The 144179-nt window shown below is 39.5% G+C and overlaps 5 protein-coding genes, 1 long non-coding RNA gene and 3 gene segments (V, D, J or C); 5 read left to right on the forward strand and 4 right to left on the reverse strand.

Moving 5' to 3' along the window:
* Positions 1–6596: 6596 nt before the first annotated feature.
* On the forward strand, positions 6597–7195 carry LOC130087105 (stonustoxin subunit beta-like; the record flags this gene model as incomplete). Its single annotated transcript, XM_056253318.1, has 1 exon — positions 6597–7195. A coding segment is annotated over one exon (582 nt), but the record flags the coding sequence as incomplete, so codon positions are not given.
* Positions 7196–12601: 5406 nt separating this feature from the next.
* radil2a (Ras association and DIL domains 2a) lies at positions 12602–51967 on the reverse strand. The gene is made up of 16 exons (XM_056250602.1): positions 51708–51967; positions 50005–50310; positions 48038–48273; positions 46354–46682; positions 41224–41898; positions 39323–39360; positions 37772–37947; positions 37494–37606; positions 32853–33072; positions 32183–32355; positions 25293–25437; positions 24463–24641; positions 20217–20565; positions 15960–16087; positions 14101–14240; positions 12602–13360 (listed from the first exon to the last, which is right to left on the reverse strand). Exons 1-16 carry the CDS (start codon positions 51833–51835, stop codon positions 13273–13275), a joined length of 3423 nt encoding a protein of 1140 aa, XP_056106577.1. The 5' UTR covers positions 51836–51967; the 3' UTR covers positions 12602–13272.
* A 3059-nt stretch (positions 51968–55026) lies between these two features.
* On the reverse strand, positions 55027–70223 carry luc7l3 (LUC7-like 3 pre-mRNA splicing factor). Of its 2 annotated transcripts, none has more exons than XR_008807099.1 (11): positions 70013–70223; positions 68720–68786; positions 68597–68636; positions 67019–67163; positions 63737–63811; positions 63546–63650; positions 63296–63457; positions 61670–62004; positions 60097–60272; positions 58103–58511; positions 55027–55548 (listed from the first exon to the last, which is right to left on the reverse strand). XR_008807099.1 is itself a non-coding variant. In XM_056250614.1 (11 exons), the coding sequence occupies exons 1-10, from the start codon at positions 70109–70111 to the stop codon at positions 58348–58350; spliced, it is 1368 nt and encodes a 455-aa protein (XP_056106589.1). In that variant the 5' UTR covers positions 70112–70223; the 3' UTR covers positions 55027–55548; positions 58315–58347. The 2 variants fall into 2 exon arrangements, 1 of the variants encoding a protein (XP_056106589.1); XM_056250614.1 differs by having other exon boundaries at positions 58315–58511.
* Positions 70224–74996: 4773 nt separating this feature from the next.
* LOC130085076 (uncharacterized) lies at positions 74997–75580 on the forward strand. 2 transcript variants are annotated; one of them, XR_008807101.1, is made up of 3 exons: positions 74997–75016; positions 75240–75263; positions 75474–75580. It is a non-coding gene; the product is annotated as an uncharacterized LOC130085076 (long non-coding RNA). The 2 variants fall into 2 exon arrangements; XR_008807102.1 differs by having other exon boundaries at positions 75008–75039.
* On the reverse strand, positions 75372–111777 carry LOC130085066 (NACHT, LRR and PYD domains-containing protein 12-like). The gene is made up of 11 exons (XM_056250628.1): positions 111743–111777; positions 104418–105449; positions 99800–99883; positions 97522–99375; positions 93594–93767; positions 91580–91753; positions 89565–89738; positions 88103–88264; positions 76105–76151; positions 75474–76028; positions 75372–75428 (listed from the first exon to the last, which is right to left on the reverse strand). The coding sequence occupies exons 2-11, from the start codon at positions 105392–105394 to the stop codon at positions 75415–75417; spliced, it is 4215 nt and encodes a 1404-aa protein (XP_056106603.1). The 5' UTR covers positions 105395–105449; positions 111743–111777; the 3' UTR covers positions 75372–75414.
* Positions 111778–123866: 12089 nt separating this feature from the next.
* LOC130087111 (Ig kappa chain V region 3368) lies at positions 123867–124376 on the forward strand. The gene is made up of 2 exons (XM_056253332.1): positions 123867–123931; positions 124015–124376. Exons 1-2 carry the CDS (start codon positions 123883–123885, stop codon positions 124326–124328), a joined length of 363 nt encoding a protein of 120 aa, XP_056109307.1. The 5' UTR covers positions 123867–123882; the 3' UTR covers positions 124329–124376.
* A 1035-nt stretch (positions 124377–125411) lies between these two features.
* LOC130087265 (Ig lambda chain C region-like) lies at positions 125412–127026 on the reverse strand (the record flags this gene model as incomplete). The annotated part of the segment is given in 2 exon segments: positions 125412–125864; positions 126990–127026. Coding segments are annotated over 2 exon segments (357 nt in total), but the record flags the coding sequence as incomplete, so codon positions are not given.
* A 445-nt stretch (positions 127027–127471) lies between these two features.
* On the forward strand, positions 127472–128137 carry LOC130087118 (immunoglobulin kappa variable 4-1-like). The segment is given in 2 exon segments: positions 127472–127575; positions 127692–128137. Coding segments are annotated over 2 exon segments (360 nt in total).
* Positions 128138–139806: 11669 nt separating this feature from the next.
* LOC130087126 (immunoglobulin kappa variable 4-1-like) lies at positions 139807–140362 on the forward strand. The segment is given in 2 exon segments: positions 139807–139884; positions 140001–140362. Coding segments are annotated over 2 exon segments (360 nt in total).
* The last annotated feature ends 3817 nt before the right edge of the window (positions 140363–144179 follow it).

The following is a 144179-nucleotide window of genomic DNA, read 5'->3' on the forward strand; positions in this document are numbered from 1 at the left end:
AAGAAAGCGAAGACTCAACCAACCGCGAGTTCGTCTGCTGAGGATCAACATGGCGAAACTAGCCCTGTGGGAGCTATCGGCACGGCAACAATGGATCAGATTCTGACGGAAATCCAATCAGTAGCCTCGCGTGTCAACAACATGGATGAATCTGTTGAATCTCGTTTGGACACGATAGACAGTACTCTGGGTGACATAAAAACATCCATCGGATCGGTCGAACTCTCTATCTCAAATCTATCCAACCGGGCAACAGATCTGGAAACGCGAATGGATGAAGCCGAGACTCGGATCTCTACTGCGGAGGATGTTTGCGATAACCACGTCGGTCGATTAACAGCTATGCAAAAGATAATGGATACCCTACAGCTGAAGGTTGACGACCTAGAGAACCGCGGTCGTCGAAAGAATTTAAAAATTGTCAATCTCCCGGAGAAGGCGGAGGGTTCCACTTCACTCGTGGACTTTCTCCAAACGAATATTCCAGTTTTAGTCGGCCTACCTGCTGACTTTCCCTCTCTGGAGATTGAACGTGCTCATCGTGCTCTGGTCCCCAGTCCGGACGCAAGCAAGCCGCCAAGAAGTATCCTAGTACGATTTCTCCGATACTCTCAGAAAGAAGCGGTTCTCAGGGCAGCTCTGCAGAAGCATGACATCCTCTACAATGGATCCAGATTACGGTTTTACTCCGACCTGTCGGTGGAGGTCCTGCGCAAACGTCGCGAGTTTGATTCCGTTGGAAAGCTGATGGCCCGTCGTAACTTGTATCATCGTGGCTTCGCTTACCCGGCGCGGCTCCGCTGTCTTCACAACGGGCAGATTCGTCTTTTTGATACCCCCGAAGCGGCCGCCACCTTCTTGGAAACTCTAACTTGAGATATTTAATCTTCTTTTGTTCGGGAGGAACGCAAGAATAATGTCTTGATATAGTGAGTCCTTGTGCCATTACTTTTGACTTTCTCCTGATAATATTTAACAGAGCTAACCTCATTGATGAGGTAATAACCAGTACGGTTTGATTTTATTTCAAATATAGCTCCCTGTTTATATTATAGCTTTCATTTTATTCCCACGTGACTGTTGTTTCTCTTTGGGTTCATATAATGTTACTTTTACACTTCCCGTGGTTTGGCCGTTGTCTCTGGCGTCCGAACTGTTATGGTGGTCTTTGAATTAAGTTTGGTTTTGTATTTGATTACTATGTTGTTTGTTGACTTCATTTTGGGGGATTTTACTCTGTCGTTTGGGGACAGAGTGTGGGCGGGCGTGCGTTGCAAGTTGTTTTTCTATGTCTTATTTGTCTGTTGTAGTGGGCCAGCTCTCTGCCGTATTACGGTGCCTAACATTTTCGTTTTATCTACGCGATTAATTCACACGCTTTATGGCTGGTTCACTTAAACTTGTCACATGGAACGTTCAAGGGATTGGTCATGTAATTAAGAGGAAAAAAATCTTAACTCATTTGAAAAAACAAAAACCTGACATACCGTAATTCCTCAAATAAAGGCCGGGGCCTTTATTTACCTGAACTGCAGATGGTAGCCGGCTTTTATTTGAAGCAGGCTTTTATTAGAGGCAGGCCTTTATTTCTAATTCGCGATCCCCGCCCGCCCGCCAGCCAAGTTTCCATGGTGACGCGTCATGCTTGGCACGTGTTCACCACAGCCAAAATAGCGCTGTATGACAGATGTAGCGCTTTTATTTCTAAATATTAACAAACTTGCTCACCATGTCATCAACTATCTTCTATTCTGACTCTCAAATCCGTGTAAGTGAGTTTGTTTTGTCGTTTAAAACCCTTTATAAATGATCTTGATCTGTAACGTGAGATGGGCACCGCAGTTCGGAGATTCCTGTTGTAACTTATTTGTTAAGTTACAGCGCGTGAATTCTTCAGTTTCTCCCGAAATACATGAAAGTAAGTGGCCGGTGAACTGGGAGAAGAATAGAGTAAACTTTATAGTTACTTACACACTGTGTATCTGATATGAATAAAACACGTCGCCAAATATATTTGAATGGATTGTTATTGCTGCTTCCATAGACACCATTGTGTATTTTACAAACTATAAATTTATTGTTTTGCTATAAATCATATCTATTTAAATGTCTGAAACCTAAAATAAACATGTGGTTAAAAACACTGAATAGTTGTGATATATGACAAGCGCTGAGCGCGTCCGTCTTTGAGTGTACACTCATTTAAAGTGTACCTATTCACACTATTTTTTCCCCGGCCTTAATTTGAGACCGGCCTTTATTTGTCCGCGTTGACCACGCCCCCGGCCACTATCAGAGGCCCGGCGTTTATTTGAATACCGGTCTTTATTTGAGGAATTACGGTAGTACTGCTTCAGGAAACAAAATTATCCGACATTGAACACTCAAAGCTGAGGAGAGACTGGGTGGGCCAAGTTTATTCTTCCTCTTATTCACAGAACAAAAGAGGGGTAGCCATTCTTTTTAATAAAAATCTACCTTTTATTTTAGAACATAAAGAATCGGATCCTGAAGGGAGATTTATCTTGGTTACGGGCTCCATTCTCAATCACCATATAACTATCCTCAACGTTTATGCTCCAAATGTAGACTCCCCTAACTTTATATCTCAGATGATTTTATTGTTTATTTACCATTGCAAAGGCTTAGGTTTTCTAGCCGGAGACTTTAATTGTATAATGGATGCTTCTCTAGATAAATCCTCATCTGCAAATGTGTCAAACCCTAAATCATCTAAGGCGCTCAACAATTTATGTTCGGATTCTGGTTTAGTAGATATATGGCGTCAACTAAATCCTAAGGTGAAGGATTATACATTTTATTCTCACCCTCACAATTCATATTCCAGGCTTGACTATTTTTTTCTTCCTAAAAATTTTCTGCATGCAGTCCAGTCTTGTCATATTGACCCTATTGTCTTATCAGATCACGCTGCTGTACGTTTGCAAATTGACCCTGCATTCAGTATCCCTAGAACCTCCAATTGGAGGTTTAATACATCCCTTTTAAATAGCGATCCCTTCTCTGCTTTCGTCTCAGACAGTTTGTCTCAATACTGGCTGGACAATAGAAATTCTCCAGTGTCTTCTGCCATGATCTGGGATGCAGCCAAAGCCACTCTACGCGGTCACCTAATTTCCTACACTTCCCACCTTAAGAGAGTCAAAGACAGTAACAGGAAAAATCTTGAAAATGAGGTAACTAGATTGGAACAAATACATAAGCATTTTCCTACTGTCTCGAACTTAAAAGCCTTGGTGAATGCAAGAACTAAGCTAAATATGGATCATACCTCTCATATTCAGAAGCTTCTGCTCTTCACTAAACAAAAGTATTACGAATTTGGCAATAAATCTAGTCGGTTATTGGCATACCAATTAAAAAATCTGAATAATGACCGGTCAATTAATATGATACGAAATATAAGTGGTATCTCTTCGAGTGACCCTTTAACCATAAACAGTACTTTCAAGGAATTTTATAAATCTCTTTACAGTTCTGAATCAAAAGCGACAGATTTTAACATCGCTGCCTTTTTAAGTAATATCACACTACCGGCATGCTCCGAAGACGATCGTATTAATTTAAGTGCCCCGTTCTCAGTAGAGGAGGTTTGGTCAGCAATTCAGTCCATGCCGAACGGGAAATGTCCCGGTCCAGATGGTTTTCCATTGGAATTTTTCAAAAAATTCTGGCCTAATATTCATCCGATTCTTATGCCTGCGATTAATGGTATCTGGAAGGGTGAAGTCCCCCCTTCGTGGAGACAAGCTTCAATTAGTTTACTTCTAAAAAAAGATAAAAATCCTCTGGACTGCTCATCTTATAGGCCCATTAGTCTGCTTAATGTGGACTATAAGATATTAGCAAAAGTTTTAGCCCGTAGATTGGAACCTATTCTTCCAAAGGTGATAGACCCTGATCAAGCAGGATTTGTGAAATCCAGATACGGTTCAGATAATGTTCGCCGTGCTCTTAATGCTATACACTACTTTCGTACTCAAAATAAGTCCTCAATGATACTATCTTTGGATGCCGAAAAGGCTTTTGACCGCGTGGAGTGGCCTTTCTTGTTTATGGTCTTGGAAAAATTCGGACTAAGTTCTAATTTCATTAATGTTATAAAGCTTCTTTACTCAGACTCTATTTCCTCTGTCAACACAAACAGCTTGATGTCTGAGGCCTTTCCAGTACGAAGAGGTTGCAGACAGGGATGCCCCTTATCACCCTTATTGTTTACGTTATTTATTGAGCCCTTGGCAGAATCTATCAGGACCAATCCCGATATATCCGTAATTACTATCAGAGGGAAAAAACACGTAATCTCTCTGTATGCGGATGACGTCCTTTTATATTTACAGAATTTGCGGACCTCCATTTCTGCAGTTCTGGATTCCCTGGCTTCGTTCAGCTCTGTGTCAGGCTATAAAGTCAATATCGTAAAGTCTGTCTCTATGTCGTTTAATTACTCCCAAGAATATCTGACTCAATTTCCTTTCGAGGTTTCTAAAAAAGGCTTTAAATATTTGGGCATTTTCCTCACTCCCGATTTAAATAATCTGTTTGAAACTAATTTTTCTCCCTTAACTCAAAAAATTAAAAAAGATTTAGAAAAGTGGGCACCTTTACCAATTTCCCTTCTCGGGAGAGCTAATGTTATCAGGATGAACATACTTCCCCGATTAAATTATCTTTTTCAGAATCTCCCATGTTACCTAGCATCCTCGTTCTTTCAATCTTTGAACTCTGACATATCTCGTTTTATTTGGAACGGTAAGCAACAGAGAGTTGGTTTCACTAAACTTTGTAAACCAAGGGAACTCGGGGGTCTCTCCTTACCTAATTTCCAGCTTTACTACTGGGCTGCCCAGATCAAAATGATAATAAGCTGGGTTAGGAAAAGGCAGGACGCTTTATGGATTGACTTTGAATCTTCTTTTTGCCATCCGAGAAGTTTAGAGTCCCTGTGCTTTATTAATAGCATAACTCAGTTAAACTCTCTCACTGACAATATGATTGTCCATAATACTTTGCTAGTCTGGAGGGATGTGAAAAAACATTTGAATATTCCTCCAAATGTTTCTATTCACTCCCCCCTGGCTTTGAACCCGGACTTTCCCTCTCAGATTAGAAGCATTGGGCTGCTGGATTGGGGTTTTAGAGGTCTGTCCGATTTTTCAGGAATGTTTATCTCTGAAACTCTGAGATCATTTTCACAAATTAGAACAGAGTTTGGTATTCCCCCCGAAGATTTTTTTAAATATCTACAAATTCGGCACTTTATAGAGTCTCTTATAAAGCAAAACAAATTTCGATTCAATTTAACGGAATTGGAAGAAACCATAATGTCAGTTAATTCATTCAAGGGGCTTATTTCCAGACTTTATATCTTACTAGCTTACTCTGACTCCTCAGTTTACGATTCTCTGAAGCCGGTGTGGGAACGAGACTTGGGAGTTCAGTTTGACCCCGAAAATTGGACCAGGATCTGTGATGGTATTTTTCCAAAATGCACCTCGATTTCCATACATGAGCAAAATTTTAAATTCTTTCATAGAATTTATTTTACACCTGTCCGTTTGCATAAAATGTTTCCTGGTTGTTCCGACCTCTGTTTCAAATGCAGGACTTGTAAGGGCACTTTTTTTCATGTTTTTTGGTCTTGTGTTCTTATTCAACCATTCTGGAAGGGGGTTCATTCTGCTATACAGGAGATAACAGGAAAACATTTAATTTTATCTCCTTCACTCTTTCTGCTGAATGACATTCCTATTGACCTGCTTGACTCGGACTTTAAACCTTTGATTACAACTCTCATATTCCTGGGTAAGAAATGTATTCTATTGAAATGGTCTACACCCCAGGTCCCTACTATTTCTATGTGGATTTCCCAGCTGTCAGCCTTTCTTCCTTTGGAGAAATTAACTTATGACCTCAACCACAAACAGGACAAATTCAGGAGACTTTGGGAACCTCTCCAATCCTTCCTACAGAAAATTTGAATAATTTTATTTTGAGAAGGTTTTGGCTTCTCTCGTTTTGTTTTGTTTTGTTTTGTTTTGACTAACGTTTTCTGTAATACAGAAACATTTGTATATTGTACATTTTATTTAACTTGCAGCGCCGGGGGTTTGTTTGTTTGTTTGTTTGTTTGTTTGTTTGTTTGTTTGTTGATTGTTTGTCCATTTTTGTTTTTTGATGTTTGTATTTGAAAATCCTTAATAAAAAAAAAATTAATAAAAAAAATAAATGTCTTTACTGTCACTTTCGATCAAATTAATTATTCCTTGATAAATAAAAGTATTGATTTCTTTCCTCCAAAAAATAAAAATAAAATTCTCACTGACCCCAAACTTTTGAACGGTAGTGTACCTAGCAACTGTCCAGCAACCACCCAGAACACCCTAGCAACCACCCAGAACACCCTAGCAACCACCCAGAACACCCTAGTAACTGTCTAGAAACATCATATCTGTCTGTCTGTGATCAAGACTGTATTTCCTTCAAAACCTTCAGACTTTCTGGTCAGGCTTTCTCAAGCCAACATCAAAGTTTGTCTTGAAAGTTTTGATCTAGTTGTAAATGTTCTGTTGTAATGTGTGTTCTTGTGTTCAGACGCCGTTGATCTCACACTGGATCCAAACACAGCACACACTCGTCTCGCTCTGTCTGAGGAGAACAGAAAGGTGACGTGTGTGTCAGAGAGTCAGTCGTATCCTGATCATCCAGAGAGATTTGACTATCATCCTCAGGTTCTGTGTGGAGAGAGTCTGACTGGACGCTGTTACTGGGAGGCTGAATGCAGTGGAGATTATACTGATATATCAGTGTCATATAAAGGAATCAGGAGGAAAGGAGTGAGGAGTGACTGTGTGTTTGGATTGAATGAGAAGTCCTGGAGTCTGATCCGCTCTGATCACAGTCTCTCTGTCCGGCACAATAATAACTCCACTGCTGTTTCTGCTGGTTCAGGATCCTGTAAGAGAGTAGGAGTGTGTGTGGACGAGTCGGCCGGCACTCTGTCCTTCTACAGCGTCTCTGACACACACACACTCACACGCTTACACACATTCACACACACATTCACTGAACCACTTTATGCTGGATTTACACTTTATAATGTTAACTCTTCAGTGTCTCTGTGTCACAATAAACACACACACACACACACTAACTGACTGACACATACACACACACTGACTGACACGCACACATACAACTAACACACACAATTACTGAACACACACACACACACACACACACACACACACACACACACACACACACACACACACACACACACACACACAGATCTAGTGTGGAGATTGAGCCGCCAGAGGATGAAGGAGAGGAATTCACTCACTCAAGCCTCAGTGACGGCGGGTTAGTGGAGCTCATGCTCTCTTCCTCTAGTATGAGCTTCTGTGTGAATAATGTGTGTGTGTCTCCCTCTGCTGGATCAGTGAGCAAACCTTCAGCCCGATCACACACTTCAGATCGAGGACTGGAAAACACCAGGAGGGACATTACAGTTTATCATCATGGCAAATGCTTTCTTACCGATGATGAACAAAAGACAAACACAAGACTGTTAAAGCAACGATCATTTCTGGAGAAACAGAGACTGAAACTGCAGAATAATAGGAGAAGATGCTCATCATTTACAGTTCAACTACAATAAATACACTTTTAGAAGATACTAACAACATTTACACGCTTAAAGGAGACAATATCATTTACAATATACACTCACCGGCCACTTTATTAGGTACACCTGTCCAACTGCTCGTTAACACTTAATTTCTAAGCAGCCAATCACATGGCGGCAACTCAGTGCATTTAGGCATGTAGACATGGTCAAGACAATCTCCTGCAGTTCAAACCGAGCATCAGTATGGGGAAGAAAGGTGATTTGAGTGACTTTGAACGTGGCATGATTGTTGGTGCCAGAAGGGCTGGTCTGAGTATTTCAGAAACTGCTAATCTACTGGGATTTTCACGCACAACCATCTCTAGGGTTTACAGAGAATGGTCCGAAAAAGAAAAAACATCCAGTGAGCGGCAGTTCTGTGGGCGGAAATGCCTTGTTGATGCCAGAGGTCAGAGGAGAATGGCCAGACTGGTTCGAGCTGATAGAAGGGCAACAGTGGCTGAAATAACCACTCGTTACAACCGAGGTATGCAGCAAAGTATTTGTGAAGCCACAACACGCACAACCTTGAGGCGGATGGGCTACAACAGCAGAAGACCCCACCGGGTACCACTCATCTCCACTACAAATAGGAAAAAGAGGCTACAATTTGCAAGAGCTCACCAGAATTGGACAGTTGAAGACTGGAAAAATGTTGCCTGGTCTGATGAGTCTCGATTTCTGTTGAGACATTCAGATGGTAGAGTCAGAATTTGGCGTAAACAGAATGAGAACATGGAACCATCATGCCTTGTTACCACTGTGCAGGCTGGTGGTGGTGGTGTAATGGTGTGGGGGGTGTTTTCCTGGCACACTTTAGGCCCCTTAGTGCCAATTGGGCATCGTTTAAATGCCACGGCCTACCTGAGCATTGTTTCTGACCATGTCCATCCCTTTATGGCCACCATGTACCCATCCTCTGATGGCTACTTCCACCATGTCACAAAGCTCTAATCATTTCAAATTGGTTTCTTGAACATGACAATGAGTTCACTGTACTAAAATGGCCTCCACAGTCACCAGATCTCAACCCAATAGAGCATCTTTGGGATGTGGTGGAACGGGAGATTCGCATCATGGATGTGCAGCCGACAAATCTGCGGCAACTGTGTGATGCCATCATGTCAATATGGACCAAACTCCCTGAGGAATGCTTCCAGCACCTTGTTGAATCTATGCCACGAAGAATTGAGGCAGTTCTGAAGGCAAAAGGGGGTCCAACCCGTTACTAGCATGGGGTACCTAATAAAGTGGCCGGTGAGTGTATAACTATTGGATTATGAAATTTATTTCTGCCATGAAAAGCTTAAAATAGGATGAACATTTAGATTCACGCTAAATACACCTAAAAAATCTAGAAAACGAATTAATAATTACATAAAGCGCAGTGATGACAGCAGCACTGAACATTTATTTGGCATTTATTGTATATTACACATTTTCACAACGAAGTTTAAACATGTTTAAGGATTAGAGAAACCGAAAATAAAGAGATTCATGCAGTGAGTGTTTCCAGCTGAACGTCCACACTGTAAAAACATCCTTATTTCACAGAAAATAACTGATTTTTTTTATGTTCATTTTATTTAATTTTAAATTGTACTCAAATTAAAAATAATATCGGTAAATAAAAAATTCAGCTGTTATTTTAGGTATTGTGATATTAATGACAAATTGCAGTAATTCACATTTTTATAGTTTTTTTTCTGTTTTCTTAAATTACATAAAATGTATGATTAGAAATATAATCTGTAATTAAACAGTAACAAAACAGTTAAATGATAAAACGATTGAATGACTGGCAGCCCAATGAAGACCTGTAACATTAAAGTAAAACATCATACATTAAATAAACTGAAGAACACAGGAAATACCTGTAAAATAACAATCAAAAATCATAAAAAGGGTTAAATGACAGGCAGCTGCCAAACCATAAAATTAAAGTAAAATGTTCATTTAAAATATGAAATAGCTGTGTTTCGGTTAAAAAGTTTAATGAAGATTTCTGTTAAAATATTTTGCACTTTATTTAAATTAGGATATTTTACATTAATTTTTACGTTTTTTTTTATGCCAGCCATTTTTGAATATATATATATTTCTTTTTTACAGTGAAGGTGTTTGATCGTAATAAATCAGGAAATAGCTGTAAAATAACAGTATTTTTCTGTAAAACATTTAAGGACAATTTCTGTAAAGTTTCTTTTTTTTTGCACTTTATTTAAATTAGGATATTTTACTTAATTTTTTTACGTTTTTTTGTTTTGTAGCTGACAGTCAGACCGTTTTTTAAGATTTTATTTTGTACAGGTCAATCACACACGCTGACCTGCACACACACACACACACACACACACACACACACACACACACACACTGACTGACCTGCACACACACACACACACTCACACTCACACACTGACTGACCTGCACACACACACACACACACACTCACTCACTCACACACTGACTGACCTGCACACACACACGCACACACACACACTGACTGACCTGCACACACACACACACACACTCACTCACTCACACTGACTGACCTGCACACACACACACACACTCACACACACTGACTGACCTGCACACACACACACACACACTGACTGACCTGCACACACACACACACACACACACACACACACACACACACACACTGACTGACCTGCACACACACACACACACTGACTGACCTGCACACACACACACACACACCCGAGACTGATCCAGAGTCACACACACTCCACCATAGAGCGGTTCGTTTGAGAAAAAGCCTTCCTGCTACTGTAGATAACAATCACACATTTACAGATAATAACCTCAACAATAACTTACACACAACTATTAGACATGTTGTTTGTTTTTATGTGATCCAGTGAAAAAGAAAGAAGCGTTGTCGTGTGTTTCCTCAGTGTCGACACCGGAGAGATGAAGTGTGTTATGAATGATGTTTAAAGAAATGTAATTTCTCATTCAGAGCATTTTTATGTCAGAGAAAAGAGAAACACTGAATATAAAACACACTCGAGCCGCTGATTAATATACACTTTATTATAAAGTTGCAAACAGAAAATACATGATAACTGCTATATAGATTTGAACCTAGTTTTAATAATTTTACAGAATGTTTGAATAATATATGAATGTGCAGCGAGAGTCAAAACTGATTTAAACAGTCTAGAGTTCAGTCATACACACAGTCTAGAGTTCAGTCATACACACGTGTTTCTCTCGCAGTGCTTTTGAATGCGCTTCATTCTGTGAACTCTAATACAGTAAAATCACATGATCTCTGAAAATACATCCTGAGAAATATTACACAATATTAATGTCAACAATACAGTGAAGCCTGAGCATCAAGTGTGTCTATTTGTGTCTCTTTCTTAGACTAGTGTGTGTGTGTGTGTGTGTTAATACATGTTGGAACAGTTTCCATTGAAACTCTCTCTCTTTCTGTCATTCTCTCTCTTTCACAGACTAACACAATAACTTGACAACAAAAGTGACCAAACAAATGAAAGTGGAAACAGAAACTCAGCGGCTCGTCTCGCTCTTCTGGAACAATAGATGCTCAAATATATTTAAAGAAACCACAAAAACCCAGAAAACATCCGGATATTCTTCATATGATCAACAAGATCTTCACACCAGGATCAACAAACGTTCAGACACAATAACACACACACACACACACAACAGGACAGTGAGTTTATACACTGATCACAGAAAACAAAACACACACGAGAGAAGAAACAACAAGAACAGCAACACTGTGTTTTTAATGTGTGTTAGTCTGTGTGTGTGTGTGTGTGTGTGTGTGTGTCTAACAACACGATTCACTCACACACCGCTTGCAAACACTGATACATGTATGAAGGGAAAAGAGGAGCAAAACTCCAGAGCACGCAGATGTGAATTTGACAACTTGTACAATATTCGCACTTGTGCGCTGAAATTTACACTCGCAGCTCCAGTGTGAAAACCTGTGAGTTTCTGTGAGTGGCATTTCACACACTTGTGACTTTTCTGCAGCTTCAGATTCAGAATACAGGTTTGTGACTATTGTCTGCGAGCGCAAATCTCAACATTCAACTTCAGATTTTCATTTGACAGATTTTCACATTGGAGTTGTGTAAATTTTCACTTACAAATATGAATATTTATTGTACAAGTTCTCAAATTCACATCTACATGTTCTGGAGTTTTGCTCCTCTTTTCCCTTCATATAAACGCCTCCATCCATCGCCTGTAATGCTGGGAATGAAAGATATAGAAGTGTGTAAATCTCTTTTAAGAGATGGACGTGTGTGAGATCATGTTCAAGCATGATGTCTCAGCATGAGCTCCTGTGTGTGTGCGTGTGTGTGTGTGTGTGTGTCGCAGTGGAAACTCATTAAATGCTCTATAAATGTCTTTAAAGTGTTGCGGTGAGCAGCATCTCTGACACACACACACACACACACACACGATCTTCTACTCCACCTCACAGCTGGACTCCTCGTTCACACACACACACACACACACAACGCTGTAACTTTATTCAGATTTCATGTCTAAACCCTCTTCAGACTAACAGACCCAGCAGAGCCGGACGAGACCGCAGTTCAACACCTGTGACGGACATACTAGACTTAGTTTTCAAGCCGTTTGTAAGCGTGTGTTCACCAAAAACAGTGACAAAATTACCTTTTTGCACATATTATTTACAATTCCTAAAGCCAGTCAGCTGTTATTGTGCAACACACAACTTCCCGTTCAATAGGAAATACATCAACACTAGACAGAAAAACACAGTTTACCTCTATTCTTTAAAAAGAAATCAAAATAATATTTATTACACTTGTACAATAACACATAAATATTACAACAGATTGTTTTTTAATGCCATCATAAACACAGATGACAACATAACACTGTTTCTCTGGCACTGAGGAGAACATCATCATTTATGACTGACATCAGGAAACACAAGTAATATCAATATGAAATGTCATCAATATGAAAACGGTACAGGTGTAGTTTCATAACATCAGCAACATGAACCATTTAAAACAGCACTTTCATAGTGACACTGCGGTTAAATATCACACACTAATGCAGTTCTGGCTGATATTTACAGTGTTGGGATGTTATGAACAGAATGAAGCTGTAATTGTGTGTTTCCAGTTTGAGCTTTAAGGAAACTGAAATAACTCTGTCTGTCCCACAACTATTCCTCATGATGAACCCAGAAAATGACAGACGGACAGATACTAAACGACAATAAAACACTGGTAAACAACGCTTTAAAACATCTGCTAAACTATATTACATTAAAGATAGAAAGAAAAGTGAGAAATAAACGCTAATGTGAATGGAAGATTTCAACATATTATTCTGGCCTTTTGAGACAAAGAGTTTTCCAGCAGAAGCAACAACAATAACAGCTGAAATAACAGCATGAATGAATCAGTTGAACTGCTTTCCTTTGGTTTGCGCACAATATTGGTCTCCAGATTTGTGTGAATGGATGGATGAGGAAAGATCAGCTCAATGATGGAGTCGAGCGTCAGGCGAGTCTGTTCTGTGTCTCAGCATCTGGTGATGAAGCTCCTGGATTGGGTTTTGGCCACCAGTAATCGCAGCGAATCGCTGGACGTCCGGATGAGTTCTCTTCCACTGACAGGGAAAGACAGAGCGGAGGAGGGTTATTCCTTCAGTTTCAGTGTCAAGAACGTCCATCATCTCATCTGTGAAACCTCAGTGTTCAATTTATAAAGTGAATCTCATGTCCATAACATGTTCAAGTTTCTTATTTCAGAATCAGAATGATCTTTATCCACCAAGTGTGCACAAACACACATGGCATTTGTTGTGGTTTTTCAGGAGCTCTGGGTACATACATACATATTGCAAAAATAAAACAAGTTATCCTATATCCCTTCCTATGACTGGTACAATACTAATACAATATTTTTCAGCTTTTTGACAATATTTTATATATTTGCTCTCAAAAAAGCTCATGGGTGCTTTTTTTCAATCAGAGGATCAATTCTTTCAGCCAAATCAGTACAAATCTAGTCAAAAATAATGAGAATGGGTTTGTTTTTTTAAATCAACGGAGACAAAGAAGAAGTATTTCAACATATGATGTTGAACACCAGTAAGTTAGCATGTCCAATGTTTTGATAAGTGGCACTGTAAAAACAAAAGTAGAGCCAACTTTAAAAAAAGAAATAAGGCAAACTATCACGCTCAACTTTAAGTTAACTCCACGCATTTGCTCCTATTAAAGTCAACTTAAAACTTGTGTTCATCTAATGAGTAACAGGTAGTCTTTTGCAACTGTGGGATGTTTAGCATCTAGCAATGCAAGCAACAACGATCCTTGTTTTGTCTCTTAAAACTTCACTGTTCACCTGTGGTAGTCCACGCCAACCAGACTGAGTCCATTCACAGCGAGGATCCGGTCGCCCACTCGCAGTCTCTGGCTGAGGGCCGCTGGGGAATCTGGCACCACTGACTTCACGTAGATCCCGCTCACTCGCAGTGGCGTTTTCTGTCACCAACCAGCCAAAACAAAGAGAAGACTCAAGATTAGCGGTGACTAGATGAAAATCTGCATCAGCAGGAAACGAATGATTCATTTCTGTATCACCCTAATGCCACTGATCCATTTGTTTGAGAGCGTCCTGAGTCACATGGAGAAAGTAGATGTTTTATTGTCTCTGAATGCTTAAACCACATAGTCATCAGGTTCTTACTTCAGCTTATTGTTAACATGAACCTCATTGTCAATGCAGTTCTGGGAAACATGGGAGATCTCACGTTCTGTCAAGCTCTGGACTCATTGTTGGCTTCAAAAGACTATCGGTGTGGCCAACGCAAACCCATTCATCCCCTACTGAGCAGCTTCTCGTAAAATATAACCCCCACATGTGTACCTCATAGCTAACAACTAAGTCAGCAATTCCAAGTCATTTACAGGGACAAATGAACAAAATAGCTATAACTATATGCTCTAAGCTGCCTATGTAGGCAGTATTTTAAGGTCTCACATACGCACTCATGATGCAAAATCTGTTTGAAAAGTTAGGCAACAACATTGTCCTGCCGTCCAAGACATCTTTGACCAAAACCAAATTCCAAGGTAGCAAAACATGTATCCTTTGCAGAGAAGACAATCCCATAATGCGCTGCAACAAGTTCAGTGAACAAATCTAGCCAGATAGGGGATGAAGTGTGCTTATAATAAAATAAAATAAATAGTCCTACTATCCCCAATGGTGAACGTGATTTCACCAAGTACCATATGTTCCTGGATCAACATCTTTGTTGATCCTGGAACAACTTTCCAATCGACCAATCAGATTTGAGGGACAAGTTTACAGTTTATGTCAAGTTTAGGCTTAGAACCAGGGTGAAGTACTTACACATCAGTGTTATTCACCTATCATTACCCTCTGATTTTAGGGTAAAGTTATGGGTAGGGTAAGGGATTGGGTAAGGACTACATTTTGGGACAGGAATGTTGATCCAGGAACATGTCTTACTTGGCAAAATCACGGTGACCCAATAGATGTTTATCATATAAAGTGATATTTTTCCTCATTTACAGGAAAGACTTATTGGGTTTGGATCAACATGAGGGTGAGTAAATGTTGACAGGAGTTTCATTTTGGGGTGTATTTCCCTTTAAAGATGCTGTCTATGTAGGCAGTAGCTCTAGGTTTTGGAGCACAGTCTACATGTCCGGATCTAATCTAGCCCTGTTATTTTTAATCATAACAGCTGTTGACTGGCCTTGATTTGAAGGTGTTAAATAAAGAGTAGTGCAGCAAGCAAGCTCAAATGACATTAGAGTTTGCATTCGACTTATACAACCGTGTGTCTACTGAGAAATGGATATGAAATACCTTCTATATATAAAACAGGGTAATTTCATCAGCATGATCACAATGAAGGATCAACTATTACAGTCAATATGTTTATCAACTCACCAGAGGAACCATCATTTATTTATCTGCTTCAAATGTTACATCGTCTACAGTAAATAGAGAGTGTGTATTAAACAAAACTTGTCCAGGTCATTTTCCTGGTAACTTCTTATTACCGTAATGCACAAAAATCTCTTTCTCATTACCGTAATGCGTCCCAACCATCATGTAGTTATTCCATGCATATACTGTGCACATTTTACATACTATACACTGTAGGAAGAGTAGACAAGTATAGAATGATAAATAGAATATAAAAATAGGACAAAGATAATCCTCACCATTCCATCCACCAGTGCCAGCCCAAGACCTCGAGGTCCTTTCATCAGCTCTACAGTGAACACCTCATCACTGTCCTCCTCATCTTCCTCTCTTCTGTGCTCTGTGTTTCCTTCCACGCCATTCTTTTCTGAGAAAACAACATCAAACGCATCACATTATCAGCTCAGGGTCTTCACCAGATCAAATAACGCATAAACAAAATCAAATATCACCGAATGTCCAGGTCATCCCAAAATCAGAAATTATATTTTGCAATGAAGAAAATTAAGGTTGTTTTCAGGACTATCAATAGTATTATCATAGTGATTATTTCATGGCATTAAAGTCAAAATGAAATCAGAATTGTAGGTCAAATTGGAAAGGTCAAAAGGCACTCGTAAACAACTGAACTGACATAAACATCAGATAATTCTGCATGATGATGATACAAGAATTACCATTTTCATGTTCCCATAAAGATCTTATACTGTGGGCTGGTGTAACCACAAAGGGCTTTCCTCCAGCGCTCGGCCACCCGGCCCGCGTCCCGAACAATGCCTGTCCCGATTAAGATTCCACCCAGCAAGTCAACTGTAAATTCCCATGATGCTTTATCCATTGCTCTTTTTTCTCCTGACATCACCACCTCTCTGTAATTCTTGAACCAGATTATAGGATTTGTGGCAGTACCAAAAAAGCAGCCAAACCTAGTGTGATCTAAGCAGAGTCGCTTTGATTAGGAAAGCCCACACTAGTCTTTAGAAAGAGGAGGCGGGACACCAGTGGGAACAGGACGCCACATGTAGAGCTCTACCAGTCCTCAACTATATATTAAAAGTACAAATGTCCAGTTTACACGCTATTTTAGTTCACTCTTTGTTTCAACTCTATATTCTGTGTTTGAAGCTGTTGTTAAATGCGGCGATTTTCTTGGCAACATAAACTAGTGGAGAACGTCAACAACACGCATCAGAGATAAACTGTATGTGGAAGTTGAGATATTTTGTGAATAAAACGTTTTTTTCTTTTTTTTGCGAATACAAAGCATTTGCATTGCTTCATAAAATCTGGATTCAACCATGGTAGTCAGATTTTTATGACATTTTTGAAGTTTTGTTGGAATGGGCTTTTAATGGAGGACAAAATCTCTTAGGTTTCATTTAAATAATTTTTGTTTTGAAGGTGAACAAAAGTTGAATGGGTTTATAACAACATGAGGGTGAGTAAATGATGGCAGAATTTTCATTTTTGGGTGAACTATTACAATATGCTTTTTTTCAGAGCTGAATTTGCATGCTGCTTCAGTTCATGAAGGGTTCCTGCTGATTGGATTCTCATTCTTTAAAAATGTATGACCTGTAATCATGGTAATCATTCCTCGACATTGATGAAACAGCAAGAGTTTAACATATTCCTCCAAATGCCCCAACAATAAGTGTTAAAGCGCTGAAGAAACTCTATGATTTACCTGATCCTGAGAGAGAGAGATTGAGGAACAATTTGGATTGCTTAATTCTGAATAGGTTTTTTTTATTTATTCTCACCTGACCATTGCTCATTTTATAAATATATTATGCTTGGGAAAAACATTCTGGAGAGGAGATATGCTGGTTTCCAGCTTCTTCACCCGATGGAGCCAGAGCACACAAACCCAACTCCACATCAACAGCAGCACATCCCATACGCCTCCAAAGACAATACACCCTGCCTTTGAAATCAGGGAACACACTACAGGGTGAACATGTCTGAGGTATTTCTCAGAGTACAGCTCACAAACTAATAGAAGACAAGCAGTACGAGAGCTACATCACTGAGGGTACATCAGTGTAAAATCATGCATATATGCAAGGAACGCTGCTTTTTTGTTGTTGTTCCCAAACCTACACAGCAAAAACTCTGAATTAACTCTCCTGGGAGTTTATTTGGCTCCAGACTCAAGAGTATTAAAGTGTTAAAATATGAGTGTTAAATTAACACTCAAGAGTGTTAAAGTTATTGAGCTAATTAAGTGATTAATTGAATGATGATTGACCATCATTGAAGACACCTGATGTTAACAAGCAGAATCACTGAAGGAGAAAATCTCATTTTCAAAGTCACCATTATGGTGATCATCGTTTGCTTTAGTTGGCCTCCTGACCCTTAAACTATTAACATTAGATTTAGTTTGGCAGTTGTAACTGAGTTACAACTGCCAGATGAACTAAGAGAAAAGGTGGTCAGGTGGTGTTGGTTATGGTTTGACATAATCATCGTTTGACCAGAATCACAAAACCTATTTAGAGCGTTAGGATTACCTTGTTAATTACAGCAACACTATAATTCTATAGCAAACGTTTTTCAGCACTTTCAATATAATCCAAAATATTTCTTAAACTTTGTTCTGATCAAAAGAGTTTATTTAGAGTTTATGAAAAATTATTTTATTTAGACACACTGACATCAATGATCAGCCTGTGAATCTCAACAATGGTGACAATAATAAAGCATGTTGAAGTGCATTATGGCCTCCACCAATCAAAACTCATTCATGGCTCCCATCATGCATTGCAGTATGAATAAATTATGATCTGAATTGTCTTAGTAATTTCCTTTTCCTAATTGAAAAATCAGTTTGTCACCATTGTTGAGATTCATACACTGATTCTTGATGTCTGTGAGTGCCTAAAAGAAATAAATTTTTTTATCAGAACAACTTTTAAGAAAGCATTTGAATTGTATCAAAAATTCTGGATCTTACGTTGTAGAATCACTGTGATGCTGTAATCAACAATATACATTTAAGTCAGAGATTAAGCTCTAAATTAGTTCAGTGATTCAGGTCAACTGATGATTTTTTAAAAACATAACCAACACCATCAGGTCATCTTTTCTCTTTGTTCATCTGGCAGTTATAATGCTCTTACAACAGCCAAACAAAATCTAAAGTAAAAAATTGTAAGGGTTAACTGACCAACTAAAGCAAACACTGATCTCCATAATGGTGACTTAAAATTCACCTTCAGTGATTCTACTTGTTAACATCAGGTGTCTTCAATGTTGGTCAATCATCACTCAATTAATCACTTAATTATCTCATTAACTTTAACACTGTTTCAGTGTTAATTTAACACTCTTGAGTGTGGAGTCATATAAACTCCCAGGAGAGTTAATTTAACACTGGAGTTTTGGCTGTGTAGTGACTAAACAGACCTTTATCCAGAATCTGGTGGAGAAAAGCAGATCAGCAAGTGTACTGGTGTCTCCTTGATCATTGCAAATCAGGGATTGGTGCTTACATTTTTCCCAAGGTCCACATGTGCGCCTTAGTTTTTTATAGGCCTACTTAAAATAAATAATTTTACAGGTCAGCCAAGACAAAAGCTAGCAAAAATTTGCGTTGAATTTAATGCCAGATACAGTTTATTGTGTAACCAAAATACCAATAATAACCAGGAAAAACTTTTTTCATAATGGGCTTTTATTTATAAACAAGCATAAAATACACTGGGACTCTTATTTTGAAAAATTGTACGTTTTACTATAGAGTGCAACAGTCTGGTTCCAGAAGTAAACAATAATTTTCTCCATAAGAAAATTGAGTTTTATCATTTTAAATGAGTATTTTATGTTTCTCAGACATTAATTTGATCATGCTTCGTGGGATTGTAGTTCTTTTCCTCCCAAAAAACGTTAAGTACACTGACTATTTTTTTTATTACTTTTACTAAGTTTGTGGTGTTGTGATTCAACTCGTAGCTGTGGTTGCTTTGCTTCATGGCTTATAGCTCTTTAATGAAGTTTTTTTTTAAATCCCTATGGGAAAAATCAATGAAAACAAAAAAAAATACTTTAGGAACCAGTGCCACCAAAAAAGAGGGCTATATTGCCAGCTGCTCATTCAAAAAGATGAGGAAGATAAAATAAGCACTATTACAACCATATACAGCCATCCACATCATATTACAATATACACACCATAATGTAAACATTGTCAACAGTAGATCATAAGCGACTGCTTGGCATAAATATGCGGTGTTCATTGTTTGAGAACAGCTCTGAAACCACAAGCTTGTAGAAAGTGCATTTTTACTTTGAAATGTGTCATATTTATTTAATGCCATCATAGCCTTTCGTAATTTAATAATCACACTGGGCTGTATCGCGATTCCTGTTTTTCCATCCACAAATTTACGTTTGCTATACTATTTTAGATATTAAAGACTTTTTATAACCTTATATTTCACAAAGCTGAGGACTTGCGGGGACCTTTTTTTATCCACACACGTGCGGGTTACCTTTCCTGTGCTGGTGTGCCGTCTGCTGCGTCGCCCCCTCCAGTGGGCCTGTTTCCAGCTCGGCCTGGTCGAGATTCTGAGGGGTGTTGGGAGGCGTGAGCAGGCAGGAGGGGTCGAGGGCCAGACTCTTGTGGTAGCCCAGGTCTGTACTCCCAGACAAGCTGTTTTGGAGCTCCAGGCTCTTGAGTTTCTGGGTCAGGACGGCCTCACACGAGCTCAGGTTGCTGTGAGAGTCCCGGAGCGGAGGAGGTGTTATGGTGGCAGGGTGTTGATCTGTTGCCTCTGAATCCTGGCAGGTGATTGGTTCAGTCGTTGGTTCAGTCTCTTCATTCAAGTTACTGCTGGAGCCCTGAATGAATCCAAAATGACAAAAATAATTATCAGCCCATATTTCAAGTCATGTTCGATTTATTTGTAGAGCACTTTTCAGAATATGCATCACTTCAAAGCAGCTTTGGAAAAAGTCATACAGTTCTATCAGTAATGCCTTAGTGCTTTACCATTAATTTAAGTGATCTTGGATGATATGACAATATAAAACAGGATACTGGTGATCCCCCGGATTTAGATCTATCTATTATTGTATTTGTAGTGTTGTCTAGCACATATATCCGTGGCATAATGACTCAGGCACACATCTGAGCGCCCAAAGGCAATTAAGATATAAATATTGGTAATTTTGTTCTATCAGGAGATATAAATGTTGGTTGGTTTTGTTCTATCACGAGATGTAAAGTGCCCCTATTATGCTTACTATTATACTGCTGTTTGGTTTGTGAATGTTAGGGCTCCATTTCGATTGTCAGAAGTTGTGAATGGTACCAAAATCCTGAATCGTACCATACCCTTCCGTTGGGGTACCTAGCACAGTAGTTCGGTACTAAAGGGTGGAGCTAGACACATTGCAGAACGCTGATTGGTTGACAGAGAATCGTCACTTGCGCATGCTTTTCGGCTGTGTTTTCCCCTCCAGCCTTAATTTTGCTCAAACAAAGCTCGTCTTCTCCTTGTGACAAACAGCCACATGTAGAGAAGCAAGAACAATATTTGCTGTATGTCCTCCATTGTTGTTTACTGTGTTGCTTTCTTCTTCATGAGAATGACGTTGATCGCTACACCACGCCTATCAAGTAAGGGTACTGTTGCTGGTGGCCGCAACGCAAGACGTATCAGGGGTTACCGTCCTGAATCGTTCTGTACCGCTTGGTGGAAACGAGCCATAAAAGGTCTGCAAAGTTTTAAAGATTTAAGTGAACAACAAATATAGTTCAGTCAGGACCACTCTGTTTGATTAAGATTATTGTAGAGGCTCTGACTGTTATTTGATATTAATTCTGAATGTTATATCAGAATTTTTATAAGCAACAGTACATAGTTCCAAGCGGAAGTAATATAATATAAAGAACTGTAGAAAGATTGACAAGACTGAGCAACAATGTGTGATGAGATTGACAAGATTGAGCAACAATGAGCTGGATAGATATATCTCTTTGACAAGCACCTAAACGATTATGTGCTGCATAAGGAGGAGTTGGGGATGGAGGATGGTTAAGCACTAGTCTGTGCGACAGACTGAAGTGCGTGTCTGTGCGAACTGAGTGTACGAATGAAATTGTGCCTTGATTAATGGTAGTGGGAGGAGTTTCGACTCAGCTGAGCATTAGCTGATAGCTAGCTGTCACGCCATGGTCTTCTTGAACTACGCTTGAGCTCCATTCAGTCACTCAAACTACATTTACTGTCTCCGAAAAGAAAAAGAAAAAAACGATTTGGAACTGCCATTCTCACTTCCTGTTACATACCAGTTAACACTGTAACAAATTTGCATAATGCCAGACTGGTCTTCAATGACCGGCTGTGACAACGTCTAATTTGACCTGAAACACTGTTGTTGTACCTCAGGCCCAGAAGAGTTTGGTGTGTGTTGTCGGCGTGTCAAGACGATGCTGTTTTCAGCGCTGCAAATCACTTTGAATGTTAGGATTAGGACACAGACATTGATACGGCAAAACCGATGCCGTTGTTCGTATCACTGGGTATTAAGCGCTGAGAAAGCCTCTGGAGTGGAAATTCAGATGTGACCAATCAGAGCAGAGTAGACCAATCAACACAGACTGGTCCATCTGACCAATCAGAGCAGAGTAGACCAATCAACACAGACTGGACCATCTGACCAATCAGAGCAGAATAGACCAATCACAACAGACTGGACCATCTGACCAATCAGAGCAGAGTAGACCAATCACAACAGACTGGACCATCTGACCAATCAGAGCAGAGTAGACCAATCACAACAGACTGGGCCATCTGACCAATCAGAGCAGAGTAGACCAATCACAACAGACTGGGCCATCTGACCAATCAGAGCAGAGTAGACCAGTCACTAAAGACTGGGCCATCTGACCAATCAGAGCAGAGTAGACCAATCACAACAGACTGGACCATCTGACCAATCAGAGCAGAGTAGACCAGTCACTAAAGACTGGGCCATCTGACCAATCAGAGCAGAGTAGACTAATCACAACAGACTGGGAAATCTGACCAATCAGAGCAGAGTAGACCAATCAACACAGACTGGACCATCTGACCAATCAGAGCAGAATAGACCAATCACTAAAGACTGGGCCATCTGACCAATCAGAGCAGAGTAGACCAATCACAACAGACTGGACCATCTGACCAATCAGAGCAGAGTAGACCAATCACAACAGACTGGGCCATCTGACCAATCAGAGCAGAGTAGACCAATCACAACAGACTGGGCCATCTGACCAATCAGAGCAGAGTAGACCAATCACAACAGACTGGACCATCTGACCAATCAGAGCAGAGTAGACCAATCACAACAGACTGGACCATCTGACCAATGAGAGCAGAGTAGACCAATCACAACAGACTGGGCCATCTGATCAATCAGAGCAGAGTAGACCAGTCACTAAAGACTGGGCCATCTGACCAATCAGAGCAGAGTAGACCAATCACAACAGACTGGACCATCTGACCAATCAGAGCAGAGTAGACCAGTCACTAAAGACTGGGCCATCTGACCAATCAGAGCAGAGTAGACCAGTCACTAAAGACTGGGCCATCTGACCAATCAGAGCAGAGTAGACCAATCACAACAGACTGGGAAATCTGACCAATCAGAGCAGAGTAGACCAATCACAACAGACTGGGCCATCTGACCAATCAGAGCAGAGTAGACCAATCACAACAGACTGGACCATCTGACCAATCAGAGCAGAGTAGACCAATCACAACAGAGTGGAAAATCTGACCAATCAGAGCAGAGTAGACCAATCACAACAGACTGGACCATCTGACCAATCAGAGCAGAGTAGACAAATCACAACAGAGTGGGAAATCTGACCAATCAGAGCAGAGTAGACCAATCACTAAAGACTGGGCCATCTGACCAATCAGAGCAGAGTAGACCAATCAACACAGACTGGTCCATCTGACCAATCAGAGCAGAGTAGACCAATCAACACAGACTGGTCCATCTGACCAATCAGAGCAGAGTAGACCAATCAACACAGACTGGTCCATCTGACCAATCAGAGTAGAGTAGACCAATCACTAAAGACTGGTCCATCTGACCAATCAGAGCAGAGTAGACAAATCACGACGGACTGGGCCGCTTGACAAGTAGGCTCGCGGAAAGGAGGGCTTTAGTGAGACCAAATCTTCAAACAAACCGTTTTCAGACTCTTTGAGAAATTAGGTGATGTGCAATGTATATTACGAAAAATACATTTTTGAGAATTAAAAAAAAAAAACTTGGATAGGTTAAATGGTTGATGTAAACCAATTGTAGGAGACCTCAAAACTAAATAAGGAACCTTTAACATAGCCCAATAGGGCCACTTTAAATATTGGTCAGTATTGTTCTATTAAGAGATTTTAATATTGTTCATTGTTGTTCTATTAGGAGATTTAAATATTGGTTGGTTTTGTTGTAAGCGAGACTAAACAATTCTCAAAAAGCATCAATGAAGATATGATTTTCTTGTCTTAAGTGAAAAATAGTCAGTTGTCAAAGAGTTTGATGCGAGTTAAATATTTAATTTCAATTAGTAAAGTCTCTGAGTACAATTGACAATTATTTGTTTCTTAACTATAGGCCAACATTTCGAAATATAAAAAAAAAAAAAAAAAACGCCTATACCCGTCAACTAACCATTGCAACAAATGTCTGTGCATTTTGTGTGGCGTCTATGGAGTTCACAGCATGGAGGTGGTGTACCTGTGAGGGCTGATGATCAGACGGTGTCTGGCTCTCTGGGAGAGACTGGATAAACTCCTGCAGATTCTGCAATGGAGGGAACAGCCCTGGCTCTGTGATGGGATTTCCCAGCTCCAGATGAAAGATGCTGCCGGGCAGGATTAGAGGAGGATGGTTGTCGAAACTTTCCAGGATATTAGCTAAGACAAAAAATATTTTTGCTGTCAGGCACAGAGAATCTCAGTGAGCATTCAAGACATCATTTGAGCCCTTTATACATAGGCCTCCCCCTGATAATGAATCACCCAATGCTAAAAAGGTTAGTTGAAAGCAACATGGACACTGTATGTTTATTGCTTTAAAGATGCCTGCTTTAAACCAATCAATTTTATAATGTGCTATATACAAATAAGTGTGATGTGACTTTACTGGAGAGTTGAAGTGCAGAGCTGGAGCATCTCTATGATCAGATGCTTTCTTAACTGCTGTTTTCTCACTGCTGTCATTTTTGTTGTATGTTTATTTTGTTATTGAGAGAAAAGCACGCATTACATATAAAATATTCATCTAAACGCGGCTCTCATCAGTTTGGGTGGTGTCGCAGACATTCGCTTACAGTAAACTGCTGAAAAGGTATTTGAAACTTATTTTTACCTCCGAGTGAAGAAAGAAAAATAACGTTGTCATGAGTATATCAGGGCCTTAAGGACAACCTTTTAAAATACACATATAAAACAGTATTTAATCAATTTAGGCTGTAGGTATACTATATTATGGAACTGACAATTGTCAAACGTCACTGTTCATCTGTGATTACAGGATGATGTGTGTGCGTTCATATTTGAGCTCACATGTATGGAGGGCCGCCGCTGAATCCTCTGGAGACGGGGTCCAGCATGGAGGGCACGTACGGGCTGTGTTGTACTCTCTCAGCATATGATGCAGCTGTGCAGGGTTCAAATGAACAAACTCAGCTCGCAGAGTGGACCATGATGCCTGTAAACACACACAGATGCATAGAAGAATGAAAAATCCACATAAAACTAAAAGGGCTTTTCAGGCCCAGACAGATTTCTCAGCAAGGTTAGCTAACTATTCAGGAAAGGAGAAATGTGAGATGTGTTGACTCACAATTGGTCACATACATTGTAATCTTGATTTTGCAGCACACAATGGGCACAGAATTGTATTTGACTTATAATGCTTCTGGGAAACACAGCCCTACATGATTTAGCAACGGTAACTGTGGTGAAAAACTGCTTTCAGTTAGTGTACTCATTCACACATCTCACAAATCAATTTAGATGCAATGTGTGTGTAGTCTTGTATAATAATGAAAATACATTTTTAGTAATATCACCTAAAGGGAGCATGTACAAAGAAAATAGCAAAGGACCCAAGACTGAGCCTTGTGGTATACCCTCCTTTACAGATGTTTTACACAAACAAACGGGTAGAATCTAAACTAGGTTAGTGTCTGTCCAGAAATGGCAACACAATATAAAATGAATGTGTCAAATGTAGCACTTAGTTCAAGTAACACTAGCAGAGATATGCAACCCTGGTCAAATATCATTTAGTCTGAATGTTTTAGTACATTTCCATGTAGTAAGGAGAATAATTGGGTGGACACAACAGTTTCCAGAATTTAAATGTAAATGGGTAAATAATCATTCTTTTCACAAAGTTACATATTCTCTGACAACACATGACAAGCAAACTCTGTTGTCCAATATCAAAACATCTTTAAAATACCACAAAGGAAATACAGCCAAAACACTTAAACAAAAGACAGCTCACCAAATAACACTCCTCATTTATTTTTGCATTCTCCTTTACTGGTTTGTCTTATGAATAGCCTGTCTAAATAACAGAGTAGTGTTTTCTTCTGTGTCATTTTTTTTGCATCCAGAACAAAACAACATTCACTTCTTGTATGTAATTAAACCAAATCTCTTCACAAAATGATATAGGAAGCAGTGGCTGGGAATGAACATTGTACAAACTCACTAGAACAACAGACTCTTGCTGAACCTGACAGGATATGTTAGGCATTTCCTTACAGTTACAGCTTAGTTTCATTCAACAGAGAGTTTATCTTTAGAGTTTTGCTTAGGTTTATTTCTTTTAGTTTCATTTAATTTGAATACAGAATATAGTCCATATGCCTTGAACTAAAACAAAGTTTCGGGGAGACCTATAAGGCTATTTTACAAAGTCTTGATTTTGGTTTTGGGGTCTTCTAGAATAGGTTTTCATGCTTGAAAGTTCAAAAGACACATTATTTTCCACATATTTGACATTGTTGCAGCACCTCTCTTCCTAGTCTGTCAGTAACACTCTGTTTAGTTCCTGTCTATATGAAGCCTCTCCTTTCCAAAAGTTTCAGAAATGCCATGCCCTATACCATAACCGCAAGTTTCAACATACTCATTTATTCTACGTATGCCTCGGGTGGGAATTATTTAAATGAGGAATATTGACATGTTTGTTCCTGGAAAACATGAAGGCATTAACCTATTTTAAAATATTTAATACACTGTTTTGAGGGTCGCATGCCAATTATACTGATAGTTACTTAATTTAATTAACCAATTAACTATAAATCAGACATTGCTAAATATTATTTCTTTTTTCTTTATTTTGGGAAGAAATATCACGTGGCATGATTCACCATTATACCCTGAAATGAAGCATGAGAGATTTTTCATAAATCATTTAGCTGATGCATAGACATTATTAGGACGCCTCAAACACATGTGATGGGTGGTGTAACATGAGTCTGGGAAGGGCTGTGATCTGTAGGGCTAAGCCGCAGGACTCACTCTTGGCTAATAAAGCAACAACACAGTCGTGCATGTGCATCAGAAGCATGTTTATGAGTAACTCATTTTCTCCAGCTGAATGTGCAAATTATTTGCGTTTCCCTTCTATCCGTAGCCAAGTCTGGTCTTGGTTTCTCCTTGGGTTTGACTGTAAAAGGTCTAAACAAGTAACCAGTCCCATGAGTAAAGCAGGTCTGGTGTAGATGTTGGATTTACGTCTTGGTTCACAATTATATATATATATATATATATATATATACACAATGAATGTGTATAGAAGCTCAGATCGTTTGGTCTTGAAAGAATTTGATGAGGAATGCTGGAGATCTCTGATTTTGACTGCATTTTGAATATGTGACAAATCTGTGAGAGCACAGTTTAAGAGACTGTTGAGAGAACATGAAATGACTTGTGTCATGTTGTAATTTTTCTTTGCTATAGACACCCACAAAAGGCTGGACTGAAGAGTCAGAATGGCTGTCCCAAAATAGTTGGTTGGAAAAGGGGAAAAGACATCTGCAACTATGTGCAGAAATGGATGTTTTACGAACCACAAACTGTGCGCTCATGCCATGGGTGGGAACTTAACAACCAGTCTCCCAGCAACTTTGACATGCAACCATTGTTTGTTGACGGATAGAGGAAGTTAACATTCTCTAATTGCACACTGGATGATACTGACAGACACATGCTGTCTCTTTAGCCTCAACAAGTGCTACATGTGATAACGTTATTAGCCGGAAAAGCACAGTTCCTCAAGACAAACTTTGATGTTAGCTTGACCTAAAAGTTTCAAATCAATACAGTATTAAGGGTTAGATCGATTGAATGCTAGTGTGTTCGGAGTGGTTACTACAGTTGTCTGTGTTGTAGCTATGGTGTTCCATAGAGGCTGATAGTGTGTTTTTAGGATACTTTTTCACGCTTACAATGGTTAATCCCGGATGATTCAAAATCCTGGGTAAACTATTCCTCGACGACCACGCAACCAGTTTTAATGTGGAAATGTGTGAAACATTGCTGAACCCAAAGTTAAATTTCACCTTCACTCAGGGTTTAAATAGACGTTAACCCAGAGTCACAGCCTGTTCATACAAACACAAAAACTCGGCCTGAATTTTGCATGCGATTTCTGTTAGATCAAAATAAATAAATCATATAGTAATTTAGGCTGACAGAGTATTTTTGTAGATTAAAGTCTTAACCCAAACTTGTAAAATAATATGTTGGCTTATAGGGTTAGATAGCCTTCTTAAAAAGAAGTGCATGTAATTGTGTTGAATGTGCACTTGTAGTTAAGTTTAAAATTAAAATTTTTGAAAAGTACATTTAAAAAAAAACTGTACTTGCAAATAATATAATATTAATGAAATAAAAGGATACTTATGTGAAGTTCAAGAGAGTTTTGTCACTATGTACACTTTTGAAAATTCACTTTAGCAAAGCTAGTAAAGTTTTTCTTCAAAGCACATTTAAATGATTGTTTTAATAACGTTTAGTCATGTTTTAAAGAAGTACGCTTATTTTGATGTTTTGACTAACCTACTAAAGCACATGTAAAGTACTTGATTATGATTTGATCTGTGTAAATTATCTTTAAAGTTAATTTCAAAATTGTAATTTCAAGTGTGTAATTACAAATACATGTTTCAATATAAATTAATATGATTCATATTAATATCTTTTTGTTTACAAAAATGCTTGTCAGTAAATTTAATAACACACTTTAACCTGACAATAAAATAATTACGAAATTGCATATAAAAGGTGTACATGAGTCATACTTAAATGATCTTGTACATTTACATTTTTTCCTCATGTATTATTTATGTATATTGTCCCTTATTAAAATAATAAATCAAAATCCAACAAACATGCAATTGAATATATTCAATTTTTACTACATTATTTCTGTAATAAAAACTCTTTTTAAAAGTAAGCTAAAGTTTTTCACAAGGGTACATCTCTCCGAGTATGTCATAGTTTTAATAACGGAGAAACACCGCTAATCAAATTTGGAATGAAATAGTTTTATAGTAAATATTTACATGTCCCTCATTTACTGTAAAAAGTGCATTTATGGTTGACTGCGTAATGCAGAACAAATAAACAGAGAGATCATGTGACAGAGTGAGTCATGTATATGTTTGTTTGGAGTTTAAACTCAGTCACTTAAGACAGTGAGATCATACTAGCCCCTCCCACTTGTAATCCAGCTCTCTGATTGGTTAAGAGGCTTAACGGTCAAAGTTCGTTTACCGCAGAGACTTCACGAGACCTGTAAACCCCCACGGTACAGGATGTGTTTGGGTGACGTGCTGTAAACCTTGTACTATCCTCTGTTATTCTGCCTTTTTTATGGTATGATAAGCTAAGTGAAACTCATTTCCTCACGCACAAAAGAGTAAACAATGCATCTCCCCACTATCAATGGCTTTTGAAGAAAGTTAACAGGTCTGAGACCAGACAAACAGCTGTTTTGACTTCTTCCATTTCCTGTTCATCAGGTACTAAAGTCCCTCCTGCCTGCGGCGATACGTCTACATTGTATTTACAAAATGATTCAACTTTGATGACTGAGCTGAATACTTATTTAGAATTATATGACAGGCTGAATGCGGCGGCATGTTGAGGCAAGCTGAACAGGGTTTTTTTTATGTGGTGAATGGAAAAATGGCATGACTCAAGGACTAATATGACGTTTGTCATGAGTTTGATGCCATCATGAGGTTATATTGAATTAACTTGATACCTCAAGTCTTGTGAAACAGGTTTGCTCTGTGTTTCTTGAAACATCAGGTCATTTTTATGTCTTTTACAAGGGTTATTGGTGTTCCTATCACTGATACTCACACCTGTCCAATCAGCAGTCAAACCCAGATTACAACCTCCAGCACACCTTGCTGTCAAACCCAAGTTTATTCTTCTTTGCAACTGAGGAATTTCCTTATTTATTCACAAGGAAACTCGATCAAGCTGTTTGTCAAGTGAACTGAACAAACAATATAAGGGTGCACCAACACCATTTTGCCCAATGAATTCCCTTTCTAGTGAATTGTGATCTCTGGATAGGGGCATTTAAAATGATTTAGACTGATTCTCAAATAAATCATTCAGACTGAGTTGTGAACTGTTTTGACTTTAATTCAAGGGAACAACTCAAGATAAAATGTATCTCGCGACACTATGGTTTGCACTTTTACTCTACTGATGTTATATTTCAGTGTGTAACAACAACAATGTACAGGTAGCACTTTATAATAACATTAGTTAACTAACATAAACTAACAATTAAACATCATTCTAAAGCATATATTTTTGGTTAAAGGTTAAGTTTAACATTTACTAATACATTACTAAAATAAAAATACTAAAATCTGTTAATATTTTAATGGACCTGAACTGAACAATAAACAGCTGTATTTTTATTAACTAAAATGAAGAAAGATCAATAAATGTTTTAACAAATGTATTGCTCATTGTTAGTTAATGCATTAAGTAATGTTATTATAAGGCATTATTGTATAGTGTTACAAATGTATATTCACTATAGAAACATCCATGATGTTTAAGGGTGGGTTCACATATGAACACAACACAGAACAAAGTCATCTACTGTAAACGAACCAAAAACAGGACATGATGTCACAAGATGTGACCCTAAAAAGGACACAATGTTCAAGCAAACCTGTTTTTTCACGCCATAGCCGTGATGTTGACATTCACAATTCAGTTCAGGCACAACTTGTTTTCTTGTTAAAAATGACAGTGTGAACACGAAGCGAACCAGGACTTAATGTATCTTCTTCTGTCTTTTTTTTTATTATCCGGATCAAACAAACCAAGAGAACCCAACCACAAGTGTGAACACACCCTTAATTTTAATTCATCTCCATGACTTTTCCATGACAATAGGAAACAACATATTGGGTAGATGGTTCAAATCATATTTTGCCTAAAAATTAAAAGAGAAATTATATAAAATATAAAATTATCTTTAGCCTTTAGAAAATGAAACATTTCCCCAAAATTCTCATTTTCTCATACGTACGGATGGATGGATGGATGGATGGAGGGATGGATGAATTAATGGATGGGTGGATGAATTGATGGATGGATGGATGGGTGGGTGGGTGGGTGGGTGGATGGATGGATGAATGGATGGATGAATGAATGAATGAATGGATGGATGAATGGGTGGGTGGATGGATGGATGGATGGATGGATGGATGGATGGATGGATGGATGGATGGATGAATGGATGGATGGATGAATGAATGGATGAATGGATGGATGGATGGATGGGTGGGTGGATGAAGGAATGGATGGATGGATGGATGAATGGGTGGGTGGATAAAGGAATGGATGGATGGATGAATGAATGAATGGATGAATGGATGGATGGATGAATGGGTGGGTGGATGAAGGAATGGATGGATGGATGGATGAATGGGTGGGTGGATAAAGGAATGGATGGATGGATGAATGAATGAATGGATGAATGGATGGATGGATGAATGGGTGGGTGGATGAAGGAATGGATGGACGGATGGATGAATGGGTGGGTGGATAAAGGAATGGATGGATGGATGGATGAATGAATGAATGGATGAATGGATGGATGGATGAATGGGTGGGTGGATGAAGGAATGGATGGATGGATGGATGAATGAATGAATTCAGCTTAAGGCACATTATTAATCTTATATCTGTATGGAAAATATAGCTTTACTAATTGTACAAATATTGTCTTTTTTACTGTTTATAAAATTGAATGTTGTTTGAATCCTGTAAAGATTTGATTTATTTTGTGTCAGAACATGTCATTGTGTGCAAGAACATGAGCAGGGTACTGGAATCATCCCTAAAACAACGGTTTTGCAAGCACTTGTGAAGCATCTCTGCGAGAGTCTGACCTGCAGCAGGGTCTCTTTGGGGGTCGCGAGCAGGTTGACGGCTGAGGAGAGTTTCTGGAAGGAGTCGGCAGCCAAATCTCCCAGCCCGACGCTTTGGGTCCAGTCCATCAGCAAATCCAGGTTGGCCCGGATCTGCACTCCTCTGGACCACTGGTAGAAACCACCGCCAGACCCTTCAAACACAACCACCACTATATTTATTCTAATGTCCCAGTTAGTGCAATCATGGTAACATGTTCATCATATTAAGCTTCTCTTTATGTTTCAATAATCATCAAAAGTCACAAGCTGGATTTAAACTCAACCAGTCATAGTTGTGTCTGGCTTCAGCAGAGCAAACAGCTTTTCCGTGCGGCCAATGATATTTACACCTGGATGCAAATATTCACTCTGTAAAATTCACACCCTTGTGAGAAACACGTCCCAACAGAGAAGCAGGACCACTGCGGTGAAAACAGCCGGTTCTACAAAGTAGTTTACAATGCACTCTCTCGTCTTCTCTTTTGTTCTTATTTTGGTGTGTGAATTCATATAACTTGCATCGAGACCTCAGTGGTGAGTCGCATTCAGAAAACCCAAAGAGTTCACGCACAGTAAATTTACTCTGATTATTTTTGAGTCGGTCAGGTTTTGTCGAGTCTCCAGAAGGACAGTGCGCGCGTGTGCTCACCTCTCTCCATGAGCGCGTTGAAGAGCGAGGCGTTGGTGAAGAAGAACAGGTAGGTCAGCAGCTGAGACGTGATCTCGCGGTGCACCAGGAAAGTGTTGAGCAGGTGCAGTGCCTCCTTCAGGACGTCCAGGACTCGGCTGAGTCCCGCGGGCATGCGCAGCTGTCCGCTCTCAGAGAAAGGGTTACTGTCCAGCAGCTCCGGTAACACAGCATACATGCTCTAACAGACGGGACGGGGAAATGATGCTCGATTAATGTGCTTAACAATCCATCAACTGACGTATCCTGTACAGACTCTTATAATGTGAATGCTGCAAGCTTAAATACTTGCTAAATAGTTTACTTTATTAAGAGCACCACCCCATATATAACACATCGTTTACTGAAGTATATATGGATTGTGTAGTTATAATAATTACTCCAAAGTCATGTGAAAATGATGAATTCATTATTTTGCGCACAATGCAGTCATATAATATCTACAACATATATATCATGGGGGGCACACAGGACATAGAGAAAAATCTATGTATAGAGTTGTAAGTTTTAATATACATTTTTAAATCTGAATATATAATTGAAAATCTGAATATATTGCTAGAAAAATCTTGACTTGTGACTGAAAAAAATTATATATAATTTAAATATCTAAATAAAATTATATATATATATATATATATATATATATATATATATATATATATATCCAAAATTTTATCCAAATTGTAAATGTAAAATATAAGTTGTAAAATATCTATGTTTAAAAATGGAAATGTATAGTAATCTAAATACTGTTACGTTTGGGATAAGTGAGATTATTTTTTTTTCTTCTTTGTAAGAAATTAATACTTTTATTAAGCAAGGATGCATTTAGGTGTTAAAAAAAGTGATAGTAAAGGTATTTATAATGTCACAAACATTTCTGTGTCAAATATATATATATATATATATATATATTTTACTTTTTATTAAACAAAAAAAATTTAAATGTTTCTTGGGCATCAAATCATCATATTAGAGTGATTTCTGAAGGATCATGTGACACTAAAGACTGGAGTAATGATGCTTTTAAATGCTATTAAAATAGTATTTTAAATTGTAATAGTATTTCACATTATAACTGTTTTACTGTATTTTTGATCAAATCAACTTTTGAACGGAGGTGTACATGTACAGTATATATTCTAAATATATCTGAATATAAAGTTTAAAGCTCAATAATTATTTATAAATCCTGAATGTGCAGTGGAATACATACAAAGTAACTACGAATATATCTGTAAATGCTGAATGTGCAAACGCAAGCCTAAAGCATAGGAGAAAACACAGGAGAGATTAAGCCAGGTCACATTTTTTGTGCCTTCAGTAGAGAGGACATAGTGAGCGTCCCGTCCGAGCCGACAGGAAGAGCGGCACGGGCCGGCTTCCCCTCAGCAGGAGATATGTGACTGTGACTGGACTCTGGAGAATGTCTCGGCCCTGACTGGCCATTGTTCCAGCGCCAGTGAGAGTCTTGAGAATCATTCAGATAAGACTAAACCAGCAGATGCATCTCACATCCACACTCACTTTTCCCACTGACTAAACCACTGCTGGGAGAGATAAAAGGATTTTGTAAACATATAAGGGCCATGCAGATAAGTGTGCCAGACGCCGGGAACTCGGGCAAGGCTAAGAGTCTAGAGGGAACGTGTTTTATCACAAAGCTGACAAAAACACAGCATGCTGAACTATAACCCTGAAATAAAGGAAAATATTGATGATTCTTTAAGCACAAGAAAAGTGCTTAAATTATGTTTTAGAGATCATGACAACCCATAGAAGCTAATAAAAGGTCAGGTTTCAAACTAAAGGAGTGGTCACATTAGCGAAATTTCAGCTAAATTTAATGAGCAAACAGCGTCCATATTGTCAATAGTGTAGCGATGACACACAGCTCACCTTCACTATGATCATCCATTGCGAATGAAACGTCAGATCTCAATGTAAAGATGTGGTTACATTACTGAAATTTGAGCAGAATTTTATGGGCAAAAGAATACATTGTTTATTGTCAACGGCGATAGATTGAAGAGCGCGTCCGAGTGGAGACTGCGCGCGCCGCCACATCGGGTGACCAGACGTCCCGAAAAATTCAGGACAGTCACGAAATCTAAGCTGTTGTCCCGAATCCGGCCCTAATTGTCCCTTAAATTATACTAAAGCAAAATCTTGAGAAGTTATTGTCTTGATAAAATATTAAAAACTGTCCGTGGAGGTTGAGTCGGCCCCCGCCGGCGGCTCATTGGCTGAAGCATCTTTTCTGTTTCTTTTTTTGAAGTTCTACAAAGATGTAGGCGCGAATTTAGATATTGATACGCAAATTTTCATTCATTCGTTTCGTTGACATGGCTGGTGTACCGGAACCACAACACGCCGTTTTTTAGTGGCAGACTAAAGACTAATGACAGGGTGTTGATCTTTGAAAAAACATGTTTGGTTCAGGTTTTAAATTCATTATCTTTTATTATAGGCTATGTAGTCTAATATCATAGTCGGCCTACCCATAAACACCCCCTAGATCTCTTATTTAAAGGCACACTATGCAAGATTTGTATTTTGTACCTTAATATAACAGCTTCAAAGGGGTATCAGGCCGTAAGTGCAGAGACGCTCTGCTTGAGTGGTATTTACGACAGTAACGTTAAATACAGGTACTCCACAGCGACTTTAGGGGTCGCTATTTGACAAAAACGGAATTCCTGCATAGTGCGCCTTTAACACAACTCTTTAAGTCATCATGAAATCATAATGGACAGTTCTCGTTTTTTTTATGGAATATATAAATGATTTATCTATGCACGTCATTTTTTGTTTAATTCATGTGCCTTTGTAATCAAAATAACTTGCAGTGATATATCTACTTTTTTCTGATGACGTGTTTACTGGGGCGAGGGCGAGACAACCTGTCACTCACATGAGATCCACCAATAGCAAACCACTACCATCCAATCAATTCCCCATGGACAAAAACAAGCCCCGCCCTACATTTGTTCTTGTTCTAGAAGCCGTTTCACTCAGATATACGTCACAATAGGGAAGACAAGATTATCGCAACTTCCGTTTCAATGCCGTCATTGAAACACACATAAACACACTGCCAGGTTGTCAGGGCACAGCAGAGGTTAATGAACCTGAAATAAGTGCTTCAAACTCAAATGCACTTCAGGCATATGAGGTCATTGAGGAACTAACCAGAGCCAAAGGTCCCGCCTCCGATGACTCATCACTGACCGACACATTCTGGCCTTTTACACACCCATGACATCACAGCATTCATGGGCATGACTAAGACATGGATGAATCGCACCATTCACAACCATTAACAATTGATATATGATGAAACAGACCATTAAAACATGTGTTAACAGGAAAGCAGTTTATTTCCATTATTATAACCTGTTTAATATTCCGTACGTTCTTTTATCATGAAACAATACAATTTCCAGACACCAACCAATCACCTTACACAGTCTGACATCACAGGCAAAAGAAAAGGAGTTTATGGCTTGTTAAACGACATTTACATGCTAATTATCTGGTAACCGTTAACTTTCTGGTAGGCATTATGATTGCTGTAACTGGACAATCCTCTCCCTTTCTGGGGATGAGAACAGAATATTTCCTGGTCAGGAAACAGATGAACTCTCAGAGTCCAAATGTGGAGGTGCACAGCTGCTTCCTCATCAGGCAGAGGATGGGTAACTCTGTCCTTCCTATCCGCTACAATGCCTCTTAACTCCTGACTCGCCAGTTGTTTTCTAGTTTAGGACTGGAGTGTTTGAACCGTGAAGGACTTAACCTCTCCACTGACTATTTATCAATGAAGTTATTCTGTAACAAACACGTCACATATTTCTTGTCTCCAACTTGAGGTGACTTCATTGCGTGGACCATCGAAACTGATGTAATATAATGGAGATTGAGTTTCAAAATGTTCCCTTTCATTTTCATTTAGCGATTTTTAATAGTTTTAGTTTTAGTAAACCATAACAACACTGGTTTCCTTGAGAGGTTCCCATGGAGGCACATCAAAGATTAAAGGAATAGGTCTTAGAAAAGTAAACAATTCTCCTTATGTTCCATTGAGAAAATAACAATGGACAGAAAATAACAATTTCTACCTGATTGAACTATTCCTTTAAGACATGCATCACGTACGGCAACAGACAAATCCAGCAAGAAAATAAATGTTCTGAAACATTCCCCGCTCATCTGAGAGGGGCAGGGATTTGCCATTAACTTGAGCCTTGAGAAAATACACTGTTAATGTGTTTGTTTTTGATTCTTTGGGAAAGAGAGGACAAGTTATCTCGCTCACCAATAGCTGTGGCCAATCCCTATGTCTCACCGCCTTGTTATGACTTTACTTTGGCTGACAGACTGGAAGTACAAAATGCTGTTTACGCAGTTATGTCCTGTTTCACATATTTTAAATCCTTTCAGGGCTATGAGGAAAATATTTAATGTAAAATAAACATTACATATTAAATACTAGCACAGTACAATATTGGACCTAATGGCCAATACTATTAGTAATATTGGACCTATATTTGATAGTGCAAAATATCAATTGGACCTAATAGCCTTTAATATACTTACTTTGGTGAGATAGTAGACACACTGCTGGAAGGTGAACATGATGACTTCCTCTAGGACAGTCATGGCCTCCTCACTGGCAGCACGTGTGGACTGGATCTGACAATCCAATGATTCTGAGCAGATGGAGACATGATGTTACTGCACATTCGCAAGTGACTTCTAAGTACAGATCTACCAGTCGCTGGAAGATCAAAAGATAAAATAATAACTAAAGCAATGAGCGAACAAGGTCAGTGATCTAATACATATTTGGGACAACACATAGGGAAGGCTGGTACCTTTGTCCTGTTCCTGTCTGTCCTGCTGTCTCCATGTTAAGAGCAGAGGGACCTCATGCTGGATGAAGTGCAGCAGCTCAATGGAGTTGGACATCCACAGCACCAGCGGCTGCAGGCCTGGGATCAGATCCTTCATGTTCAACACATGCAGCTCTGCTGACATATCACTGGAGCTTCTGTTGCATAAAGAGCACAATGCCCACATGTTATAAAAACATAGGCAGACAGACAGATGGATAAACTTGTGTGAGTCTACCCAACAAACCAATAATCCATTAATTATCAGGCCAACCAACCAACAAAACATCCATCTATCCACCTATATATCGGTCTGCCCAAACAAGAAATCAAGATTCATTTGTCTAACCAACCAACCAACCAACCATATAAACAACCATCCCTTCATCTGTCTTATTAACCAACCAGTTGTCTATACATAAAAATATCTGTCCAACCAACTAACCAACCATCTTTCTGTCTATATACACCTATGTATAAGCTTGTTCATTCAAACAAACTATCATAAACCTATCCATTTTTCTGGCCAACAATCCATCTACCTTTTTGCCAGTCAGTCTAAATATCTGTTCAAAAACCAACTGACATCCATCTATCTAACCATTTATTTATCTGTCTGTCTGTCTAACCAACCCATCAAACAACTAAATAGCTATCTATCTTCCTGATTAACCAAGATCTGTCTATATATCAAAATTTCTGTCCATCCAACCAACTAACCAAACAAACATCTCTAGTCATCCAACACCTATTCATTGGTCTGTCCAACCAATCACCCAGCATTTATCAATTAGTTTTTCTAACCAACCAACCATTCTGTATTTTTACATGTCTGTCCAACCAAAAAAGCAATCACCAACCATATCTAACCATTTATGTATCTGTCTGGCTAACCAACCATTCATCCATCTATTCAATTGTCTGTCCAAACAACCAACCAACCATCCATCTGTCTCTCCATACATTTGTCGGTTTGTCTAAATGTCCAACCAAACAACCATCCTAACAACTAAATGCTCAAATGATGTCACTGAATTAACAACTTACTACACCTATATGCTTGTAAAACCTGTCTTTTTTTTCCATTTCAATACTTTGAATAGCAGCAAGCCAAATCAAAGTTCAAATCATTGAGGAATTGAGGTTAAGATTCCCCTTTAATACCTACGTTTTAACTACTAATCTCACCACAATATGAAGGGAAATGACTGAACATCAGGATGTGGACTGAGAGGAAAATACCAGCTTATTGACAACGCCTCCTCTTTGCTAGCCAAATTCACAATTTAAACAAGACAATCAGAGCCTGAAACACTTTAACACTGCTGTCTGTCAGCAGACAGATTTATTACCGGACAATTCAACAGTTAATGACACGCTCAAGTGGCCCTGTCCCGGGTGGAGATCGGGCACCACAAAGAAAACAAAAGTGAATTGATAATACGCTAGTTGAAGTCGTACTTTAAGTTCCCTGCTCTTATTTCAGAGGCGTGTGAAAGAAGAATGGTTTCAAGAAGAAATAAGCTCTCTCACATGTCTGGCTGCAGAGCTGCAAGTTCTTTTGTTCTTTCCTGTGGAGGAGGGGAAAAAAGAAGAATCTCAGAAGAACCGCTCTGTTAAGTGTGCCACAACCTTTAATCCCCTGATGACAACATTGACCTACTTTAGCTCTCCAAAAGGGGTGTCAAACTGGACACAAGTTCTTGTGTCCAGTATTGTAAATGTAAATATGCATCAAATGGACATCATGGACTTTATTTAAATGCTATTCAAATATGTTACTCCAAAGCTTCATGCAGTTTACTTGTACTTTCTGCTTAGTTAGTGGACTTGTTGGCTGTTTCATAGTCTATTCCACCAGCCCACATAGTGAGTTATAAACATAAACAGAAGGGCTTTACACACTTGAAATAGTACACCCTGGGTCAATCTGCACCTTGGGTAAATGGGATCCTGAGTTATCTCGCTTCACATTTCACACTGCTCAAAATTGGCCTGGGTTAACCATTAATCCTGGTACAAATAGCTCAAACGCATGCGCTGACTTTTCACACTGTACATTTCTAAACCCCGGGTTAACATTAATATTTGTGGTGTCAGTATCATTGATGAACGCAGCAGGCGACATTTTTACATATTGGCCCTAGTGTTGCGCATCATCATAATGTATATTGTCGATTGTACAATCAAGTTTTTTCCGAATGGACTTTTCAGACTATGGAGGTAAGAATTGAACATCTTCTTCTTCAATTCAATTGTGGCATTTTCTGTCACCATTTGACAAAATTCTCCTCAAATGCTGAAACTACTGTTTATACAAATCACTGTGTTTCTGTGATTGTCCAAAGCATGAGAATATGAAGCATGCGACTGGTTTTCTGGGGCTATGCATCTAGCCGTAACAATCTAACACCACTTTATTTTACACCATAAACGTTTCGCACAACAATGTGTGGTTCACTCCGCTTATATATTATAAGTGTGAAATGGTCCTCTATCCGGGGTTAAGTTCAGTGTGAAAAGCACAAAGTGGTAATCAAAGGTATTTCAAAGAATACCATGGTACATGTCCAAAAACACAATTACTGTATATACCCGAATATAAGACGACCCTGAATATAAGACCACCCCCCCATTTTCCAGACTTTTTTTGGGGGAAAAATAGATTTTTGTGGAAAAAAATCTGTTTTTCAACAGAAAATAATTTTAAGAGCAAATTTCCGAGGCGTTGTTCCAAATGCCTCGCATCACCTGAGCCTCGTGTAGAGGCCCGCTCGTCGGCGGAGACCGGTGTTGTACCGAATTGCGACCCCCTGCCAAATTATTACCCCCCTCGTTGAAGTCAGTACCTGATTGCCTAATCCAGACCCCGCCCCTAATCCTACCCCCTCCCCCACAACTAATCCTAAACCTACCAATGCTAGGGGGGTAATAATTTGGCCGGGGTCGAAATTCGGCACAACACCTGTACATATGCGCTTCCTGATTGGCCATGACTGCGGCTGCCCTGAGTGCGACCATGGATTGGTCCACCCTGCGGGGTAGTCTGGCCGTTTTCGACGACGATCCGGCTCCCGTTCTCTCTCTCTCTCCCTCTGCTCGAGCCGCGCAAGAAAAAGCGCCGTTCACAGAGGATGCCAGAGCGGATGGAGACAAGCGAGCAGAGACCCGTCCCCCCTGTTCACATATCGCGTCTTTTGCGCGCTCAAGTTCGTTATTTCAAATGTAAGAAAGAAAAAGGCTATCAATCGATTCCTCCACTCGAATATAAGATGACCCTGAATATAAGACGACCCCCCATTTTTCAGCCTATTTTTTAGGACAAAAACCTCGTCTTATATTCGGGTATATACGGTACTGTGGTACAACATTATAATAGTGTGCTTTTCTTGTTTTTGGCATGTGTTTTTTGTACTCTGTAAACTCTCACTCACCCACATGGTGAGCTGGATATGATTGGCGATAGAGAGCAGCAATTTCCGAAGGTGAGCCATCTCAAAGTTGGTGGCCGAGTGTTGAATGCACAGACACAGTAGAAAGGCTGGAGTGAGTTTGGGTTCTTCCCTTCCTGAATCCACCATCCGGAGAATCTTCTCCAAGACTTGATCTTCGTGCTGCACCTGATAGGATAGCGACACCACCCTACCATCCAAGTCCCTCCAGCGGGCGGCCATTTTTTGAGTCCTCCTCCTCCTGACAGACGTCCCACACAGTTTACAGGGGGACGTCGTGGCAGGGGGACACAGGGTGGCCATCCAGGACGGGGTCTGAAAGTCTCCTGAGGCCGTAGGGTCCTTGAACATGAAGAGATAGTGCTGACCGAGCCCCACCAGGTCACCTGGAAACAACTCAACCTCGTCATCAAGAGGGACGCCGTTGTGTGTTACACATGCGCTGTGGAGGGGTCTGAGCATGGTTTGCGTCTTACTGCCGCCCTTAGTTTGGTCTTTGGCGGCGTCTAGGCGCTGTACGCAGCAATGCTGAGGTAGGATGTCGGGAGCAAAGAGTAAGACGTCAATCTTCAGGTTCTCCTCATTCTTACCAGTGGAGGATTTACTGGGACAGCCAAATACACAACTGTTCCCACTCATCAGATAGATCAGAAAGTCCTGGCAAGAGATTAGTAGAAGAAACAGGAGAGTTCATTAAATTAAACAAGATAACTTTAGGAAAATAGAATCTTAAACAAAACTATCAAGCAGTGAGTTCACTATTGGTTGAGTACTGGGGCAAGATGAGGGAAAATGATTTATATACCAAGGGTTAAAGGATGAATCTGTAAAACATGTATTCACCTTTGTGTTGGTGAAACTTCCTGCATCTTTCATTTTCTCTGTTATATTCGAAACGAATGGCAGTTAAAGGTGTGGGGCATGCATTGTTCAATGTCTCAAGAATCAATGTGTTATATAATCCCAGTGAATGGACAACTAATAGTAACAGAATTCAGGAAGGAAGTATGAGGATGCTCTTATCTAAATTCTTCATCTGCTTATTGTGGTGTCAAAACAGACCACACAGTTAATAGATTGATCCACTTTGTGCTGCTAAACCACATGATTCTTCTGATCTGAAAGAAGCGCCTCTCAGCACAATGAGAAGTGATTGACATAGAGCTGTTCTAAGTCCCTAAACCAGAGATAATCTCTCAAGCACCTGCTTTAGGCCATAAACTCACTCTCATTCACCCCTTTATAAAACCCTTTTGCTTGACATTAGCAACATGTGATGAGCAGAGCCACTCGGATGTGCAGAATTGAAACATCTGTCACTCGCAACGCTCTACTCATCACTCGTTTCTTGTGGAAATGGACTGAGGACCCCATCCCGGCTAAAGTAGGCCAAAATTAAAGCCCACGTGGTGCAGTGTAAATGTCAAGAGTGTTTAATGCTTCATGAATTATCATTTGGTATTACTTAATCATCAAAATGCATTATACTTTAGCTGTTGGAACATATAAAATCACTGATATCAAAATCACATTATTAACATTTCCTTGAATTAATATACAAACAGTAATATAATGGTGTGGGGGAAAAAACAACCCCATATGTGACTGAATGTATTATGTATATTTTATTTTAATTTAACACATCTCTTCAAGTTGTGAGTGTCCGTTGTACAGTGCCCTGCGGGTTAAAGAGTGCCACCCATTTTTCTAGCATCGTTGGTTCCTGAAATATTTTTTCCATTAATTTCTCCTATAGGGATTTTTTTTTAAAGTCTTTGCTAAAGCGCCATAAAGCATGAAACAAACCAACTAGCTAAGAGGTAAATCACAACATTACAAACTTTGATTCCAATCAAAACGTAATTGAAAATTAGACACAAATTCAGCGGTACAAGACTGTGTACTTAACGGCCTTAGTGAGGGAAATAATTACAATCCAACAAAAGTCATTCGCAGTGCTTCATGGGAGTAGGCGGAGCTTGTGCGTTTTATTTGCGTCAAATCTCTGATTGGTGGAACTTTCTTCACAGCATTATAGGTAATGTAGTTTTTCACCACTAATTCTGCTGCTGAACATGATTATTTTAAAAATAAGTTGAATTTATGCGGGCTGACAGCTTCAACTGAAGCAAATACCATAGATTACTAACCTCATATCTCACTGTAGGGCTGTCTTTACCGGTTTATAAATTAGGATTAAAAACATATTTCCCTGTGGAGAAAATGAATGGAGTATTTACTCTCCGAAACCCGCCTGTTGCACTCTGTAATTGGAGAAAAGACATTGTGCTAAGAGAAATACTAACATTTCCAGCTAAAAATGTAGAGACTCAAGGGACAAAGAACAAAAACAATAAAGAGAAACTGTACAGCGTGGCAGAGCGAGTTGTGTTTCTGCCATGACTGACCGCAGGGTAAGTAAACAATGCTGATTATTACCTAGAGTAAACTGCAGTGCTGCACATATCCTCATGGCACTGGAGCTTTTACTCTTGATTATAGTTCAGCCTTTTAACGAGACATCACTCATATAATTACTGCTAGAACCTCAAACTTGTTTATTCCTCTCTCCCATGCATGTTCTGCGCAAGCGAATTAAATGTTTGTCTTCATAATCTTTTAACAAATTATAATAACTTCTTTCTGGATGATATCAGTCTCTGTTCTGGTATGTAATGCCCACTTTTCACAATCCAATCGACTGTAGATGGATTATCATTGGACATTGTTTCAACTGTGAATATTTCACATTGAGAAGGCTAAAAAATGTGGTTATGGTTGCAGTTTTCCAGTTTAGTGTGTACATGCAAAAACTCACACACCCTTGACAATGCGTACTCAGCAACACTGACTGTGAGAATAGCCGGGTAGCACATTTCCTGTCTCTGAAAACGTGTGGCTTTTCCACACAGTTTTCCACACAGATGTTTAAAATGTTCTACAAACACTAGAACAAGTAGTCAGTTTTTGACACCATTGTCATTTTTTTAGTTGTATATGAGCTACTGATTTGGTTTGTAATTTAATTGATCATATTGATTTGTCATGGTATATTGGTTCTGTGATGGAAACAAATGGCACAAGCACACTTTTCATGCAAAAACTATTTCACTAAAAGAACTCAAAATGTGGACATGGGATGTGCGAAAACGGCCCTCAGTCTATTTTTCCTTCACTGTTGCCTTTAATCTGTTGGATCTCTGGGTTTATTAAGGGCTTTTGGGATTCTGTGTGTTCTTAATGTGTGTCTCACGCACTTTGGCGTGTTGTGGTTTCTTCAAATCTTCTCCACCTGTGTGAGAGCTCATGTTGAGCAGAGCTCCAGTTTAGCTCCTCACTCACTGTCGGCCAGTCCCAGGATGCCTTGAGACACGCGGATCATCTGTCGTCCATATGTCCACCTGCCTGTCCAAATCCTGTTGCTCTGACCTGGCGGCTAATCCTATAGAAAACTACCACACCACACCACACACTCTCTCTACAGTGAATGGCTCCAGATTAAGTCAAGACTTTTCACCACTCTCAACAACACCGGAGGATTGTGCCAATGTCTTACATAAGGTTTGAGATCTGCTTTCAGGGATACTGTGCTGCCTTTGATTCATTTACAACAAAACAGCAAAACTTAGTTGGGTTTGTATTGAACCTTAGAATGATTGTTTTGACAAATATTGCTTTTTTCGACCATTATATGAAACATATGAAGCATCTCAGACTGCGGCTGGAAAGATTTCAAGGCTAAAAGAATAAAAAAGGCATCAAATAACACTGAAACAGCAGCTGATGTGTAATGCTGTGCCAATACTAGACACAATGACTTTTGTCAAAAAGTTAAATCCTCATTCTCCAATTCTCTGCTGCCAAACAATCATTCTTCAAGGGTCTTTACACTTGAGTCCTTGTAAAAAAAAAAAAAAAACGAGCCTCAAACCTAAGTTTCGTCTAAAAAGTCTAAAAAATTCTAATAAAAAGAGCCTATACTCTCAATTTTCTCAACGCTCTATGATATATTGTTCCCTAGCCCTTGTATTTGGTTCCAATTTGACCCTAATTGATTGCATTAGCAAACAACACTACGCCACTAACGCTACTAGCGTATCTACGGATGTGGCAGCAAACGAGTGTGAGGATTCTTTCCAAGGTTTAGCGAACACTGCGGATCACGCCATTTCACCATGGGAAAATACATTGATCCACGTGTCTTGACAAATCACCAATGTTCATAATGCCAATTGTGTGGGAAGAGCTGCGTTCCAAAGTTCGATTCTTTAGGTTTAATGTTACAGATAAAAATCCAACACTAAATAAGAGTACTAGTAACAGAAAAGGCTGTGGTTGTCTTATGCCAGGTTCAGACTACACGGTATTTTGGCACAATGTTTGATGTAGGGTGTCATGGTGATTCGTAAACAACAATGGCCGTGAGGAAGCAAGAATTTGATCGTTTTATCTCGTATAGTGTGTCATAGCGGACAACAACAACGACACAGCATCTGCGACGCTTCACGACATCACGACTGAAAAACTAGCATGTATCATTTTTTCCGTCACATCTGTGACATTGACCAATAGGAGCGCAGAAGCTCCTCCATACACAGCTTTCAAACATGGGGAAACGAAAGAAAGACGGTGTGACTGGTACGGCTAGGTGGAATTATGCAATGGAGGAAAGGTTTGTGGAGCTGTGGCAACAATACTCCTAACTTTATGATGTTTCCTTGAGGAACGACCACAACAGAGTGAAAAACAAAGAAGATAAATGCTGGCAAACAATAGTGGAGGAGCTTCAGCAACCCAGAGAGTACTGGAATTAGCATTAGGCTAGCACAACCATTGTTTGTTTTACGCTCTCACTAGTTCTGCCTTCTCGATGACATCATTAAAGATGGCAAGTGATGATTGGTCGGGAAGCAACGTGTATTTGACGTGTTTCTTGTCGAAGACACGACAAGATTTTAGGATTCAAAATCGCATAATCCGACACAGTTACTATCGTAACAGACAAAGATATTGCGTAGTCTGAACCCGGCATCCCCTACAGTTTCAGAAGCATAACTATCACCCTAATCCAAATAACCACATCACCGAGGGTCCAAAGAGCCACTGTCCTACCTGTGTGTGGCTGTATCCCTGCAGCAGAAGGAAATATGGGAAATCAAAGGGCAGGTGGATGGAGTACTGCGTGTGGTTGTCGTCGCTGCTTTCCGTCTCCTCTTTCTCTGCGTTGAGGCGGTGAGCCTCTTTATCAGCCTCTGCCTCTGGATCCTCCAGCTGAGGTGCATTATGGGTCTCACTGGCTCCTTTTCCCATGGTGGAGACATCCATTTCACTCAAGCTCCTCCAGATACCCAGAGCATCTACCCCTTCATTCGTCCCATCCACGAACAGGGAGGTGACCCGCGAACGGGCGTGCAGCAGCTTTCGGGCCTGCGCATTGAGGCCTAGGGGATGAAATAAAATAAAAAAACTATGATTTGCACAGAAAAAATTTGTACATTCTCACAGTGTCATGATGACAAAAGATGGAGCACATTTGCTGAAGAGGTTAATAGTACTGATTATGGCTTAGTCAGCCTTATTACTGCGTGAGCAATGTCATAACTGCCTAAAATGATGAGGGAAATACTATTAAAAGCTTTGAGATAATGCTTGCATACATTCGTCTAAATATAGCGGTAAATCCGCCACATTTCTGTCAGATGCTCGGCTATAAGATGACTCTTTGGTAGTGACGTAACATAAACATTGTGAAAGGTTCTCAGAGGTCAGGCTTTCACACCCATCGGCACTCTGGGCGTTATCAGCTGTGGAAATGGGCGGTCGTCTACATTGTTCTGCCAGAACACACAGCTTCCCCCCTCCCCGTCACCGATTCTCAAGAGATCCCTGTGGAACAGCACAGCCCGCGCCAAAAAACACCCTCAAGAGTGCAGGAAACACGCTCAGAAAAGAAAAACAAGCGGCCATTTGGATGTTGGCGTCCGGAGCGCGGTGGGAAAGCGCAGTGCGAGTGCTGATAGGACTATCCCAATAAAACACACTTCTGAGAGAGCAATTTCACTAAGCTTCTTGCTGACGGGCTTTTGTTGGGATAAGCTCACCTCAGACTGTTAAAACATTCCTAAATTGTGTCAACTGGAACATAGATCAAAGGTCAGCCAGTCAAAACATCTCTAAAGGCACGTTCACACCAATGCCGATAACTATGAGGATGATGGTATTAGCGTACACACCAGTACACAATAACCATTTCGTTTATTGTAAGAATGGTGCTGTTATGTCGTCTTTAAAAGCTCAAGCTCGTTAAAGACAGGTTGATTCTGATTGGCTGACAATGTCTTTATAGTTAAAAAAAAAATCAGCCTGAAAGTGATTCCAACGATATTGTTTCTCTGTTAGACGTGATGAGGACTCACTACTCACAGAATTACAACTTTATTAAAGCTTTATAGTTATAGTGAACGTTAGGGCTAATCTAAGGATAAGTCTAAATAAAATTAAAATCATGATATGAATGATGATTAACAAATTGCAAAGGCTGTGATTTAATGACATAAATGTATACGCTGTGTGTTTTCGCTTTGAAACGCGGCACTGTGTTCTTTTACACTTGAAATCTACACTCCACATAAATGACATCTCTGCATCTGTTCTCAATTTGAGTCGCTTTAAAAATGATTATTAGATTTTCCCCCCAAATCGTACAGCCCTATTTATCGTCCTTGGTGTAAAGAGGCCTTAAACTACTGAAAGTGCCGCTCACACTCACGGAGTCAAGCTGATATTGGCGCAGTACCTGCAGTGATGGTGTCTGTATCCTTGGCACTCTGCGCCTCCACGCTGGCTCTTCTCTGGATCTCGAAACGCCTGGAGAATCCCTCTTTGGGTTTCCAGAGTGACTGCAACATGAGGGGCTTCTCATGGTCGCCGACAACCCGAACGCACTCAGTCTTCCATTCGTGGTCCAACCCGGTTCGGCCAATCACATCGCAGAGCACATATGCACTGGAGTCTTCCTTTTCCAAGCAGTACCTGTGAGACCGGAGAACAGCTCAGATGGACTCACTGGCTGGACTAACATGACTCATGGGACAGTGGCGACCAGTGACTTGAGGTTGCAAGCATTTCTGGTCTTGGGTTTGAAGTAGTGATGCACCGAAATTTCAGCAACCGAAAATATTCAAATTAGCCCCAAAATAGTTTTGAAGGGTCAAAATCATTGACCGAAAGATATACGGTTCATTCACACTAAGAATGATAACTCTACAGATAACTATATTAGCATCCGCACCAATGAATGATAATGTTCTGTTTAATATATGCACATCTGCCGCTTTAAAAGCTCAAGGTCTATAAAGTCGTAGAGTCTAATTATCCAATTACCCAAATTTAATTACAAAAACTTTGGCCTTGTCCACTCTAATACATTTCCACTTTAAAACGCACCTTTTCCCTCCGTTCTGGTCTTCCGTCCACACTGAGATGGTGTTTTTGTTTTGAAAATGCTTTCCAAGTGGATAAATCTGAGAGCGGCGGTTTCGCGTTGTAGTGTGAACTGTTCAAACGGAGGCATTTGAAAACGATGACGCATGTTTAGTCATGTGACGCATATTAAACCGATAAATATCCATGTTCATACTGCTATTGTGCCTGTTATGTGCTATTCACTTTCACATTTCTGCTAAATATATGTTTCTTTGTACGCTTCTTCATATCACAGTCCTGCAAAGCTGACAGAACATTCACTCGCATTTGCTGCGGCAAAACACGAGAGCAGTCGCGATTTACACCAAACATATAATGGTGACGGAGAGCGACCTGGACGCATCAGTAAATGCTGAGATATTTTGTTGTTGATAAGTATGTTAGCCTGGTTAAAACCAGACCATTCTCAGTTGTAACTGAGTTATGGTCTGGCAAAGCGTCATAGACCAATCATTTCCAGAGGGGCGTCACCAACAGACGTCGCGGATAGACCTAAACCAATCAGAGCGATGAAGGAGATGACGTATGCAGAGCGGCGGAGAAACATCTCCGAGTGTTGTTCTTTGCTCGGTTTTTAACAAAAAGGAAACGTTCAAATGGCTTAAAACAGAAGTAGTAGTGATAGCTGATTCGAATGAGTGATGTTCGACGGCGGCATCCATCTTTGTAATGTAGGCTACAAAATCTGCTTCAAAATCACAGCGCTGTCGTCATCGTGTAAAGCCCGCCCCAACGTTTCTGATTGGTGCCTCGATTTCGGCGGATTGGAAATGGGCTTGAATGAGCTCTTTGCTAGACTAACTTTCAGAGCAAATCTAAATTTGCCGGAAGTTGTCTGGGTTTTCCCAGGCTATACGTATGTGCTTGTAAGGTGAATTTAGTGTTTTCTGAAAATTCAGTGTGGATGAGAAACTTTTGGAAAACACTAGTCTTGACGAAGATCGTTTTGAAACGAAAACGCCATGTATCCCGATTAATGTAGTATCCGCCTTTCGATTTCTTTAATTTCTGTTTCAGTGTTTCTTTATGGTCTTTTATGGTATCATGAAGAACCTTTAACATCCATGGAACTCTTCCATCCTGCAACGGTTCTTTATGGCAGAAAAGTTTCTTTAGATCATTAAAAATAGTCCTTTTAAGAACTGTTCACTGAAAGATTCTTTGGGGAACCCAAAGAGGTCCTTCTCTGCAAAAAAACCCCTTTATTTGTAAGAGTGTAGAGATGCGACCCTCACATCCAATCACACACACACACACACCTGACCCTTCATCCCTCACCTCTCCAGAGCCTCTCTGACCAGCTCTTTGGCACTGGAGTGACCGGTGGCCAGAACGCTCTTATAGTTGGTCCCCTGACAAATGTCACTGCCAAATATCTTGAGTATCCCTGGGACGGTCCTCTGACTGGACAGCTCTGCGGGGTCGTCCGCCGCGTGCGGCTCCAGGGTCCGGCCGTTCGGCAGGATAGGACTGCGGTTAAAGACCGTGGTCAGCTTGTTGTTGTGTCTGCGTATCTTGCTCTTGGCCGGCTGCCTGACTCCGGTGCTCTCCACAGACCGAGCCGTGCTGTCAGACGCGCTGGACCTGCCAGACACACACCGTTAACATCCCCGTGAAGATGCGCACATCCGCACACACTCGACTTCAGATGCAACAATGGCACATTGAGTTTAATAGGCGGCAGATCAAATACAAACCCCTGGGAAGAAGACGCGTTTACTGCTCGAGAAAAAGAGCTGTGAGTGTTTAATGCTGTCAGAAATGTAATATATTAAGGTTTGAGACTTATCGTACTATGTATACAGTTAAGTTGCATGTCAATTTAAACTTGCATCTATTTTATCTTTAGGTTGTGGGTTATAATGTAACATCACTGACAGATGCTCACTTTATCAATGGTAGCTACTGTACAAGATTTGATCATAAACTCTAACTTTTTAAAGGTTGGGCTTTTAAAAGGACTTTAAACCTGTATTATTCCTGACAAACAAAGGAATCAACACTTTATAAAGGCAAAAAAAACTATACATAGATATTAATATTGCATTAAATAAATACACAATTAAGAAAAATATGAATAAATATTAAATATGAATAAGTATTAAAGTAATATGTAACACTTTACAATATGGTCTCTTTTGTAAACATTAGTTAATGAATTAGTTAACATGAACTATGAGCAATAAATATTTACAGCATACTAACCTTTGTAATACAGGTGTACATTATTCATAGTGAATTAACTAATGTTAACAGATCAAACTTTTGATTGTAATAATGTGTCAGAAAATGTAGAAATTAGCATTAATTAACATTAGGCTACCTATGCTGTAGAACTATCGTTCATCGTTAGTTCATTCATGCTAACTAATAGTTTAAGTAATGTTAAAAATGAAATTATTATAATATAATAATCATATTATTTTAAGGCATTCTTTTATGTAGGTTTTTTATGTAACATAAGCCAATGAGACATTCTGATGTCTTCCAATCAGATTGATTATGTTTTTCCTCATATGTAAATATTTTAATATTACTATGACTGGTATACATGTGTATGTTTCTTATACCAAAAGATGGATATATTTGTAGTGTTGGAGTTATACAAATATATATATATATAAACAATAAATAAAAAAAGTTTACCCTAATCCCCTCATTCACACTTTTTGTTCTGTTATTGCAGAAGGCAGTAAATATAGCTAGCCTATATAGTACCAGATCTCAAATGTACAGTAATTTCTATAACTTTACAGCAGCGTTTTCCATGTCAAGGACCAGAGACATTCTAACAAATGTATTTTGGTGAAATAAATAATGAAATAATAATAAATAAATGGCACTTGATTTGTTATTTTCTTATTTAATGCCATGATTGTCATATACATGTTTAAGTGTGATTTAATCCCCGTAAATAATTCTTTATTTGTGTTATTAGTAAACGAGTGCAATCAACGCACGAGTGTGTATTAATAACTCACTGTAGAGATCCGTTGCTTGGCTTTCGGGTCAGCATCGCCAGGCGTCTCTTGGGCGAGCGGATCAATAACCCCACAGGGAAGCCGAGAGCTTGCTTAGAGATGTGATTGCTTCTCTCCTCCGAGATCATTTTAACAAGCGCACAAATATCATGTATTATTAGAAAAGATAATTTGTCAAAGCTATATGGCAGTCTGGCTGCTGTCACAATAACTGGCGTCAGGGAAACACATGTTGCGCCGAGAAGAGTAGCGCTACTGGAACAACATCACCAGACGTCCTGCCTCATGTCCTTTGATCGCTTCTATAAACATATTCCATTGCGACGTTTTGGAAAAAACATGATCCACTTGCGGCATTAAATGTTGCTGTATTATCCAGACCGGTTTGAAGAAGTCCTCTTTAAGTAGACGCGTCCGTGCGAATTACAACTAAAGATAATCCGATACAGTAAACCACCGCGTTTCTGTCCGCTCCAATGCCTGTGTGTGTGTGTGTCCTGTCCCGTGTGTGTGTGTGTGTGTGTATGTTTGGGTCCCGTTTGAAAAGTTAAGCGCTACTATACTATACTGACGTCATGAGGGCGTTTGGGAACTCTAACCGGAAGTCGAATCCTACTATGGGTGTAGGTTTAGCTCATGAATATTAATTCGGTAATGTGACTGGACGCACGAGGAGGAACACAACACACACTCCTGTGTTCAAGAGGGTGTAACGTTAGTTGTACTAGGAAAAAACGGGCCAAGCCAAAAAATGGCACAATATGTACTGGTCTTTGAATAATCTTAACCACTTTAATCACTGGTCAGAGGTTGAGTAGTTGAAAATTCAGTTTAGTGTGAGAGCAAATATTCAATTTAGGGTACAAATGTGGACTCTATAGGCAAAAACATGCGCCTGATGGACTTAAGCCACTTCTGGATTGTCTTTGCAATTTGGGCAGGATCATTGTCATGTTGAAAAATCTGATCATTCCTCTTTAGATAACTCTTCAGTTGTGGGAAGCAAGCCGTTCTGCTCTCTAAAGCATTAAATGACCTTTCACGTGAACCATGATCTCACCAGTACCACCAGCATCTGACGACTCTTCCTCGTGTTTCACTGTGAGATTCATTTCTTATTATATTTCTCTGCAGATTTTCAAAGTCACTGGTCTGGAGCTTCACCATGCAACTCGTGTTTCATTGTGATTCATCACTCCACACACCACTTCCCATATTCGGACAAAAACTTCATTCTGTCTGTGATGTTTTTATGAGACAGCAGAATTTAAGTAATGCATTTGCTTAAGTTTGGCTAATTTCCTGGCCAATAATTACAGCTTTTCCCATGTTTTTAAGGTTTTCAAAATGGGGTACGCAAGGGAGTGATGGGGATCCGTGGAAAACACTAAAGAGAAAAACATTTTTATACACATAAAAAAAAAAATTGAGAATAACTATTTTGTAGCATCATCATTTAAATGATTGACATACTCTATCATAAATATATACAGATATGCTTTATGGCATTAGTACCTTCACCGAATGTGAAAAAGAGGGACATACAACTTCTCCAAGAGGAAAAGGGAAGGGTGGGAGAGGATTTCCCTTGCCCGCGTATGAAAGGACTCAACAACGTGAAACATGCAAGCCATCTCTCTGCTTTCTCATAATATTAGCTCATTCTTCAAGTATTTGTGTGTATAACTTCCACACGCCCTGTTTTAATTCCACACAGCAGAGATTCGAGGCGTCCTCCACCTGGTGGCAGAAGCTGTAACTCCCATGAGAATCCCAGAACACCCATCAATTCTCCACTGGACAGCATTCATTTTCTTATTGAAGGTATTTGTACACTGAAATCATTTATTCATTTAGGGCTATTAACTCAATACCAAATTAAAGTAATTTATAAGTTATTTTAGTAAACCCCCCTAAGTAACCACAAATGACTGTGATTTGTACACCTTTGTCACGCATTATTCAGTGCTGTAAAAGGTGGACCACGTCATTGAACTGCGGCTCTAATGCTTTCTTAAGCGTGATTAAAGATTGCACATAATTAAATTATTATAAATGACACGTGCTTCTTTCAAAGGTTTATTTTAAACTGTCCACAAAATGCCTTGTAATGCCCGGCTTATAACACTTAAAGCTTTGGATATTATACATGTATAAAAAGAGAGCTGTGTATGGACTATATTGGGACACCTGACATTACACCAACTGGGACTGTAATGACATCACAAATACAGACATTAACATGGAGTCGGTCCCCTTTTGCAGCTTTAGCTCTTCTGGGAAGGCTTTCCATGAGATTTTGGAGTGTTTTTGTGGGAATTTTGGCCCAGTAGAGCGTTTGTGAAGTCAGGCACGGATTTTGGACGAGAAGGACCGACTCACAATCTCTGTTCCAGTTCATCCCAGAGGTGTGGGATAGGGGTTGAGGACGGGGATCTGTGCGGGCCAGTCAAGCTCTTCCACACCAACCTCATCCAAACATGTCTTTACTGACCCTGCTTTGTGCACTAGGACACATGAATCATAATGGGCCTTCCCCAAACTGATCCCACAAAGTTGGAAATATAGCATGGTCCAAAAAGAAGTGAGGGGGCGAGCCCAACCCCTGAAAAACAGCCCCGTACCAGTATCCCTCCTCCACCAAACTTCACAGTTGGCACAATGCAGTCAGGCATGTGATATTCTCCCAGAATCCAGACTCACCCATCAGAGCAAATGCAGACCGCATGGCTAGGAGTTAGATTTTACACTCCTGTGGCAATGGGTCTGATTGAAACGCCTCTATTCATTAATTAATAAGTGTGTCACAATACCTTTGTCCACATAGTGCATCTTTGACTCGTAGTCAGGAACCAAAAAGGTACTTGGTGGCTTATTTCATCATTTGTTTAGTGTAAAACAAATGCAGGCTCAAAAACGGTACTTTAACAGTTGGAAAAAAAAAAAGTAATGAACAAGGAAAGTCAAAGCGTAGGCTATGGGACGATGCTTGATCAGCAAAAGCACAGAGCGGCTCTGGTTTGAATTTTGACAGAATCACGAGAACGGCCTATTTTAATGTCACTCAACAACGGTCTGTTTCGAAGTGTGTGTTTAAACTACATCTTCAGTTCTGGTGAATTTGGTCGTTCCCCTTCAGGCGGCCATCGAGTGAACGGACACGCCTGTCCAGGTAAGCTTAAAATCCCATTCAGAGAACTGAAAAACATGAAGAACATCTCTACTGTTGCAGATGTGCGGTCTAGGGGCAATCCCGGACTTCCTACATCTGACACGTAACTCCCATGGCATTTGAAAAAATAATAATCAGACGCCAGCATTTTCTTCTTCGTTTTTATTCATGACAAATACAGGTTTTAAAACGGGAACAAAAATGAAAACACTTCACTAAACTAAAATCGTATAAAGATTTGGGATTGAGCATACAGAGGGAAAATAAGAGATAAAGCAGTGCAGAGACCTTTAAGGCTTCCAGTCAAAATACTGAACTAAACCGATCTTCAATATTTCCAACGTGTAAATTGAGAGCGGACTGTACAAAGCAAACATGCCACAAAGTATTTTATTCATTCTGAATGCATACTAACAGAAATAATGGTGGACTTGCATGTTCATCTATGCCAGCGTATAGCAGTGAGACCAAAAAAACCAAACAAACATAATAATAAAAACACGGAGGGTCCTGTGGGAACGCTGAAAAAGGGCTACAGAACCATTTTTTACATTTACAGCTTTATCTTATAGGCCACTACGTCTGTGGTTCACCTTGTTTTAAAGCAGCGGAGCTGAGTTGTGGGATGGAGGTCTTCAGGTCTTCCTCTTGCAGCTGTTCAAACTCCTCCTGATGTACACAAATGGTCAGAGAGAGCTCGATTAGTGCGTGAAATCACAAACATTTACAGTACATTTCAGTACAAGTTATGGAAACAAATAAAAAAAAGCTCCATTCTTTCATTAACACAACTTTTTAAAAATGATCAAACCACTTTTTAAATTTTTTTTTAGACAAATTATGTCCTTTGTCCAATCAGAAATCAATCAATTTGATCACTTTTATTAACATTCTCTTTATTCTATCCTCTCATCACTTGTTTATATCTTCATATTGTACATAGCAGCAGTGAGAGCAACTGCTCAGCTGTAAGTAAAATGATTGAAGGTAAGCACAGAAATAAAACCATGAAATATTGAAAGAATTGATATCCCCTCGTCTATACGGCCAGATTTTGACATTTAAGTGGCTGATCTTGTTCTGAAAGCATGCACTTCTATCTTAAGGACAACACAGGTAGGGAATTTAAACAAAACACGAGAGAAAGTAAAAAAGTTTACTTCAGAAAAGACACACCTGCATTAAAACAAGCTAATTCACACTAGGGCTGAGAGATATAGCCAATATGCCAAATAGATTCAGCAGCGGCATACAATTAATCGCAACAATTGTACTGCTTTTTGCCATTTTCCCTTAAATACCAGTAGCAAAAAGATATTTTCAAGATAGGAAAATGCTGAAAATTGGTACACTTATAGTGATGGTAATGAATAATAATCTGACCAACTTAAGGGTCTCTAGGACCAACTGTATAGCGCCACCACTAGTTCAAACATTTACATTTTGAAAAAGTTATAATAGGAATTCAAAACTATGATTCAGCATAAGTAGGTAAAATGACTGTTTATTTCTGTGTATTGTTATATACACATGAAAAGTATTTGTATTCATTTTTGATTATATTTAATTTTCATTTTTAACCTTGTACCAATTTTGAATGTTACGATGGTGGATTGGCTGAAATGTCGGTTCTACAAACTAAAAAAATCCTTCCTTTAAACCAACCGAGTACTGAATATCATCAGCTATGTTTCCAACGTTTCCATTTGTATGCAGACGGGGGAAAAACCCCACGCTGAATCGAAACGCCAAGATTAGAAGAGAATCGAAATGCGCATTAATTCTACAAATGCGCATTAAAAATGTATTTGCTCAATTGAGGCAGAACTGTTTTTACCCAATAAGACGGCATGCGCATATAAACTACGATGGAAACACCCTTCCCAAATAAATCCATCGATCCGCGACAAAAACAATTCGCATGACTTTGCCTCAACAGAGGCTGTGATTGGATAACATGAGTAACCAGTGGACCAATCGCATCACAGCATCTCAAATGTTAGTTTGGTCATTCTGGGATGCCAGAGCCAAAGTCTGTCATCAGAAGGATTTGGTTTAATTCCCTCCAGAAGCGTCTCTTGCATTTCCAAACACAAGCGTTTGAACGCAAGATAACATGACAGCGTTTAATGCTTATAGTCATTTATGATGGAGGATAAAAGAGCCACAGTTTCTTACTCGATTGCAGCAACTTCCTTTTTTATTACACCAGGATGATTTTGTTCTCAACACTGGACAAACGCTGCTTTACTCGCAAACGTTTTAGGCGACATTTCAAGTTATATTTGTAACTTTGAATGGAAACACAGCTTGTGAGATAAACAGATACAGCCCATGTTTGTTTAGCTATACCGCCCAGCCCTAATTCAAACCTATGACTTCTTACTAAACAGGCAAAATGAAAAATAAGCGACACAAACAAGGAGAAAGAACTGTTTTGAGCTTGATCTGGTTTGATAGGTTACTGTGGGATATCAATTGGGCTCATCTGTAAACCTGACACTTTACATCCACCCGTATTTAGGTGTAGAATAAGCCATTGGCACTTGAAACCAACAGAAAGCAAAACTGAGGACAATTAAAACTGGGAAAAAAGAGAGAGGGTATATAAAACATCAAGCTCTGAGACACGTTCACAGGCAACAGCATTCAAATGGATGTGGGTAGTGAAAGGAGTACCTTGGGTGAGTACCTGCATAGATTGACAGTATCCTTGATTTTTAAATGGGCTTTTCATGGGGGTCGCTCACAACACCAACGCTGTGTGAGGTGTGGAAGTCAGCTGCAATAATTCATTAACCCTACACTTCCATCATCCCAAAGCTAGCGGATCTCAACTTTAAGAACAGACGGTAATAAAAGTGCAACACATCCATGTTAACTCCAACAAAAAAGAAATGTATATATATATATCAGTATTCATTGCAGTTCAATGAACCTCTTATGAACACCTTATAGACATCAGATGGTAAAATGCTGTGTGTTTATGCATGTACTGCACATACATACGAGCACACAATCATTTTAGAAGTGCAATAGATGTGTAAACAAAGTTATCCACTAGTTTAATCTTACTGCGAGCATAGAGTAAACAGGTTGAGGTAGTAAAGGCAGAGTTAGGAAAAAGCTAAAAAAAAGAGAAAAAAATAATAAATAAAACACGTAAATTTGGAAGAGAACTTGTCTAAAGAGACAGATGTATGACCGATACAAAACGAGGTACCTCCAGGCATGTTTTTCAGGGCTACACTGGCCTTTCCCTCTGGGTTTGTTTCTTTCTACTTTCTTCCGTTTCATCAGCCTAGTCCCCATCTTCAGTGCATACTTACGATGCACTATTAAAAAACAGGAAGAAAAATCACAGACAGAACTGAAAGAAAAAGGGGGGAAGGGGAGAGGGGGAGAGACCGGGGCCGGGGAGGACGGTGCACTTACCTGGGGCTGATCTGAGGTCCTATCAGATCAGTTTTAATTGGACTGTGTGTCACCTTCAGAATGTAGCTCTTGGGCGGTGCCGTTCACTTCCGCTTTGGGAGGCTCGGCCTCCATGGGCTCGGGCTTGGAGAGCTCAATTGACTTGTCAACCGAGCCCTTTCTGCTGCTCCGTTTCTCATCCGAGGAGTCCTTGTGCTCTGCGAGAGGAGGCACAAACGCATTCAGTAAACGCACATGGCTCTCTGGGCGATGCTCAGATTGGAGTGTTTCCATACATTTTGAAAAGTTTAATTAGTCATGTTCAAGAAACTCTGCAGATTTTTCTTATATTGAAGGCTCAGTAAGTCCACATTTACTCACCCTGGTGTTGTTTTAATGCAGTACGCCGCCCTTTTTCAAACCATAACTTGTTTTTCTCAGCTCTTTTTCACACAACTTGTGCGTTTTCTAGGCAAGTCGGAGTGAACTGCGACGCTAATAGAGTCATGAACGTGTAGCCGTGCACAGAAGGTCAGGATTTTTGTTAAATAATACACTAACATTCGATTTGTTTTTCACCAAACCCTATAGGTATACCTTCTCAAAACACTCGAATATACGGTATGTGTCGCATGGGATCATTCTGTGAAACTTGTGTCTTTTTTCCCCACGATTCACTAGCCATGTTTCCATCCAGACTTTTTTATCTGCATTAAGTGATATCGAATGAAAAATGCCTTATGGAAACAGTAAAATTCGATTGAATTTCATGAATATCGACTCAAATGAAATACGATCGGTCTCATCGGATTTTATCTTGATCGATTTACGGCTTATGCGATAAAGGCGGATGGAAACGTTATTATGGTGCGATCCATTTTGCCTAGCAAAACTTTGTTCGCAAATGTTGTCTTGAATGTTGTGCAATTCGGTAAGAAAATGAATGGAAACACCTTAAAATGTCTCAAATCAATTCGTTATACCAATTTGATCGCAAAACAGCATGTGACGTCATTACTCACAGGTTTTTATCCGCTTTAAAGCCGTTTGATGGAAACACACTTTCACCAGCTTTATTCGCATGAGGTTTTTTACCGAACTTCAGATAATTCGATTGACAAGTGGATGGAAACATGGCTAGTGATATTATATGGACAGGCGTGAGAAGGACTTTTGGTCCGAGAAAAAAAATTAAATAAAAAATTGCATTACTGCATTAGAGAAATGATGTAATACATATTTATATCTAATTTAGTGAAACAAATGTGTAAATATTAAACCTTAAAGGGTAATTACTTACTCTTGCATTAAATACCTAGAATGTAACTGGTTAAAATAAGTCAAAATATTTCCTATTGTTGAAAGGATAAGACAAATTTATACAAAAACAAAACGGGTAACACTTTACAATAAGGAGTTAGTTAACAAACAGCATTTATTAATCTTAGTGAATGCTAATTTCAACATTTACCAATACATTATTACAATCAAAAGTTGTATTTGTTAACATTAATGCACTGTGAACTAACATGAACAACAGTATTTTTATAACAACGATTAATAAACACTGTAACAAATGTCTTGCTATTGGTAGTTCATGTTAGTTAATACATTAGCTAATGTTAACGAATGAGACCATATTGTAAAGCGTTACCACAAAAGGATACAAAAAATAAATATAAAATGATACAGCAAACAAAACAGATGATCAAACAAAACAAACTCTCAATGTTCTGATCGAAAACTTTGCAAAAAAATTAAAGAAAATAGTCTTGAGAAATGAATGGAAGTTAAATGCCAGACCTTTGTCCTTGGAGGATTTGTCCTTGTCTCGGTCTCCTCTGTCCTTTTCTCTGTCTCTGCTGCGGTGCCGGTGGCTCTTGCGCTCAGAGCTGCGGGACCTCTTCCTCTCCCTGCTCCGAGAGCGGCGCTTCCTGTCCGAGCGTTCCCGGCTGCGCCTCCTCTCTCGGTCCCGGCTCCTGCACACATCAGCGCAACTTTAATCTAGGAGATCTCAACTGGCACAACCACAGTGCAGTAAAGTACGTTCAGCCAGTATTATTACTATTAAATCAAACTATACAAATCATTTCCGTTAACTGAAGTAAAGCTAAAATAATATAAAATTAAAGAAGCTAAAATTTTTTTAAATATGAACTAAAATAAGTTATAAAATTAGTACAAATATATTTTTTGGGGACAAATGTAAACTTAAAAATGGCAAATGCACAAACATTACAAAACCTTCAATACTACTAAATGCTATAATAGGATAAAAATAATACTAAAACAACCCTTTACCAGGGATGCTAACCGATGACCGTTTGACCGATGGTTGACCGTCTCAACGTTAACTGATCAAAGTTGTCGGTAGTCGGTAAAAAAAAAAAAAAAAAGTGATCTCTAAATTAGGCTATTATAGACAGTGGACTAAACACTACTACAGTTAGCCATCTCATTCCAATATATTTGTGTGTGAAGTGAACAAATCCCTCACACTCAATTTTTCATAACTCGCCTGTTTGTACTTAATAAACCAATAAAAACATTTGGCGCGAGGTCACAGCGGTTGGGTTCGCGCGCTCACAAGGTTTGCGAAAAGTAAAGGCTACAGGTTAAAACACTGGAGCCAGGGCAGACGACAGGATGAAGCGTGTAAAGAAACGTAGTGTGTGGGACCATTTCACCAAAAAGAATGATAAAATGTAAGTTGCAACTTGTGTGATACAGTGCTTAAATACAGTAGTAATACTGTAGAAATACATTACATCTACATTTCAGTGGTAACAGATAAGGTGATGATGATCATCATCTTTCTTTATTATTGTTAGCACTAACGTTACCTCAAACTAAAACGAGTCTCTTCGGAGCTGTCATTTTCTTAAATGACCCGCTGCAATGTTTCAAATGAGCTTCTAACGCTAGACTAACGCTTTTATTTTCAACGCGATCACCTTGTACCCAAACCATTTCAAAACTAAGGAGCCATTTGTCCTCCGATTACATACAAACTCCTCGGCGCCGCGTTTGCGGGACTCATGTTTCGCGCTGTAGGAGATTTAAAAAAAGTGACGTGAGTGGAAGCGCGGCGCCAGGGCAGTGTGTGTGTGTGTGTGAGCGGGAGGCAGAGAGAAATGCGAAAGAGTTGCGAAATTGCAAGCGCGGCTCGAAATGGCTGTTATTTCAAATAGCGTGGCATATTTTAAACTAATCGGTTAACCGGTTTCAACCGGCTAATGAGGCTCGGTGGTCGGTCAAGTAAATTTTTAGTTTTCGCCATCCCTACCCTTTACTAAATTGAAATCTGTCATTTTAACACACAGATCCACGTTGACAGCTCAGCTGGAGTACAGGAGAGTGTGTGAGAGGTGCGCACCTGCTGCGCTTCCTGTCGCGCTCCTTACTCCTGGACCTCCTCCTGTCTCGGGAGCGGCTCCTGCGGCGGTCCGACGCTCGGCTGGAGTGTCTGCTGTTGGAGTGACTCCTCCTGCTGCGCCGGTCCCGCTCCCGTTCCCTGTCCCGCTCCCTCTCCCGCTCGCGCTCCCTCTCCTTCTCACGCTCTCTCTCCTTCTCCTTTTCTCGTTCTTTCTCCTTCTCTTCCTCCTCTTTGCGTTTTTTCTCGCGCTCCTCCCTTTCGCGTTCCCGGTCCTCCTTCTCTTTCTTCCCTCGGTCCTCCTTCTCCGGGTCCTCGGAGCGCCGGCGCAGCTTTTCCTGTGGGATCAAACAGAAAACCATGGTGTAAAACATGGCCAACTTTTGATTCGCAACAATCAGTCCAGTCAAAAACATGCATTACCACACTGTTGAAGTTCTGTGTTTTAGGATTTAAACTATACAACTTTTAATATTGAACAAAAAAAAGTTGAATAGTTTAAATTTTAAATGTTTTAAAGTCAATACATCATCAATCCTTCTGTATTTTAGACCCAGTCGGGATGGTTTTCGCAGGAAATTGCGCACATATGCCATATGTCTCGCCATATCCGTAAATAGAGAAAAGTTGCTCCTGCTACTTTAAAACATGTCTGGTGAGGGAGTTGCAGAGGTTAGTTGTCACAGCGAGTGAGAAAGGTTGAAATCTCCAAATTCTGTTCCAAGTTTGTTTAAAACTAGTGATTCTCCAAAGGAGAGTCTGCTGGTGAAGAGAGACCAAGCTCGTAATAGAACAAGAATCAACATTAGCTTGGCTTTTCAGAGATGGACAGAACTGAGGGATTTGATACGATGTAAAAGCGACGTGGAGATCATGGTGTTTTTATTGGTATGGTATTTTATTAAACAGATAAATCGCCATATGTAGCTCTCTAACAGAGTCCATCGTAAAGCATTATTGTGAAGGGTCATTTCACTGTAGTGCTCTGCTGGAATTTATTTTCTAGGAAGTACCGTGTCTATTAATGTGTAAAGCTACTGTAACGTCTTCAGCTAGTCAGCTTGAGGATCCTTTCCATCTAAAAATCTCTCAATGTTTTATGAGCTGTTGGATAATCACATTCATACGCAGAGCCGAAGCACAGCTGAAACAATGTTCTTCCACAAAATGCATGCGGTTCTGTGTTTAACCACTAGAGGGCCAAAAGTTACATGTGTACCTTAAGGCTGTCTAACGAAATTATTTTATAGAAATTAAATTTAAATCAGTCTTTCAAAATCCAATTTAAAAAGTATAACAATTTACAACAAAGCATTAAATTTTTATTATGTTTTTTAAATTATTTTTTTTTTATAATGGGCTGCAAAACCAAATGTGTACTGTATAAATTAAAACACTTCACGGCCATCTTGTTACATGATTTGACTGTTTTGGACACTAAGTGAGGAGGCGTGAATGCACACCACTTTAAAGGCAAGAAACAGAAATCATCTATCTCAATGATCATGTTTTCATAATTGTTGAAAGCCAAAATCACAACTGAAACCATTTTTGTTCAGCCAAAATAACTATAAAGTGAAGTACAGGATTGGCCAACATATCCATACAGGAGTTCGACCATCAACAAACCTTCAGTTCCTCCACCGTGGATTTGATCTTGGCATATCCCATATGCTGCTTGCCCATCAGATGATCGTCCACTCTGGACTGAGCGTCGCCGACTATGAGGAAAGCGCCGCACACTTCACACACCTCCATCTGCTTCTCCTGAGCCGCAAAGCTCTCGATCGTCTGACAAACGAGAAAACAGGTCAGTGCCAAAACACACTCGAGGTCTGTGGTCTACACTAAAACACAAGAAGAGAAAGCTGTAACTCACTGAAGGATTGGCGCTGAGCTCCTCCCGCTCCTCCTTCAGCTGCTCCACCAGCTTCATCATGCCCTGCGCCTCCTCCACACGACCCTCCGACCCCAGCTCCTCAATCTGAACACACACACACACACACATCATCAGAGCCGCTTCAACACACCCATGTTCCCTTCTCAGCTGAGGCGGCTCAGAACCAGTACCTGAAGAACAAGCTCTTCAATCTTCTCCGTGAGGACCTGCGCTTTCTCATCGTTCTTCCCAGTTGGACCCGGTACCTAGAAATCAGAGTTTGAAGTGACTTTGAAGAACAGCGAACAAACGAGGAAGAGTATAAAACAAGGAGTGCACAGCAGCGCTGCGTTCAAATTCACTTTCATTCTTCCTCCAAAATCAGTTTTTTTATTTATTTAAATTGTCCTGTATTCTATTTTATTGGTAATTTTAACTTTTTAGTAATGAAAAAGCATGTCTAATTACTCAACTTTGCAATTATTTACAAGTTTATGAAAAAATCAATTTAGTTTTTCACAAATTTTGTGTTAAAATTTTTTTTTTGGATATCGTTTTAATGGTTTCATTAAATTTTAATAATCAAAGAGCATGCCTAATGATCAATTTAACTTTTATTTAATGATTTAACAATGTAACATTTTTTACAACAATAGAAATGAAATATGAAGTGTTTTATTATTTTAGAAATTCTCAGTTTAATTTTTGCTGGATTTATGATTTAATACTATTTTTTTTTTAAAGTTGATAATCAAATGAAGGCATAAACATTATCAACTTAATTTTTCATAGTATTTTAAAAAAAAATTTAATCATCTTCATTATAAACTTTTTATTGTTATTGCGTCGTGAAGTACATTCTACAGTACAATAGTAATACATTTCTGTAACGTTAGCCTAGTAATATTAACTGCACCATGAAATGTGGAATATACATATTGAATTGTATTATATTATTAATGTAGACAATGTATTAAATGACTAATGGAATATAATTACAGTATTTAATAATGTATTTAGACTACTGTTTTTCATTCAAATACCATAGAAACCATAAAGTTACATTTTGCCATGATAGTGAGGTGCTATAGGCTATGCCTGGCTTTATCTGTGGTTATCATTTTGTTAATAAACATAAATTTAACATAGTAGTATTAGCTTGAGTTAGGATGCAGATTTACTGTCAACTCACTGTCAAATATGTGTTTCGAGATAAAACATGTAATATTAATATTGCGGCCTGCACTGCAAACTGTGCTGAAGATACGTGCCATCAAAGTCAGGCAACACAAACCTGTATCAAGAATAAACACAAACCTGTTTCAAGAATATCCCCCATTAGCACATGCAGAAACTAAGAAATATATGTTTGGCAAGTGTTTGTCATGATATGTTCTGACAATAAAGAGTAGTTTAAAACCACAACTGGTTTCTTAACGCACTGGTTTCTACACCTTTCACTCAGGAGCAAAAATCTGCCATTAAACTTGAAGGAAATAAAGATTTGACATTTATCGTGATAATTATCGATATCGACTGATATAAAAAAAATGATGGTGATAATTTTGTTTGGCCATATCGCCCAGCCCTAGTATATCGTCACAAGTGCTTCAGTATTTCGTAACTGTGGGACGGAAGCCTTGAATCTACCAAAAAAAAAAAAAAAAAAACGCATCTTTTTAGGAAATGGAAAAAACACTGTTTTTAAATAACTAAACACTGCGCTGTCAAAGTTAATACTGTGGCTTTGAATAAGGTCAGACACTTGCACGTGTCATTATATTATTAATATTTGACCAAAATCAAGCTCAAATTGAGATGCAATGTTTTTGAGCAGTGAATTTCGTTTTCTGTCCGTCATTAGAACGGACGCACATAAGGCAGCGCGTTACGTTTTCATCAACTTACAGGTTATAAAGTTCACTGTGGCTATGTGGGTGCTCAGTTTTGGGCCAGAATCTCATGTTATTAAAGATGAAGTGCTGTGGACAGGCTATTTAAGGCCATGTTGGCTATGAACCGACAACAAAATGCTCGACACTCTTCGCTCCTCAAATACATAAAACATCAGTCTTACATATAATGTTGCTTGAGTAAAGACTTGTACTTAAAACAACCAGTTTTTAATTTAGCCTCGCGGGAGATTTGAGGAGCCAATGGAGTTACAAGGTTCAGTCACATGCTCTTTTTAACACTTTTCACTGGTTGAATATTTGCAGAACCCACAGAGAGATGTAAAGGGTGAGATGTAAAGCAAAGCCGCGTTTCCACCGCAGGAACTTTACCCAGGAACTAGGAACTTTGGCCTGGTACTCGGTGTGTTTACACCGCAGGAACCAGGGTCTAAATGAAGTTCCGGGTAGATATTTCCCCCTCCGAAAGTCCCTGCTCGCGAGGTAGTACTTTTTCAAAGTTCAGGAACTTTCGCGGGTGGGGCTTGTGCGCTGAACATGCTGATTGGTTGTGTTCACGCCGCATTATGATTGGATAACTCCGCGCAGCATTTTATTTTAACCGGAATTTTTAGAATCTATTGCAGTTCGTGGCTTCATGCAGTAATGAAGTTCCATGCAGTAAGAGTTGTCTGTCTGCAAATATGGAATTTAATAAAAATAAAAAAGGCAGCTGGACCGACGACGAGATTCAGGCTTTATTAAGCGTATTTGCGGAAGAGAAATTTTCTGCGCGTTCGTCCCAGCCTTCTCACGGTCAATGTCCGCAATAGCTGATAACATACGCTGTCTAATTTTAGATCTAACGTTAGCATTACGAGCTTTCTGAACACGCTTTAGTATCAGTGCTCGTCTCTTTTCTGCCGTTTTGTTAATTACCTGGTTAGTAAACCAATACATCTCAAACAACTGCAGCACAGTGTGAATCTCTTCCATATTTATTATAAATGTGGCGCTCAAAACTGATTACTGTCCTTTACAGTCTACTGTCCGTCACAAGCAAGCAATGAGCAGTCGCGCGCAGTTTACCCGGTACTTTAGACCGCGATGTAAACGCAGAAAGCTACCGGTCTGGGGCAAAAAAAGTTCCTGGGAAAAAAGTTCCTGGGACAAATTGTTCCGGGCAATTGCGGTGGAAACGCGGCTCATGTTGCAATGGGGACATTCTTCAAAACATCTTCAAATAGCAGAGGAAATAAGGCTTTAAAGCACATGCAAATGAACTTTTGTGAAATGCAGTGTCCCGTGAGTGTGTGTTAACATGTGATGTGAATGCACAGTATGTTGAGACGGAGGAACCAGAACTGCACTGTTGCACGATAGTACGATATATCTTCAAAACCAGGCCGTGGAGACATTTGACTCATCCACGATCCAAAATCGTGATATCGCACACCCCTATTTAAGGAGATGATAGCGTTTCTGTCTGCATTTTTTTGCATCAGAGAAATCATATGGCTCTAATAAAGCACCAGGCCATTAATAAGACCTAAAAGTATGTGCAAGACACTGAAATGTTACCCCTGAGTTCTGCTGGGCTTGTGACAGGGCCAGACGCGCGTGACCCCTCCGAATCCTGCGCTCCACCTCGGCCAGGAGACTCTGCAGGTACCGCAGGAAGTCCCGCTCGTATCCCTCCTTCATGAAGCGGGAGCTCTTCTCATACCTGCGACACCAAAGTCAGGCTTCAGACACAACACTGAAGAGGCTGGGGTGGAACGGATCAGCTGACCCGGTTCGGCACGCGTGTGATTCACGGGTTAACTGCTAAATTTAACCGTCACAGACTGAAAGTTTAAAATTTGGATGTGTTTTGTCTTGCCAATTTACACATTCAAATCATTCTAAACGCGGGAGAGGCTAAAAACGGGACTAAACTGCACCCGAAGCGATAGCTCGAACATCAAATTGATTCCTCTTTCACGTTTCCTTGGACACAAACACAAAGTTATGTCAAAATGCCCGTCTAGGCAAGTATCCTCTCGGTTATGTCATAAGTGAACAGTTGAGAAAGAAGCCGGATGTTTGTCAGTTTGTCAGTCTGAAGTGAGAGCACACATCAAATATTCCTACTGTTGTCCGTGTCATTAATATTAATAAAACAACAAAATACAGCTTTAACAAAAGATGAAACTATATTTAATCTCTACAATAAACGAATAGTGTTATTTTACAATTAGGTTTAATTATTAATTTCTGTACCTGAATACTACCGTTAGACTTTGCAACTGTGTTATTCAGTATTCATCTCTGCTTGTAATGTGTGTATTTGTTCTTATTTTATTACTGACTGTTCACTTGTTTTAGATAATGTTTGAACTTTATCAGGTAGGCTAGTAGCTTTTGAAGAACTTCAAGTGAGCTTTAAGTGATAAATGAAAAGCTGATCCGATCCATGGCTCAAAAACCGTAAATGATCCGAACCGTGAATTTCGTGATCCGTTCCACCACTAGAAGACTCAAAACTACACGGGTCACGAATTACCTCAGGAAACAGTCAAGAGTGTGTCCAATCACATTTAATTTCATTTATCACCATTAATTAATGAGGTGAAATTAAAGAAAATAAAAACCACAGAAAACCAAGTTTTTTTTTTTTTGCTTCAAAACATTTTCATAAAATTTTAAAAAGTACAATTCTCAGACCAAAATGCAAAAAGTATATATTATATAGGCAACACTTTACAATAAGGTTCATTAGTTAACATGAACTTAGAATAAACAATACTTCTACAGCATTTATTAATCTTAGTTAATATTAATTTCAATATTTACGAAAACATTATTAAAATCAAAGGTTGTATTTGTTAACATTAATGCACTGTGAACAGCTGTATTTATATTAACTAATGTTAACAAAGATGAATAAATACTGTAACAAATGTATTGCTCGTTGTCAGTTCATGTTAGTTAATACATTATCAAATGTTATTATATGAAATGCATCTAAATGCTGACATTATTAACCGCATGTTTACAGTGCTGAGAAGCACCTCTGAGAATAATTACAATAATGGGATTTGTTTTTTGCATTTTAGTAACAGGAATCGTTGAGGATCCTAAAAAAGCTTTTTATTCTTCCCATGAGTTTTAACTTACACTTTCCTCAAGTTTTCATCATGGATTTTTTCACAAGGACCTGAAAAAACAAACAAACAGATCCATTACAATGTGGACGGCAAGAATAAAAGCAGATGAATGCGTTTAAGAAGCCGATCTTACCCAGGTCAGACCGTGTGTTTGTGAAGAGTTCAGCGGGGCAAAAGCCACACAGGTAATATTTGCAGACCTGCAGAAAAACGCTCATAGGTTACTCAAGATCTCTGTGTGTAAGTTTATGTGGGTTGTTAAGGGAGCATAATTCCCACCAAAATACTGTTGCTTCAGAAAAATGTGTCAGTAAACAAATGGTAAACAACTTGTGAAAAATAAGAACACTTAGGCTAATTGTATTGAATGTGCACGTGTAGTTAATTACAATCTCCCATTATATATAGGCCTATATGTGTGTGTTTGCAGAAATGTATTGAAATAAAAGGCCATTTAAGTGTACTTGAGACACATTTAGTGTACTTGAAGAGACACTCATGGCTGTTTACACACTTAAATGCACTTTTAAGTACTTTGAACAATGTGAAATTAAAAGTGTAAGTACATTAAGTCATTCTGTTTAGAAAATGCTTGTGTAGAAGTAACGTTACACTTATTTTAATGTGTTGACTAACACACTAAAGCACATGTAAAGTACTTTTTTAATTTTAACTGTAGTGCGTAATTTGATATATTTAAAGTAATGTATTTTAATTCATGACACGCTTAAGTTCAACTAAATGCATTTGATATCAATTTAAACAGACATTGACCATAACATGCAAAGTTAACATTAAATGACATTCAGTTCGAACTTTTTAAAGTATATTGATTACTTAAGTGGTTTTAAAAGTACGTTTTCAAACAGACTGTCATCATCGAAGTTAAAACATCGAAAATAATAAAATTTTTTATGATTTTACAGTATTAAAAATAACTGCAGTAACGTTATATTTTAAGCGAGTGGAGATGTTTGTATACAAATCAGTTGCTACGTAACTGTTAATGGTTAAAGTTAACAACTGAAAGGGTTCCATAGTGACTTTTTCCTTGACAACTGTAACTGAATCGAAACGAATCGTGAGGTGTGTGTCAATAATACCCAGCACTACTAGTAGTTACACTCAAACGTTTGATACTTTGCTGTTGTTTGCGCGTTAATAAAAGTGGTTGTCTGGCAGACACTGTAGATGAAGGCGGGACGCTGCGCGCGCATGTGTTCAACAATGTGGCACGAGCCTCGCGCGCTGCTAACTGACCCAAACAACCGAGACAAACTAGCAAACCAGGCATCGCTCAGATCCGTTTATATACAAACTATCACACACACACGCGTTTATTAAGTCGTTTGGTGACCTACAGAATTGTGTGTGTGTGTGTGTAATAAATGAATCGCGGCCGCTGTTTAGCCGTCATCTCACTTACAGTCTCATCATCCCAGCGCACATTACAGCGCTTCTCATCCGGAGCCAAGTTCCGGTCCCGGCCCATTAACTCATCGAGTAACTGGGCAGCGGAAAGCATCGTGCCTCGGCTCTAGTTCTGGTCCACTATAAGAGAGTTGTATTCTTCATTTACAGGATAACGTACGCCGCGTCCCTGCTCTCTGATCTCCACAACAAAATGGCAGATGAGCAGCACGAGCGGATGTTACCCATAATCCACCGCGAGGAACAGCCGTTAGAGCGCCATCTAGCGTTCGGGATGACGAGACTTAAATATCTCGTAGTACCCCAGAGTGCAGTCTGGACGATGGGGATAACGGAATCAATAGCTCTGTAGCTCTAGGGCATGGAACCTGCTCAAGATTTCCAATTAAAAGAGGGATTCGTCAGGGATGTGGTAGCTCTCCATTATTATTTATAATGGTTGCAGAGTTACTATCGATATTGATTAAAAATAATGGTATTGAAGGTCTTACAGTGTTGGATAGTCATATAATTATAAGTCAATTTGCTGACGATACAACATTGTTTCTAAAAAATGAATATCAAATTCCACTAGCTTTAAAGTCTATTAACCATTTTTCTAAAGCTTCGGGGCTACATTTAAACCTAAACAAATGTGTAATGTTAACATTACATGAGTATCCTTTGCAGTCATTATCTAATATACAAATTAAAAGGGAAGTTAAATATTTGGGGATTATTATTTCTAAAGATAAAGATGTTATGGAGAATAAAAACGTGTTGAATAACATAGATAAATGTAAGTCCATACTAAATAGATGGCTGCAGAGGGATCTTACAATTTTTGGAAGGGTTCTTTTATCTAAAATGGATAGTTTGTCCAGACTCATTTATCCAGCCTTCTCCTTGCCCATATCAACACGAATGATTAAATTAATAAATAAGGTGAATTTTAAATTTATTTGGAGAAATAAATGTCAGTACATAAGAAAGGATGACATGATTAAAAAATATGAAGATGGTGGGGTGAATGCGATCGATTTTGACATTATGAATGGTGTTTTGAAATTGAAATGGTTAAAATCCTTCATTCAAAATAGCCACTCCTTTTGGTTTATTGTCCCCAATGCGATCTTTAACAAACTGGGGGGAATACATTTTTTGTTATGTTGTGATTTTGAGTGCACCTCGTTACCAGTTAAACTTTCAGCCTTTCATCAGCAAGTGCTGCTATATTGGAAACTATTGTACAAACATAACTTCACGCCTCACAACACTCCAGTTTGGAATAGTAGATATATAAAGTTTGGCAGAAAATCTGTATATCTTGAGGAATGGAAATCTAAAGGGATTTGGGCTATTGCCCATTTCTTGGATGATAATGGTAATCTGTTACTCTATAGAGAGTTTTGTGAGAAATTCCAAGTACAGTGTACCGTTAATATTTTTAATAGAATGATTAGAGCCATACCAATTCCTTTAAGACTAATGGTTAGAGAAGACATGTTGTACTCCCAAATCTCCCCAGAACTGAGACCTCTCTCCTTAGAAGGTTATGATTTTTGTGATAAAAAATGTGCAAATAAAGTTATTAGAAATTTTATTTTACAGGCTAATTACCCAAACCCAATTAGACGGCACTACGTGCTTAAAGATTTTGATACGGTTGAAATAAAAAAAATTAGGAAAAATTATTTGTCTTTTCCCCTTCCTCCTAAAGCTAAGGAAGTGAACTTCAAAATTTTAAACGAGATTTATCCTACTAATGAATTTTTAAGATTGAAATTTAATTTTGAGGTGAATAATTGTGTTTTTTGTGAAAAAAATATTGAGAATTTAGAGCATGTCTTCTTTGATTGTGATATGGTGCAACCCTTTTGGAGTGAGGTGCAGAACTGGTTAAGGTCTAGGAGGGTTGAACTCCCACCTCTCACGGTGAAGTTGATTAGGTTTGGTGTGTGTCTGGATAACAAAGATTGTGATTTTGGTATTAATTTCTTGTTATGTTTTGGAAAGTTTTTCATACACAAATGCAGATGGTTTAAATCTAAACCCAACTTTAATCACTGGATGAATGAGGTTAAACTCTTGTGCAAATCTTTAAAATTAGTTAAAAATCAGAAAGCCCTTAAATTGATATCTTTTTTGGATATGTTTAAATTAATTTAAAAGTCCCTTTTTTTCTTTTCTTTTTTTTTTGTATTGCTCTTTATTTAATTATTTGTTTGTTCTAGTCTGTTTGTTTTTTTTTTTTTTTTTTTTTTCTGTACTAGCGATGCTCAACCTAAGGCTGAACAATTGAGGTTATTTTCAGAGATTTGTTAATGTACCTTGTTTGTTTGTGTTGTTGAAGAATAAAAAAAAAAAAAAAAAAAAAAAAAAAAAAAAAAAAAAAAGTCTGGACGATGGGGCGGGGCGACACTTTTAGGCGGGGCGACACGTGTCGCTCCGCCCACCCCCAATTTAATTGGTTTATAATACCGCAATCTTATTGGTGTAAACGATTCAGGTCTGAGCATGCGCATTCCTTAATGTACGATTTTGTGAATGATTTGGCCGTATCAAAGAAAAATTAAATGCTAACTTTAATCGTATCTTATTATCAGTTTACCATGGTAATTTTTGTTAATATCTATTGGCTAATACTTTATTATACTTAAGACACAGTATAGATTAAGTTATTGTTTAAAAACGAACGCTTGGTGACCCACTTGTACTTCAGGGAGATGTTTTACATTAGATTAGTGCGTCATTCACTTGGCTTCTTCATATTTCTATCAGGATCGATGGATCAGCACAAACTCGGGATTTTACGCAAATGATGATAATTGACTGTAAGAATGTAAGCAGCTGATTTTAAATTCTAAAGCATGACCGTTTTTTGTTGTCATTTTTTTAACGAGATTGTCCAATGCTTGCATTATTTATTTGGTACAAAGTGCAAATAAAATGTTTAATGGCAAACACGTTTCCTGGTTGATTACCTGTTCATACAAAATGAGGGCCTATTGGTTCTGTAAAGCCTTATGTTATATTTTTTAAAGATTCATGTTTTCTAATAAGTGTGTCAACCGGTTATGTACGACTGTCTATCTGTGACTGTGACATCAGTAGGCTATATTAAAAATCCAATTGTTTATTCATCCACCATCGCATGGTGGCTACTGTTCATGTTCATGTAGGCTACTGGATAAAAATGGTTACAAATATTAACACTCACATATAGGCTAGCTGCATAACCATAAAAAAACACGCTGCTATAAATCTGTGCAATTATAATAGGCTGTAATAAAATAAACATAAAAATAAAATAAAACACACTTTCGGATTTATCCTTTGTTTTACTGAAATACAGGGAATTATCATAATTTGTGCAAAATCCCGAGTTTGTGTTTATTCACTGATCCTAATGGAAAAACGAAGAAGCACGATTAATTGAGCTCTGCATGACATGCGGACAAATATTGTCTAAATCAGCCCACATAGAAATGATCTCTCCTTTGATCTGCCAGTAATTTCATGCAGTCATTCTCATTGCCCACCAAAAGTGGCACTGACTTATCTGTAGGGTAAATTAATATAGTATAGCTAGGCTAAATCTCAAACAGTGTATTATTTATCAGCAACATATGATATCGCCAAGCCATAAAACTGCTCAATATTAAAGCTTATATGACTTTTTGTAAAGCTGCTCTGAAACGATGTGAATTGTGAATACATTTTGACAGTAACTTCATCTAACTTGATTCGTAAGTTCATCAAAACATTATCCAATTGATCGTTACTGAAATCGCAACGGTTATCACTTAATATAGTACTACGGCCAAACAGCGTCATAGATAATTCATAAACTCGTACATAAAAGAATGCGCGCATGCTCGTGGCTCAAGCGTCTATGCCAATAAGATTGCTGTATTATAAACCAATAAAATCGGGTGTGGGCGGAGCGACACGTGTCGCCCCACCTAAAAGTGTCGCCCCGCCCCATCGTCCAGACTGCACTCTGGGGCTACTCAATATCCTGGCCAGAAAAAAAAGACCACACAGATTTCTATATAGGGAATTTATTTTTGGATTGTCATAGTATATATTACAGTTCAAAAGTTTGGGATCAAGAAAAGTGTATTATTAACAAAGTGCATTTATAACTTTTTTTAAGTATTTTTTTTTCAGCATGGGTTAATTAAATTGATCAAAAGTGACAGAAAATAATTTTACAATGCAGTTTTATAAAAATGTATCGGTGTTTCTACAAAAATATGAAGCAACATGACTGTTATAATAAATGTTTCTTGAGCATCAAATACTCTTATTAGATATATTAAATAATATTATAATATATATAATCATATAATCATATTATAATGATTTCTGAAGGATCATGTGACACCGGAGACTGGAGTAATGATGCTGAAAATTCAGCTTTTATCACAGGAATAAAACTATACATTATATAATATATTCACATAGAAAATTTATTTTAAATTGTATATTTCACGATATTACTAACAAAATATCAATACCTATTTTTCTCTTTCATTTTGGTGTGAAAATCTTTTGTGAGATTCACCCAATTCAGAATTTGCCTTGAATTTATAATTTCTTTGAATTTAACTTATATTTATGTATTTTATAAATTTATGCATTAATACAAGTTTCTGGAAAATCATCTTTCTCCAGAACATCATATCATACAGCAGAATCATCGAATACAGAATCAGTGAAATATATTCACACAAAGAAGCAACAAAAACCCAGAAAACATCCGGCTGATATTCTTAATATGATCAACAAGATCTTCAAACCAACATCAAACACGTGTGTGTGTGTGTTGTTTAATGTGACACAGAGACACTGAAGAGTTATTATAAACTCTAAATCCCTTACAGAGGGGTTCAGTGTGTGTGTGTGTGTGTGTGTGTGTTTGTCAGTCAGTTGTGTGTGTGTGTGTGTGTGTGTGTGCGTGCGTATTAGTCAGTGTGTGTGTGTGTGTGTGTGTGTGTCAGTCAGTTGTGTGTGTGTGAGTCAGTCAGTTGTGTGTGTGTGTGTGTGTGTGTGTGTGTGTGTGTGTGTGTCAGTCAGTTGTGTGTGTGCGTGCGTATTAGTCAGTGTGTGTGTGTGTGTGAGTCAGTCAGTTGTGTGTTTGTGTGTCAGTCAGTTGTGTGTGTGTGCGTGCGTATTAGTCAGTGTGTGTGTGTGTGTGTGTGTGTGTGTGTGTGTGCGTGTGTGTGTGTGTCAGTCAGTTGTGTGTGTGTGAGTCAGTCAGTGTGTGTGTGTGTGTGTGTGTGTCAGTCAGTTGTGTGTGTGTGTGTGTGTGTGAGTCAGTCAGTTGTGTGTTTGTGTGTCAGTCAGTTGTGTGTGTGTGTGTGCGTATTAGTCAGTGTGTGTGTGTGTCAGTCAGTTGTGTGTGTGTGTGTGTCAGTCAGTTGTGTGTGAGTGTGTGTGTGTGTGTGTGTATGTGTGTGTCAGTCAGTTAGTTGTGTGTGTGTGTGTGTGTTTAATGTGACACAGAGACACTGAAGAGTTAACATTATAAAGTCTAAATCCAGCATAAAGTGGTTCAGTGAATGTGTGTGTGAATGTGTGTAAGTGTGTGAGTGTGTGTGTGTCAGAGACGCTGTAGAAGGACAGAGTGCCGGCCGACACGTCCACAAACACTCCTACTCTCTTACAGGATCCTGGATCAGCAGAAACAGCAGTGCGGTTATTATTGTGCCAGACAGAGAGACTGTGATCAGACCAGCGGCTCAGACTCCAGGACTTCTTATTCCCTCCAAACACACAGTCACTCCATCCTTTCCTCCCGATTCCTTTATATGACACTGATATATGAGCAGCTCCACTGCATTCAGCCTCCCAGTAACAGCGTCCAGTCAGACTCTCTCCACACAGAACCTGAGGATAACACTCAAATCTGTCTGGATGATCAGGATACGACTGACTCTCTGACACACGCGTCACCTTTCTGTTCTCCTCAGACAGAACGAGAAGAGTGTGTGCTGTGTTTGGATCCAGTGTGAGATCAACGGCGTCTGAACACAAGAACACACATTACAACAGAACATTTACAACTACACACACTAAAACTGTGTGTTTGAGGACTCTTACATTTTTGGGGTCCTGCTGCAATCCTGAACTCTCCTCCGTGATCCACACTAGAACACAGAATTACATCATTTACTATTTAATTAATGATTCATAATATTATTAGTTGATTAACGCCATTTATCATTTAATCAATTTTATTATTATTATTAATTTATGCCATTTTATATTTTATATTATTTCCTTTGTTTAATGTTGTGATTGAGTGGTTTGAAGGGATGTTTGTCTTCATGAGTGACAGACGAGAGAGTTTCTCCATCTCAAGTGTAACGTCACCGGACGATGTTGAGGAACTGATTTTGCTATAATAACATTTGTACTAGTCAGATGAAGTCTGAATATTGAAACATACGCAGATTATTCTATAAGCGGCTCTTCTCATCGTCTCCCGCTTCTGTGTTTCTCAGTCAAACTCTCAGACTGAATAATAATAATAATAATAATAATAATTCTCAGGCTGAATGAAGACTCGTTTCTTCTGTAGCCGGGTCGCATCTAATATCTAATATATCGTGCTTTTTAGAACTGAACTCAGAGAATAAAGATGAAAAGAAAATATCTAAGTGGAGCCTAAAAAAGACAGAATAAGCAGATGATCAAATACATTTTTTTTTTTTTTTTTACAAACTACTTTTTCCTGGACTATCTGAAGATGAAAATGAATCAGCTGAAAAATCAGAAAATATTTATAGGCTTATAAAGTCTAGAGTTATTTCTTTAGGGGTAATTCATGTCTAAAACACGTTTCTATAGCGCTCAGGAGCTGCCGTTGCTAAGCAACCATGAGCTGCGGTCTCCATGACAACGAGGATCTTTCAGCAAAGGATAAACTGATGTCCAGCACGGAAACCCTTACAGTGGCTCTGATACTAGATTCATTACTGGAGAAGAGGGAAAAATGCTGGTCCTCCATCTTGCCTGAGCTTTCAGTGTTGCTACGGGAAGGGTGAAGCTGATTGGTTGTTCTCGTCACATGACCTGTGGTGTGTTTGCTGCTTATTGAAAAGCTGGAAGTTGAAGTCTATTCTCGAACTTGAGAGAAAGATGTGACGTGAACTTCCCTTATTTTGCCCGTTTTCTTTTGATGCGTGAATAAAACATCACTAAACATTATTTAAATGAGAGATATTTAAAGTGTGTCTGAAGTAAACTTGCAATAGTTTCACTTTAGCAGAATCAAATATTCTGAAGTTTATCTAGTATTTCTGGATAACTAAAGTACATTAAGTGCAACATTAGTTCCAGTTTAGCAGACTTTAAACAGCTTTCCTAAACAAATAGAGAATATCAGATGAACCTCAGGAATTTTTTTTTAAATACACATAAGAAACCGTGAACTGACATGCGAATATAATCTCAGAATTATAGATATTTTCTAGATGCAGATTATATTGAGTTCTGCATCAGTATAAATGCGTGTCAAGATGACGGAAACAGTTTATTCTCGTACTGATGACGTGTTGTGCCCACTTGTGCATGTATAACACACTGGCATTGCGTATTAAAGGAGTAGCTCACGAGTGTGAGTGTGATGAGTTTGTGGAAGAAGAAGAAGAATGATCTATATTTAAAACTTTATAAAGTAAAATAACTCGCTTCCGGCCAAACGAACATACGGATTCCACTTAAGTGTAAAGCGCAACTTATGCGAGTAATGCGACGCACTGCTGATATTTACTCTACGCCATGACACACTACACTCCTGACGTCACAATGCGCTTCATACGCCAGTAGACTGTGTGTGGCCGGAAGTAATGTTACTTTGGAACGTGTTAAAGATAGATATTTTTCTTACACAAACTCATGGCTTCGCTTCAGAAGGCCTTAACTAACCCTCCGGAGCCTGTGGAGCACTTTATGATGGAGAGATGCACTTTATGATGAAGAGATGCTCTTTTATGATGATAGATGCACTTTTATGATGGACAGATGCACTTTTATGATGGATAGATGCACTTTTAGGATGGATAGATGGACTGATGCACTTTTATGATGGATAGATGCAGTTTTATGATGGATAGATGCACTTTTAGGATGGATTGATGCACTTTTACGATGGATAGATGCACTTTTAGGATGGATAGATGGACTGATGCACTTTTATGATGGATAGATGCAGTTTTATGATGGATAGATGCACTTTTATGATGGATTGATGCACTTTTACGATGGATAGATGCACTTTAATGATGGATAGATGCTCTTTTATGATGGATATATGCACTTTTATGATGGATTGATGCACTTTTACGATGGATAGATGCACTTTTATGATGAGAGATAGATGCACTTTTATGATGGACAGATGCGCTTTTATGATAGATAGATGCACTTTTAGGATGGATTGATGCACTTTTATGATTGATAGATAGATGCACTTTTATGATGGACAGATGCGCTTTTATGATAGATAGATGCACTTTTAGGATGGATTGATGCACTTTTATGATTGATAGATGCGCTTTTATGATGGATAGATGCACTTTTAGGATGGATAGATGCACTTTTATGATGGAGAGATGCACTTTTATGATTGATAGATGCACTTTTATTATGGATAGATGCACTTTTATAATGGATAGATGCACTTTTATGATGGATAGATGCACTTTTATAATGGATAGATGCACTTTTATGATGGATAGATGCACTTTTATGATGGATAGATACACTTTTTTGATGGATAGATAGATGCACTTTTATTATGGAGAGATGCCCTTTTATGATGAAGAGATGCTCTTTTATGACGGAGATATGCACTTTTATGATGGATAGATGCTCTTTTATGATGGATAGATGCACTTTTATGATGGAGAGATGCACTTTTATGATGGATAGATGCACTTTTAGGATGGATTGATGCACTTTTATGATTGATAGATGCGCTTTTATGATAGATAGATGCACTTTTAGGATGGATAGATGCAATTTTATGATGGATAGATGCACTTTTATGATGGATAGATGCACTTTTATGATGGATAGATGCACTTTTATGATGGATAGATGCACTTTTATAATGGATAGATGCACTTTTATGATGGATAGATGCACTTTTATGATGGATAGATGCACTTTTATAATGGATAGATAGATGCACTTTTATGATTGATAGATGCGCTTTTATGATGGATAGATACACTTTTTTGATGGATAGATAGATGCACTTTTATTATGGAGAGATGCCCTTTTATGATGAAGAGATGCTCTTTTATGACGGAGATATGCACTTTTATGATGGATAGATGCTCTTTTATGATGGATAGATGCACTTTTAGGATGGATAGATGCACTTTTATGATGGAGAGATGCTCTTTTATGATGGATAGATGCACTTTTATGATGGATAGATGCTCTTTTATGATGGATATATGCACTTTTATGATGGATTGATGCACTTTTACGATGGATAGATGCACTTTTATGATGAGAGATGCACTTTTATAATGGATAGATGCACTTTTATGATGGATAGATAGATGCACTTTTATGATGGACAGATGCACTTTTATGATAGATAGATGCACTTTTATGATGGATAGATGCACTTTTATAATGGATAGATGCACTTTTATGATGGATAGATGCACTTTTATAATGGATAGATGCACTTTTATGATGGATAGATGCACTTTTATGATGGATAGATGCACTTTTATAATGGATAGATAGATGCACTTTTATGATTGATAGATGCGCTTTTATGATGGATAGATGCACTTTTATGATGGATAGATGCACTTTTATAATGGATAGATAGATGCACTTTTATGATTGATAGATGCGCTTTTATGATGGATAGATGCACTTTTAGGATGGATAGATAGATGCACTTTTATTATGGAGAGATGCTCTTTTATGACGGAGATATGCACTTTTATGATGGACAGATGCACTTTTATGATGGATAGATGCTCTTTTATGATGGATAGATGCACTTTTAGGATGGATAGATGCACTTTTATGATGGATAGATGCACTTTTATGATGGATAGATGCACTTTTAGGATGGATAGATGCTCTTTTATGATGGATAGATGCACTTTTTTGATGGATTGATGCACTTTTACGATGGATAGATGCACTTTTATGATGGATTGATGCACTTTTAGGATGGATAGATGCACTTTTATGATGGATTGATGCACTTTTACGATGGATAGATGCACTTTTATAATGGATAGATAGATGCACTTTTATGATTGATAGATGCACTTTTATGATGGATAGATGCACTTTTATAATGGATAGATAGATGCACTTTTATGATGGATAGATGCACTTTTATGATGGATAGATGCACTTTTATGATGGATAGATGCACTTTTATGATGGATAGATGCACTTTTATAATGGATAGATAGATGCACTTTTATGATTGATAGATGCACTTTTATGATGGATAGATGCACTTTTATAATGGATAGATAGATGCACTTTTATGATGGATAGATGCACTTTTATGATGAAGAGATGCTCTTTTATGACGGAGATATGCACTTTTATGATGGACAGATGCACTTTTATGATGGATAGATGCTCTTTTATGATGGATAGATGCACTTTTAGGATGGATAGATGCACTTTTATGATGGAGAGATGCACTTTTATGATGGATAGATGCACTTTTTGGATGGATAGATGCACTTTTATGATGGATAGATGCACTTTTAGGATGGATAGATGCTCTTTTATGATGGATAGATGCACTTTTAGGATGGATAGATGCACTTTTATGATGGATTGATGCACTTTTAGGATGGATAGATGCACTTTTAGGATGGATTGATGCACTTTTAGGATGGATAGATGCACTTTTATGATGGATAGATGCACTTTTAGGATGGATAGATGCACTTTTAGGATGGATAGATGCACTTTTATGATGGATAGATGCACTTTTTTGTATGGATTGATGCACTTTTATGATGGATAGATGCACTTTTATGATGGATTGATGCACTTTTATGATGGATAGATGCACTTTTTTGATGGATTGATGCACTTTTACGATGGATAGATGCACTTTTATGATGGATAGATGCACTTTTATGATGGATTGATGCACTTTTACGATGGATAGATGCACTTTTATGATGGATAGATAGATGCACTTTTATGATGGATAGATGCACTTTTATGATGGATAGATGCACTTTTATGATGGATAGATGCACTTTTATAATGGATAGATAGATGCACTTTTATGATGGATAGATGCACTTTTATGATGGATAGATGCACTTATTTGATGGATAGATGCACTTTTATGATGGATAGATGCACTTTTATGATGGATAGATGCACTTATTTGATGGATAGATGCCCTTTTTATCTAGGGGTGGAACGGTACACAGAAGTCACGGTTCGGTTCATACCTCGGTTCAGACATCACGGTTCGGTACAATTTCGGTACAATGGAGGGAAAAGCAAAACAAAAATGCAGAAGGCATTGTATTTTTAAAATAAGTTTTATTAATAAAGGCATAGAACCAGTTTATGCACTGACAATAGTTTTATATAATTAGTTTATTAATTAAATTAATAAAAAGACAAAAAGACCTTGCAATATGTTTGGTAATTGTACTATTAATTAAAAATTATTTTGCTATATTTCAGATCAATATATTTGTTTTCCTTAATTTTAATTAACATTATGAATTGACAATGTAACTGTAACGAGGTGCGGTGAAGGCAGATAGGAGGCTGGATCCAAACGCAGTTTACACGCTTTATTAAAGCAAACTATAATTCAAACAGAGACTCAGAACGTGGAACAAGAATCTTTACACTGGGAAACCAACACTCACGTTAATCCTGAAACATATAACAACTCACAAAGACAGGGCAGAAACACAGGGCTTAATTAATCAGGGACAAACGAGCTAGACAGGATAACAAGGGGGCGTGGTTAACAAGAAACACCTGGGATAACTAATGGACAAGACAGGGAACCACTAAACATGACAAGACACAAACCCACATCGTGACACAACCCCCCCCTTAAGGAGCGGCTTCCAGACGCTCCAAAGACGATCCAGGTGGGGGGTAAAGTGAAGGCGATCCTGGGGGAGGGATGGAGGGCCAGGCCCGTGCAGGGGAACGGGACCAGGACATAGCCACGACGGGCCTGGACCGCAGAGCGTGGGCAACCAGGGCGGAGCAGGACGTGATGGTGGCCAGGGCGGAGCAGGACGTGATGGCGGCCAGGGCGGAGCAGGACGTGATGGCGGCCATGGAGGTGAAGCCCCTGCAGACGACCATGGCGGCGCAGCCTTCATGGTCTCCTCACCGGACCCTTGGCCCCCCCCCAAAAAATACTTGGGGAAATCCACGGGTTCAGGAAAGCCCACCCGGAGCTTGAAGGGCACAGGCAGGGCGAGGCGCAGAGGCGGGGCCGGCAGGGCGAGGCGCAGAGGCGGGGCCGGCAGGGAGAGGCATCTGGGAACACCCTCCGGAGCCTGGCGAGCCAAACGAGTCCTCCTCCTCCTTCTGCGACGGCGCTTCACTGGGCTTGAAACTTTCACTTGGCTGGATTCACTTGACTTGGAACTTGACTCACTTGACTTGGAACTTGACTTGGAACTTGACTCACTTGACTTGGAACTTGACTCACTTGACTTGGAACTTGACTCACTTGACTTGGAACTTGACTCACTTGACTTGGAACTTGACTCACTTGACTCACTTGACTCACTTGACCCACTTGACTCACGTGACTCACTTGACTTGGCGGCACTTGACTCACTTGACTCGGCGGCACTTGACTCACTTGACTCGGCGGCACTTGACTCGGCGGCACTTGACTCACTTGACTCGGCGGCACTTGACTCGGCGGCACTTGACTCACTTGACTCGGCGGCACTTGACTCACTTGACTCGGCGGCACTTGACTCGGCGGCGCTTGACTCGGCGGCGCTTGACTCACTTGACTCACTTGACTCGGCGGCACTTGACTCACTTGACTCGGCGGCACTTGACTCACTTGACTCGGGACTTGACTCGTTCGCGCCGGCTGGCACGCGTTCAAACTCCGGTTCGGCTGGCGAAAACTCCGCCGCGGTCTCTGGATTAGCAAAATCAACAGGACCAGTGCGGAATACGGGCTCGAGGGGTCCGACACGAAGAGTGGGTTTGGCGGAGCAGATGTGCAGCGCGGGTTCGGCTGAGCAGACGTGAAGCGCGGGCTTGAGGAGCGCGGGTTCGGCTGAGCTGAAGTGAAGCGCGGTCTCTCGCCGCTTCTTCTCCTCCACGCCCACAGTAAATGATGAACCGCTCCTGAAGAGGGCCAGGTTGACATTCCCCTCCAGGATCCAGCTGGTACAGTCATCCGGCATTAACTGGGCAACGTCCTCGTCCAACCCGCTCCAAAACAAGTCCATGAGCTCGAGGTCGTCTAAAGCCCCCAGACGACTGCACGACATAAAGTCCCTCACGTACCTCTCGATGGACTGGCCTTGCTGAAATATCGAGGCAAGGAAACTTCTGAGGGCCTGGTTGCTGACAACTGCTGGATCCATGTCTTGGTGAGTTGTTCTGTAACGAGGTGCGGTGAAGGCAGATAGGAGGCTGGATCCAAACGCAGTTTACACGCTTTATTAAAGCAAACTATAATTCAAACAGACTCAGAACGTGGAACAAGAATCTTTACACTGGGAAACCAACACTCACGTTAATCCTGAAACATATAACAACTCACAAAGACAGGGCAGAAACACAGGGCTTAAATAATCAGGGACAAACGAGCTAGACAGGATAACAAGGGGGCGTGGTTAACAAGAAACACCTGGGATAACTAATGGACAAGACAGGGAACCACTAAACATGACAAGACACAAACCCACATCGTGACAGTAACATTATTCTCATCTGAATTATAAATAATTGATTTCTGCATACAAAATAATACTACCATTAAAAACATTCAATTTTCTTTTTTTAATGAATGTAGAATGTGTAAGATTAGTGCTCAGAGGACAAGAAATGAAAACCAATGCAATATGACGAATGTCCAAAAGACGGGACCCACAGACTGTTTTGAAATGGAGTTGGATTAATATGTTTTGCTTTTAAAACAGTGTGTGTGATTTTGGTTGGGTGACAGTTGTAGGTTACAGTTCAGGGAACTACACTGCGACCAAAATGGTCGCATATGCGACCTTTTGAAATGCCATTGCGACCCTAATTTTTAATGGGTCGCAAATGTATCACCGTTTGATTATTTTTGTACCTACCTAATGTTTTAGGCAATATGCTATGATTTACTATGAGCATTTATTAAAACAGAAATGTGTATTTTAAGAATAGGCCTACGTTTTATAACGCGCTCTGAGCATTCAACACATCAAGTTGGCTTCGCGGATTCGCGCTTGTTTAACTGAGAGAACGAGCAGAGAGAGTGAAAGCCCCAGTCGCGCGCGCGCTCTCTCTCCCTCCCTCGCTCATAATAATGGATTGAGTTGACTGAATATCTTTGAGAATACACGATGGTAAAAGGTCGGAAGACCGAAGTTTTTTTTTTTCTGAACTACCACTGGCTGTGAATTGTGCTAAAATAACGTTGCCTCATCTTCTCTGAAAAGCTTTCCACACATTCAGATGGCATAAACCACTCTTTCAATAAACAAAACAAAAAATCTATCTGGTGATGAAATGTTTTCTGTGTTGAGACAAATCTTGTGCGATGTCCTAAACTGCCTGGATAATCACACAACGTGTGCCGTGGTCCGTTAATGACACGTCCGATTCGCGAACTGACTCCTTTGAACCGATTCACTTTAATGAATGGTTAAAATAACAACTGATCAGTCCAACACTGAACTCAAGAGTCATTCTAGAATGATTCATTCTTTCCAAGTAGAGCTATTCAAGTCATCTGGTGAAATTGTTTTTATATCGCAATATATATTGCAGAAAAATCCAAATATCGCAATGTCATTTTTTTACCAATATCGTGCAGCCCTACTGTAAATTCTGTGGGCCTTCAATTGCAGGACTGTCCAAATTTGTAACTGCGTCAAAACAATTCAAACACGAATCATTGAAGCTTCACAATGACATATTATATTTATTTTACTTTTCCTTGAGAGTTCAGAAGTCTGCCCATCTGTGCCAACCATAGCATGGTGAAATCCAAAAGAAATTAATTTAGCACTTTATTGTGTAGGCTACTGTATTTTCTATTGCAGTAAATCTATCCCAACCATTTTTAAAGAAAACAAGAAGGCATGTGTTTTAAAAGATGGAGAGTAAAATAAAAAGCACATCTGTATGCAATACAGTTTCACTATTGGTCATTATTATCCAGAGCGGCTTACTATATAAATAATTTGTGCGACCAAATCATGTTTTGCGCTAGTAACTGAAAAAGTTAGTAGCGCAAGTGCCACCAGTGGAAAATGTTAGTGTAGTTCCCTGCAGTTTGACAAGAGTTTACAGTGACAAAAGCACAATGTTGTGTTTTATTGCGAGTGTACACAAATATAAGTAACACTTTGCAGGTTTAATGATCTGTATGAACAAAATGACGGAGTAGGCCTATGTTTATTATGTTTCCACTGTTCGATCTCACGCCTCTCTCTCTCACACACACACACACACACACACACACACACACCAGCATTGCAATCTTGACATCGCAGCCTGTTCATTATGCGGTCACGGTCACACCAAACGCGAATAGAGCGTCAAATTCGCGTCTAGTTCGACGCTAGTCCAAAGCGAATAGGATGCGCATATAAAGCCAACGTTTGAAGTGAACGCGCGTTCAGAGCTAAGCCGATGGTACAGATTATGTGTCCCTAAAGAACCCGCGTATCTAACAGTAGTTCCGCATTACATTAATTAATTTGCACCCGAGTTTTATTTATTTTTATACCGTGTATTCTCCGTGTAAATTCGTGCACCGAACCGTGACGCCCGTACCGTTTCGGTTCGATACAAATACATGTACCGTTCCACCCCTACTTGTATCATGGATAGATGCACTTTTACGATGGATAGATGCACTTTTATGATGGATTGATGCACTTTTACGATGGATAGATGCACTTTTACGATGGATAGATGCACTTTTACGATGGATAGATGCACTTTTACGATGGATAGATGCACTTTTATGATGGATAGATGCACTTTTACGATGGATAGATGCACTTTTTTGATGGATAGATGCACTTTTTTGAGGTTCATACTGATGGTTGTAATCCACTGTCATTATGAAGGTTTCCCGGGTTCGCGTTTTTGAGGTTTGCGCAGAGATCATTTTTTAAATTATTTTTTCTTTTATTTTTTTAAGGCTTGTGCTTTGGAATCTATTTCAGAGTTTGCGTCCTCGAGCCTCTAGCCACTGCTGTTGTGCGGATGAGCGGCCGGAGCGCATTAAGGGTTTTCTGTTAGAACAGTGTCGTGTTAGCGGCCCCTAAGCTAATGTCAAGTCAAGTCATCTTCATTTATATAGCGCTTTTAACAATGTAGATTGTTTCAAAGCAGCTTTACAGAGATAAACATATAATTTAAGGTAACAGAGATTGGTTTGGTTTTATAGCTGTTCTTGAATAATGTTATTTCCAGCTAAAGTTAGTTTTGGTTGATTCACTTCCGGTGAAATGATCATTTGTTATTAAATTAGGGGCCGCTAAGACGACACCGTTCTCTCTAAACAGACTTTAAACGCGAGCCTGTGATAAACGCTGACGGCATTCACATGCGCATTAGGAATTGATTCTATAGTTATGTGCAGTTGAATATATCTGCGCAGGTTTGTAATTCCCTACAAACCATGCCTAAATAAACTACTTGTCTTGCCTATAAATTTTGATACAGAATTTTATTTTATTTTATTTTATCACTTCGGGGTTGGTACGCAAACCGAAATAACTAATGGTCTTTGCAACGGAAGTGAATCAATCAATCAATCAATCCAAAAACTAACTTTAGCTGGACAATAACTTTATTCTAGAGCTGCTGTAAAGCCAAAACAATCTCTGTTTGATAGAAGCGCTATATGAATGAAGTTGACTTGACTAAATCATGGGCTAATTTTCATTTTAACGTGAACTAGTCCTTCAAGCTCAACATAAGGTTTGACCAACATAGATCTTGACATTCTGAAGTTTAAACTCTAGTCTAGGCCTCAGCAATGTTTTCCCCGCACTAGAAAATTGAGTCGGAATGCACACAGACTAATTATGAGCTACAGGCAAAATTTGATTTGATTTGGTTAACTACAAAACATCTGATGTGTAACATTATATTACATCCGTTCAGTACAGTTCGTGTTAATATATAGGCTGTCTGTCTCAATGTTAATCAAATAATTGTGGTATCATGGAAAAAAAAAAAGTTGAATTTATGACTTGGTGTGTGCAAAGTTTGGTGGTATTACCAGGGATTTCAAGGTATGGTTGCTAGGTGATTTTGTTTTGGAACTTTCAGAAAACTAACTCAATTTTTCTCAATATTGACTTTATTGACTTCAAACAGGTGTAGCTCAGTAATTTTTTTGTCTGATTCCAGCAAATCATACATTTTTGAAAATGTTTTTTTAATAGAGAATATGAACATAACAGTAACACATTTTTGAAAATTTGCTCATTGTGACAAATATGTTCAATCAGTGATGATAACTTCAGTCATATCAGTTTCCTAATAATGTATGATATTTTTTATGGAGCAGGTGGAATAAAAAAATTCTCTATGACTAAAGCATATAATCATATTATTATTATTATTATTATTATTATTATTATGTTCATCATGGGCAATCCATTCTCTATATCCATTATTGTACCTGTTAATTTATTATGAATGATAATTGTGAGTTGTAATATTTCTGAACATTATTTGTGGTATGCATTAAGAGGATAGATAGTTAGAGAACTAAAGTATCATCTCATGACAACCACAAAAAAAGGCTCTAATGGAAAACTCAGTCTTTCTCAAATTTAACACTCACACACACACACACATCAGACATGATGACTGTTACTGTTCTACATACTTGAGTTTGTCCAGATGTTTGAGTGCATCAGAGAGCAGCTTCACTCCTGAATCTCCTGAGTGATTGTAGCTCAGGTCCAGCTCTCTCAGGTGTGAAGGGTTTGAACTCAGAGCTGACGCCAGAGCAGCACAACCTTCCTCTGTCACCATACAGCCAGATAACCTACAACAACAAGTGTTTATGTTAGAGTGCTTCATTATTAGAGATGTACAGTAAAAATATAGCCTCACCCAGGGGCTGCGCTAGGGGTGGACAAACGGGGCTGAAGCCTCAAATGTTTTAAGTAAAGTCTCGAATGTTTTGTTACCTTGTCTTTGTCAAAGAACTGAACAATTATTCAAAACAAATAATTGTGAACACAAAGTGCCCAATCCCCTTAATTTTTTTTAATAGATTCTCTACACTAATTAAAATTAAAATTAGTGGCAGTCACTATTTACAAGGATTACACCCCTCTCAAGGCGATCGGCGGGCTTCATCTGGGAACCTGACATCCAGACGCTCGAGAAGAGGGACAGGCGAGGGCGGAGCGTTCACAAAGAAAACTGCTCACAATTTGTACAGGCAGTTCCCTGGAGAACTGCCTGTGCCCGCTCTTCCTTCCTAGACAGAAAAACACACAGTTCGTGTGTGTCACCCGGCTTCAGATATCTTGAGCACGGGTCTGCACACTTCTGAAAGCATTTCATAATTACCTGATTTTCAAAGCGGTTACAGAGAAAACAGTCCCTGAAGACAAAAAGGATGTTGTCCTGTTTGCAAGGCACCCATTTATACTTCCAGGTCACATGTTAATCATTCAGATTAATGATTCACGGGCTGCCGCCGGGCAATGTGTTTGACGTGATTTGATTGTGATTTCAGACACCTGTCACGCCTGAGGCGTTCCCCAAAGCGTCATTCGACGCAGTGCGTCCCTTTCGAAAGGGAACTCTAGCTGGTGGATGTCACAGAAATGAAGGTGACACAAATCTACAGCATTAATGTCTTAAAGATTTGGAAAAGGGGGAAAAACTTGTATTTCTAGAAACATTGTGTCACTATTTGGGTGACCCAACAAAAACAAATTAGCATATTTTTGGATTATTTCTGTTTTTAAAAGGATCCAAACACGAAGATGATTCATAAATTTAGTAAAAAAAAAAAAAAAAACGTCAGAAAAAAACAGCAACAGTGGTTAATGTAGGACTGGTCAGTAAAATTTAAGAGACAGGGCTTAGAGAAGGGTCATTTGTCATGAAAATATGTCAATAAAATGATAAAACGGTGCAGAATATAAACATTTTTACTTTTTGCCCCAAAATTTTAGACAACACTGTATACACATTTCCAAGAGAGCAGTTAGATTTGTGGTAGGCTTATGAAGGAAAAAACAGAACAATTTTCTCTTTCCCAAAATGTTTTCTTCTTAAACTTGCTTGGCGGGGGCCTGTACTAATTATCATCAGTGTGAAACACAAACCTCAGTATGTTCAGTTGACAGTTTGGACTCTTTAGTCCAGTAGAGAGCAGCTTCACTCCTAAATCCTGCAGGTCATTGTTACTCAGGTCCAGCTCTCTCAGGGGGGAGTTTGATGATTGTAGAGCTGAAGCAAAAGCTTCACAGTGCTGATCTGTGAGATTACAGCTTGCCATTCTGAAAACAGCAAGGACTCTAGTTAAAACGCATGCTGTTGTGCTGATGTCCCCTTATGCAAAGAAAATATAGTTCCATATATTTATGATCAATATATTAAATGGTGTTAATATATTGAAAATATACAGAATAATATATTGTATTAGAATATTAAAATACAATGAATAATACATAAGGAATTGTCACTTTTCATATATTGAAAAATATGTGACAATATATTTATTATTGCACTAATGTGTATTCATGTGTTATTTTCTCTTGAGTTATGTTTCTGCTATACAAAATAATTGGGTTGAGTTTACGAGGAAAGTTCTGTTGGTATTACTTAAAGCTGCAGTCGGCAAGTCGGGCAGATTGAGTGGACTTAGGCAAAATTTTGAATGTTTACAACTCTCATGTCCCTTCCCCCACTATCAACGAATACCCTCCCACCGAGTTCATGCTCGTCAGTGCGTGTGCACCAGATTTTCAGTGAACGCGCCCGTCTCATCAGCATCCATCAACACCATGGATTATTTGGAGGTATGCTGTCCTGGCTAATCTACTGATAGATTGAAATTGCTAACGTCATTTATACTCTAAATGAGCTTACTTGATTTTACGCCATCACTCTTCGTTACTACGCGAACTTCCGCAAACTTCAGGCGTGTGCATGTGATTGTAACGTGCGTGAGGGGTGGCGTGTGCCCGATCTGTGATTGACAGTCAGATCTCACACCCCCCTGCGCTGATTGGACCCGATGATCTGGGAGCTGTGGATTTTTGCAAAACAAATAACACGCTCCAGGTGGAGTTAGAAGCTCGGGTTTTTTTCTAAAACCACTTTTTTAGGTTGTTATGTCGGATTATAGTGTCTATTTCACTGAATATGATAAAAAAAAATTTGCTGACGGCAGCTTCAATTCTAACTGGTCTAACACAAAATACTCATTTTAAATAGTCGCCCCAATTATTTTTTAGACAAAATTAGGCAATATTTTGCTTGAGAATGTGTAAGAAATAATTGAGAAATGTAAAGCAACAGGTTTCCAAACTAAAAAATATCGCCTTGGTGTAACAAAAAAAAATGTAGGCAACTATTTGCATGGGAATTTGCAGTGTCACACCCGTTCTTCCTCTTTTGCATCTGCTTCCATATATGTATACCCGCACTGCGGGGCAGAATGCGAGGTGCAAATCTTGGACACCAATATGCATTGGTCGAAAATACAAGTACTTAGAACTGCAGTTTTAACACTAACAAAAGTTCGAAAAGAGTGGGTATAAGCTCAGAGCTTAAATAGACAAACGTATACAAGCAAATGATAGACAGTTAGAAGTAATCAAACCATAATGAGTCTGGGCAATGGGTTATGGGAGATGTAGTTCATGATGGAGAAGCTAAAGAGTCAGAAATAATGTCCTCTGGTGGAGATCATGGAGAACTCTAGCTGGTGGATGTCACAGAAATGAAGGTGACACAAATCTACAGCATTAATGTCTTAAATATTTGGAAAAGGGGCAAAAACTTGTATTTCTAGAAACCATGTCACTATTTGGGTGACCCAAAAAAAAAAAAAAAGCATATTTTTGGATTATTTCTGTTTGTATTTAAAAGTATCCAAACACGAAGATGATTCATAAATTTAGTAAAAAAAAAAAAAAAAAAAGCAACAGTGGTTAAAGTAGGACTGGTCAGTAAAATTTAACAGACAGGGATTAGAGAAGGGTCATTTGTCACGAAAATATGTTAATAAAATTATAAAACAGTGCAGAATATTTAAAAAAAAAATGTTTTACTTTTTGCCTCAAACATGCTTGACGGGGGTCTGTACTAATTATCATCAGTGTGAAACACAAACCTCAGTATGTTCAGTTGACAGTTTGGACTCTTTAGTCCAGTAGAGAGCAGCTTCACTCCTAAATCCTGCAGGTCATTGTTACTCAGGTCCAGCTCTCTCAGGGGGGAGTTTGATGATTGTAGAGCTGAAGCAAAAGCTTCACAGTGCTGATCTGTGAGATTACAGCTTGCCATTCTGAAAACAGCAAGGACTCTAGTTAAAACGCATGCTGTTGTGCTGATGTCCCCTTATGCAAAGAAAATATAGTTCCATATATTTATGATCAATATATTAAATGGTGTTAATATATTGAAAATATACAGAATAATATATTGTATTAGAATATTAAAATACAATGAATAATACATAAGGAATTGTCACTTTTCATATATTGAAAAATATGTGACAATATATTTATTATTGCACTAATGTGTATTCATGTGTTATTTTCTCTTGAGTTATGTTTCTGCTATACAAAATAATTGGGTTGAGTTTACGAGGAAAGTTCTGTTGGTATTACTTAAAGCTGCAGTCGGCAAGTCGGGCAGATTGAGTGGACTTAGGCAAAATTTTGAATGTTTACAACTCTCATGTCCCTTCCCCCACTATCAACGAATACCCTCCCACCGAGTTCATGCTCGTCAGTGCGTGTGCACCAGATTTTCAGTGAACGCGCCCGTCTCATCAGCATCCATCAACACCATGGATTATTTGGAGGTATGCTGTCCTGGCTAATCTACTGATAGATTGAAATTGCTAACGTCATTTATACTCTAAATGAGCTTACTTGATTTTACGCCATCACTCTTCGTTACTACGCGAACTTCCGCAAACTTCAGGCGTGTGCATGTGATTGTAACGTGCGTGAGGGGTGGCGTGTGCCCGATCTGTGATTGACAGTCAGATCTCACACCCCCCTGCGCTGATTGGACCCGATGATCCGGGAGCTGTGGATTTTTGCAAAACAAATAACACGCTCCAGGTGGAGTTAGAAGCTCGGGTTTTTTTCTAAAACCACTTTTTTAGGTTGTTATGTCGGATTATAGTGTCTATTTCACTGAATATGATAAAAAAAAATTTGCTGACGGCAGCTTCAATTCTAACTGGTCTAACACAAAATACTCATTTTAAATAGTCGCCCCAATTATTTTTTAGACAAAATTAGGCAATATTTTGCTTGAGAATGTGTAAGAAATAATTGAGAAATGTAAAGCAACAGGTTTCCAAACTAAAAAATATCGCCTTGGTGTAACAAAAAAAAATGTAGGCAACTATTTGCATGGGAATTTGCAGTGTCACACCCGTTCTTCCTCTTTTGCATCTGCTTCCATATATGTATACCCGCACTGCGGGGCAGAATGCGAGGTGCAAATCTTGGACACCAATATGCATTGGTCGAAAATACAAGTACTTAGAACTGCAGTTTTAACACTAACAAAAGTTCGAAAAGAGTGGGTATAAGCTCAGAGCTTAAATAGACAAACGTATACAAGCAAATGATAGACAGTTAGAAGTAATCAAACCATAATGAGTCTGGGCAATGGGTTATGGGAGATGTAGTTCATGATGGAGAAGCTAAAGAGTCAGAAATAATGTCCTCTGGTGGAGATCATGGAGAACTCTAGCTGGTGGATGTCACAGAAATGAAGGTGACACAAATCTACAGCATTAATGTCTTAAATATTTGGAAAAGGGGCAAAAACTTGTATTTCTAGAAACCATGTCACTATTTGGGTGACCCAAAAAAAAAAAAAAGCATATTTTTGGATTATTTCTGTTTGTATTTAAAATTATCCAAACACGAAGATGATTCATAAATTTAGTAAAAAAAAAAAAAAAAAAAGCAACAGTGGTTAAAGTAGGACTGGTCAGTAAAATTTAACAGACAGGGATTAGAGAAGGGTCATTTGTCACGAAAATATGTTAATAAAATTATAAAACAGTGCAGAATATTTTAAAAAAAAATGTTTTACTTTTTGCCTCAAACATGCTTGACGGGGGTCTGTACTAATTATCATCAGTGTGAAACACAAACCTCAGTATGTTCAGTTGACAGTTTGGACTCTTTAGTCCAGTAGAGAGCAGCTTTACTCCTGAATCCTGCAGGTCATTGTTACTCAGGTCCAGCTCTCTCAGGGGGGAGTTTGATGATTGTAGAGCTGAAGCCAAAGCTTCACAGTGCTGATCTGTGAGATTACAGCCTGCCAATCTGAAAACAACAAGGACTCTGGTTAAAACACATGCTGTTGTGCTGATGTCCCCTTATGCAAAAACATATATATTTACTTATATTCATGATCAATATATTAAATGGTTTAAATATATTAGAAAATATACAGAATAATATATTGCATTAGAATATTAAAATATAATGATTAATACATAAGGAATTGTCACTTTTAATATATTGAAAAATATGTGACAATATATTTATTATTGCACTATTGTGTATTCATGTGTTATTTTCTCTTGAGCTATGTTTCTGCTACACAAAGTATTTGGGTTGAGTTTACAAGAAAAGTTCTGTTGGTATTACTTAAGTCTAAATGGTCAAACACAAAATACTCATTCAAATAGTTGCCCCAATTATTTTTTTAGATAAACCAAGGCAATATTTTGCTTGAGAATGTGTTAGAAATAACTTAAGAGAATTGAAGATAAATTTAAGGCAACAGGTTTCCAAACTAAAAAATATTGCCTGGTTTAACTAAAAAGAATTGAGGCAACTATTTGAATGGGAATTTTGAGTATTTTGAACTCAACTAATTTTTGTTTGACCAAATAGACTTTACATGCACTGTAAAACCTAACAGTACTATTTACTCAATTAAATTGAGGTCACTGCACTCAAATAATACTGAAACTCTAAGTGTTTTGAATGACTGAAACAGAACTCAAACTGAATGAGTTATAGAACATTTCTAGATCCCAGAATGATAATTGAATAATAATTGTATAGTTAAGTTAATTAATCATCAATTAAGTGATGATTGTTCATTAGTGATTAACACCTGCTGTTAACAAGCAGAATCACTGAAGGAAAGAGAAACACAAGAAATACAAGTTTTAAGGTCACCATGATGGAGATCAGCGTTTGCTTTAGTTGGGCTCTTGACCCTTGACGTTTGAGTACAAGTCTTTCTTTGGCTGCTGGAATTGAGTGTTTATAAAACATTTGCTATGGCCCAAAAGTCAAGGAAAAGTATGATCGGGTGATGATGGTCAAGGTTTGATGATGACAATCATCACTTAATGACTTGATACACTGATCTCATTCAGAGTCTAATCTCTGATTATATTATTAGTTGTATTTGAAAATAGATTCTACAACATAAGAACTAGCAATGTTATGAATTTCAGATAGTATGAAGAATTTTAAAGAAAATGTGATTCATTACCAAAACTAACACAGATATCAAGAATCAGCATATGAATCTCAACAATGGTGACCATTAAAAAAAAACTATTCATACTGCAATGCATGCTGGGTACTACCATAATGCAAACCTTATCCATGGCTCCCAGCATGCATTGCAGCATTAATCATTTTTTAATGGTGACCATTGTTGAGATTCATATGCTGATTCTTGATGTCTGTATAAGTCAACATGATACCATAGAGGTTTTTAAAATCTGATTGAAAGGGCCTTGCAGCAGAATCACAGTTATTTTATAATTATTAATACAAGTTATATATCACCTGTTTATCAGAGAGTACTCTCTAGAAAAGATCAGAGAATCAAGACACCAAATGTTGATTCATCATTCCATAAATCATCATCAAAACAAAATTTTCTTTTGGCTTTTGTGCAATAACAAATGTGTTATATAAACACTCAGTTACAGCAGCCAGAGGAAAAACCGGTGTTATAAAGTCAAGGCTCAAGAGCCCAACTAATGCAAACACTGACCACTATCATGGTGTCTTTAAATGAAACTCGATAAATCATCTTCATCTAAACCTCTGTTCATTCACAATAATAACTTCTGTAGACGCATGGTAAAAGTCAAACTGGTTAGTAATAAGTAATAATAAGCTGGTAATGCTGTTTGTGGAGTTGTTCAATCCTCCTCTGAGATCGTGAGAGATTTCAAATTATTCTATCTTCAGTTGATTTCATCTAATGTTGTGGTTGGAAGTCAGTTGTAGTTCTTGTGTTTCTCTTTCCTTCAGTGATGTTAACAGCAGGTGTTCATCATTAATGCTCAACAATCACTTAATTAATCACTTAATTAATCACTTAATGTATTGACTGCAATATCTACTTTTAGTGAACTCAACTGAAATAATTTCAGAGTACTCATAACTATTGTTTTTTATAAACTTAAATGAATTGAGGCAATCGGTTTCCTCAAATGTAATGAGTTAGCTTAACTCATTGGATTTGACTTTGTGTGTGATATTGTGAGCTAGCAGTAACTGCAAGTGCTCTTAGTTCATTTAAAGTTAGTCATTTCACTGTTTTTACTCAAAGTGAAGTTTCAGCTATATACAGTATTAAATGCAGTGTAAAGTTTAATTGTGTTTTAAGAAATATTATTGTTTTAGTGAACTCAAATAAAATAAGTTCAGAGTACTCATAACTATTGTTTTTTATAAACTTAAATTAATTGATGTAATCGGTTTCCTCAAATGAAATGAGTTAGCTTAACTTGTTGGGTTTTACAGTGTGTTTTCAACATGTACATTACATTATTCAACATTATTCAATATATCGTAATATATTAATGCAATATATTATTCCCCATCATCACACATTTTGGATGTATCTCTCATCACACTCAATTCAATTCTTAAAGTCTCTACTAATGAACTACTGAGTCAAATCGGGTGTGTTTGACAAGGGAGACATCAAACAGGTGCAGTGTTGGGGGACCCAGGACAGGTTTGAGAAGCACTGACTTAGTTAACCAAATTCACCATAAAATATCATGTTATTTTTACATTCACTATCTGGTCAAAATTAAAACAAAGATTTTACTTAATTAAAAGTACATTATGTACATCAGGGATCTTCAACTCCAGTCCTGGAGGGCTGATGTCATGCAGACTTAAATTCCAACTCTAATTAAACACACCTGTCTGTAATTTGCAAGTAAATCTGAATTAGGCTACGTTCACACTGCAGGCTGAAACGACCCTATTCCGATTTTTTTGCCCCTATGCGACCTGTATCTGATCTTTTCATGACAGTCTGAACGACACAGATCCGATCTTTTCAAATGCGACCCAGGCCACTTGGGTATGTGGTCCAAATCCGATATGTATCCGATCTTTTGAAATGCGACTTCAATCTGAACGGCCAGGTCACATGTATCCGACCCGCACGTCATTGATATGCGACAAACGTCATAATTCTGCGTTGAAGTAGGCGGGAATGAGAAGATTGTAATTGTGCTGGCTCTGTTGGGAAAATAACTTTAATATTACTAAACGAGCTCCACTGTTGACATCCATGTTTAGCTACTTCCGCAAACAACAAGTGACGTCGTTGACCGTCGAGTACTCTTCTGCGCATGCGGGTCACTTCTGGGTCATTTCACGCTCACGTTCACACAGGAGATCACAAAATGTCGCATTTAATTGGAAATGTGAACAGAGCATTAAGCCCCTGCAGTGTGAACGCAGCCTAAAAGAACATCCGATAATTTGCATGTGTGAGGATATTTGGAGGGCCAGTGTCCTAAACTCAGCAGGACACTTGTCCTCCAAGACTGGAGCTATATATATATATATATGTGATGAAGTACTTTATAACATAAACCAATTCTATTGACTAAAATGACATCAACACCTGCCTTAGAGTTGGCCTAGTTTTACTGGTAGGTTGGTTATGTTCACCAAGTAAAAAACTATTAAAAAAAAAGTGTTTGTGAACACAAACCCTCATAAAACTCATCAAACCTCCATCACAACTTCTGTCAAATTATATTTATAATTATGTTTATATTTTCACACTCACAGAGCTTTTCTGCAGTTCCTCACAGCAGGTAGCAGTCTCATCCTACCCTCTTTTGATTTGATGTTCTTCATGAAGTCTAACTCATCCATCACCTCCTCTGACATGAGGATCATGTTTGCCAATGTTGAGCATTGCGCAAGAGAAAGATTTTTTCTTTTTGTTTTAGAGTTTAAAAATGCCTGCATTTCTTTAACAACAGAATGATCCTTCATCTCAATCAAGCAGTGTGACAGATTCATCCATCTTTCAGGACTGACATTGTTTTTTTGACCTCGTTTGAGGTTTTGGATTATTTTCTCGATGTCCTCTGGGTTGTTCTCTGTGTGAATCAGCACATCCTGTAAGAGTCTCTGGTTGGACTCCAGTGAGATGCCATGAAGGAATCGAAGGAAAAGATCCAGGTGTCCATTTTCACTCTTCAAGGCTTTATTCATTGCTTCCTTCAGGAGCTCTTCTAGAGGAACATCCTCACACTTAGTTCTGGACTTTCCTGTGAGAAACATGTTCATAACTTCACTGTTCTTGTGTAAATAGCAGGAAAACACATACAGTGCTGCAAAAAACTCCTGAAAGCTCAGATGTACAAAGCTGTAAACCTTCCTGTGATAAATCACAGATTCCTCCCTAAAGATCTCAGTGCAAATCCCAGAATACACTGAGGCGTCAGTGACGTCTATGCCGCTCTCAATCAGGTCCTCCTCATAGAACATCACATTGCCCTTCATCAGCTGATTGAAAGCCAGTTCAGCAAGTTTCACAATCACTTCTCTGTTGGACTGCAGGGGTTTCTCTGGATCTCTCTCTTCATACTTCTGGTTCCTCATATGAGTTTGAATGAGGAGGAAGTGTATGTACATTTCAGTCAGAGTTTGAGGGATTTCTGCACTGAGATCTTGTTTCAGGATGTTTTGAAGCACAATGGATGAGATCCAGCAGAAGACGGGTATGTGGCACATGATGTGGAGGCTTCTTGCTTTTCTGATGTGTGAGATGATTCTGCTGGCTTGATGCTCATCACTGATTCTCTTCCTGAAATATTCCTCCTTCTGAGGGTCATTGAATCCCTGAATTTCCGTCACACGGTTGATGTAGTTTGAGGGGATCTGATTGGCTGCTGCTGGTCTGGTGGTGATCCAGATGAGAGCAGAGGGAAGCAGATCTCCTTTCATGAGGTTTGACATCAACACACCCACAGATGAAGTCTCAGTCACATCTGAAATGTTCTCACTGTCTGAAAACATCAGTGTAATTCTGCTTTCATCCAGACCATCAAAGATGAACACAACTGTACATTCATCATACATCTCTGAGTCCAGATCTCGAAGTTCAGGATGAAAGTCAAGCAGAAGTCTGTGAAGACTGTACTGATGATCTTTAATCAAGTTCAGCTCTCTAAATGGAAGCACAAACATGAAATCTACATCCTGATTGGCTTTTCCCTCGGCCCAGTCCAGAATGAACTTCTGCACAGAGACGGTTTTTCCGATTCCAGCGATGCCTTTAGTAAGAACAGTCTTGATTTTGTCTTTCTTCTCTCTTCTTATCTCCTCATATCCAGGTTCAGGTGAAGGATCAAAGATGTCATTGCAGTGGATCGGAGTGTCTTGGAGGGTCTTGTAACTTTTCTCCATCTGTAGCACCTCATGTTCTTCATTCACTCCTTCACTCTCTCCCTCTATGATGTACAGCTGTGTGTAAATCCTGTTCAGGAGGGTCTGATTCTCTTGTAGTTTGATTCCTTCAAAAACCCTCTCATATCTGTTCTTCATGCTGGTTTTGTGCCGGTCTTTGACCCTCTGAAGATCATCATGTACTGGCTGGTGGGAATCCCTGATCTGGTCAGCTCTTCCACCACTGAAAAAAACATTATGATAAACAGAAAGACAAAAACAAAAGTGAGAATATATTTAAATGTCTCTAATATTAAATGATCCTATTTGAAATCATACCACAAACACATTTAGAAAGAAGTGTTTGATTAATAGACTATAATATGATTACTGTCCATATAACGCTAATGCAGAAAACCCATGTGACAAAAATACAGTGTCATATAGACATATAAAAGAGGAATGACAGAGAAGCTATTTAATAACATCCGTACCGACTCTTTCTTTACATAACGATTTCAGTTTCTGTTGTATTTCAGTTTATCATTTGTTCTGTTTAAAGAACTTCATTGCTGAAATAACATAAAAATATAATAATTTCCCTCTTGTTGTTTGTGTGTACACTTTGTTCTTGTGTTGAATGTTTGACTCTACATGAATATACTCACAGATGGTGAAAGGGTGCTGCTTCATCACTGAGATCAGGGGGCTGTAGAGGAGATGCTGCTCTCTTTCTCTTCCTGCTGACGATACTGAGAGGAAGAGAGAATATTTCAGATTGTTTATTTGCAGATTATCTGTGTGCTCCAATAAATTAACACTAGGGGTGGGAGAAAAAAATCAATCCATCGATGCATCGCGATTCTCTCTCCAACGATTCTGGATCGATTCTGAGAATTCCAGAATCGATTCTGAGCTTAGTTTTTAACCAGATGTGCGATGACGTTGAGTTTGGTTTAGAAACACCCGTATTCTGCTTGCTTCCAATTCCTCACACACATACACCACTCGAACCTTCCGTAAAATAATCTTTCATAAAGTTCGGAAAGGTTGAAGCGAATTACAAGGACATTCACAGGCTTCATTGCAGGATACGCTGTGAGAGACGCGCGCTTTCTTTGATGTTACACTTGAAGTGTGCTGTCTCGCACGTCGGTATTTTCCTTACAAATGCTCTACGAAGTCATCATTTATGTGGTTTGGAATGGAGTGGACTTATATATTTAAAATATGAACCTCACTAACAGAAGGCTGCTTTCAATTTCAAATGCTGACGCGCGCTTTGCTTGTGAGACTGCTCGCGCATGCGGCTGTGCGACTCCGTGTAGTGGTTTAATGTACTTGTGCAAAATTAATGTAAACACAGCCAGTTATGTCTTAAGGGATTAAACGGACAGGACACACCGCATTACTTCTTTTATTTAAAAAGAGATGCGTGCGTGAATGCAGCTTAATAGATCTCCCGCAGTCTATGATGTCATAGTAAAATACAATAGTAAAGATGAAGAAAAATCACTCACAGTTCTTGAATGGAAAACGTTCAGATAATCTATAGGCTACTGAAAGCTCTTTTTGTTTGTTGTTTGTTATATTTTTCTATGCTCCTCTTTATTATTTGTTATATTAGTTTAAAATTCTTAACATACAACTGTTTTAACAAAAACAAATTAATTTGTAATTATTTTTTAAAAAGTACTTAATTACTTATGTAAACTAATGAATTAATAAGGGGGGGGGTACATAAAGAATCGTTCTGGAATCGGATCGTGACTCCCAGAATCGGAATCGGATCGGATCGTGAGGTGACCAAAGATTCCCACCCCTAATTAACACCAATACTGGTTTATAGAGAAGTACTTGTGTTACATGTAAAGAAAACAGAGGTTTTGTCAACAGTAAGACACACTTCAAACAAATACACATGAAATGTAAGAAAACTAAACTGAGCCAGTACGCATGCTCATTATAAACTGAATAGAAGAGTTACAGCAGGGAGAAAAAATACCCAGTTGCCCAAGTTATCCTAATTGCTTTTAATGCAATACTGTTAATGAAACCTCTGTTTTCTCTTTCAAATATTATATATTAAGTATAAACTAATACATGTTAATTTAATGAAGCAGACACAGATTATTGTCATCCGCGTCTGCCTGGACGATCTGTGAGGCTGTTACTAGTGAGTTCACAAGGTGATTATCTGGGTAAAGCAGGGCGCATACATAGCATGAACTTTCAGCACAAGTGAAACTCTCAAAATGTAAACATGGTGAAACAACACTATCTCCCATAACTTTAGTTTCATAACTTCATAAATTTGGTCTATTTAACTTTAACTTTAACGTTGTAGCTTATAGAGAGCTGACTTATGTTTGACTGAATCGTTTGCTTTATTTCTTCTTTTTTAGCTTCTTATACCTTTTAGGCTATTATACTTTTATAATGGCTATTATTGATCATTAAAACTGACATTTAACAAAAAGGGTTGTGACATTTTATTTTATATATTTAAAACATATAAAATATGTTATACATTTATTTTATTATACATGTTGCCTACATTCTCTTCACTATAAGTACATATATAATAAAATAAAATGACACAACCTTGTCTGTTTTTGCTAAATGTCAGTTTTAATGATCAATATTATAATGTTTTTTTATGTATCATATTTTTAAAATAAAAAACAAATAGGGTTGTGTTTTATTTTTAGTGTTGTTATAAATGTATGCAGTGAAGATAATCAATTGCGTTGCCTGAACCACATTTGTGTGGCCATTAATATGTTTAAGATTTTTTTTTATTGAAAATGAAGAGAGGCAGAGTGGTGTTTTATAACATATTTAGTTTTATTGTAGCCTAAATATACATAAAGAGATAACCGGGGTAGCAGAGTGAGCTGAGTGACGCTATCAGGAACGCCGCTGTTCCATTTGCAGAATTTTCGGACTTGCGTCCTCGGGAGTTCGTTCTCCTGAGTCGAACTTGTCAAGTCCGAACTACCAAAGACTCAAGTCTGAAATTTGCGTACTTGGTATTGAGAAACGGCCAATGATTCAGTGAGCCATTCATAACTCGATGACTCACTCATTTAGACAGTGACTTGCCGCCACCTACTGTCAGATTAAGTTTTTATATAAAAGTGTTTAGTCCATTACATGAACTTCTTTTCATCATTCCTCTGAAAAAAATGCTGTGTTGTTTCAACCCTTATTTGGGTCAAATATGGACAAACCCAGACGTTGGGTTAAAATTTTAATTAATAAGTTTAACCCAACGGTTGGGTTTGTCCATATTTGACCCAAATTTGGTTCTTCAAACCTGCATTGTTTTAGAGTGTAGTTAAAAAACTGCAAATGCTTCTTCTGCTTTGTTCATTCTCACCACTTTCTAGCATTTCCTTCATTTCTCTCCCTGTTATTCCTTAACTTTTCCTAATTCTTCCATCATCTTTTCCTCTGTTCTTCATATTGTCTGCAACTCATAAGCACATACTCTATAGATTCTGTAACTTGACAACAGCCACAAAAACCAGTTGGGTGCTTACTTATTGTGTATAGCGTGCCATTTAAATGACTGTGACCTATCCTTAATCTGGTCATAACTATTTCTCCTTTTCTATTCCCTCGCCTATTCTTCACAGCACCAGCTTTATTTTGAATACAAAAGTCTCTCTTTAGTCTCTGTCCCACTGATGTTGCCATTCTCTAATGGCTTCTTTTCAAACTATACTCTTTCCTTTGAGACTTTGACAACTTAATATGTGTTTCAATGTTCTCTTGACCTTTTTAACAGCTTGTTTGGCTAATTTGTCTACTCTCTCATTACCCACAATGCCAATATTAGCAGCAATCCAAATCAGTTGAATCTCATAGCATTTTTGCCTGATTCTTGTGTATATTGTCAATATTGTATACAGTAACTCCTGATAACAATTGGACATACCCATCATGAAACTGTACAGAGCTGACACTGAATCACCTCCAATTAAAGCTTTTTTTATTTTATTTTCCCCAATCATATTAGCGCATTAGTCAACCGCGATACACACTCAGATCAGTTGTGGTTCGTCTGCTTACCTCGCCTCTTTGATTAAAAATGGCAATTGCAGACAAAGTCCTTCCTGTTTCTGGAGCCTATACATCTGAACATAATCTTTATATTTATAGTCTATACATCTATAAAATTCAGCTACCAAATCTGTACTGTTGTTTGCTGTTTTGACTTGACAGGTTTGAAAGTCCACTCCCAAGTCTCTAGCTGCCGTATCTCCAAACCTTAACCTCTGTGCTCTCTCCCTTTCACAGTTATCTTGCAGTGTTCTTTTAGTTGGATGACGATCTTCATGTCCTTTTAGTTTTATCCAATAGTTTACAAGCAATGTTTACGTCAAATGTTCAGTGGCATTTATCCCACTCCAACCTGGTTTTCTCTATCGGGACAATTATTAATTGCGATCAGGCTTCTTGCATTCCATTGAAGGATTAGCATTACTAAAAGTATTAACCCACACATGTTGTCTGTTAACTCGACTGTACACTGAGTTCATCCCTCACTCCTTCCCAATTTAAAGGGATAGTTCACCCAAAAATGAAAATCAGCCCATGATTTACTCACTCTCAAGTCATTCTAGTAAATGACATTCTTCTTCAAGACGAATACAATCTGAGTTATATAAAAAATGTCCTGGCTCTTCCAAGCTTTATAATAGCAGTGAATGGCGTTTCTGTTTTGAAGTCCATAAAAGTGCATCTATCCATCATAGAAGACGCATGGTTTCGCTTCAGAAGGGCTTTATTGACCCCCCGGAGCCATGTGGAGCACTTTTATAGACTTCAAAACAGAAACAGCCATTCACTGCCATGATAAAGCTGTTCAGTTGTCTTAACAGCCTCAACATGTTTTCCTTTGTTTTTATCTGCTGTATTTTAACTTATTTTCTTATCTCATAAAAAACAATCCAAGTCACTTAAATAAATTGTTTTCAAAAAAATATAAAAAGCCTTTATTCTTTTATGGTTTTATGGGTATTTTAAAAACAGATGACAAGCAACGGCACACCAACCCCTTGCGGCTAATGAGCATTCATCAGGGTGTCACACGCGGTGTGCCATTGCTTTTCAACTGTTTTTGATTACTTTAAATAATCTTTTTGGGGTCATTTCTCAGCCAAATTGGATTTGTGATTAATTAATCGGATCACTTGACAGCCCTATTATTAACATATTAATATTCAGAGAAAAGAACATCAGTGAGTGAATTATGTTAAAAGACATCATGATACTCACACAGGGCCAGAGGTTCCAGCATGGTCATCATTGAGATCAGGGGGAATAATCATGGAGTTGTTACTCTTCATGGACACACAGCTGAATCCTGGAGATGGTCCATCACTGAGTTCAGGGGGAATAATCATGGAGACGTTACTCTTCATGGACACACAGCTGAATCCTGGAGATGGTCCATCACTGAGTTCAGGGGGAATAATCATGGAGACGTTACTCTTCATGGACACACAGCTGGATCCTGGATATGGTCCATCACTGAGTTCAGGGGGAATAATCATGGAGACGTTACTCTTCATGGACACACAGCTGGATCCTGGATATGGTCCATCATTGAGTTCAGGGGGAATAATCATGGAGACGTTACTCTTCATGGACACACAGCTGGATCCTGGAGATGGTCCATCATTGAGTTCAGGGGGAATAATCATGGAGACGTTACTCTTCATGGACACACAGCTGGATCCTGGAGATGGTCCATCACTGAGTTCAGGGGGAATAATCATGGAGACGTTACTCTTCATGGACACACAGCTGGATCCTGGATATGGTCCATCATTGAGTTCAGGGGGAATAATCATGGAGACGTTACTCTTCATGGACACACAGCTGGATCCTGGAGATGGTCCATCACTGAGTTCAGGGGGAATAATCATGGAGACGTTACTCTTCATGGACACACAGCTGGATCCTGGAGATGGTCCATCACTGAGTTCAGGGGGAATAATCATGGAGACGTTACTCTTCATGGACACACAGCTGGATCCTGGATATGGTCCATCATTGAGTTCAGGGGGAATAATCATGGAGATGTTACTCTTCATGGACACACAGCTGAATCCTGGAGATGGTCCATCACTGAGATCAGGGGGCAGAGGCATGGAGATGTTACTCTTCATGGACACATAACTGAATCCTGGAGATGCTGCTCTCTGAGTGTGAACAGAAGCCTCCTCCTCTTTCTCCTCATGCACACTCATTTTATAGGCAGACTTCTACTTCTCTTCTTCCCAAATAAGAGACAGCGTTTCAGGCCTGTATGTGGAAACAAATAACATACACTGAATTTTGACACAATTAAGTTTCAGTTCAAGCTGGTGACCAGAAGTGAGGGTGCACAGTGACGGAAGTGGCCGGGCCCCTGCGGTGCCGACGCTGTGTGTTTTGGGGACCAAGAAGCTGTGGTTTCCAGTGATTTTAGGCCAGTTAAGGGACGTTTTTATGATGACACAAAACAGGAACGCCCACTATCGGCGCAATAATACTGGGATAATGAGCTCACAGGTGTGTGTTTATAGAATATTTTACAATTCTTTGTACACAGCTCAGCCCATCATAACCAAGGACCAGAACTATCTATTTTATAATATTAATTTCTTAGTACATTCCTTTAGGATATTTGACTAGTGGTGTGGCGGATCTCATTTGTGCTTTACCAAAACATTTTATTATTATGAAGTTGAATTATTATCCACATCCTAAATGATACTGCAGACCAACTTCAACTTTCTATTCTCAAACTACATTTTTTACTTGTTTTTTTTTTTTATTCTTGCTTGTTTTCTGAATTCGTATACATTGATTTATGTAGTTTATTTATCTTTTTTGTAGTGCTGGGCCGTTATCGGCGTTAACGTGCTGCGTTAACGTGAGACTCTTATCGGGCGATAAAAAAAATATCGCCGTTAATCAAAGTTGGGTTGGGATCATAAATAGCTTTTTCGAATATCGTTATATTTTCGCGCAATTCTAATGTGTAGTATGACGCCGCGCCTACTGTCACAGATCGCGCAGTAGGGTATTTTCCTGTCAGGGACACAAGGTGTACTTTTACTTTGTTACGTTGGGCGACGTTCCTCTCGTTACTTTATTTTAATGCAATACGTTGTTAAATTAGTTTATTCCAAGCACGCTGTGTCCTTTGTATGGGCATGAGTGATGCTCATTTACAAATGAATCACTCTATTGAGTCGATTCTGTTCAAAGACTTCATCAAACAAGTTGTCAGATGATCTGTCTAAATCGGTTCGCGAATCAGTTGATCTGTTCAGTTCCTCGCGTACTGAATCGTCTGAAGCGCTTTCAATTCACACTCGGAGTCGAAACAGGAAGATTTAAGAGCATCAAGAGCGTTGGATGAAGTGGCCGATCTACAGTCTAGTCTAGTGAAAGCAAATCTACAAATGCATCATATTTTTGCCAGCGATATAGATCTTTATTAGTTGAACATCTTCGTAAGCTGTCTGGGAATGAATGATTCCACAGGACGATACATTCGATTTCATTTCATTCAGGTAATACATTTTACAACCAAACAGATTATTACGCCACGATAGCACTAATAAAAAGTATGACATTATCCGGTTTTTGGTCATACATTAATTTATAGGCTACAAAAAAAAAACGCTTCAGAGCGTCGGCGCACAGGTTAACAGGTTAAATAAGCTACCATTGTCCACAGTTTATGAAATGAACACCCGCTATCCCGTGGTATATGTGTGTGTATTGCGCAGTGGCATTATCACAAGAATAGTTTACATTGATTGAAACTAATTTGTTTAAAAATGAGGCTATTGCAGTAACAAGGCAGGTTCACAAAAAATCATTATGACATATGATGACATTATTTTTTGATCTAACGAGCATTGGCGATGGAAAAACGGACTATCGTGCCTATTGTTTTTTCTTCTTCTTCCAATTAGCCTACTATGTTAAAAAAAAGGACGAAAACATGTTACTTGTTCAATTAATAAACAGCTTGTTTGATGACAAATCGCTAAAGATGAAATTGGCCTCCCTTTCTGTCATTGCGTTTTTTTTGTTTTGTTTTTAAGATATTCGACTTTTGCTCCTCGATTGTCGAATGGCATTTTTGGCAGAAATGCACATCCCTACGCGAGGCAAACTATTCTCAAAGACTTACTTTTAGTCATTATTTGGTAGCACACATATTCTGAATGCCTTCGGGAGAATTCAAATGAGCCATTTTAATCTAGATTAATCTAGATTAATTTCAATATTAATCTAGATTAATCTAGATTAAAAAAATTAATCTATGCCCACCCTCTACTTTTTAGATAACAGAACAACCAGCTTCCTCATTGCTGCTGCCGAGCACCGTGGCGATTCAGGCCATGGGGATCGCAAATGGATTTAGCAGAGGGGTTAGAGATGGGCCTTGCCTTATCTCTGCCTTCACCTGCTAGATTCAGTGCCTTTTCTCAAGGTTTGGAAGCATGCACTGCGGTTTCTTCTGCCACGAGTGAAACACTGTTCTTCGGTATTAGGCTACAAAGAGCACAGTTATGGGGTGATTCCTAAGGTGGAAGAGACGCTGTATTCAACAGCTGGTCAGGCTGCAGCATGTCTACATACCATGTCTCTGCTGCAAGCCTACCAGGCTGATTTGTTAGGAGACTTCGATGAGGGCGGGGGTTTTGCCCGCGTCTGAGGGCAGTCCCCTCCAAGGGGAAGTGGGTAACCCTAATTATAGGAAGCTAGTTATTTTAGCTAGTTAAGTTTTAAATATGGATATTTTTTCTTATACGAATGCATCACTTCACTTCAGAAGACCTTTATTAACCCCCACAGATCCGTGGCGACTGGCGAGCACTTTAATCATGAATAGATACGCTATTTAATGTACTTCCAAAGTCAAACAGCCATTCACTTACATTATCAAGCTTGGAAGAGCCAGGACATATTTTTAATATAACTTAGTATGAGTCTGAAAGAAGAATGTCATATTATACACCTAGGATGGCTTCAGGGTTAACGTTAGTAAATCATGGGCTATTTTTCATTTTTGGGTGAACTATAGCCTCATTCAGAGCCGGCCGAGCCACTAAGCGACCGTTGCAATTGCAAAGGGCCCCGTGGCCAGCAGAGGGCCCCCTAGAGTCACTGCTAGCTAGTGGGGGGTGGGGGGGGGGGGGGGGGGGGGGGAATCGCACAACAAAAGTAACATAAAATAAATAAATAAATAAAAATGGACCTACAGCGCTCTTTATCAGGCATCATGATAAGCACAGAGTTGTTATTTATTTAGTTCTGTATTATGGCAAATCAGCCGGGAGCTCCCCGCGAAGGCGCGCGCGCGTCTTGATCCCGACTGCCCCTATGATGTCACTTGTTGTCACTTGGTCAGTCAGTTAGCGACTCCGACGAATCGACGATGTCTGACAAGAAACGAAAATATATTTCTGGCCAAGAAAAACGACAAAAAAGAGCCTGGAAGAAGAGAAGAAGTAAGAAGATAAAGGTACGTAAGCCTGTAGGCTAAATTTTCCGATTTCTGTAATATGGATAATCTGCACTAAAAGTCTTATTTTAACATTAGCCTAAATCGTGCTTGTATTAATTTTCTACAGTTGTTTAACTTACATGCTAATAACATGCTGCATAAAATTGGTTTAGTATTAGGCCTATACCATTTGCTGTGGTGTTACTGTTAAAGCATTTAACAGAACAATATAAACCCAGTTTGGATTCTACACTAAAGGGCTAACATTAGTTTACTCCTTATGTCCCCTTAGGAGCACTATTAAAGTAACGTTATATGCTGCCAGTAAGCAAAGCTCCAGCTGTTGGTGAGTATAAAGGGGCTGTAAAATGATAACCTTCTGCATTTTAAAAAATAAGTCTAACTTTATGTATAATTATTTTCTTTATTTGGATTGGATTTTAATAGTTATATTGAAATGTTACCTTATTCTTAATATTGTTACTATTGATCTTCTTTGTGGTGTTTTAGATGTTATTGTTAATTTTGTTTATTTGAAAAATCTATTTATTATTTTATATAATATTATATTTAAATGTTATTCTATTTGCTCTATTTAATTTAAATTATATATATATATATATATATATATATATATATATATATATATATATATATATATATATATATATGTGCTGTAGTTAGTGACTCTTAAACTCTGGTGTCAATAAAAATGTATCTTTGTTCAGTGATAATCACTTTATCTGTCTTTTTATTCAGCAAGTTAATCAGTGTGTATGTGTGTCTTGCACTGCAATTCAGCTCAGTGGTATCATAATTTTCCTGTTAGACATCAAACATAGTATATACATAATATATATATATATATAGTATGGTATAGTTATAAGGTAGTCATTGCTTTTCTTTAGGCCTTAAAACGGTCAAAGGGGCCTCCAACCAAATTTTGCTTAGGGCCCCCAAAGGTCTAGGGCTGGCTCTGGCTTCATTCGTTGGCAAACACTAAGCTTACAAAGTTTTTGGCACAGAGTTGTTGAGCTCATGTGCTCATAATCTTGAGACCAGTGGCGATTCTAGGGGGTGGCCTGAAAGCTCATTGGCCACCCCAGATCTGATAGGTAGGCCTAGTTGGTCAAGTTCGTCAACACAAGAAACAAGAGAAATGCTGTCTATCAATGATGACAGCTGATCAACTGATTTAGGGCCAGTTTTACATTTTTAACTAACACCGTAATGGTCGTACTGAGGCTGTGAGAGCTGATTTCTGCTCAGCGGACGTTTGGCCATGCAGGTCATGTGACAATGAGATGAGCGCGCTGGCTGCTGCTGCTCCGTGAAACAGGAGGACGGTCGGTCACAGTTACAACAGCAACAATACAACAACGATAAAAACGCTGGAATCTGTAGATTGAGAGGTATGGTAATTTAATGTTTAGTTATATCGTAGTTCCCTCTGAATGTGTAGGAAAACTAAAAAAGTCGAACTACACTGTACAAGCTAGCTTAGCAGCCTGCAAACCAAGTTAAGAGTGCAGACAGTTGAAGAGGGCGCGCGCGCAGCTCTTAAAGGGGCCACACCTTATTTCCACTCGTTACACCGCCATGGAATGCTATTTTCTGGACTGAAGACTTGAGGGTGTGTTTTGCAGATGTGTGTGTTCAATAGAGCTAATGTTATATTTTTGGCCAACCCATGTGTGAAATATAGTGTGACAGTCTAGATTTAAGTTATAACACAAGAACAAGCTGTGACTTATTTGCTCTGTTATTTAAGGGCTGTTTTTGTTTGTATCAATTAGCTCATCTTCACTTAAATTAACTTATTAATGTGTGCTGAATCAAAGCCAATGTTTAAATTTATACCTTCATCGGGGCCTTGGATATGAATACTGTCTTAGTTGAAAACCACTTTTTGCACATTTTCATACATCACAAGGCATCCTAATGATATTATTCAGTCATCAGGCCATCCTCTGTGTTACCTGTATTGTTACCCATGTTTGCTTTACTAGTTTAAGTCCCCTCTTGTGGTTAAATAAAAACACACCTGGCAAAGAACAAACTAAGAAATTCAAATTCCAGTCTCTCTAACAAATTATATCTAAGCTAAATAATAACATATACTAAGCATGTAAAGAACAACAAATATTTATGTTTTTTTCTTACAAGCTTAGTTTTTCTTTTGCTTTTACAGATATACTTTTTAATATACAGGTGACACAGATGATGAGCTTATGACTGATGCATATTATTCTATATAGGATGAGTTAAGAGCGGTTTAATTTTGCTACTCTAATCTAACTTGTGAAGAGGCAAGTTAATCCACTACAAGAAAATAGCTCTTAGAAAATGTTTACCCTATCCTGCCCATAATTACTGATTAAAAATAGACATGTTAAAATAACCAGAGATACTTGAGGATTGTGATAGGTGGTTAGTACTGTTTTTAACAGGATAGTCAATCATCTTTATTTGACAGTTATGAGACAGGAAATCATGGGAGAGAGAGAGGATGTGACATGCAGCAAACTAGGACCGGGATTCGAACCATAGTCGGCTGCGTACATATACGCATTAAACTTCGATATGCCATGGCCACCCCACCCACACTAGCTTTGTCCTGGATACGCCACTGCTTGAGACGCCACTCATTTGCCATTAAAATACTAAATCTGGCCCAAATCGTTATTAATTTATATACCGACGTCACTTTGATACGGATGAGTGTGTACAGACATTTTCAGTAACGTTAGGCTAATAGGCCTAAGTTTGTTTTTGCTTTCGTTTTAGCTTAAACTCGTTTACCACTAACTTTTCCCTATAGGATTATATTTGCCTAACTTTTTTTGGACTACATGAGTAGAGTCGGAGTCGTGTGCTGTAGCCTATCTGTGAGTTTGTCTTAAACGCCCTGCGCTTCTCATCAGGTGTGCCGCCATTATAGTTTCTGCCGTGATAGTCGCTGTCTGTCAGGAGAGAAGCGAAGCGAACACATTTTAGGTGTTTAAATTGTTTAGCCGCAAAAGGCGTCTAAACAATTGATATTACTCATTAATATTATAACTGTGAAACGTTTTAATGAACTTACCGTCACACGTGAAGACATTGTTAGATTTTGATTTGGCCGAAATGGAGTCTGGTCATCCGATATGAACGCTTTCGGTTTCACTGTTGACAGTTCGGCTCCGTGAGTTCCTCCCCTGAACGTGATGACGTTGATCTGCGTGCTCTCTGTAGTTCTCCGCACTGATATGGCGAGTGGGCAGTGCCACAGATAACCTAACAAAGTAGACTGTCGTGTGACAGCTACGTGTGTGGATGTGGATAGGGTACTCCGTCAGTGCACAACGTCGTCGATAAGCCCATCGCCGTCAGCCTTGATTTTTTTTTTTTTCTCTCAAACTTCGACTCCTTCTTCATTTTTATTGTCGGTTGGCAAACTAGCTGAGAGGTGCATTAGCGCCACCAACTGGAGTGTGTACAGGCCTACATGCTCCAGCCTTCATTAAAAGTGTTGCTGTAAAATTTAATTTTACATAGAAATTTAAAAGGACGGTAATCTAATGGATATTTATTCGAAGATATTAATGAGCTTAAATTTGTAAGTTATGTCAGCTGAGAAGTTTGTACTATTAAAAAACACTAGGCTACTTTAGCTTTGTTGATATGATGTCTATGTCCAAATTTGTAAAAGGCTCTTTTGTAAATCAAACTAAAAGGAAGTGTGAAAATATTCTAGAAATATGACCACTGTTCAATGACCTCCTTGAGGCAAAACACTTTTACATAGTTTTAACCTCCCCTCTAGAAAGTAACCATCAAATCTTCTCTTTTTCATCTTTCCTATTTGCAGTTTGTATTTTTATGCGTTGTAAGCATAGACTATATGTATTCCTGTATGTTGCATTGTTAATACTGTTATACTAATATAGAGGAAAAAAATATTTCCTATTTGTTCTCTTCAGTGGAGTGATTCAATATGTCTTGCTGTTTTGTTATTTCATCACATGATGGCACTGTTGCATTTTTTGTCAATTGCACAATTTAATAATGCATTTTAGGCTGAAAAAGTCTATAATATCTCGTGAGTTAATGTTTGAATATCATAAGATTGCAATTGGCATCTAGGGTGCACATTGTTAAATAATGCACAAGTGGTAATTTATTAAAAATATGACATAACGTCACTTTTGGTGATGGGCCAGCGGGAGATTTCATGCATTTAGACAATCACCATCGAGAGAGGACCACACTTTTTGCAAACAATTTATACAGTTTACAACAAATGAAGAAAAAATGTTGCCACTAGTAGGGCCTACTTCTTGTAGATTTTTATCAGTAAGGTTGTCCAAATTACTTTTTTCGGTGTTCTGTCGATTTATGCTACCGGGTTCTGCGCATGTGCGTGTTCCACAAGCGTTGTCCATTTCCCTGCCCATAAATCTGTGCAACTTTGCTGTTGGCCATGCCGTCAGGACACTGGCTGATCGTCAAAAATCATAATTAGTCTATTAGAATATGCTACCCCTGATAAATTAAATAAAGATGGCATAATATAGTTTATATTGCTCCCCATCTTCAAAAAAAAGCATTTTTTCTTTATTGATTTAGGTAACATCAAGAATAATACTACAAATGACAATGGCATTGACAAGGTGTTTTACTTCAAATTTGCAAACAGAATTATAACACTTAATTTTGACACAGGGCTAGTCAGAACTCAGTAACCATTTCTGGTCACACTCAATTCAAACAGTCAGAATGCTGGTGGTGGCTCCACAGCCTCTGTATATTATGTAAAAAATTATTTAAAATGTTACTCTTCTATTGGTTGTGAATAATCAGATATTCAGTGTTACATCAAAGCCTTATCAGAAATAGTATCTATTTTTGGAACACAGACACATGTTTTGTCAAGTGTAAATAGGGTGTGTCCATGAAATGACCAGACCAGCAAAAAATGTAATTGTGAAAAAAAACATGTTTTATTTTAAATCAATAGTTATGTATTCAGCTATACTCATTTAAATCGTATTTTATACTTTCATAAGGGCAGGAGGAGTGATGGAGGGACTCATAAGGGCAGGTGGAGTGATGGAGGGACTCATAAGGGCAGGAGGAGTGATGGAGGGACTCATAAGGGCAGGAGGAGTGATGGAGGGACTCATAAGGGCAGGAGGAGTGATGGAGGGTCTCATAAGGGCAGGTGGAGTGATGGAGGGACTCATAAGGGCAGGAGGAGTGATGGAGGGACTCATAAGGGCAGGTGGAGTGATGGAGGAACTCATAAGGGCAGGTGGAGAGATGGAGGGACTCATAAGGGCAGGTGGAGTGATGGAGGGACTCATAAGGGCAGGAGGAGTGATGGAGGGTCTCATAAGGGCAGGAGGAGTGATGGAGGGACTCATAAGGGCAGGTGGAGTGATGGAGGAACTCATAAGGGCAGGTGGAGTGATGGAGGGACTCATAAGGGCAGGAGGAGTGATGGAGGGACTCATAAGGGCAGGTGGAGTGATGGAGGGACTCATAAGGGCAGGTGGAGTGATGGAGGGACTCATAAGGGCAGGTGGAGTGATGGAGGGACTCATAAGGGCAGGTGGAGAGATGGAGGGACTCATAAGGGCAGGTGGAGAGATGGAGGGACTCATAAGGGCAGGTGGAGTGATGGAGGGACTCATAAGGGCAGGTGGAGTGATGGAGGAACTCATAAGGGCAGGTGGAGTGATGGATGGACTCATAAGGGCAGGTGGAGTGATGGAGGGTCTCATAAGGGCAGGTGGAGAGATGGAGGGACTCATAAGGGCAGGTGGAGTGATGGAGGGACTCATAAGGGCAGGAGGAGTGATGGAGGGACTCATAAGGGCAGGTGGAGTGATGGAGGGACTCATAAGGGCAGGTGGAGTGATGGATGGACTCATAAGGGCAGGTGGAGTGATGGAGGGTCTCATAAGGGCAGGTGGAGAGATGGAGGGACTCATAAGGGCAGGTGGAGTGATGGAGGGACTCATAAGGGCAGGAGGAGTGATGGAGGGACTCATAAGGGCAGGTGGAGTGATGGAGGGACTCATAAGGGCAGGTGGAGTGATGGAGGGACTCATAAGGGCAGGTGGAGTGATGGAGGGACTCATAAGGGCAGGTGGAGTGATGGAGGGACTCATAAGGGCAGGTGGAGTGATGGAGGGACTCATAAGGGCAGGTGGAGTGATGGAGGGACTCATAAGGGCAGGTGGAGTGATGGAGGAACTCATAAGGGCAGGTGGAGTGATGGATGGACTCATAAGGGCAGGTGGAGTGATGGAGGGTCTCATAAGGGCAGGTGGAGAGATGGAGGGACTCATAAGGGCAGGAGGAGTGATGGAGGGTCTCATAAGGGCAGGTGGAGTGATGGAGGGTCTCATAAGGGCAGGTGGAGAGATGGAGGGACTCATAAGGGCAGGAGGAGTGATGGAGGGTCTCATAAGGGCAGGTGGAGTGATGGAGGGACTCATAAGGGCAGGTGGAGAGATGGAGGGTCTCATAAGGGCCGGTGGAGTGATGGAGGGTCTCATAAGGGCAGGTGGAGAGATGGAGGAACTCATAAGGGCCGGTGGAGAGATGGAGGAACTCATAAGGGCCGGTGGAGTGATGGAGGGTCTCATAAGGGCAGGTGGAGAGATGGAGGAACTCATAAGGGCAGGTGGAGTGATGGAGGGACTCATAAGGGCAGGTGGAGTGATGGAGGGACTCATAAGGGCAGGAGGAGTGATGGAGGGTCTCATAAGGGCAGGTGGAGTGATGGAGGGTCTCATAAGGGCAGGTGGAGAGATGGAGGAACTCATAAGGGCCGGTGGAGAGATGGAGGAACTCATAAGGGCCGGTGGAGTGATGGAGGGTCTCATAAGGGCAGGTGGAGAGATGGAGGAACTCATAAGGGCAGGTGGAGTGATGGAGGGACTCATAAGGGCAGGTGGAGTGATGGAGGGACTCATAAGGGCAGGAGGAGTGATGGAGGGTCTCATAAGGGCAGGTGGAGTGATGGAGGGTCTCATAAGGGCAGGTGGAGTGATGGAGGAACTCATAAGGGCAGGTGGAGTGATGGAGGGACTCATAAGGGCAGGTGGAGTGATTAAGCCAAAATGGGGGTCAACCTTGAACCTTAAACCTTAACCTCTTAAATGAACAGAAACTTAGTAGTCCAGTCATTTTATGAAAAAAGGTTGAACAAATTGCAACAGAAGCAAACTCAACTGATTTTGTATCCTCAATATGTCCTGAGTAAGGGAAAAAAAGCCCCGAAGAATACCTTGCAATAGCATAGATAGATTATCCAAAATAAGTATACATTTGCTAATACAATTTCTAATAAAAAAATAAAAAACGTTTCATGAAAATGAGCAGCAGCAATTGTTCAGCCAAATGGCAGCTATCACTGTTTCTGTTGGTCTGCTGTGAACTTGTACACACTATTTTTATAGGCTACACTAAAACTACATCACACTCAGTGACACAAACCAAACACACTGCCATGCTCACATACACATCAAATGGTTAAAAACACTCATCACACGGCCTATTCAAAGACAATGGCACCATCTAGTGGATGAAAACTGCAATAGACGTTACAACAGAAACTTCAAAAACTCAATTAATTGTGGGGTTTACTTAATTAAATATTACATTGAGTGTGTTTTTACATTTATTCGTTAATAGACTATAGCTCTAACTTAAACTAAAAACTAGCTAAACAACAAGCTAGGCCTACATGTTTTATTTACATCAATGTTTTCCTCATATTTGATGCTGCCATAAATGTTTTGTTTTTCAATGGTTAACCATTTTAAAAACACAGCTTGAGAGGCAGTTTAATCGAGTGCTGCAAATTCAAACATGAGAACCAATCAAAAGCACCAGAACAGCAACAAACTTTACTAAACAACTTTGGCTGGAAATGGCAAAGGAAGACAACGTGCATATGAAATACACATAATGCAACAAAAAGAATATTATTCAATATATAGCCAAGCTTATTAAAGAAAATATTCATATGGCATCTTAAACATTTTCATAAGAAATTGTGATTTAATTACATATTTTACCAGTAGGCCTAACTGTAACAGATAACACTTACATTTACAGTATGTTGTAATTCAATTATTTGACTAAATTGCATGTATGTAGTTAGCCTAATCCCCAACACTGCCTGTATGTTTGTCTACAGTTGAACATTAAATGGTGTTCTTCTAGGTATAGAATCATGGGAGCTTTATATTATGAGCATTAAGTGAGGGTCTTAAGATTTTTAATTTGCTGTCTTGTACTTCAAGGACAATGTAATTGCTGAAAAAATGCAGACATAAAGCAACATATATCTTATAACTCCTTTAGGATTACATTGATTAGTAACGCATTTGCATGATCAAAATAATCCAAATCATTATGCAGAAATATGCATGTAAAATACTTTGTTGCCAATAAAATAACCAAAGGCAAATGCCTATAACAAATAGCCTACAGTTAATAACAGAAATTGAATGAACTAATACTTTATTGATTAATTTTATAAGTAACTTTAGTCCTAATACAACCATTTTCACATTGTGGGGAAGTAAAAGCATTATCTTCTGTTGGCACAGTGAATCCAAACAATAAAGCACAAACTGTGTTATGAACTGTAGGCTACTCCAGAGTTCAGTCGCCAGAGGAATAAAAGCATTTATAACAGGCTGTACAAGACATGACTTGAATTCACTCAATAAAGTTAAAATAAAGTTACACTGACAATGGGTACTGGTGGCGACGTACTTAGTGACGACGTGTGTGTCACACGGCTTTGAGGCGACGTACCTAGTTCAGACGTTGTTAGTAGGCGTTATTTTTTACTGGAATTCTAATATACGTCGCCGTGACGTCGCCACCGGAAGACGTTCCTCCTGTGACGTCGCCGCCAAGTCGCCGCTGGTCTCCCGTCGGCAGTCCCAATCAATCCCATTCAAAAATTCACACGTTCTGGCGGCGACGGCAGGGTAGACTTCTCCTTCTCCTTCTCCTGGTAATCCATGATTAGGCACTAAATACTCGCCATACACTGAAGGCTTGTTTGAGATGCGCCTTGCCTCGCCTGAAATGTAGTCGAGAGTAGGCGGCTGCAGTGAGAGGAGGAGTGAAAAAAGCGCAGGCAAGCCGGACAGATCGCTCTTCTCGCAGTGGATCTGACACCTGTGAGATCAAAGGCGGATATCGCGGGATTCACGGGATTCACACTCGTGCATGGTGTTGCTAATAAACTGGATGTATTTTAAGTTTTGTTGCTTGAATATGAAAATAAATATAATGAACAAGACACTCAAAGTACTTATTTAATTCCATTTTAAATAGGCCTATATGTTTATGAATCATTTTTTTTCTTTACAGATATGTGTTTTTATTTTTAATAAAAAATTTTTTTTTACATCAAATAGATCGCACTGTCTGAGAGTTTGGGGATATCCACACATAATCTATACACATAAAACATGATATCAGAGTTTTAAAATCAAACATTTTAAAAGAGAACAATACATCACGGTTGTTTAAACCAATGAGCATTAAGCTGTGCCGTCAGCAAGTCGTTTCCCATCATGCTTTTGATCAGCGCAGTCGGTGGAGAGCAACTGCGCGCGACTGCAGAATCCGACACGTGCGCCTTGCGGTCGCGAGACTTTTTTGACTCACGTCAGCATGACATCAGAGCAAGGCGGACCCTCTGGGCGGACCGCACTCGGACACATTTCTAACCGGCATGCATCTCGCGCTGATCACCGGTGATCGGTTCTGCGCAGATTTTGCTCATCTCAAACAAGCCTATAGTGTCTGGGGTGCCACTTAAAAGTGACATAATAAAATCAGTGTTTATTAAGGGCTAAGCAAAAATCTCAATGAATAGCCTAAATCAAAAAAAATTGTTCAAAATGAAAGATAAATAGCTATTTGAACGGTGTGGAATCCCTAAGCTATAAAATTCTTGCACAGCCTCTCAAGCACGTTTGTGTTAATATTATAGGCCTATTACAGCTGGATTGTAAAGTGTTCTAAATTACATGTGTTCATGACCCTGATGTCACTGAGTGGGATAGATCCCAAAGTGCAGGAATCCCAAGTAAAATAAATAAACAAACCATATACGAAATAGTGTTCTGTTGATGTTTGTGATTTATTCATATACAATAAAATGTGGACTGATTACATTTGTTAAATAAGGTAAAAAAGATTTTTAATGTTTTTTTTTTTGTTTTGTTTTTAAACCAAGGCTGCATTTAGCCTATTTGATTAAAAATACAACAACAAAAACAGTAATCTAATATTATGACAATAATATAACTGTCTTTTTATTTTATTTTATTTTAATATAGTAAAGTGTAATTTATTCCTGTGATCAAAGCTGTATTTTCAGCATCATTACTCCAGTCTTCAGTGTCACATGGTCCTTCAGAAATCACTCTAATATGTGGATTTGATGCTCAAAAAACATTCATTATTATGACCTCCCGATATAAACACTGAATGACACAGTTGGTGTAGGAGTTGTTATTGACACCAGATGGAGAAGTCGAGCACTGTGTGAAAAGCTTGGAAGCATCAACACAGTTAGTTGTAAAGCGTGAGTGTTTCAGAAGCGTTCAGCACAGATCCTGCTTTCAGCAACGAGACCCCGGTGATCCTCTGTGAGCTCTCTGTGGCCCGTGGCTCTTGTAGAACAACTAGCACAGTGTCAGGGACATCTTACAACAGCTGAGATTTATTTGGAGTGAATCACTTCAGGTGAAGATCTGTGTGTATTATTTCACATGAGCTTGTTGAGTAGTTTATTCTGAACACAGAAACATTATAAAAGAGTGAGCACACTTATGCGGTTAGGATTTTTTTTCTTTGCAATGTGTCACTTTGGTTTTCAGTGGCATTGTTTGTAGTTTTTATATTAAAGGTGCAAAAGTTCTGATATGATTTATATTTGTTTCATTTTTACATAAGAAAACCATCTGTGCTATATGTGTATTTTTTATAACCACTGTCTAGAGGCAATTCACAAAGATGGACTGTTTGTTTTCTCCAGCAACATCTGTCATATGCTATCATATAAAACATACAAAGCCTGTCAATGTATTCTTTAGACATTTAAGAACTTCATTGCACTTCTTTTGAACATTCATACAAACATAGAATTGATCTTAAAAAAAGTAATATGTACACCACATGTGGGACACAATAAATACATAAACATAAAAAATATTGATTCAAAATATTTTTCACAGAAAAAAGTCATTCTACGATAAATGCTTAGAATAATCCAAGAATGATATATAAAGTTTGAAAAATACAAGAAACCTGATGTGGTGTCTTATCGACTTTCACTATTAGTTAAGATTCAGATTTGGTTTTGGTATATTGATCCTATAGACCAACATTATCAAGAAGCTTAATCCCGCTCTATAACATAAAAGCAACAATGTAGCAGATTGAATGAATCCAAAATCATTATATGCCCGATGTATGAAAAGTTGAGCAGCTGTGACTAAATAAATCTTACCTTAATTCATGGTTTTGTCCCTTTGATTTTACTGCTGAAATTAAAGGCCCGCAAAACAATCATTGCCTCTCTTTCAAAGTTTCAAACTTTAAAAAACTTTTTTTTGACAATATTCAATACCACATTTATGTATATAGCTTCAGATTAACCCCTTAACTGAGTATAGATGTGAAAATGTATCTAAACTTAAATGGTTGCAATTCATAAATGCGTTGGAATTCAAACCCTATTGGTCTCTTTTAAAGAAGACACAAAGTTTATTAGAAGCACTTCGAAAAATGAAAGTGTAATACAGTTATATAAGTTTACGTTAACTGTATCAACAAATGTACTGTACAGTAAGAATATATTTTATAAAATAATTTTACTCTAAAGTTGCTATAATATCAAAGCCATATCAGAAATTGAATATGATATGTCAAAAATGTAACTTCCTGTGAGATTTTGTTTAGGCGCTGTACCAAAAATAGCCACCAGGTGACACACACATTCCATTGATGCGTTCTTCTGTAACAAATTAACACATTTCTGTCATAATATCCCTTCTATCACAAAACAGTCACCAAATATGGAACATTGAGTCTCAGATCTTTCCAATAATATGTGCTTTTTCAAGGTTATAACTGTATTTGATTATAAAATATTTGAAATAAATGTTGTAATTTGAAACATGACACCACCCACTGGGGAGAGGAGCCCTAAAAGGATTTGAAGAACCGTTGCCATGGTAATGTAATGTCCGATTTCAAAACGGTTTTCACAGGATGGGTTTCATATTAACATTCTTTTGTTCTGTATCTTTTGTGGTTTTGCCTTCTCTCTGTCTGCTTAGTTCCTGTTTGCCTCTGTTCTTATTTGTCTCCTAGATTACTAATTACCCTCTTGTTTGTTACTATGGTTACTCATTAGTTCCCTTGTTTGCTTCACCTGTGTTTATCAAACTAGCTTTGTTTGCTTTTAGTATTTAGGCCTGTGTTTCAGTTCTTGTTTACGTTTGCGCTTAGTGTGGTTATGGTTTATCCTCTGTTTATTCCTGTATTTTGAGTTAGTTAAATTGTTAATAAATTCTATCGCATCTATCGACTTTGTTTGGCTGGCTTACCTACACAACTTGTAATACGTGACATGGGCTGAGGTGGGTTTATTTTTTTAAAAATATTTTTCCAGCGAGGTTTGCCAAATGCAATCGGAAAATTATCTTAAAAAAACTTTCTTAGTTCACCCAAAAATTAAAATGATCCGATAATTCACTCACATTCACACTGTATGTGACTTTCTTCTCTCAGCCAAACACATTTGAAGTTATATTAAAAAATATCCTGGCTCTTCCAAGCTTTATAATAGGAGTGAATGGGGCTCAAGATTTTTAAGCCAGATAAAGCACGTCCATCCATCATAAAAGAAATCCATCCGGCTCCAGGGGGTTAATAAAGGCCTTCTGAAGCGAAGCAATGCGTTTTTGTAAGAAAAATATCTATATTTTTATAACTTTATAAACTATAATCACTGGCTTCCTGTAACAGTCATATGCGAGTCTAGTACCGGCGAATGAGTGACCTCTGACCCGACGCATGACGTGTTGATGAACGCTGAAGCGCACAGGATAGAGCAAAACAAAACACCGAAAAACTTGAGTTTGTTATTTGAAATGTGTGAGCCTCTCAATGGGCTGCCTTCAGACAAAAAGTTGCAAAATGTTTTTTAGGCGGAAACGGTGGTGCGTTGAACACCCTTGTTCTGATGACGCAAGAGTTGCATCTATGGCAGCTGAGAAGGCCATTCTTGGTGTTATTTTGAGGTGTTCAGGATGAAAAGACAATCCTGTCTTCTAATATCTTCAATTGTTGGGTATACCGAGCTGCAGCGGACACATTTGTAAACGGCTTTACTCAGACCCATTGTGCGAGCTGTCTCTTTAACACCGCGTGGTTTATATACATGTTACCCACCAAACAAGATAAAACGTATCTCAAACCCCGTTGCACGGCGTTTCCAGGAAACATGTCGTTCGACCCGGAAACCGTAGCAAAACATTGCCCACCGGTTTGAGCTTGAACGACCCGCTAAGCTTACGCGACTCCTACATCCTATGTCATGTGTCGGGTCAGAGGTCACTCTTAAAATTTTGATAATATTTCACAATATTAGCAAAAAATATATAATTTATTATTTTTCACTTTGATTTGGGGATCGTTTGCGAGATTCACCCAAATTTAGAATTTCCCTTCAATTTAGCAATATATTTATAGAGAAATTATATGTATTAAATGTATATAAGAGAGAGTGCAGAAAAAGCTCATCATTTACATAGATAAATGTGTATAGCGTGAAGCAGCAGCTGCGCATCCTGTGTGTGTGTGTGTGTGTGTGTGTGTGGAAGAACATCTTCACGGCTCACTGCAAACTCAGAAACTCCAGCTCCATCTGATGAACTTCAGTGACATCAGTTTTACTGAGACCATGCAACCACACAATAGAGGAATAACCACACTTGCAGCATAATCATAATCAATAGCAGCCACACCACCCTGGTCGCCCACTGAAGCTAAGCAGGGTTGAGCCGGGTCAGGACCTGGATGGGAGACTCCTGGAGGAGGTGTCCCCGTCACTATACGGTCTAAAAGCACTGTCCTTATGGCATAAGACATTAATCCGAGGTCCATCCAGGTGGTAACAAGTTATTATTAATATTCTTATTTAACATTTGAATTTGCCCAAAGACATGGAAGGATGTTTATAACTTTTTGAACCTTACTGAACTTTTTGTTGTGTTTCTTAAAAATAAGACCCCAAAATATGAAAAACTTCAGTTCATAACTTGAAAAAATGTTTTATTAAAGAAAGTGTGTACCCTGCACAAAGCTGAATTCTTTATAAGCACTGAATCAAAAATAACCCTTAGTGAAACTAGAAGTGTGGCCTGAAACTCATTTGCATTTGCGCGAGTCTCAGAATAGCGTCTCCAGTGACCATGATCAAACCCCAAGAGCTTTGTTTACAAGAAATAAAGATTTACAACTGAAACCACTGTAACTGTTCAAGACATTTTAGCTCTGTTGGGATTAAGGCTTTTGACTTATGTTTTTGACAAATAAAATATGTTCTTCTGCTTTATTCAGGGTTTCATCAAGCATTGGAGCAGCTTCTTTTTGTTTAATACACTTAGGTGTTGCGTTTCTATTTGAGCTTATTTGGACTTTTGCTAATAGTTTTGCCTCACTTTTTGACTAATTGCCTATGTTCTCACATAGGATCTCAATGTGAATCGGTATGAAAAATTATGTATTTACAATTATTGCAAATTATTTTACATCACTGACGCATTTTAAAAGAAATATTGCGGTTCGCTCGATGGAAAAGTGGATTATTGCACCCAAGAATTATAAACTTTTGTTGGTCACAGAGCTTATTTTCTGCAATAATCCAAAAGAAAATATACCCAATAAAACATGCCATCATGCATCTCTCTATAGCACTTTGATTTAGTAGGAAATACCGCTTAGCAAACTTTTAGTTATGTTAGTATGGTTGATGTTTGAATTGTTTCCGGGTGCAAGAATTGAAAGAGTAAATGCTGCTTTACATACCATGAACATTTACATATAGCAGCACATGCTTCAGTGCCTTTAAAGAGTGCTTTGAAAGAGTTTAACTCAGAGCAATATCTTCACCATTACAGAACAATAATGACTCTCATCATCATTTTTATCTCGATACTTGCAGCATTTTATCAGGGTTTGTATAACTAGACTAGATCTGTATTGCATAAACTGGCATGTGTCATACTTTGGTCTCTCATGTATATCTGACTCTTTTAGAGTGCAGAGGACAGGTCACCATCACTCAGACACCGGCAATAACAGCAGCCCATGGAACAGACGTGAGAATAAACTGCAAAGCCAACAGGCCGGTGCATAATAATGACTTCATGGCTTGGTACTTCAAGAGATCTGGAGAAGCTCCTAAGCTACTCGTATACCGTGCAACACATCGCTTCACTGGAGCTTCATCTAGATTCACAGGGAGTGGACATGGAGCAGACTTCACTCTGACCATCACTGGAGTCCAGTCTGAAGACGCAGGACATTACTTCTGTCAGAGCGACCACACTGGTGCAATAATCACACAGTGATAAAGAGCCGTACAAAAACCTCCTTCACACTGCACTGATACAGCTGAGAGACTCTGCAGCTGTGCACACACACACACATGCCACACAACTAGACACTCACCTACCCAATAAAACAGCATTCTGATATCTTCAAAGGCTACAGAATTATGAAATTACATATAAAGTTGTACATCCAGGTGGATGCTGCACATTGGTGGTGGTTGAGGAGATTCCCCCCTTCCTTGTGAAGCGCTTTGAGTGCATAGAAAAGCGCTATATAAATGTAATGAATTATTATTATTATTATTATTACTTAAGTCTGACTTCAGTGGGTCAAAAAATCACTCTGAAGTTAAAACAAGCTTGCAAACCATTTTTTGCACAAGTAAAATTGGTTACAAGCCAGGGATACTTTTTTATATTATATTCTTTATATTTTTTATATTAATTTATATTATTTATATTCTGTTATAGTATTTGTTAATTGTTTGAATTATCTTTAATTTCCATATTTCTTATTATAAATAATATCAATTTTAGTTCTGTTTAGTATAAATTAGTCATTTTTATTATGTGCTTTAGTCATCTTCAAATTTATGTTTTAAAAAAAAGAAAATTCTAGACAGCTTTATTTTTATTTCAGTTTTAGTTTCAATAAATAATAATCCTTCTTCTTCTTCTTCTTGTTTAATACTTCAACTACTTATTTCAGTAAGCGGCAAAGGCAACATTTCTAATTGTCATGTAAGCAACTAATATTTATATTTTCCCCTGGTGTCACAGAGAAGTGTTAAACTAGTCCCAAACCAAAATGCATGTTTGAGCTGTTTTAAATGGAAGCAACTTTCATGAACAAATCTTAAAATATGCCAGAGCCATTGTTTTGTCTCAAGATGCACATCAGTAATGTTTTTTCTAAGGCACGTTTAAAAAAGGTACTTAAATGTCCTGATTGAACTAAGGCCTAATCCTGGCTTAATCTAAGCTCTGTCTGTGAAACCGGGACTTTATTTTAGATTTCTTTCATTTGGCAAAAAATATTTTGGACCCCCTTAAGTGTCTTTAACTATTTTCTCAAATAACACAAAAGGACTCAAAGACAGACACTGTATTATTGATTTTATTTCAGTTATAACAGAACATCATAGCATGCTCTTGTGTGAATGAACTCAGAGAAGCAGAAGAGACACGTCAGCCAGAAGGATGAAGCAGAAGCCAGAGGAGAGCCTGAGCGGATCTACTGATCTGAACACTGATCTCTCCTCAGTTGTGCAGTGACTGCAGGCTGGCCGCTCCGTGTGGCCTCACAGCTCACTGAGACGCTCTTCATCCACTCCTGCTCAGAGAGAGTCAGGCTGCTGCTCCAGCTGTACAGAGCGTCCTTCTGCAGGAGCCCAGCGCTGCTCTCCTGAGCCCTGCTGCTGCCGTCCACCTTCCAGCTCAGGCTCCAGTCTGACGGCAAGCCCTCGCTGGCCACACACAGCAGTGTCGCTGTGTTCAGAGAGGAGATCTCTGCACTGGACGGGGGCAAGATGATCACTTTAGGAGGAGTGTTGCCTGAGAGAAGAAGAGCAGCGGGACCACACACAACTCGCTTAACAAACAGCTTCAGTTTATTAGAGATGAATTACCATGAGTTTCAACAAAGTAATATTTGATGAATATTTTTCAAGATTAATCAAATGTAATCATTTTGACAGATTTTTATGGGAGGCATGGAGTTACTAAGCTATTGCATTACTGCTTCTTTTAAAACTTTAAACTATTTTGAATTCGAATACATTATGAATTTAGTCCTCCAAACTAAAATTACATTACCATACTATTTTTGTAATGGCTGTTGGGTAACAAGTAAACACAATACAAAAAACATGCATTCAAACAAGAGTTAATATGATTGATTTTAATTTTTACTGTAGTGTGTTACTCTATATTACACTTAAAGTTAATATATTGGAATGTATTGAATTGCAGAGCTTCATGTTTGCAAATGTGTAATCAATAAATTTAAATTACATTAAATAATATTTTAGTTTACAAAAACTGCTTGTCAATTATGAAATTACATTAAATATACTTATAGTAGCCAACTTAATATAAAGACATAAAGTACTTAAGAACTACTTAAGTGGGTCAAAAAAACACTAAATGCATTTGATTTGAATCTGAGGAATAATACTTAAAAAAACAAATAAAAAATAAGATGCAATTAAGTGTCTGAAAATATTACATTTAGTTCACAACTTCACACACTAAGTATGTTCTATTATTTTTTGTAAAGTATCCTAAATTGTACTTTTTTTAAATTGTGAAAATGTATTATCATTTTTCTACAATTTTTTTGTACAATGTATTTACATATCTTTTGTCCAAATCAACAATTATTTTATTGATATATTCTTCTCATGCTCTTATAGCATGCAATATTTATCCAATGTATCTCTTTTCCTGTCCAACAATGGTGACAATGTCCAAAATCTTATTTGTAGAAAAGACTTTTGCAGTGTGTGTCTGTAATATCAACTCATAAATGTAAAACTGCATTAAGAAATACACACTGCATATCAAATAGTAATGTTTTCCCCAATAAGCAGGAAAACATTTATCTTTTTTTGTCATAAATTACAGTTAAATGACTAAATATGAAAACATTATATATAAATGATTTAATTATTTACTTACTGCCAACATCCAGTCTGGTGCCGCTGCCGAAAGTATATCACAGTGATACACACTAATAGAGCAGACGTACAAAAACCTGCTGAACGCTTCAGTAGCTGCACTGTTCACTGCATCTCCAAAACAACATCTTTCTGTTCATTTAGTGTTTAGTGTCAATTACAGTTCAATAAAAAAATATATACATTTCATTTTTTAGAAAGAACATTTTTTATAATATATGATTCTACGTTTAAACATTGCAATCTAAACTCTATTTGATTCACTGATGGCCAACTACTGAATGTTTATTAGATATCATTATCATATCCTTGGAAACTCTTGAGAAATATCAGTTGATACTGATATAAATTCTTAATAAGTAGAGAAATTAAATTAAATATCTTTTAAAACTGAATTTATTTAAATCAGTGTGTCAGATTTCCTCCTGAAAGGAAGCAGCTTTGAATATGTGCAACACCCCTTTGTTTAAGACGGACTGTCCGCCGGTCAGGACTGTAAACAGCAGGTCTCGTCTGTTCTCACTCATTCTCAGCAAAGATGACTGCAAACGCTCTGATTATCTGCTCTCTACTGCTTTCTCTCGCTGGTGAGATTAGTGTTGAATATTCAGAGCTTTTTCAGAAGTGCTTTATAAATGTTGTATCATTCTTCTCATGTATTGTGTGTTTGACTGTAACACTGACTGATGTGCTGTGATGGCAGGTTGTTTTGCTGAGATCATTCTGACTCAGAGTCCATCCGTGAATCTGGCGTCTGTGGGAAGCAGCGTCACTCTCAACTGCGGGTCCAGCAGTTCTAGTTTAACAGCCCATTTAGCCTGGTATCACCAGAGACCCGGACAAACACCCAAACTCCTGTTTTATAGTGTTGGTAGCAAAGTGTCTGAAGTTTCTGAGAGATTCACTGATGGGAGATCAGGAACAAACTTCATGCTCAATATTAGAAATGTCCAGCCTGAAGATGCAGGAGATTATTACTGTCAGCAGTATTATGAATTACCATTAACACAGTGATACACAGCCGTACAAAAACCCCTTCAGTGAAAGAGGAACTGCTGATTTAGACACACACTGCACACATAATACACTCAGTAGGAGCCGGTTTTTAAAGTTCTGAACAGAAAAACTAAATCTGGGGCCAGATTCACAAAACATTCACTGTAAAAAAAAAAAAAAAAAAAAAAAAAGTTGAGCTAACTTAAAAAAATAAGGCATCCTTTCGCATTCAACTTTTTAAGTTAACTCAACTAATCCCCTTCAGTTAAAATCTACTTAAATTGTTTTGTTCATCTAATGAGTAGCAGGTAGTCTTTTTAACTTAAAACTTCTTGTCAAGGCAACTAAACAATGTTTAGAATTTTGCAATGCAAGCGTCTATCCTTGTTTTTCATATTCAAGCTACACAACATGAACATAATTAGCCTCTTAAAACGTCTAGGTTAGGACTGTAACTCTGTTCCCAGAGAACAGGGAACGAGACACTGCGTTGATGACGCTATTCGGGAACGCCATCCGCAGGAACCAGTGTCTGAAAAGTTATCCAATCACGGCAATTGGATTTGACCGGCGACAGCCTATGACGTCACTACTAGTGCGACCCGTAAGTATAAAAGAGGGCCTAGAGAACATGTCATCCACTTTCGTCTGAAGGTACTGAGATCAAGAAAGCATGGAAGAACCCATATTCTGCAAACATCCATCGTCAGCAGTGAGCAAACTACGCTGATGACGAGGGGATGCGTGAACACATGGGTATGTGTCGATGCCCCCAATCGACTAGACGTTCACGAACTATCTCGCTGCTGGAGAGGCATCAGCACTAAAAGCTCCGGCCCTGCCTTATAAGCCACTCAAGATGACATCTCGCTTGAACAGCAGGGTATACGCAGCAGCAGTTCAGACTGGGGCTTCCTTACACACTATGTAAGTGTTACAGGCATACCAAGTCGACCTGCTGAAGGATTTGGATCAGGGGCAGGGTCTCTCCCCTGACACAGTGGACGAGCTGCGCTCCCCTCTAAGGGAACTAGAGGCACACAGTTTACCCTTTTCACCCGGACAAATAAGTTGCAAAAGTTGCAATGAGGAGAACATATAGTTCAACACAAATCTCCAACATGGTGATGATCAACCATTGTAATTCAGTTAAAATATGAACTCTGAAACATATGACAGCTTAATAATAGATACATAACGTGAGTCTGCTGTTCCTGAAGAATCTCCTGTGTTTTGGTTTTATGGATTAATATTTTGATATTGTCACTCTTGAGTCATTTGTGTTTGAATTTCTGCACAACACATGTGACAACTTTCCATTCCACAAAATGTTCTTTCTGGTGAAAAAAAGGTTCTTTAGATTTTTACAACGTTCTTCACACTAAAAAAAAAAACTTGTTTCTTTTAGAACTTGGTTCTTTGGGAAACCAAAAAATGGTTCTTCTGTGGAATCACTGCGAAAAAAACCCTTTGGACCTTTATTTTTTTTTTTTTTTTTAGAATTTAGAGTTTTTGTCAACATTATGTCTCATAATTTACTGTGCAGGTGTTTTCATGCTTCACTGGGTGACATTTATTTGGGTATTTGAGATGAAATACTTTATAGGGAAGTCAACATGTCTTACAATGTAACTCCATCTAATATTTATTTATTCATTTTTTAATGCAGACCACCTTACACAGCAAAATCCCCAGTGTTAAATCAACACTGCTCAGAGTACGTACATATAGTCACACTCAGAGTGTTAAAGTAACACTTAAGCAGTGTTAAAGTTAATGAGATAATTAAGTGATTAATTAAGTGATGATTGAGTATTAGTGATGAACACCTGCTGTTAACAAGCAGAATCACTGAAGGAAAGAGAAACACAAGAACTACAACTGACTTCCAGTCACAGCCTTAGATTAAATCATATGAAGATAAAATAAGACATTAAATCTCTGAAGATCTCAGCAGAGGAGGATTAAACAACTCCACAAACAGCATTACCAGCCTCACTTATTACCAACCAGACTGACTTTATTTCTGTCAGACGTCTATGAACGGAGGTTTAGATGTCGATGTTTTAAAATGTTTGGTCACCATTATAGTGATCAGTGTTTCCTTTAGTTGAGCAGTTTGACTCTTGGCATTTTAAGTGTGATTTTGGTCTTTGTAACAGTGTTTACCAAAGCACATCATTTGTTACAAAGGAAACAACAAAGGTGTTCAGGTGAAGTAGTTTTCATAAAAAAAAATTTTGAAACATCCATTCAAACAAGAGTTAATATGATTGATTTTAATTTTTACTGTAGTGTGTTACTCTATATTACACTTAAAGTTAATATATTGGAATGTATTGAATTGCAGAGCTTCATGTTTGCAAATGTGTAATCAATAAATTTAAATTACATTAAAGAATATTTTAGTTTACAAAAACTGCTTGTCAATTATGAAATTACATTAAATATACTTATAGTAGCCAACTTAATATAAAGACATAAAGTACTTAAGAACTACTTAAGTGGGTCAAAAAACACTAAATGCATTTGATTTGAATCTGAGGAATAATACTTAAAAAAACAAATAAAAAATAAGATGCAATTAAGTGTCTGAAAATATTACATTTAGTTCACAACTTCACACACTTAAGTATGTTCTATTATTTTTTTGTAAAGTATCCTAAATTGTACTTTTTTTTAAATTGTGAAAATGTATTATCATTTTTCTACAAATTTTTTGTACAATTTATTTACATATCTTTTGTCCAAATCAACAATTATTTTATTGATATATTCTTCTCATGCTCTTATAGCATGCAATATTTATCCAATGTATCTCTTTTCCTGTCCAACAATGGTGACAATGTCCAAAATCTTATTTGTAGAAAAGACTTTTGTAGTGTGTGTCTGTAATATTAACTCATAAATGTAAAACTGCATTAAGAAATACACACTGCATATCAAATAGTAATGTTTTCCCCAATAAGCAGGAAAACATTTATCTTTTTTTGTCATAAATTACAGTTAAATGACTAAATATGAAAACATTATATATAAATGATTTAATTATTTACTTACTGCCAACATCCAGTCTGGTGCCGCTGCCGAAAGTATATCACAGTGATACACACTAATACAGCAGACGTACACTGTAAAAAATTGCCCTGTAAAATAACGGTAATCTACTGGCAGCTGTGGTTTCCAGCAATGTACTGTTAATTTACAGCCTTTTACCGTTAATTTACAGCTCTCCTTTTTTACAGTCTGTTACCGTAAAAATACCATTGCAGGTGACTCATATGGAAAACCGATTGCTTTAAACAGTTCGAGTTCAAAAACTAGTATTTATACTGATAGTACCGTAAAATTCCTTCATTAGAGTCCACTGAAAATGAATATCTCTTTATATAAAACTGCAAACACCTAATATGTAATAGTGAATTAATTAAAAACATGATTTTAACTTTGCAAAGTCTTTTTAAAGTCTTTGCAGTTTATATAGCAAACATTAGCATACATTGTGCTATAGTACTTAGCAAGGAGATTGTCACTGTATCAGCAACTACACAGTTACTGCTTTTACATAAAGCAACAGGCAGCATAACATCAGTGTTTCTCTGCTCATCTTTGACTGAAGCACAGGCTCTACTCTCCAGCACAATGGTGACCCACAAAACTCAATTAAACTAACAGATTTCTCCTGTATCATCCTGTGCAAAATACATAAAACACTTCAGTTTAATATTTACTCTACTTATCAGTTATTGACTTCGCATAACTTTTTTTCTATGAACTTTCACTTATATTTCAGTGAAATTAACTTCTTTTGTTTAATACATCTAACTGTAACATTTTACAGAATATTACCGTTTTTCCTTGATTTTACGGTAATCTACTGGCAGCTGGGTTGCCAGTAAGTTGCTGTTTTTCTACAGTTTTATGCCGTAAATTAATTTACAGTTGATTACCGTTAAAATACGCTTCACTCTGTTTTTTTTTTATCTGACACATTTAACCCTTTCAATCCCACTGCAAAATCTTCAGTTTTAAATTGTTTCCACACTACAGAGTGTTGGAGTAACACTGAAGCAGTGTTGAAGTTAATTATATAATTCAGTGATTAATCAACTGATGATTGAGCATTAGTGATGAACACCTGATGTTAACAATCAGAATCACTGAAGGACAGAGGAACAACAAGAAGATAAAAAAGCGAAACACAAGAACTGCAACTGACTTCAGTCACAGAAGACATTAAATCTCTGAAGATCTCAGCAGAGGAGGATTAAACAAATCCAAAAAATAGCATTACCAGCTTCACTTATTACTAACCAGAATGACTTTATTTTTTTCATACGTCTACATAAATTCCTATTGAGAATTAACAGAGGTTTAGAATGTTGTTTTCTTTCATTTGACGTTACCATTATGAAGATCAGTGTTTGCTTTAGTTGGGCTCTTGACCCTTGACTAACATTAGCTTTACTTTGCCTGCTCTAACTGTGTGTTTTTAAGACACATTTGTTGAAAGTTTTATTTTTAAACTCATCATTCAATAAAAAATTTTGAACTATGGCTTTACTTCGACACACACTAACATCAAGAATCAGCCAATGAATCTCAGAAATGGTGACAATCAACAAAAAAGATAACATTAAATTTAAACATCCCCAAATACGCAACTAAAAGTCAACACAAAACCAAAAGCAAAAATAAAAGCAAAAAGTAAAAAATTAAAGCGAAGAACCAGACAATTCAGCTGCATAATTTATTCATGCTGCAATGCATGCTGGGAGTCATGGCTTTTTTTTTGGTACCCAACATGCATTGCAGCATACAACTTATGATTGTCACCATTGTTGAGATTCATACGCCAGTTCTTGATGCCTGTGTGTCTGGCTGATCAAGAAGTTCAAAATGTTCTGAGTATATCCTTTTTAAAATCATTAATATTTTCTGGACGTCAAATCCCCGATAGATCTCAATCTGTAAAATCACAATGGCAACAAAATCAAAACTACAAAACATCAACCATTTAACAACTTTAGGCAGCAAATGAGATCAGTGAATTGGGCTGTTACATGATGATTGTGACTATTAACAAACAGCCATTGTCATCTTGTTTGCTTCAGCTTTGAGCCATTGCTAATGTATTTTAAAAAGTCACAGCTACAGCAGCCAAAGAAAAACTAATGTTCCCTTTCGTAGTCACTCCGAGTTACGTCGGATGACGGAGAATGGGGGTTTCGCCAGAAAGCCAATCCTCTTCGAGTATTAAAAAACGAGCCAATGGCAATGAAATGCCATGGGTCTGCGGAATTTGCATAATGTATCTCCGCCTCACCGCGTGAGTATTTAAGGAGAGACACCTGCAACAGCAGATCATGTTTTCGCTTCGGAGCCAAGAGAACCTCTTCACTCCACAGCCACAACTGAGTTTACAAGTGACTCACCTCTTCGAGACGAGCGAACTCTCCAGTGTTGGTGTGACGGCGGTATCCAGCGAGTCTTCACATTGCCTGCGATCTGTGCAGTGGTCTGCCTGACTTTGTGTTTTCTCCCTGGTCGCCTCAGCATTGCAGAGTTTTTCCTCTCCTAAAAGAGCTGCACGTGGCACGTCTTTTTAAAGATGTCTCGCCCGTGTTCTTCTGGTTGCGGTCGATATTTGTCGTCTTCTGATGGGCACGAGCGCTGCTTTGTGTGTCTGGGCTTTGAACACGCTAAAGCAGCGCTCGTGGATGACTCATGTTCCTTCTGTGGGAACATGGCCATCGCAACACTAAGATTAAGACTCAATGATCTTTCAGTGAGAGTCCCCGCGTCCACCACCCGTTCTGCTTCCTCCACGAGAGGTGGTAGTTCGGCTGGGGGACAGGGTGATCTGAGGGTGACGGTGTGGAGCAATCCGACGATGCGTCCTCGGACCACGCCCCCCTCCGCTGTGTTGCAACCCGCGAATGCCGCGGTGATTCAGGCGGGCTCTTCTTCGGAAGCCCCGCGTGTTTCATTCGGCGCTCCAGAGGATGACGCGATGTCGATCGCGGCATCACAAGGTGGGCTTGAGTCTTCAGGAAGTGAGGATGCGGCTGCGTTGCCTCCTTCGGGAGTCCCAGCGTTGCCCGTGTCGGATCCTGAGATGACAGCCATGCTGTCCCGGGCAGCCGTGAGCGTCGGGCTAGAGTGGAACCCTCCGCCCTGCCCCGAGCGCTCGCGGCTGGACGATTGGTTTTTGGGTGCGGCTGCCGCCTCACGGCCTCAGCCAACCCCAATTCCTTTCTTCCCGGAGCTGCATGAGGAGCTGTCGAGATCATGGAAGGCTCCTTTGACCTCCCGTGAACGCTCGTCAGCTTTCTCCGCCTTTCCTCCCCTCGATGGCGCAGCTGCCCATGGGTACACTGGGATTCCCCCGGTGGAGCGCTCTGTTGCGATGCAACTGTGTCCTCAGAGCGCATCCTCTCGTGGTAATCCTAAGCACCCGTCCAAGGCCTGTAGATTCTCGTCATCAATGGTGGCGAGGTCTCACAGAGCTGCAGGACAGGCGGCTGCTGCCCTGCATGCGATGAGCACCTTGCAGGTCTACCAGGCCCAGCTGCTCAGAAACATGCACGAGGGCGGGACTGACCCAGGGACGTTCGACGAACTGCGTGCCGCCACTGACCTTTCTCTGTGGTTAGAGAAAGAACCGAAATGTCCATCACTGAGCACACAGAGCCGGATGACAGTGCGCGACGCCCCCGTGCCTCGCCACTCTCGTCCTCCTCTGTCTCTGAGGGCGAGGATGACAGTGCGTGCCGTCCCCGGACCACACCACTCTCATCCCCCTCTATCGCCAGACCCCTGGCAGAGCAGACCCCCGTGGAACGCTGGTCCTTCCCTGGTCTCCTCTGTCAGGGCGCGGAGCTTGGCTGTGCACACACTCAGGGCCGCTATGCCACCCTTGCCTGTGCCGGTCACTTCGCCTCGCTGCCCCTCCGGGGGGACGCCTGTGGCTCGGATGATTCCGCTGGATCAGTTTTTGGGGGCTTGGTTAGAGCTCCCCAATCTGTCCCGTTGGGTCGCCCGAACTATCAGGCTCGGCTATGCGATTCAGTTCGCACGGTCTCCTCCCCGCTTCAGGGGAGTCCGCTTTACTATGGTCGGTGGCAATGCCCCGATCATGAGAGCGGAGGTTGCTACCCTGCTGGCGAAGGGTGCAATCGAGGCTGTCCCTCCAGCCGAGATGAGGTCAGGGTTCTACAGCCCCTACTTCATTGTCCCCAAGAAAACCGGTGGGTTACGGCCAATCCTGGACTTGCGCGTCCTGAACCGCTCCCTTCACAGGCTGCCGGTCAGGATGCTTACGGCCAAACGCATTTTCGAATGCGTGCGGCCACAGGATTGGTTTGCAGCGATAGATCTGAAGGACGCCTACTTTCATGTCTCCATTTTACCTCGACACAGACCGTTTCTTCGGTTTGCTTTCGAGGGGCAGGCATACCAGTACGCGGTTCTCCCATTCGGGTTGGCTCTGTCTCCTCGCGTCTTTACGAAGGTCGTCGAGGCAGCCCTTGTTCCCCTACGCGAACACGGGGTTCGCATCCTGAATTATCTCGACGACTGGCTAATATTAGCTCACTCTCGAGATCAGGTTTGCGAACACAGAGACCTTGTGCTCCGGCACCTAGCCCGTCTGGGCCTTCGGGTCAACTGGGAGAAGAGCAAACTTTGCCCCGTGCAGAGGATCTCTTTTCTCGGTATGGAGATAGACTCGGTCGCCATGTCCGCGCAGCTTACGAGCGAGCGCGCACACTCACTGCTGACTTGTCTTCGACAGTTCGAGGGCAAGAGTGCGGTCCCACTGAAACTTTTTCAGAGGCTCCTGGGGCATATGGCATCCGCAGCCGCGGCAACGCCACTCGGATTGCTTCATATGAGACCGCTTCAGCTGTGGCTTCGCGATCGGGTCCCGAGGTGGGCATGGCATCGCGGTACGCTCAGAGTTCCAATAACTCCGACCTGCCGTCAGACCTTCACCCCGTGGCGGAACCTCAGCTTTCTACGGGCCGGAGTTCCCCTAGAACGAGTTTCCAGGCATGTTGTTGTCTCCACAGATGCCTCTGCCACGGGCTGGGGCGCCATGTGCAATGGACATGCAGCCGCGGGCTCCTGGACAGGACCCCAGCGCCTCATGCATGTCAATTGCCTCGAGTTGCTGGCAGTACGCCTTGCCCTGCACCGCTTCCACGCGTTGCTCCTGGGTCAACACGTACTTGTCCGCTCGGACAATACTGCGACTGTAGCGTACATCAACCGTCAGGGTGGTCTACGCTCTCGCCGTATGTCGCAACTCGCACGCCACCTCCTCTTATGGAGTCAGAAGCACCTGAGGTCCCTTCGTGCTATTTACATTCCAGGAGTGCGGAACCTTGCAGCCGACGAGCTGTCACGGCTCCGGCCAACCTCTGGCGAATGGAGACTCCATCCCCAGTCGGTCCAGCTGATTTGGGACCAGTTCGGGGACGCACAGATAGATCTGTTTGCCTCCCACGACTCATCCCATTGCGCCCTGTATTACTCCCTGACCGAGGGCACGCTCGGCACGGATGCACTGGCGCACAGCTGGCCGCAGGGCCTACGCAAGTATGCGTTTCCCCCAGTGAGCCTTCTCGCACGTACTCTGTGCAAGATCAAGGAGGACGAGGAGCAGGTCATATTGGTCGCCCCATACTGGCCCACCAAGACCTGGTTCTCCGAACTGATACTCCTCGCGACAGCACCTCCTTGGCCAATTCCTCTGAGGAAGGACCTCCTTTCTCAGAGACGGGGCACCCTATGGCACCCTCGTCCCGATCTTTGGAGACTCCACGTGTGGCTCCTGGACGGGACGAGGCAGGTTTGAGTACCCTGCCACCAGCGGTGGCGGCTACCATCACTTCCGCTAGAGCATCGTCCACGAGACATGTCTATGCGTTGAAGTGGAACCTCTTCGTCAACTGGTGCTCTTCTCGCCGAGAAGACCCCAGGAGATGCTCGATCAGCGTTGTGCTTTCCTTCCTGCAAGACGGGTTGGAGCGAAGGCTGTCTCCCTCCACCCTGAAGGTGTATGTGGCCGCTATCGCCGCATATCACGAAGCAGTGGAAGGTAAGTCTCTTGGAAAACACGACCTGATCCTCAGGTTCCTGAGAGGAGCGAGGAGACTGAATCCTCCTCGCCCTCCTCTCGTTCCCTCTTGGGACCTCTCAGTGGTCTTAAGTGCCCTGCAGAGGGCTCCCTTTGAGCCTCTGCAATCAGCTGAGCTTAAGATCCTGTCAATGAAGACAGCGCTCCTGGTTGCGTTGGCCTCCATCAAGAGGGTAGGGGACCTGCACGCATTCTCCGTTGACGAAGCGTGCCTGGAGTTCGGGCCCGGCCTCTCTCACGTGATCCTGAGACCCCGGCCCGGATATGTGCCCAAGGTTCCCACCACTCCCTTCCGGGACCAGGTGGTGAACCTGCAAGCGCTGCCCCGGGAGGAGGCAGACCCAGCCTTGGCACTGCTCTGTCCAGTACGCGCACTCCGTGCTTACGTAGACAGGACGCAGTGTTTCAGGACCTCAGACCAGCTCTTTGTCTGTTATGGTGGGAAGCTGAAGGGAAAGGCTCTCTCCAAACAAAGGTTGTCTCACTGGATAGTGGACGCCATTGCTTTGGCATACCAGCAGCAAGGTCGACCATGCCCCCTTGGTGTGACCGCCCACTCCACCCGGAGTGTGGCGTCCTCTTGGGCTTTAGCGCGTGGCGCCTCGCTAACAGACATCTGCAGAGCTGCAGGCTGGGCGACACCTAACACATTCGCCAGATTCTACAATCTCCGAGTGGAGCCAGTCTCCGCCCATGTACTGTCTTTTTCAAGCTAACATGGGAGCTGTTAAGTGTCTCGCTTGCTCGCCATTCCACTCCACGGACTGGATACGTGCGATATTTCCTCAGGTGAGCCTTCCCCTCTGAAGCCCTGAGTTCCTCCAGCACTGTTGACGCTGGCGCCAGTGTCTATTGCCTGTGCGTCGGCTAGGTGCCTCCGTGTGCATGGTTCCTCCTCTGAGTAACCCCCACATGTGTATTTTGCACTGTAAGCCTCTTTGAGCATGTGTCTTTCCCTCGGCAAGTCACCTGCCACTCCTGGAGTTGAAAGTAGATGCCACCCTACGGGCTGGTCACTCCAGTGTTCCTCCATATGAAGCCCCCTCGGGCCATACGTGTATTCTTAAGTCCTCCCTACGGGTAGGCATGCTGCGGCATATCTCCCCTGAGATATGCTTCCCAGTGTACCTTGGTATTCCTGTGTTAGTAGGACTCCTTCGTCCGTGCCTATATCACGACAGGGAGGTCAGACTGCGCAGGGCACTGGAAGACAGCTGTGAAGGTGGCGTGATTACACGGGGACCCCCATTCTCCGTCATCCGACGTAACTCGGAGTGACTACGAAAGGGAACGTCTCGGTTACGGATGTAACCCTCGTTCCCTGAGTAGGGAACGGAGACGTTACGTCTCCGTGCCACTTCCGCTGTACCGCTGGGTCGACGCCTGAGTTCAGTCTCGGCTCCTCAGCGAAGACATGATCTGCTGTTGCAGGTGTCTCTCCTTAAATACTCACGCGGTGAGGCGGAGATACATTATGCAAATTCCGCAGACCCATGGCATTTCATTGCCATTGGCTCGTTTTTTAATACTCGAAGAGGATTGGCTTTCTGGCGAAAACCCCATTCTCCGTCATCCGACGTAACGTCTCCGTTCCCTACTCAGGGAACGAGGGTTACATCCGTAACCGAGACGTTCAAAAGTCAAGGGTCAAGAGCCCAACTACAGCAATCACTGATCACCATTATGGTAACATCAAATGAAAATATAATGATGTCTAAACCTCTGTCACCTTTTAATAAGACCTTCTGTAGAAGTCTGACAGAAATAAAGTCTGTCTGGTTAGTATTAAGTGAAGCTGGTAATGCTGTTTGTGGAGTTGTTTAATCCTCTGCTGAGATCTTTTGCTAAGATTTAATGTCTTTTATCTTGATTTCATCTTTTTTTCTGTTCTTCTTGTTCCTCTTTCCTTCAGTGATTCTGATTGTTAACAGCAGGTGTTCATCAGGGTCTCAATTAACTTAGAGAAAATTTACTGAATTATTCCCTCAGTCAATTGGACTATATTAGTGAACTAATGTAGGGAATAGTGAATGAGGGTATAGGGTGTGATTGGGAACACAGCCTCTGAGTGTCGACTTTAAGCGCTGGTAATTCACAGTATATTCCTGTAGGCTACTTTCTCGAAAATGACAAATATCACCACGAATGCATTTTTTCTACGGTATATTACTGTTTTAATGGAAAACAGCATGTTACTGTAAAATTTGGCTGTTTTTTTACAGCAATTTTTTACAGTGTACAAAAACCTGCTGAACGCTTCAGTAGCTGCACTGTTCACTGCATCTCCAAAACAACATCTTTCAGTTCATTTAGTGTTTAGTGTCAATTACAGTTCAATAAAAAAATATATACATTTCATTTTTTAGAAAGAACATTTTTTATAATATATGATTCTACGTTTAAACATTGCAATCTAAACTCTATTTGATTCACTGATGGCCAACTATACTGAAAGTTTATTAGATATCATTATCATATCCTTGGAAACTCTTGAGAAATATCAGTTGATACTGATATAAATTCTTAATAAGTAGAGAAATTAAATTAAATATCTTTTAAAACTGAATTTATTTAAATCAGTGTGTCAGATTTCCTCCTGAAAGGAAGCAGCTTTGAATATGTGCAACACCCCTTTGTTTAAGACGGACTGTCCACCGGTCAGGACTATAAACAGCAGGTCTCGTCTGTTCTCACTCATTCTCAGCAAAGATGACTGCAAACGCTCTGATTATCTGCTCTCTACTGCTTTCTCTCGCTGGTGAGATTAGTGTTGAATATTCAGAGCTTTTTCAGAAGTGCTTTATAAATGTTGTATCATTCTTCTCATGTATTGTGTGTTTGACTGTAACACTGACTGATGTGCTGTGATGGCAGGTTGTTTTGCTGAGATCATTCTGACTCGGAGTCCATCCGTGAATCTGGCGTCTGTGGGAATCAGCGTCACTCTCAACTGCGGGTCCAGCAGTTCCAGTGTATCAACCTATTTAGCCTGGTATCACCAGAGACCCGGACAAACACCCAAACTCCTGTTTTATAGTGTTGGTAGCAAAGTGTCTGAAGTTTCTGAGAGATTCACTGATGGGAGATCAGGAACAAACTTCATGCTCAATATTAGAAATGTCCAGCCTGAAGATGCAGGAGATTATTACTGTCAGCAGTATTATGAATTACCATTAACACAGTGATACACAGCCGTACAAAAACCCCTTCAGTGAAAGAGGAACTGCTGATTTAGACACACACTCCACACATAATACACTCAGTAGGCGGTTTTTAAAGTTCTGAACAGAAAAACTAAATCCTCGGCCAGATTCATTAAACATTCAACATCAACAAAACAAGAAAAAAGTATCGCATTCAACTTTTTAAGTTAACTCAACTAATCCCCTCCAATTCAAATCTACTTAACCCTTTAGGCGCCAGAGGTTTTTTCCTAAAACGTTCAATTTTGACATCTTAATTTCAAAAGGCTATATCTTAAAAGTGATAAAAGATAGAGACGTTCTGTAAATTAGAGAAATATTAAGGATGACCCAAAGTTTATGTAGGGATTACATTTTCCCATCTAATTAGCATATTATGGCGTCATATGGTGGTGGCAATCTTGGATTATAGAATTTTCATGAAAAGTCACGTTTAAATAAAATGCAGCACTTCTTTCCCCCCAAAATGCCCATCACCTTCTGTATGCTATATTGCACAATACTGAATGCTCAGGTATATAGTAAGTAGTAAACAAACTGTGTAAATCATTACTAATAAATGGTATAAACAAACCGAATGCATGTAGTGGTTGGCCTTTTCCTGTAGAGATTTTCCATTTACTAAATACAGTAGGCACTCTGATTCCATGTATGGGGCACATATATATTATTCATATGACATACAAACACAAGTAGACAAGACCTGTTTAGTTCAAACGCTCACTCGCACAGATCATGATGATGATCATGTGAGATGATACGAGCAGCACGGCCAGATCTGCCTCGCGCGCGCGCCGAGTGTGCACAGCTCGGACTACTGTCATTGTCATTTCGACTCCTCACCCTGCCTCCACGTTGCCTCCTAACTGTCCTATGAATACTTCGACCTCGTCTAACATACCCAGTGGTATTAGACAAAGTCTCCACCACAATACTGTCGCCGCGATTGCGGAGAGGATCTGATAAAATGGCTCACTCGCACACTAGCTCCGCTTTTGATCGCACTGATTCAATCTAACTCGAACTAACGCTCTAACTCGAACATTTTGTATAGAAACATGACGTTTTTTTGATTCGGGGATGAAGTATGACATGTCTGCCATCCAGTGGAGGGGAGGTTGAACGAAATTTGACACCCAATTTGACTAAATCGGCCGTTTTATTCAATGCCGCAATTTGTCGAGTAAACTCGACCGTGGCGCCTAGAGGGTTAAATTGTTTTGTTCATCTTTTGAGTAGCAGGCAGTCTTTTAACTTAAAACTTCTTGTCAAGGCAACTAAACAATGTTTAGCATTTAGCAATGCAAGCATCTACAATACATGTTTTTTCATTTCCATATTTTATTTTCAAAGTAAGTGTCACAGGGTGACGAACCAGCAGCGGAACTGTGTATTCCACGGAGGGGTGTTTCCGCCCGGAGCGCTTTCGACGCAGCGCCCGGCCGGCCTGGTGTGCGTCGCTGCCGTGGCGGCAGCGGCCGCTGATGACGGAGTGGCGGCGGGTGCGGCGCATCGGGGGGCTGTTTGATGGTTGGGACACACAGCGCTTTGGAACGGATGGAGGCCGGGCTTTGGGAGATCGGGAGGGGATAGTTCAGTGCAGTGTTCGGTGTTCGGTGTTCGGGTGCTGTGTCCTGACTTTGTTCCGTCGAGGAAGGCTGAGAGTTTCTGTGGGACAAATTGACTGGTGAGATCGACCCGCGGAAGGGAGTCCGCTACGAAAGATTGGGTGGTGTGGAACAGAGAAGCAGAGGAGAAGTCGCCTTGGAGATATCAAGTCCCCTTATTGGGTAGAGATAAGTGCAAACCTTTTACTGGCCGTCTGGTATGTGATTTATACACCAAGATACTGTATATGAAGAGAAGCGATCTAGGAACAGGAGTCTAGACACCGTAATGAGAAGACAGCTGTTGTGATGCCTGATTGAGGTCGCTATATATTCTTCCGTCTTACTGTCCCTGCTGTTCAGAACAAGGAGGTGGGCTGTGGCCTTATATTTCACAGAGTGGTTGAGAGTGACGTGAGTTGATGCTGTGCCCCACCGTGTGTGTTTGAAGTGAAGTTACTGCATGCTTACTATACCGAATTCTGTCACGTGCCCATCAGCCTTGCCCTGTGTTGCAGTTTGGAGTTGCTGAGGAAGAGATTAAGTGACGGTGGAATTTCAAAGCTTGCTGTGTTCTGATTCATCATTTATGCTGTTCTGAAGAGAGGATGAAATCCAGTTATCTGCTGTTCTGAATGTCCCCCATCTAAAGCTGCTGCATTCTGTTCCATCATCACTGTTGTGGAGAGCGGAGGAAACCCAGGTATCTGTTGTTCTGAGTGTTGTACAGTCCAAGCCTGCTGTGTTCTGATTCATCATTGATGCTGTTCTGGAGAACGGAGGAAATCCAGTTATCTGCTGTTCTGAGTGTCGCCCATCTAAGCCACTTGCATTCTGTTCCATCATCACATGTTGTGGAGAGCGGAGGAAACCCAGGTATCTGTTGTTCTGAGTGTTGTACAGTCCAGGCCTGCTGTGTTCTGATTCATCATTGATGCTGTTCTGGAGAACGGAGGAAAACCAGTTTATCTGCTGTTCTGAGTGTCCCCCAGCTAAAGCCGCTTGCATACTGTCCCATCCTCACTGTCGTGGAGAGCGGAGAAAACCCAGGTATCTGTTGTTCTGAGTGTTGTACATTCCAAGCCTGCTGTGTTCTGATTCATCATTGATGCTGTCCTGGAGAACGGAGGAAATCCAGTTATCTGCTGTTCTGAGTGTCCCCCAGCTAAAGCCGCTTGCATACTGATCCATCCTCACTGTCGTGGAGAGCGGAGAAATTCCAGTTATCTGTTGTTCGGAGTGTTGTACATTCCAAGCTTGCTGTGGTTTGATTCATCATTGATGCTGTCCTGGAGAACGGAGGAAATCCAGTTATCTGTTGTTCTAAGTGTCGTACATTCCAAGCCGGCTGTGTACTGATTCATCATTGATGCTGTCTTGGAGAACGGAGGAAAACCAGTTATCTGCTGTTCTGCGTGTCCCCCAGCTAAAGCCGCTTGCATACTGTTCCATCCTCACTGTCGTGGAGAGCGGAGAAAACCCAGGTATCTGTTGTTCTGAGTGTTGTACATTCCAAGCCTGCTGTGTTCTGATTCATCATTGACGCTGTCCTGGAGAACGGAGGAAATCCAGTTATCTGCTGTTCTGAGTGTCCCCCATCTAAAGCCGCTTGCATTCTGTGTCATCAACACTGCCGTGGGCTTTCCGTATCCCCTGTATAGGGAAGAACCAACCGTACTCGAAGTACCCACCTGCTGTCTAGTCGACGCCCCTTTCACAGCCGTAAGCTTTCTGCATCCCCTGTATAGGGAAGAACCAACCGTACTCGAAGTACCCACCTGCTGTCTAGTCGACGCCCCTTTCACAGCCGTAAGCTTCCTGCATCCCCTGTATAGGGAAGAACCAACCGTACTCGAAGTACCCACCTGCTGTCTAGTCGACGCCCCTTTCACAGCCGTAAGCTTCTGCATCCCCTGTATAGGGAAGAACCAACCGTACTCGAAGTACCCACCTGCTGTCTAGTCGACGCCCCTTTCACAGCCGTAAGCTTTCTGCATCCCCTGTATAGGGAAGAACCAACCGTACTCGAAGTACCCACCTGCTGTCTAGTCGACGCCCCTTTCACAGCCGTAAGCTTCCTGCATCCCCTGTATAGGGAAGAACCAACCGTACTCGAAGTACCCACCTGCTGTCTAGTCGACGCCCCTTTCACAGCCGTAAGCTTTCTGCATCCCCTGTATAGGGAAGAACCAACCGTACTCGAAGTACCCACCTGCTGTCTAGTCGACGCCCCTTTCACAGCC

This window comes from Rhinichthys klamathensis, unplaced genomic scaffold (genome assembly GCF_029890125.1).
Source record: "Rhinichthys klamathensis goyatoka isolate OS25496 unplaced genomic scaffold, OSU_Roscu_1.1 h1tg000004l_1, whole genome shotgun sequence".
NCBI classification, from domain to species: domain Eukaryota; kingdom Metazoa; phylum Chordata; class Actinopteri; order Cypriniformes; family Leuciscidae; genus Rhinichthys; species Rhinichthys klamathensis.

Coding starts and splice junctions, on each gene's coding strand:
- LOC130087111 (XM_056253332.1), top strand. CDS start 123,883: ATGACTCTCATCATCATTTTTATCTCGATACTTGCAGCATTTTATCAG. Junction 123,932..124,014: donor ACTTGCAGCATTTTATCAGG/GTTTGTATAACT, acceptor TGACTCTTTTAG/AGTGCAGAGGACAGGTCACC.
- luc7l3 (XM_056250614.1), bottom strand. CDS start 70,111: ATGCTTTCCGCTGCCCAGTTACTCGATGAGTTAATGGGCCGGGACCGG. Junction 68,787..70,012: donor TGCGCTGGGATGATGAGACT/GTAAGTGAGATG, acceptor GTTTTTCTGCAG/GTCTGCAAATATTACCTGTG. Junction 63,812..67,018: donor AAGCCCAGCAGAACTCAGGG/GTAACATTTCAG, acceptor TCTGATTTCTAG/GTACCGGGTCCAACTGGGAA.
- radil2a (XM_056250602.1), bottom strand. CDS start 51,835: ATGATCTCGGAGGAGAGAAGCAATCACATCTCTAAGCAAGCTCTCGGC. Junction 41,899..46,353: donor AGGGATACAGCCACACACAG/GTAGGACAGTGG, acceptor ATCTCTTGCCAG/GACTTTCTGATCTATCTGAT. Junction 37,948..39,322: donor GCAGCTCTGCAGCCAGACAT/GTGAGAGAGCTT, acceptor TTTATGCAACAG/AAGCTCCAGTGATATGTCAG.
- LOC130085066 (XM_056250628.1), bottom strand. CDS start 105,394: ATGAGTGTGCATGAGGAGAAAGAGGAGGAGGCTTCTGTTCACACTCAG. Junction 99,376..99,799: donor GCAGCACCCTTTCACCATCT/GTGAGTATATTC, acceptor TGTTTTTTTCAG/TGGTGGAAGAGCTGACCAGA. Junction 88,265..89,564: donor TGTCAACTGAACATACTGAG/GTTTGTGTTTCA, acceptor TTGTTGTTGTAG/GTTATCTGGCTGTATGGTGA.